The sequence below is a fragment of the Podarcis erhardii genome (genome assembly GCF_964252035.2).
Source record: "Podarcis erhardii genome assembly, chromosome: W".
In the NCBI taxonomy this organism is placed as follows: domain Eukaryota; kingdom Metazoa; phylum Chordata; class Lepidosauria; order Squamata; family Lacertidae; genus Podarcis; species Podarcis erhardii.
Genome location: NC_138506.1, coordinates 10,526,603 through 10,670,781, shown reverse-complemented (window position 1 = coordinate 10,670,781; position 144,179 = coordinate 10,526,603). Strand labels below are relative to the sequence as shown.

Sequence of the window (144,179 nt, the reverse complement as noted above, 5' to 3'; positions counted from 1 at the left end):
TAAGAAAGTAAGGGGGTTCTGGGAGATGATATATAATGAACTAAAGAAAATGCTAAAATATAGCTTTGTTAAGAAACCAGAAACCTTTCTGCTGGGAATAACAAGAATGGACATAAATAGGAGAGACTGTAAACTTTTTCAGTATGCAATCACCGCAGCAAGAACATTGTTGGCCCAAAAATGGAAACAAGAAGAAGTACCGACTTTGGAAGAATGGAGGACAAAATTAACAGACTATGCAGAACTGGATAAATTAACTGGGAAAATCAGATTCCAAAAGGATCACAGGTTTTTGGAGGACTGGGGAAAATTTACGGAGTATTTGAAAACTGTATGTGAGGACTGTACAACGCTAAGTGTGCTTTAAAGAAGCTTTGTGAAAATACAAGGAATATTGCTAGAAAGCAAATAAGGACAGAAATATAGTATTTAATGGCAATATTAAAATTAAGGAATGTGAAGATAGGATTTGAACAACGAATGATTGTCAGAGAAGTTGAGGGAGGTCCAATAAGCTAAAATATGTGATGTGCAAATTGATATGATTGGAGTTTTTTATGGAAAAAAATTTAATAAAAAAATTATAGTAAAAAAAAGAATTTAACTTCCGGGTTGGTGCCTCCGGTAATGGCGGAATTCCTCTGATCAGGAGGAATTTGCCCCGTGGGAATCTGGGTCTGGTCGCCATGGCGAAGGCGGAGACCCGCAAAAAATCACAGGCGGGAGAAGCCTGTGAGCGTGGGATTCGGCGGGCACCTTTTGCGCCTCCCCTACTCACGGGGAAACCCGGTTTCGGGGGTCCGGAGCGACGTGGGGTGAGCGGCGCGGTGCTTCGAATTGTCTGCTTCTTCCACGGAGCGAAGCCGCATAGCTGTTGCCGGAGAGCGCTGACTTTTTCCTGTGGACAATTTGATTTTAAAGTAATTACCCGTGAGTAGAGCTGAAGTGGGAGAATTGGATTTTTAAAAGTTTAATTTGGTATTGTAACAGGGAGGTTCAATACAGGAAGTCTGCCTTCCCCTTTTGTAAATAGACTGAAGCAATGAGGCTGCAAGCTGAAGTCTTAGAAAGCCTACTGTAAAGGACTAAATTTCCACTGGTAAAGAACATTAAACCCCCCCTTGGAGGCAGGAGAAGAGGGGGGGAAGTTGTAGACTGAGTATGCCTGCAGGAGAGAGCGAAGAGAGCTAAAATACTGCCGCTCTGACTCTGGAAACGGGCTGCTAGCAGGACTGACGTCTTTTGGAATGCTCATTGACAGCGTTTAGAACGTTCATTGACAGCTAGCTAAATAAGAGAAATACATTGTTTCTATTGTCTCCGGCTGCTTTTAAAAAGGAGTAAAAGTAACTGAAAATTGAAACTAACTTTGGATTGTTTGAAACTGTGTTCAAAAGAGGACATTATTGATTAATATAAACAGAAACTGTTTCCCCCTAGTGGAAGCCTTTGAAACTGGTTGCTTTACAAGAGCTGGGCTAGGGGAATTTCCAGCTGCAAGATAAAGAACTGTGAGACTCTGGGACTGACCTTGAATTTTTTAAGTGTTATGGCAAATGGAAAGGAAAAAACAGCCCAGTCAATTGCTGAAAAAACATTAAGGTCTGGGAGGACTTGGCAGCAATCCAGGAGAGGCTCAACATCAGGCCCCTCTGCCTCTTCTGCTGCTGCTGCTGCATCAGTACACTCAAAATCAAGAGGAATGTCGACAGAAGAGACCTTAGCGGTTGCATTAAATAAGAGAAATGATTCACTGGAACAGCTCAACAAGAAAGTGGATGTTGCAACTACTAAAATTGACTTAAATACAGAAAGTATAAATAATCTGGGACAAAAGGTGAATACCAATACAGAAACTATCCAGAAATTGATACAGGAATCTACTTTGATACGGCAGACTGCGGAGGAAGCCAGGGAGAAAGCCGTTGCTGCTGAATGTAAATTAACACAACTGGAGAGAGAGAGAATCCCAGCCCTACAGAGGCAACTTGATGATCATAAGTTGACGCTTGCTATGATTGAACTTAAAGAAAAACAGACGAATCTGAGGATCAGAGCCCTACCTGAATTGGAGAAGGAAAGCTTGATAGACTTTCTCACACAGGAAATTGCTAACTTTTGGGACCTGGACTTGGGTCAAGAAGAGTTTAGAATTGTGAGGGCCTTCAGACTTGGAAGAGGAGGGAAAAAAGAGAAGAACAGAATAAGAGACTGCTTGATCACCCTTCGAACTAAAGAAGAGAGAGATAGAATATTGGGTTGGCATTACCAGAAGAACCTAGAAGTACAACAGTCAAGAGTGGAAATTTTTAAAGACGTCCCAAAATATCTTTTGGATCTTAGGCCTGACTACAGAGATTTGGTTGCCCTGCTGAGAAGGAATAAAATTATTTTTAGGTGGGAGTTTCCCCAAGGTCTATCCTTCAGTTTCAAAGGAAGGAAAATAAAAATAAGATCAGTAGAAGATAAAGTAAAGTTTTTGTATAAATACGAAGAAGATCTGCAGAAGGGACTTGGAAAAGAGCCAAGAGCATCGGATAGAAGATCACCAGATAGAGGACTAGAGCAAAGAGCATCAGATAGAAGATCACCAAACAGGGGAATATTGGACATATCAGCATTATCTTTTGGATTGGATCCCCCAGTGAACGTTTCACCACCACCACCAACAGAAGAAGAGCAAACATTGGGTGCAGTTGGAGGAACATCAGCGTAATCTCACGATGGCGTTGCAGGATTTGAGCTGGAATGTTAATGGACTAAATTCCCCTGAAAAAAGGCGGAGAGTCTTTCATTTATTGAAAAAAGAACATTTGGACTTGATTTGTTTGCAAGAAACACATGTGATAAGGCTACACAGGAAGATACTGAGTAATAAAAGATTGGGTCAAGAATTTATCTCATCAGATAAAGTTAAAAAAAGAGGAGTGGTCCTTTATGCAAAGGAGAGCTTATCACCGAAATTCATATTTAAAGATGACCAAGGAAGATTTGTTGCAATTGAAATTCAATCACAAGGAGAGAAATTCTTGATTGTAGGTATTTATGCACCAAATGAAGGAAAATTGGAGTTTTTTAAGAAGTTACATGAGACTCTGATGGATTACATGGACTATAATATGATCTTGATGGGCGATAAGAATGGAGTGGTGTCTACAAATATGGACAAGGCAGGACCAAGAGGTTAAAGGTATACAAGTGGGATCTAAACAGTACAAACTGAAAGCATTTGCTGATGACTTAGTATTGACTTTACAGGAGCCAGAATCTAGTACTAAAAGGGTATTGGAACTGATTCAAGAATTTGGACAGGTAGCAGGTTTTAAGTTGAACAAGATGAAAACTAAGGTTTTAGAGAAAAAATTAACTGTGAATGAAAGAGAGAAGTTTCAGGAGGAGACAGGATTAACATTGGTTAAGAAAGTGAAATATTTAGGGGTTAATATGATGATGGGAAGTCTTGCTTCTACACATGACTCTGGCTAAACCATTTTAAGCTGAGACATTCCTTCATCACCCTAGAATGTTCAGTTCACCATGAGTTCATGAGACATTGCATCCTGACCTGTTCTTAGTGCTTGGTTGACCACATCTATGGATGAATGCTATACAGTGGTGCCTCACAAGACGAAATTAATCCGTTCCGTGAGGCTCTTCGTATAGCGGTTTTTTCGTCTTGCGAAGCAAGCCCATTGACAGCTTAGCGGATTAGCGCTATTAGCGGTTTAGCGGCTTTTAGCGGATCAGCTGATAAGCGTCTTAGGGCTTAGGAAAAGGGGGGGGGGAGGGAAAAAACCCCGCAGGAACTCGCAAGACATTTTCGTCTTGCGAAGCAAGCCCATAGGGAAATTTGTTTTGCGAAGTGCCTCCAAAACGGAAAACCCTTTCGTCTAGCGGGTTTTCCGTCTTGCGAGGCGTTCGTCTTGCGGGGCACCACTGTATATTAATCACTAGTAATAGTTTAAGTCTTGCTATATCAATCACTAGTAATAGTTTAATAAGGAGGTTTTCACGCCTGTCCAATTCTGTGTTCCCTTTCCCAGCCTTTAATCTATTGATGATTGATGCCTATATGCAACCTTTGCTTTGTACTTGTGTTAACCAATCAGCAGCTATGTAAGTCCCTTATTGGATGACAATCTATTGAGCCTTTTCTTGTCTTTACAATTGCTTCTCTCCAATCGCTCCCACCCACTATTTGTGGTGCACATTCGCTCTCACCAACCCTTCCCAGGCTTTCTCACTGATGGTAATGCAAAAGCAGACTCTTTGCTTAGGGCTTTACCTGTCTCCCCCATTGAAAGTCATGCTTTCCATCATCAGAATGCAAAAGCTCAATTCCAAATTCCGTTGGAAGCGGCTCGTGCAATTATCCAACAATGTCCTCAATGCTCTAATCAGATTGGCCACTCCAGCCCTGGTGTCAATCCCCGTGGGCTGGAGGCCAACCAGTTGTGGCAAATGGATGTGACTCACTTTCCCCCTTTCTCACCTTGGAAGTTCATACATGTCTGCATTGATACGTTTTCTGGCTTTATTTGGGCCATCCCTCAAAGGGGAGAACAGGTTAAACACATTTGCAATCATCTTGTTCGTACCATGTCAGTCATGGGCAAGCCTCATTCCTTAAAAACTGACAATGCCCCAGCGTATTGTGCAAAAACCTTTGCTCAGTTTTGTGAAACTTGGAATATTCACCATTTATTTGGCATCCCTTACAATTCTCAAGGCCAAGCTATTGTTGAACGTGCCAACCGCACCCTAAAAACTGCCTTAATTCGACAGGAAAAAAAGGCCGGAGTCCCAGCCTCACTTTCAGAAAATGAAGGCTGGTTGGCTAGTGTTCTCTTTACTCTCAATCATCTGAATGTTTCCATACAGGATTATCAACCCTATACTCGCCCCCAAAAACATTTCCAGCAAAAAGAGATACTTCCGGCCCCGCTGGTCCGTTATAAAATATTACCCTCCAACGAATGGAGTGAACCAGTAAAACTGATCACCTGGGGAAAGGGTTATGCTGCAGTTTCTACTCCACAGGGTGCTCGCTGGGTTCCTGCACGCTGCGTCTGTCTCTACCATGGCATGGCAACAGGACCTGCCGAATCCGATACCGCAGTTCGACTGTCAACTCCAGATCGCCCAGGATACGGCGCCCAGCCCCCCCAGGACTCGCAAGCGGGGAAATCGTAATGGACCAGTGACGTGGGGCCAAATAAAAGCACTCTCATTTCAAGCTGAACAGCTTAGAAAGGAAAAGCAGCTAGAAGCAACCCCTGATAATTTGCTTCTGTGTCTCATTTCCTGCCTTAATATAAATTCCATGATAGTGCTCATTTTCAGTGTTTTGTTTTTGCCCCTCTTCGCTTCCGCTCATAATAGCGGTGGTTCCACACCAATAAATGTGTGGGAATCTTTTGCTAAAACCCTCAATGTTTCTTCCTTTTTCCTAACCCAGCAGGTATCAATAGGTGAAATCCTTGGCTCTTGCCTTATCCCTGTTTGCCATGACCCTCTTGACGTGCAAAATGATACCTGGTTTTATTCATCCCTACCCCAAAATGATTCTCTCCGCGCCCTTGGTTATTCCGGTTACCATAACTGGGGTACCGAAGTGCGCCAACGCCCACCTCTGGCCATTGATTTGTTGACCCCATACGTGGCTTCCTTTAATGTCACTTGCGCCTGTATGGTCAATTGCACAAAAACCAACTGTGTGAAAATGGGCAAGGATAATTTTAACTGCTCTAATTATGTAAATATTTCCTATGTATATAAATATACAGAGCTGCCTGAAGGCTAGTTCTGGTCGTGCCCAGGCTATACATTCAATTATATTCCAGCAAACATCAGCGATGGCACGCCCTGCTGCTTAAGCCGTTTGTCCATCATTTTACCCAAAAGGCATCATTTGTCCCGCTTTCGATATCGCCGCTCTGTGGAATTGGGCGCTGTCAAGTGAGCGAAGTTCTTTATGAACTTCCTGTAGAAGTTGCTGAAGACTAAGAACCTCTGCACATCCTTCCGGGTTTTTGGGGCTTTCCATTCCAGCACTGCTTTCACCTTGCCTGGGTCCATAGCTAGGCCCTTGTCTGACAACTTGTACCCCAGAAACTCGACCTCTCTGGCGTGGAATTGGCATTTTTCCAGCTTGACCCACAACTGATGCTTCTGCAATCTCTGTAGCACTTCCCTGACATCTCTGATGTGTTGCTTCTCATTGTCCGAATAGATTAAGACGTCATCCAAAAAGGCTACGCAATTATTGTACAGCAGGGGCCCCAACACGTGGTGCATGAATGCTTGAAAGCAGGCGGAGCCCGATTGTAATCCAAATGGCATAACTAAGTACTCAAGAGCCCCCAGGGGAGTGAACATGGTTGTTTTCCATTCGTCCTCCTCCCTTATCCTGATCAAATTGTATGCTCCCCTGAGGTCCAGCTTGGTAAAAATCTTCCCCTGCCTCACCCGTGTTAAAATGTCGTCAATCCTGGGCATTGGGAAGGTCACGGGTTCTGACACCAGGTTCAAGGCCCTGTAATCCATGACCAGTCTGGGCTGATTAGTCTCTTTTTTGTCCACAAAGAACACCGGACTGCCCCCCACCGCCTTTGATTCCCTTATGAACCCTCTCTTCAGGTTCTTGTCAATAAATTGTCGCAACTCCTGCATCTCCCGGTCGGACATGGCATACAGCTTACCCACCGGCAACTGAGCCCCTGGGAGTAGGTTGATTTGGCAGTCAAAGGGCCTGTGGGGGGGTAGTCTATCTGCCTCCCTCTCGCTGAAGACCTCCTTCAAGTCAGCATATTGTGGTGGCACCTCCCCTTTTTGTTGCAAGGCCAGCCCAGCCACCCTGGCCACCGTCATTCTTGGGTCCTTCCCTCCCAGACAGTGTTCTAAGCAGTAAGCTGACCCAAAGGTGACTGACCGCTGATGCCATGACACTACTGGATCATGTAGTGCCAGCCAGCTCATTCCCAGTATTATTGGGGGTCCTGCCAGCGTGGCCACGTGAAAGGCAATGGTCTCCGTGTGCCTGGAGACCCTCATTCGCATTGGCGGTGTCTGGTGTGTCCCCTCCCCTCCCAGAAGTTCCCTGCCATCAATGGTGGTCACCTGCAAGGGAAAATCTAGAGGTAACAGGTGGAGTTGGTGCTCCAGAGCGAAGTCTCTGCTGAAGAAATTACACGAGCTGCCCGAATCCAGCAGTCCCTTAACTTTGACAGGGTGCCCATTTGGGAGTTCTAGCACCACTTCTATGGCTATAGCTGCCTTGGGGCGGGGTCAGGCTGGGGCACTTCTATTGGTCGCTGGCCTGGCTGCTGCCCCTGCTTGTTGACAGCCAGGCGTTGTTGTTTCCCTGCACCTACACTTCCTCCCCCTTCTCGTCGTGGCCTGCAGCCCCCACCATCCCTTGCCAGGCTTTTCGTTGAGGGCAGACCTTAGCAAAATGTCCCGGTCGTTGACAGAGGAAACACTTCTTGGTAGTTCTCCACTCCTTTCCCTCCCTTTTACGACTTTCCCCAGTGTTTGAAACTTGGCGCGCGCACGCGCCATCAATTTCCATCGGCTCCGCCACCTGGAAAGGCTCCCTCGGTATCTCAGGAATGCGGTTGCCATGGAAACATTCCCCTCTTATCTCCTGCTTCTCCTGAGCCCGCGCTTCCTGGTGTACGCCGATCGCAAGCACAGCCTTTGTGAGTTCATCCATCGACCGTGGCCGGGGCGCTCGGGACAACTCGTCTTTCACTTCGGGGGCTGGACCCGCCTCAAACAACATTTGTATCGGTTCAGAATCCAGATCCCACCCGAGTCGGTGGACTAACATCGCAAAACGCAACCAGTTGTTTCTGACGGACTGGCCCCCCTGCTTGCACCCCATCAGTTCCCACCGTGTCACACTTTGCTCCACCTCGCTGGAGAACATCACGTCCATTGCCTGGAAGAATTTCTTAAGGTCCTTCAAGGCATCATTTTGCGTCGCCATTAGGGGCCTGATCCATTCGCGCACCCCATCCTGCAGATGCCCCACAATGTAAGCCACCCTCTTCCCGTCATCAGCAAAGTCATCTTTCTGCATTTCCAAAGCGTACTGCACTTCCGTTCGGAAAGCATTGTAGTCTTGGGGCTTTCCACCAAACTTGTGTACCAGCCCCGGTACCTTCCTTGCGATGGGGGTGGTTCTGACCTGTGCATCCTGAGCCTGTCTCCTGTCCAGCCACGCCGTCAGGGTAGCTACATGCGCCTCCAAGTCATGGTTCCTCTCGACCAGACTCCGCACTGCAGCTTGTTGCTCCGTCTCTCCGGCTGTCCCTGTTTGGCTCATCGTGCTGCCTCTCCGGGGCTGCGCACAAGCAACGTCAGTGACTGACGGATTGCTGTAATGGTTCTAGGGGTTGCTCGTGAGTAAACTGGCGCCACACCTGGCTGGGTTGCCTGAGTGAACCTTTTCCGTCCGGACAGCCACTCGCCCGTGGCTGTCTCAATCGCTGGCAGAATCCGTCAGTGGGCGTTTCTTGAACTTCTTCCAGCAAAGAAGCTCTTTGACGCCTAGTCTCCGCCTACTCTCCCTGCGCGGAAGCCTTCTGCGCAAGGAGGGTGTGGGCAGCGGAGGACCCGTGCTCTCCCTGCTGGTCCCCAGCGAGGAGTCATGGGACCGCCTCGCCGATTCCCCCACCTGCCCCCCTTCTTTTTTTTTTATAAAAAAGATATTTATTAAGATTTTGTATAATAAGACAAACATCACAATCCGCACAGAAAAATACAATAAAAAACATAGAGTAAGAGAAAACAAAAAACAAAGAAAAACTGGTTTTTTACTTATTATCTTTATAACCCTCCTTCCTGACTTCCTCACATCTCCCTTTTCTGTGTTCCCCTTTACACAATCAAATTCAGCAATTCCTTACCCTCTTTCAAATCTTATTCAATATTATACATTTCAACCTATTATGTCTCCGATTTTTTCTTTCTTTTTAAAACCATTTTTGCATGTTCTTTATAACTTAATCCCTTGTATCATTTTGTTTAGATTTGACATAATTTTAATCTGGTCTTTTCACCCTTTTCTTTTAAAACATTTTTGCATATTCCTTTTAACTATGTCACTGATGCCATATTATCTTTATAGCCAACATCAATTTAGCATACAAACATTTTACAATGTTTTTGGAGATAGTCCTTGAACTTCTTCCAGTCCTCTTCCACCAACTCTTCTCCCAGGTCTCGGATTCTGCCAGTCATTTCTGCCAATTCCATATAGTCTATCACTTGCATCTGCCATTCTTCCAGGGTGGGCAAATCTTGTGTCTTCCAATACTTTGCGATGAGCATTCTTGCTGCTGTTGTTGCATACATTAAAAATGTTCTGTCCTTCTTTAGCACCAATTGGCCGACAATGCCCAGAAGAAAGGCCTCTGGTTTCTTAGGGAAGGTATATTTAAATACCTTTTTCAGTTCATTATAGATCATTTCCCAGAAAGCCTTGATCTTTGGGCACGTCCACCAAAGGAGAAAGAATGTTCCCTCAGTTTCTTTACATTTCCAACATTTGTTATCAGGCAAATGATATACTTTTGCAAGCTTGACTGGGGTCATGTACCACCTGTACATCATTTTCATAATATTTTCTTTTAAGGCATTACATGCCGTAAATTTCACACCAGTGGTCCATAACTGTTCCCAGTCAGCAAACATGATGTTATGACCAATATCTTGCGCCCACTTGATCATAGCTGATTTGACCATTTCATCCTGAGTGTTCCATTTTAACAGCAAGTTATACATTCTTGAAAGTATCTTAGTTTTAGGTTCTAACAATTCTGTTTCTAATTTCGATTTTTCCACCTGGAAGCCTATTTTTTTATCCAAATTAAAGGCCTCTCTAATTTGATAATAATGTAACCAATCTCGCACTTTATCTTTTAGTTTCTCAAAACTCTGCAATCTCAGTGTGTCTCCGTTTTGTTCTAATATCTCCCAATATTTCGGCCACTTGGCCTCCATATTGAGTCTTTTCAGAGCCTTAGCTTCCATAGGTGATAACCACCTTGGGGTCTTGCTTTCCAATAAGTCTTTATATCTTGTCCAGACATTAAACACGGCTTTCCTGACAATATGGTTTTTGAATGCTCTGTGAGCTTTAACCTTGTCGTACCACAGATATGCATGCCACCCAAAAGCATTATTGAACCCTTCCAAATCCAAAATGTCAGTGTTCTCAAGAAGTAGCCAGTCTTTCAACCAGCAGAATGCTGCTGATTCATAGTACAACTTCATGTCTGGCAGGGCAAACCCCCCTCTTTCTTTAGCATCAGTCAATATTTTAAATTTTATTCTGGGCTTTTTGCCCTGCCAGACAAATTTAGAAATGTCTCTTTGCCACCTCTTGAAACAATCCATCTTGTCCACAATCTGCAAGGTTTGAAACAAAAACAACATTTTTGGCAATACATTCATCTTTATAACAGCAATTCGACCCAACAAGGAAAGCTTCAGTTTTGACCAAATTTCTAAATCTTTTTTAACTTCTGCCCAACATTTCTCATAATTATCTTTAAATAAATTCAAATTTTTAGCCGTCATATTAATTCCGTAGATATTTCACTTTCTTAACCACAGTTAAATCTGTCTCCTTCTGAAACCTTTCTTTTTCCATTGTTGTCAAATTTTTCTCTAAAACCTTAGTTTTTTGCTTGTTTAATTTAAATCCTGCCACATGACCAAATTCTTGAATCAATTCTAAAACCCTTTTCGTACTAGATTCTGGCTCCTGTAATGTCATAACCAGGTCATCTGCAAAAGCCTTAAGTTTATATTGTTTAGCTGAATTCCTTTAATCATCCGGTCCCTTCTAATCATGTTCAAGAGCACCTCCAGGACCGAAATAAATAACAATGGAGAGATAGGGCAGCCCTGTCGTGTTCCTTTTTCTATTTTAAACTCTTCTGACACCACATTATTAACTATCAATTTTGCTTTTTGTTCTGAATAAATTGCGTCAATACCATTTTCAAACCCCCGTCCCACTCCCATTCCCTTAAGATTTTTCTTCATAAAATTCCAAGAAATATTGTCAAAGGCCTTCTCCACATCAATAAAAATTAAAACTGCTTTGTATTAATGTTCATTTGCAGTAACTCCAAGATGTCTATAATGTTCCTTGTATTATCAGACAGATGTCTGCCTGGGAGAAAGCCTGCCTGGTCTTTGTGTATCACTTCATTTAACACTCTTTTTAATCTGTTAGCTAAAATATCTGCAAAAATTTTGTAATCCACATTTAAAAGGGATATGGGACGGTAGTTCTTAAGTTGTGTCTTTTCAGATTCAGATTTTGGTATAAGTGTGATGAAAGCTTCTTTCCACGACTCCGGCGCCTTCTTCCCCTCCATAATCTCATTGCACACCTCCTTTAATGGTTGAATTAAATAGTCTTTCAAAGTCTTATAGTACTTGGAGGTTAACCCGTCCGGCCCTGGAGACTTGCCCAATTGCATGTTCTGAATGGCACCTTCAATCTCCTGTTCTGTTATTTTATAGTTCAATATTGTCTTATTTTCTTGATATATTTTTTGTAGTCCATTAGTTCTTAAAAATTGGTCTATATCAGTCTCTTTCTGTGGCCCCTGGGTGTAAAATTGTTTGAAGTATCTCTGGAAGCATTTTTTAATCTCCATAGGATTCTGAATGTTTTTCCCTTCAATCTCAAGATTTGTAACCGTATTCAACTTCCGTCTTTTTTTTCAACTGCCATGCTAGCAGTTTTCCACATTTATTCAAAAGTCTTTTGTCTCATTTGTTTAATTTTCCACTCAACTTCCTGATTTATCAATTTCATATATTGTACTTGATATAGTTTAATTTCTCTCAGAATCTCCTGTGACTTTGGTTTCGATCTTAATTTTTTCTCTCCTTCTTTTATTTTCTCCAAAATTTTGTCTTTTTTCTCATTTTGAGTTCTCTTTTTTATTGCATTCTGTTGTATCAGAAACCCCCTCATCACCGCTTTACTTGCGTCCCAGATTACTCTTTTTTCAACTGTAGTTTTCAAATTTACTTCAAAATAGTCTCTCAAAGTCTTTTGGGCCTTCTTAACAATCTCTTGATCTCTTAATAAGGTGTCATTCATCTTCCATCTGAAGGAACCAGTTGATGTTAATTTCATTTCCATCTTTACAGCATTATGGTCGGAGCAGGTTTTTGGGCAGATTTCCACCTTTCTAGTCTTAGGTGCCAGTCCTCTAGTTATCCATATTTGGTCAATTCTAGTCCATGTCATTTTGGCTTCAGAGAAGAATGTCCCTTCTCTTCCTAAGGGATTTTTTGATCTCCAAATGTCAATTAAATCCATATTGTCAGTTAGTTCAAAAAAAGTTTTTGGTAGCCTGCCCTCTTTTGATATGTTTTGTCTTTGTGCTTTATCCATGTTCGTAGATACCACCCCGTTCATGTCGCCCATCATAATAATGTTGTTGTAATCCATATAGTCCAGCATTGTCTCATGCAACTTCTTGTAAAATTCCGACTTCCCCTCATTTGGTGCATAAATTCCTAAAATCAGAAATTTTTCTCCTTGTATTTGAATTTCAATTGCCACAATTCTTCCTTGCTCATCTTTAAAAAGGAATTTTGGTGATAGGCTTTCTTTTGCGTAAATGACAACTCCTCTCTTCTTCACTCTATCAGATGAAATAAATTCTTGGCCTAGTCTCTTGTTAATTAAAACTTTCCTATGAAGCCTAATCACATGCGTTTCCTGTAGGCAAATTAAGTCTAATTGTTCCTTTTTTAATAAATGAAAGATCTTTTTCCTCTTCTCAGGGGAGTTAAAACCATGAATGTTCCAACTTAATAGTTGCAGAGACATGTTGAAATGGTTCTACTTTCCTCCTACTGCTCCCAATAGATCTTCTCCCTTTGACGGTGGTATCACTTTCTCAGGCTCGTCAAGACCCAAGGGTGTAAGTACAGAACTTAGTGGTCCAGATCCTAAGGCTCTTAATTCTTCTTCAATCCCTTTCTGCAGGTCTTCTCCGTAGTCACTCAAAAATTTTTCCTTGTCTTCAACTGTTTTGATTTTAACTTTTTTCCCTTTAAAAGTAAAAGATAACCCTTGGGGGAACTCCCATCTAAAAGCAATTCTGTTACTTCTCAATAACTTCACTAAGTCTCCGTAGTTAGATCTGAGTTCAAGTAGATGTTTCAGGATATCCTTGTAAATTTCCACTCTATAATCTTTGATCTCTAAGGTCTTCTGAAAGTGCGCACTCAGTATCTTGTCTCTTTCTTCCTTCGTTCTGAGGGAGATCAGACAGTCTCTCGACTTAATCTTCCTCCCTCCCTTTCCAAGCCTGAATGCACTTATAATCTTAAAGTCCTCGTCCTCTTTCAGAGACCAAAATTCTGCAAATTCTTGAGTCAAATACTCAATTAAATCCTCCTTTTCAAGTTCTGGAACTGACCTCAATCTCAAATTATTTTCCTTACTTTTAAATTCTATCATAGACAGATGTGCCTGGTGTTCGCCAATCTGTTTGCGCATAGGTTTGATTTCCTCTTGCACAGCCTCTACTTTCTGTTTGGCCTCCTCGGCTGTTTTACGATTTAATGTAGTGACTTCCAACAATTATCCAATAGATTGTGCGTTTAAACTAACTTGCTGAGTCAAATTATTAACACTGGCTGTGTTTTGGTCAATTTTAGATGATTGTTCAGTCACTTGCTTACTCAGGCCATCCAATTTTTCAAAGATTTTATCTAAGACTGAAGTAAAATCCCCTCCTGTGGCCATTCCTTCAGGCCTAGTTTGCTCAAAATCTTCCTCTTGCGCCACAGGAACAGTGGGAACAGATGATCTGCGCAGCTGTGAGATTATGGTAGACTGTTGTGTTTTGGCTTTGCCTGATCTTGTCTTCCCACTCATTCCACTGCTGTCTATGTGCCAAGGTCAGTCACACGGTTTGCAATTCCCATGGAAATCCCCAAGTCTAGAGATGGAAAAAAAACCCCCAGTAGTTGCACAGCTTCAATGTTCCACTAGAGGGACACTATGTATATCTAAAAAAAAAGTCACTATTTATAAAAAAATTCCAAATACTCAGTGTCCCTTGAAAGTTAATAACAGTATCAAACAGAATCAAACTCCCAAAGACCTTCCAAGTCCTTTAACTTTTGCAGAGTTAATCCTAAAAAATTACAATGTCTCCAAAGAGTGCGAGTTTCAGTGTAACAGTTCAAACAGCCTGACAGTTCTAGTAGTCCGGCAGCCCGATCACCGGGATCTCTGAATGTTTTATAAATCCACAAATGAAGAGGTAAAGAGGTAAAAGTCAGATTTCTTCCTGCACCTCAATTCAATTGATGTTCAGATTAGTTTCCTTTAAAGTCGCGATTTCCAAAGCATTAGAGAGTTAAACGTCGTTGCTTTAGATCTTTAAACAGAGCCGGGAGACGGACTTCCTGGTTGCGCCTCCCGCTTCAGTGCCAAATTAAAGTACTTTTGATCCCCGGTTCATTAAACTTCACCTACTCACGGGTAGTTGTTTTTTAGCCGAATAGTCCCAGGAAAAAGGTCAGCGCTCACCGACAGCAGCTTCGCGGCTTCACCCCACAGAAAGAGCGATCAACTCACAGCACCGCGCCAACCCCCGTCACGCTCCGGAGCCCCTTACGGAGCCCCTTTGCAATTTCAGGGGGCGCTGATGGTGCCCGCCGAGTCCCACGGCCACAGGCTATTGCCGCCTGTGGTTTTTCAGCAAGGGTCTCCGCTTCGCCGTAGCGGACGACCCGTTTCTGCAAAGCTTCCCCTTCAGAAGTAACAGGGGACCGCCATTGCCGTTCGCGCCGCCTCCGGAAGTCCCCACCTCTGGCCATTGATTTGTTAACCCCATACGTGGCTTCCTTTAATGTCACTTGTGCCTGTATGGTCAATTGCACAAAAACCAACTGTGTGAAAATGGGCAAGGATAATTTTAACTGCTCTAATTATGTAAATATTTCCTATGTATATAAATATACAGAGCTGCCTGAAGGCTAGTTCTGGTCATGCCCAGGCTATACATTCAATTATATTCCAGCAAACATCAGCGATGGCACGCCCTGCTGCTTAAGCCGTTTGTCCATCATTTTACCCAAAAGGCATCATTTGTCCCGCTTTCGATATCGCCGCTCTGTGAAATTGACCAATGATTGTGACGATTCTGTTTCCCTTCCCAGTAGATCTGAATATATTTCTTTAGCTGTCTCTCTCTTAGGAGTCCCTGGATTGGCTGTACGGAATAGTATGAATATTAACTCTTTAGCTTGCTCCGCAGCAAAAGCTTTGAACTTTACTTCACAAGCTCTTCACCTTTTGAATAAAGAACAGAGTGAACTTCACCACGGACTTTTACAAAATCGTGCTGCTATTGACTATTTGCTAATGCTTCATCATTATGGTTGTGAACAAGTGAATGACATGTGTTGTTTCAATATTACTGATAATTCCAAAGCTATTCAAAAGCAAATCTCTCATTTGCAAAATCTTACACACCACATTAAACAGGACATTGGATTTTCTGGCCTCTGGGATTCGTTCGCCCAGTGGCTCACTGGCTGGTTGCCAAATCTGAATTGGCTTCGTAATCTTTTTCAATATGTTATTGTCATAATATGTATATTAATTTTGCTACGCTGCTTCATCCAATGCATTCCTGGTCTCATGCGCCTTTGGTCTCAGTGTCTTTCTCCTCCTCTGCCACCCAATAAAATTATTGATGCCTACTTTGCGAAATGGCAGCACCAACAGTAAATAATAGGGGAGATGTGGGCAGACTTATTTCGGGCATGCGCTGCCAAACCACGTATCGCGAAGTATTTTTGTCCCACTCACCCTGAAACAAAAATAGGGGAGATATGGGCGGACTTATTTTGGGCATGCGCTGGCAAACCACGTATCCCGAAGTACTTTTGTCCCATTCACCCTGAAATCTCATAGCAAAATCGGTGGGCAGACTTATTTCGGGCATGCACTGGCAAACCACGTATCCCGTAGTATTTTTGTCCCACTCACCTTTAAATCAAAAAGGAAAGGAGGAGATAATGGGAAGTCTTTCTTCTACACATGACTCTGGCTAAACCATTTTAAGCTGAGACATTCCTTCATCACCCTAGAATGTTCAGTTCACCATGAGTTCATGAGACATTGCATCCTGACCTGTTCTTAGTGCTTGGGTGACCACATCTACGGATGAATGCTATATACAAATCACTAGTAATAGTATAAGTCTTGCTATATCAATCACTAGTAATAGTTTAATAAGGAGGTTTTCACGCCTGTCCAATTCTGTGTTCCCTTTCCCAGCCTTTAATCTATTGATGATTGATGCCTATATGCAACCTTTGCTTTGTACTTGTGTTAACCAATCAGCAATAAGCACATATGTGGCAATGCTGTAATATTCAATAAAAGAGACTCCCCGAGACATGCTTGGGAGATGCCTCCCATATGACACCCACCACTCATCTGTCGTTCATTTCAACCCAACAATATGACTGCCAAAAATGTGAATTTATTTAAGGATAATTATGAAAATGTTGGATTGAAGTGAAAAAGGATTTAGAAATATGGACAAATTTGAAATTATCATTGTTAGGCCGAATTGCTGTGATAAAAATGAATGTGCTGCCAAGGATGTTGTTTTTGTTTCAAACATTGCAAATTTTGGATAAGATGGATTGTTTCAAGAAGTGGCAGAAAGATATTTCTAGATTTGTTTGGCAGGGCAAGAAGCCTCGAATAAAATTTAAGATATTAACTGATGCTAAAGAAAGAGGTGGATTTGCCCTGCCAGACCTTAAACTGTACTATGAATCAGCTGCTTTTTGCTGGCTGAGAGAATGGCTGCTTCTTGAAAACACTGACGTGTTGGATCTAGAAGGTTTCAATAATGCTTTTGGCTGGCATGCATATTTGTGGTATGATAAGGTAAAAGCACACAAAGCTTTTAAAAATCATATTGTTAGAAAAGCATTGTTTAATGTTTGGATAAGATATAAGGATTTGTTAGAAAAGAAAACCCCAAGATGGTTGTCACCAATGGAAGCGAAGGCACAGAAAAAACTCAATATCTAGGCCAAATGGCCGAAATATTAGGAAATTTTGGAACAAGATGGAGACAGAATAAAATTGCAGAGTTTTGAAAAATTGAAAAATAAAGTGCAAGATTGGCTCCATTATTATCAAATAATGGAGGCATACAATTTGGACAAAAAAGTTGGCTTCCAGGTGGAAAAATCAAAATTGGAAACAGAATTGTTAGATTCAAAAATCAAGAATTTGTCAAGAATGTATAACTTGCTGTTGAAATGGAACACTCAGGATGAAATGGTGAAATCTGATATGATTAAATGGGCACAAGATGTTGGACATAACATTATGATGGCTGACTGGGAACAGTTATGGACCACAGGTATGAAATTCACGGCATGTAATGCCCTAAGAGAAAACTTAATGAAAATGATTTATAGGTGGTACATGACACCAGTCAAGCTTGCAAAAATTTACCATTTGCCCGATAATAAATGTTGGAAATGTAATGAGATTGAAGGTACATTCTTTCACCTATGGTGGACACGCCCAAGGATTAAGACATTCTGGGAGATGATTTATAACGAAATGAAAAAGGTATTCAAATATACCTTCCTGAAGAAACCAGAGGCCTTTCTCCTGGGCATGGTCGGCCAATTGGTGCCAAAGAAGGATAGAACATTTTTCATGTATGCAACAACAGCAGCAAGAATACTCATCGCGAAGTATTGGAAGACACAAGATTTACCCACCCGGGAAGAATGGCAGATGAAGTTGATGGACTATATGGAACTGGTGGAAATGACTGGCAGAATCTGAGACCAGAGAGAAGAGTCGGTGGAAGAAGACTGGAAAAAGTTTAGATTATTTATGGAAATACTGTAAAATTAATGAATGTTAGAAAAATGTTGGAATGAAGTTATATGGCTTTAGTAGAAATGTTATAAGGAATTAAGTATAAACAGATTAATAGAGCATTAAAGGAAAAATAAGGTTAGAATGTGCTAAGAAAATTATAGGATAGAAAACAGAGGAAGATGGAAAGGAATTGCTGAAACAATTAACAGAAGTGGAATACAAAAAGGGAGGTGTGAGGAGGTCGCGGAAATAAGTGAATGAAAGATAAGATACTGAAATTATTTGATGTGTTTTAAACTGTTTTTGTTTTGTTTTGTTAGTTTAATGTGTTAGTGTTATGTAGTGTTTTTGTATTGTATTGTATTGTTCTTCTTTTTTGTAGTGTTTAAATTGTTGGAAAAGTAATTGTCAGAGCTGCCCTAGGTCCCAGCTCACAAAGGACCAACGCCAGTTCTTGTTATATACAACAGTCTTTATTAAAGTTCAGTTTCGATTTCAAAGCCGCGGCGCGCAGCTCTACGTCTCAATTCTAGACCGCTGAAGCTCCGTCTGAATCTCCTCCCCCTAGACACCAGTTTAAGACTCTAGCCTTGCTCCACCTCCTCCTCTGCTCTCTCCTCCTCTGGGTCCGTCTGCCCGCTGGGGTGTTGCCCTTTCTGGACTCTTCTGATGCTGAGTCCCCGGATTCTTCCCCCTGCCTCCGGCATGCTTTAGGACCTGGCTCCCAATCCGGGCTTCCTGCTGTCCCACGCGCCTGTACATTTCAACTTGGCGCGCACGCCCAGCCGGCAACCTTCCTTCTGACCATTTCACTGCTCCTGTCACTGCTTCCCCCCTCGGGGGGGTAGCTGGACCTGACTTCCCCTCCGTTCCCTCACTCTCCGATGGAGGCGTGGCCAGCTCTGACTCATTTTCTCTCCCTACTGGAGAAGACACTGGCCCTGATTCATGGGACTCCTCCCCCCCACTCCGCTCTGGTGGGGGAACTGGTCCTGATCTCCTGCTGCTGCTTTGGGAGTCCCCGCTGGCCCCTTGTTTCTGGTGTGTCCCCCCTGGGACCCCCCTTGCCCTGGCCACCGGCGCCCCCCTCTGGGAATCTTCTGAATCGCTGGAGAAGCTCATGGAATCTCTCGTGCCACTGTCATACTCCCCTACGCTGCCCTCAGATTCTTCCCCTTCGCTCTCCGTTTCCTCTCTCCCCTGTGTCTCTGCTACTGAACCCCTGACATCCATCCCCCCCTCAAAGCCCCCCCTTCCCCCCTCCCCCTCTTCGGGTGTGGGTTCCGGGTGCTCCAATGCTGTGGGGGTGAGTGCGGGATACAGTTCTTCCCCCCTGGTGTGCAGCTGGCCGGCTGGGTCCGGCCAGTCCGTAATGGGCTCGTCGATGTCGATCTCCTCTGCTTCCATCTCTCTGCAGCTGTGCTCGAACCCAAGATCCTCCCCCAACACGTCCATGTCCGTCTCCCCCCCCCGTTGCCTCGGGGGATGCTGCCTGTAAAGGCCCCTTCAGCAGTTCCCTGCTCCACCCCACCTCCGGTTGATCGTCCCACCAATACGAGCGGTCCGTGACAGACTCCGAGAGTGATCCCTCCGGGGAGCGTGTGTCAGGTGCTGGTTCCTCATCTGATGAGAACCCCTGGAACGTGCTGGCTGAAAGTGTGGGTGTGAAAAGATATTCGTCGAAATAATCGGCCGGCATGGGTCTGTGTGGGAAGAGTGCGTGAAACTCGTCTTTGAGGTAGTGCTCCTCCACGGCATAGTACGGTACCCACCTGTTGGCGCTGGCCGGGGTACCTTCCCTGGCGAGGAGATATTCAACCCCCTCTTCCCCCCACCTCGAGTCCAAAATCTCCGTGACCTCGTTGAGTGGCGCCGCTCTCGGCACCCCCCCCCCCGTTGGCAATTTGCGGGGTGGGTCTGGTGCGTTCCCTGGCGCCTGAAACCTGTGGGGTTCCTTGTAAGGTGTGAGCACTGATCTATGAAAGACCGGGTGCATTCTGGAGCCTTCCGGGAGTGTCAACCGGAAGGCTACCGGATTGATTTGTGCCTCGACTTGGTAAGGCCCTAGCTGCTTGTGTCTGAGCTTCTTCTTAGCTAACGTCCTGGCTGGCACTGCCTGGGCTGCTAACCAGACCCAGTCCCCCACCTGGATGTCTTCCCCGACTCTCCTGTGCCTGTCTGCCTGCACTTTGTATGCGTGTTTTGCTAGTTCTAAGTGCCTTCGGAGCTGCTCGTGTACCTCCCGCAATTCCGCTGCCCAGGCCTCTGCTCCCTGTGTCTCCCCCTCCCCCACTTTCTCTAATCCCGGGAAGGTTCTGGGATGCCGCCCATTGTTGGCGAAGAACGGTGTCACCCCCGTGGACACGTGCTTCGTGTTGTTGTAGGCAAACTCGGCCAGCGGTAGGTAGTCCACCCAGGTCGAGGGCTGTTGATTCGCGTAGCATCGCAGGTACTGCTGCATGATGGCGTTGACCCTCTCCGCTTGTCCGTTGGTCTGCGGGTGTCGTGCCGACGCTAAGTTGTTCTTGACGTTCAGGATGCCCAGCAGCTTCTGCCAGAAGCTCGAGATGAATTGGCGACCCCGGTCGGACAGGATGGACCGCGGTAAGCCGTGAACCTTGAACACGTGGTCTATGAACAGCTTGGCTGTCTGTTCCGCTGTGGCCACCTTCGCGCAAGGAATGAAATGCGCCATCTTGGTGAACATGTCTACGACCACGAGTACCGCTGTTTTGCCTCGCGAGCTGGGCAGATCTGTGACAAAGTCCAGGGCCACTTTCTCCCACGGTTCGAGCGGCGTCTGTAGTGGTTCCAGCAGTCCCGCCGGGGGCCTGTGTACTGGCTTGGCCCTTTGGCATGTGTCACACCTAGTGACGTAATCCGCGACTTCTCCTCTCATCTTGGGCCACCAAAAGTCTCTGGCTACTAATTCCGCCGTCTTGTCCTTGCCGAAGTGCCCGGCGCTGGGCGCGTCGTGTAACTGCTGCAGCACTTTCGTGCGGAGGTCGTCTCCCGGCACGTAGAGGGCCCCTTTGCGGATGAGCAGTCCGTCGCGTATCTGGAACTCGTCGTCCTTCGCTGTGCCTCTTCGCACCTCCTCCATCTTGGATTGTGCGAACGAATCCGTCTGCAGCGCGCGATGTACTGCGTCCAGATCCACTGCGAAAATGTGTTTGGCTGCCACCAGTGCCGCTTCCTCGAGATACTGCGGCTTCCTGGATAGCGCATCCGCCATGACGTTGTTGTCTCCCGGGATGTATTCTATCTGGAAGTCGAAATCCGCAAAGAACTCCGCCCATCGGATGTGTCTCTGGTTCAGGAACCACGCCGTGCGCCAGTACTCCAGGTTCTTATGGTCCGTGCGGACCTGCACCGTGTGTTTGGCTCCGATGAGGAAGTGCCGCCACGCCTTGAAGGCTGCATGGATGGCCAGCAACTCCCTGTCCCAGATGGTGTAATTCTATTCCGACTTGCTGAGTTTCCTGGAGTAGAATGCGCACGGCCTCCAGTCCCCTTGTTGATCTTGCTGCAACAGGACTGCCCCCACCGCTCTGTCCGAGGCGTCCGTTTCCACCCTCATGGGTTTGCAGGGGTTGACGTGTAGCAGCTGTTCTTCGGACGCGAAGAGACGCTTGAGTCTCTGAAAGGACTGCTCCGCCTCTTCCGTCCAGGTGAACTTCTTCTTCTTAGAGCTGAGGGTGTCCGTGATGGCCGCCATCTCCATCGCGAACCCCTTGATGAACTTGCGATAAAAGTTGGCGAAGCCGACGAACTTCTGGACCTCCTTCCAATTGCGCGGGCTCTTCCAGTCCAACACCGAGCGGACCTTGGTGCTGTCCATGGCGAGTCCCTTGCCGGACAGCTTGTAGCCCAGGAAATCCACCTCCGTCACGTCAAACTGGCACTTCTCCAGTTTGGCGTAAAGTCTGTGCTCCCGTAGCCTCTGCAGGACCTCCTTGACGTCTCTCTCGTGAGCCTCCTGCGATTCCGAGAAGATCAGGATGTCGTCTAGGAAGCAGACGCACTTCTTGTAGAGGAGTCCCGCTAGCACGTGGTGCATGAAGGCTTGAAAACAATGGCAGCCATTTTGCAAACCAAATGGCATAACTCTGTATTCATAGGTGCCTAAAGGCGTAAACATGGCTGTCTTCCACTCATCGCCCTCCCGCATGCGTATAAGGTTGTACGCACCTCGAAGATCCAGCTTGGTGAAGATGCGTCCCTTCCTCACCCTCGCGAGCAGGTCGTCAATCTTGGGCATGGGGAATGCCGTGGGCTTCGTCCTAGAATTGATAATTCTGTAATCAACTATCAGCCTCCGTTGGGGCGTGTCTTTTTTCTTCACGAAAAACACGGGACTGCCCCCCGCTGCTTTGGATTCTTGGATGAATCCCCGCTTCAAGTTGTGATCTATGAACTCCCTGAGTTCTTGCAGTTCGTCTTCAGACATGGAATACAGTTTCCCAGTCGGCAGCGTCGCCCCCGGCAGGAGGTCAACCTTGCAGTCGTAGGGCCTGTGGGGAGGCAGCTTGTCCGCTTCCTTCTCGCAGAAGACCTCCAAAAACGCCTTGTACTTGTGGGGTACCGCTTGCAGCATGCCTAAGTGTAGCTGTGGTTCATCCTCTTGCCCCTCGTCTTCCTGGCTAGTCAGGATGCAGTGTTCTGCGCAGTAGGAGGAGCAGAAGGTCAATTGACGCTGGTACCATGCTAATGCCGGGCTGTGCCTGTCCAGCCAACTCATGCCCAATACTATGGGCGTGTCTGACAGGTGGGTGACGTTAAAGCTGATGACTTCGCGGTGATTTCCAATTCGCATCACCATTGGGGGTGTTTGCTGTACCACCTGTCCTCCCAGTAACTCTCTTCCATCGACCGTGACGACATTTAGGGGCATCGTGGCTGGTAGAAGCGCTATGCGATGTTGCTTGATGAAATCCATTCCTATAAAGTCTGCATTACTACCACAGTCAATGGTAATAGGGACTTCCATGGTGAATCCATTGGGTAGCTGGAGCGATGCGGTGAGTTGCACCACTGGTTTGGGTGGGAGGGGGTCTGTGGGCTGTAAAATCTCTGGGGACTGCTTCACTGACTCGCCTGGCTGGGCCCCAGTGCCTCTGCCTCCAACCAGGCTTCGTCGTTTCCCTGTAGCTGTTCCCCCTGCTGAACTGCTCCTTTTACTGTTGCTGAGGCTGCAGTGTGCTTTTGGAGCCTCTGGGGACACTCTTTGGCCATGTGCTGTGCACTGTCGCAGATGTAACACTTCCTGCTCCCTCTAGGAGGCTTCGCCTTGACTGCTCCTGGTGTTTGGGCTCTGGTTGCTGTCTGAGCCCTGGCACCACCTATCTCCATCGGCTCTTCTCCCCCTCCCAGTGGAGGCGTGGACTGGGCGCGCGCTGTCTCTCTGGGTAGGAAAGGAGTTGATCTGGCTGGAGTGCGTCCCATACGTCCCTCATCCTTGCTCCAAGGGCGTTCTTCCAGACGCACCCCTATCGCCAGCGCTCTTTGGACAACTTCCATGGTGCTGTTGGGTCTCTCCCCTCTCGCAATTTCATCTTTCACAGACCCATTCAGCCCCTCCCAGAACAGGTCTCCGACGGCAGCTGAGTCCTTCTCCCAACCCAGCGCATTTACCAACGCAAAAAAGCGGGAGTGATGTTGTCTCACAGTGGCTTTCCCCTGCTTCAAACCATGCATTTCCCTTCTGGCCACATCCACATCAACCGTTGATTTAAAACAAGCGTCCATAGCCTTGATAAAAGCTGTTGAATCTTTGAGGGCGGGGTCATTTTCGCGCCATAAATTGCGCAGCCACGATTTAGCCTCCCCATGCAGATGAGTTATTATGAACCCCACTTTCTCCACCTCATCTCTAAAGTCTTTCCGAAGCAAATTGAGCGCGAAAACTATGTCTGCTCTGAAGTTAGGATACTGCTCCAGGTTCCCGTCGAAATGGGATACGATGCTGCCCCCCCTCTTTCCGAGGCCAACTCCCTCTGGCTTAGGTCCTGGCAGCCCTTCCTTGCCCAAACGTTCCCACCTGTTCTGCAGATCCTGGCAGAGCGCTAGTGCTTCTTCCTCCCTCTTCTTGGATGCTGCTACTTCAGAATAAAGCGCTGTGACTGCTTCTGTCAGCTCTTTCACCTGGTCCTCCGTAGTCATCCTTGCCGATCTTCGTGAGCTCGCAAAACACCAAGTTTTGCCCCTCGCTGCGCCAACTCACGCTGCGAAGGTTTTTTGGAGACGGAGCTTACTGTCAGAGCTGCCCTAGGTCCCAGCTCACAAAGGACCAACGGCAGTTCTTGTTATATACAACAGTCTTTATTAAAGTTCAGTTTCGATTTCAAAGCCGCGGCGCGCAGCTCTACGTCTCAACTCTAGACCGCTGAAGCTCCGTCTGAATCTCCTCCCCCTAGACACCAGTTTAAGACTCTAGCCTTGCTCCACCTCCTCCTCTGCTCTCTCCTCCTCTGGGTCCGTCTGCCCGCTGGGGTGTTGCCCTTTCTGGACTCTTCTGATGCTGAGTCCCCGGATTCTTCCCCCTGCCTCCGGCGTGCTTTAGGACCTGGCTCCCAATCCGGGCTTCCTGCTGTCCCACGCGCCTGTACATTTGAACTTGGCGCGCGCGCCCAGCCGGCAACCTTCCTTCTGACCGTTTCACTGCTCCTGTCACTGCTTCCCCCCTCGGGGGGGGGTAGCTGGACCTGACTTCCCCTCCATTCCCTCACTCTCCGATGGAGGCGTGGCCAGCTCTGACTCATTTTCTCTCCCTACTGGAGAAGACGCTGGCCCTGATTCATGGGACTCCTCCCCCCGACTCCGCTCTGGTGGGGGAACTGGTCCTGATCTCCCGCTGCTGCTTTGGGAGTCCCCGCTAGCCCCTTGTTTCTGGTGTGTCCCCCCTGGGACCCCCCTTGCCCTGGCCACCGGTGCCCCCCTCTGGGAATCTTCTGAATCGCTGGAGAAGCTCATGGAATCTCTCGGGCCACTGTCATACTCCCCTACGCTGCCCTCAGATTCTTCCCCTTCGCTCTCCGTTTCCTCTCTCCCCTGTGTCTCTGCTCCTGAACCCCTGACAGTAATAAATATTATTTATTAAAAAAAAAAACGAATTTAATTTTAATTTGTTACGACTTCCGGGTTAGCGCCTCCGGCAATGGATGAATTCCTCTGATAGGGAGGAACTTGCTCCGTGGATTCTAGGGTCTGATCGCCACGGCGAAGGCGGAGACCCACTAAAAACCACAGGCAGGAGAAGCCTGTGGACGTGGGATTCGGCTGGCACCTTTTGCGCCTCCCCTACTCGTGGGAAAACCCGGTTTCGGGGATCCGGAGCGACGTGGGGTGAGTGGCGCGGTGCTTTGAATCGACTGCTTTTTTCATGGAGTGAAGCCGCATTGCTGTTGCCGGAGAGCGCTGACTTTTTCCTGTGGACAATTTGATCTTGAAACAACTACCCGTGAGTAGAATGGAAAATTGGATTTTTAAATACCTTAATTTGGCGCCGAAGCAGGAAGGTCATAAACAGGAAGTCCGCCTTCCGCTTTTGTAAATAGACTGAAGCAAAGATGTTACAAGCTAAAGTCTTTGAAAGCTTTTGATAAAGGATTAAATCTCCATCGGTTAAAAATACAAAACCCCCCTTGGAAGCAGGTGAAGAGGGGGGAAATTTTGAACTTAGTAAGCCTGCAGGAGTGAGGGGAAAATCAAATTACCACAGCTCTGAACCTGGGAACGGCTGCCAGATGACCCTTGGGGAAAGTTTATTGACAGAACGGTTTTGACAGCTAGCTAAAATAAGAGCAAGATACTGTTTCCATTGTCCTCTTCTGCATTTAAAATGGAGGAAAAAGTAACTGAAAATTGAAACTATGTTTAATGCCTGAGTTGTGCTTGAAAGAACTGATACAAGTGGAGACTGTTTCCCTCTAGAGGGAGCCTTTGAAATTGTTATTGGAGTGTGACTGGGAGGTCTCCAGCTGCAAGATAAGGATTCTGAGAACCAGAGATTGACCTTGGACCATTCAAAATGTTGATAGGAGAAGTTATTGTGACTGCATTATGTAAGACAATCTATTTGCTGGAAGAGATTCATAAAAAGATGGATGACATGACTTTTAAAATTGATAATTTGGAACAGAAAGCGACTAATATGAGACAAAAAGTGAGCACCAACACAGAAATAATTCAGGACCTGGCACAGGAACCTACCTTGGCAGAACAAATGGTGGAGGAAAAGGAGAAAGTCGTTGTTTTTGAACCTAAAATAACACAAGCGGGATCCTTAGTTCTACAGAAGCAAATTGAGGACTATAAATTGAGGCCCTTTATGATTGAATCTAGAAAAAGCCAGAATTTGAGGATTGGATCCCGTCTTGGACTGAAGAAGGAAAGTTGGAAAGATCTCTCTATCCAGGGATTAATTGACTTTTGGAACATGGACTTGGATTTGAAGGAGATTGAAGTTTTGGGGGCCTTTGGATTTGGAGGAATCTCGAAATACGTCCTGAAACACTGTATAGACTCTAGCTTCAACTATGGAAATTTGGCTGAACTGTCCAGAAGGAATAAAAGTAATGTTAGGATGGAGTTCTCTCGAGATTTGCTCTCTAGCATTAAAGAATATGAAGAAGATCTGCAGAAGGGACTTGGAAAAGAGTTAAGAGCTTCGGACATAAGATCTCCAGGTTGATGGACTATATGGAATTGACGGAAAGGACTGGCAGAATCCGAAACCAGGGAGAGGAGTTGATGGAAGAAGATTGGAAAATTTAAAGTTTATATACAGAAATATCGCAAAATTAATGAGTGATAGAAAAATGGTGGATTGATATTTTATGGATTTAGCAGAAATGTTATAAGGAGTTAAGCATATATAAGTATTTTAGTTTTAATGTTAAAATAAGGTTAAAAAAAATTGGTGAAAGGAGGGAAAGTAAAGTTACAGTATATTGAGATAAATCATAGAACAAAAATTGGAAAAGATGGAAAGGATTTGCTAAAATAGTTAATCGAACTAGAATACAAAGAAGGGAGGTGTGAGGAGGTCAAGGAAACAAGCAAATGAAAGATAAGTTGGGAAGATTAGTTGTGTTTTTTGTTTTTGTTTTTGTGTTTTTTTTTTTGTTTTTCTTTTCTTTCTTTTTTCTTTTTCTTATTGTGATGTGTTGTTTTGTTTTTGTTTAATTTGGTGTTATTACTTTTACTTTTGCTTTTTTGTAACCCTTAAAAAATTTAATAAATATTATTTTTAAAAAATAATAATTTTAATTTGTTACTACGGTTAATTCGGTTAAATAATAATGACGTTGAAATTAATAACCTGGAATGTGAATGGTTTAAACGAGAAATCTAAGAGGAATAAAACTGAGAATGTATTGAAGAAAAAAAATCTCTACGTAATTTGTTTACAAGAAACTCATATTGCCAAAAAACACAAATATATTTTGAAAAATAAAAGGTTAGGGGTGGAATTTATTAATTCTGATGTGAGTAAAAAAAGAGGGGTGGTACTCTATGTCAAAGAAAAATGGGAACCTAAATTAATTTGTAAGGATGAGGAAGGGAGAATATTGGGGGTGCAAATCAATCATCAGGGTGAAAAACTTAATGTGGTTGCCATTTACGCGCCAAATACAAATAAGGCAGAGTTTTATAGGAAATTGGAAGAGAGATTGATTGAACTAGAGGATCAAAAAATAATTTTATTAGGAGTTTTCAATGGAGTGGTACAGTCAGAATTGGACAGGCTAACAAAAAAGAAGAAAGGTAATCAAAGGAAATTACCAAGGTCCTTGTTCAATGTGGTGGAAAATCTGGACTTAATAGATCTTTGGAGAGATAAACATCCAAGTACAAAGCAATTTACATTCTTTTCGGAACCTCACCAGAGTTGGGCGAGGATAGATCAGGTCTGGACCTCAAGGTACCTAACTCCAAGTATTTGAAATGTGAAATACAGCCAAGAACTCTATCAGATCATAACCCCATAGTCTTAGAAATAAAAGGTAAAGTGCAAAGTATATATAGATGGAGGATAAATGAAAATCTTTTTGAGAACTCCGAAGTAATTGAAAAAGCTAAAGACACCCTGAAAGAATATCTTAAATGGAATTTAAATAATGATATTAATATTGACATAGTCTGGGACGCAAGCAAAGCCGTCATGAGGGGTCACCTAATACAGCAAAACAGCTATAGAAGAAAATTAAGAGAAAAGAAGAAAGAAGATATTCTAACGCAATTAAGAGAATGTGAGAAGAATTTAACGATAAAACCCAAAGACGAGCAGAATAAACAAGTAATTAAAATGTTACAAACCCAATATTCAATGCTGGTAAATCAGGAGGTAGAATGGAAAATAAAATCAATGAAGCAGAGATTTTTTGAATCAGCCAACAGAACAGGAAAATTTTTGGCATGGCAGTTACGGAAGACAAAAACAAAGTGTAATAAATAAGATAAAAGTTGAAGGACGTCAAATAGAAGATTCGAATGAAATAAAGAGATCATTCCATAAATATTATGAAAAACTATATAAAAGAGAAAATGAAGAAACAAACAAAATAGGAAAATATTTAGAAGATTACAAAGGAAAATACATAACAGAAGAAGAAAAGGAACAACTGAATAAACCAATTACGAAAGAAGAAATACGAGAAGCGATAAAAAAGATGAAATTAGGTAAAGCCCCAGGCCCGGATGGATTACCGGCCAAATATTATAAAACCTTGGTGGACCAACTGACTCCGGTGTTATGTGATGTGATGAACAACATTTTGCAAGGAGGGAATATACCAGGTACCTGGAAGGAAGCGCATATAACCCTGATTCCTAAACCAGACACTGATAGACTGAATATAAAAAATTACAGACCTATTTCATTGTTAAACAATGATTATAATTTTTTTGCAGAAATACTGGCAAACAGACGTAAAAATTGTTTAAAGGATTTTATACATAAAGACCAAACTGGATTTCTCCCAAATAGACAACTTAAGGACAACGTCAGGCATATCATAAATATTATAGAATATTTGGAAGTCAAAAATGAAATACCGGCGGCCCTAATATTTATAGATGCCGAAAAAGCGTTTGATAACGTATCATGGCAGTTTCTGTTAAAGAGCATGGAGACAATGGGGATAGAGGGCACTTTCATGAAAGGCTTAAAAGCGATTTACTCTAATCAAACAGCTAAATTAATTGTTAACAATAATTTGACAGATTCATTTAATATTATGAAGGGAACAAGACAAGGCTGCCTTCTATCCCCTTTACTATTCAAAATGGTTTTAGAAGTAATAGCAAACAGGATGAGAACTACGCCAGAGATACGGGGGGTCAAAATTGGTACCAAGGAGTAGAAGTTGAAGGCATATGCGGATGACTTGGTGTTATCCTTAGAAGAACCACAAACAAGCGTTGGTAAGGTTTTGGAACAATTAGAGGAATTCGGTAAATTATCAGGTTTCAAATTAAACAAAAGAAAGACTAAAATGCTGGTTAAAAATATGGATAGGGATATAAGAAAGCAATTAGAACAAAAATATGGAATTAAAGTCGTAAAAAAGTAAAATATCTAGGTATCTGGTTGACATCGAAAAATATCAATTTAGTCAGTGATAATTATATACCTACATGAAAAGAGATTAAAAAGGATTTGGATATACAGAATAGGTTAAAGCTTTCATGGTCCGGAAGAATGGCGGCAATCAAGATGAATATTCTCCCAAAAATGTTGTTCCTATTTCAGACTATTCCGATAATCAGGGGGCCTTCGATATTTAAGGAATGGCAAAAAAAATCTTTCAAAATTCATATGGCAGAGAAAGAGGCCGAGAATTAAATACCAACTACTTACGGACCGGAGAGAAAGAGTGCCAAATCTAAGATTATACTATGGGAGACTTCCGGTTGGCGCCAGCGCTTAATGGCGGTTCTCTCTCCGATCTCCGGAGAGAGGACTGCTTCACGAGTTCGGGTCTGACCGCTACGGCGAAGCGGGGACCCCTAAAATCACAGGCGCGGAAGCCTGTGAACAAGGAGACTCGGTGGGCACCATTTGCGCCCCCCTTTACTGCAAAAGAGCCTTTTTAAAGGCTCCGGAGGAGCATCGGGGGATCGTGCGGTGCTGAGAGTCGCTACCCAGCCCGTGAAGTGAAGCCGCGTCGCCATAAGCGGAGAGCGCCGATTCCTTCCTGAAATCTGGATTGAAACTGAAATACCCGTAAGTAGGATTGGGAAACCTACTGGGATTATAAAAAACGTTTGAAATTTGGCTGAAAACGGGGACGGTAAATAAAGGAAGTCTGCCTCCCCCCGACTGCATGATTTCTAAAGCAACGGAATTTAAAGCTGCAAGTGAAGGAAAAGTAATTTTGAATTTTTTAGAACGGCTTAACCCGGACATTGAATTTGAACTCCCCCCCTCAGCAAGCAGGAGCGAGGGGGGAAGAAAAGGGATTTTGATTTAACCTGCATGAAAGTAAATAAAGGGAAAACTTTCCGCTGTCTCTGACTCTGGGAACAGGCTGCCTGGGCGAAAACACTTTGACAGGGACTGTCAGCAAAGATAAACTGTGACTTTATTTGATACAATTTTGGACTTTGGGACTTTGGGACTCTATTGAAAGAACAAATTGATAGCTTGTTGCAACTAGAAGACTGAAAGACTGTGTTTAAAAAACTTTTCCTCTTGGGGGACTTTTGGCTTCTTTGTTCTTTCTCTGCTCAATGGATATATTGAATTGCTCCCTCTAGAGGATTTAGAGGCAATAGTTGCAACATAGACTCTTAAAAAATAAGTCACTGGATTTTTCCACTCAAAAGCTGCTCCTGTGGGAATGACCTTGGGACATGAGCGGCTCAGCAGAAGAGATAGCAACAAGATCTAAAGCTAAAGCCGCACAAAAGAAAAGGGGCTCCACAACAGGAATACTGTCAACAGGCGCAGCTGGACAGGAAAAAGGGATAGATATATTCATGGATTCAGTGACACAAGCTTTACTTAAGATAAATGAATCTTTAGAAAACCTGACAAAGCAGAGTACGGAAAATACTAAACAGCTGACAGAACTTACAACAAAATTGGACTTGAACACCAAAAGCATTACATCTAATACAGAAACCATAAATAAATTAATAGAGGAAAATGCTACAATCAGAAAAATTGCTGAAGAAGCTAAATCCACTGCAGATAATACACAGGAAAAATTAGCACCAGTTTGCAAGAAGCTGGATGAGCATGAGGCCGCCTTGTCTTTGTGGGAGATGCAGAGGAAGGAGAGGAACCTGAGACTTAGATTGGTCCCAGAAAGTGAAGGAGACAACTTAGTGGACTTCCTTACAAAAGAACTTTCAGAATTTTGGCAGGTAAACACAGAGGAGGAAGAATTTAAAATAACGGCCGCCTTCAGACTGGGGAGAAGGCAAAACAGGAAAATCCCGAGGGATTGTCTGATAACTCTGAGATCAAAGGAGGAAAGAGATAAAATATTAAATCTACATTATCAAAGAACTCTTGAGATTGAAGACGTTTTTGTGCATATTTACAAGGACATCCCAAAATATATTCTGGAGGCTAGAACCCACTACAAGAATCTGGTTTACCTGCTGAAACAGAACAGCATTCCTTTCAGGTGGGAATTTCCACAAGGTTTGTCTTTTAGCTACAAAGGAAAGAAAGTCAAGATAAGAACAGTACAAGATAAAGAACAATTTTTGGACAGAAACGAAGAGGACCTTCAGAAAGGAGTGGTAGAATTGACCTCTGAGACAGATCTTGGAAACCTGACATTTGGACTTAAATCACCAACGGAAGAAGAACAGCCGCAGGGAGCGGCTGGAGGTAACTAACTAACAATGTCTCTGCATTTTTTGAGCTGGAACTGCAATGGACTGAACCTTCCCAGAAAAAGGCGTGAAGTTTTCCATATTCTGAAAAGAGAACAATTGGATTTGATTTGTTTACAAGAGACCCACATAACAAGGCTACATAGAAAATTGCTTATAAACAAAAGATTAGGACAAGAATTTATTTCATCGGATAAAGTCAAGAAAAGAGGAGTGGTGATCTATGCAAAGGAAAAAATGGCCCCTAAATTGATCTTTAAAGATGAACAAGGAAGATTTTTGGCAATTGAGATACAAATTCAAGGAGAAAGATTTTTGACAGTTGGTATTTATGCACCTAATGAAGGGAAGGCAGAATTCTTTAAGAAATTGCATGAGACATTAATGGACTATCTGGATTATAATGTAATTTTATTAGGAGATATGAACGGCGTGGTTTCCACAAATATGGATAAAGCACAAAGACAGGTGGTCTCTAAGGATGGGAGACTACCCAAGACTTTTTTTGAAATGACAGAGAATATGGACTTGATTGATATTTGGAGAACTAGAAACCCTCTTGAGAGAGAGGGAACATTTTTCTCTGGGGCACAAATGACATGGACAAGAATTGATCAAATTTGGATTACTAGTGGAGTGGCTCCAAAGATAAAAAAAGTGGAAATCTGCCCAAAGACATGCTCCGACCATAACGCTGTAAAGATGGAAATGAAACTAACAACAGCTGGTTCCTTTAGATGGAGAATGAATGACACCCTATTTAGAGACGACGAGATTTATAAAAAGGCCCAAAAAACTTTGAAGGACTATTTTGAGATAAATCTGAGGACAGACGTCGAAAAAAGAGTGATTTGGGATGCAAGTAAGGCCGTGATGCGAGGCTTCCTAATACAACAGAACTCTTTAAAGAGAAAAAAACAAAATGAGAAAAAAGACAAGATTTTGGAAAAAATAAAAGAAGGAGAAAAGAAATTGAGGTCTAAACCAAAGTCTCATGAGATTCTGAGAGAAATTAAGTTTTATCAGATGCAGTATATGGAACTAATGAACCAAGAGATAGAATGGAAAATTAAGCAAATGAGACAAAGGACATTTGAATCAGCAGATAAATGTGGGAAACTTCTCGCATGGCAACTGAAGAAGAGACAAAAATTGAATACAGTTACAAGTCTGGAGGTGGATGGAAAGAATGTCATTAAACCAAATGAGATCAGAAATTCCTTTCAGAGTTATTTCAGAAGATTATATGCACAGGGGCCGGAAAACGAAGGAGATATAGAAGACTTTCTTAAGAAATATGGATTACAAAAAATCTTGCAACAAAGTATGCTGATTTTAAATGAGAAAATAACAGACCAAGAAATAGAGGGAGCCATTCAAAATATGCAACTAGGTAAATCTCCAGGACCAGATGGACTAACCTCCAGATACTACAAAGCGTTGAAGGAATGGTTAATACAGCCGCTGAAGGAGGTTTGTAACGAAATACTAGAGGGGAAAAAGGCACCTGAATCGTGGAAAGAAACTTTCATTACACTTATACCAAAGTCCAAAACTGAAAAAAATCAGATTAAGAACTACCGCCCAATATCATTACTTAATGTGGATTATAAAATATTTGCTGACATTTTAGCAAAAAGACTTAAGAGGGTGTTGGTGGAGGAGATTCATAAGGACCAGGCAGGCTTTCTCCCGGGAAGACATTTATCAGATAATGTAAGGAATATAATTGACATTATAGAAATGTTGACAGTAAATATTAATACAAAGGCAGTATTAATATTTGTGGACGCGGAGAAAGCATTTGACAATATTTCTTGGAACTTTATGAAGAAGAATCTCCATGGGATGGGGGTAGGCCAAAGGTTTGAAAATGGTATAGGTGCAATTTATTCTGAACAAAAGGCAAAATTAATTGTAAATAATGTGGTTACTGATGAACTTCCTATAGAAAAAGGGACACGGCAGGGGTGCCCAATATCCCCATTACTTTTTATATCAGTTCTGGAGGTTTTATTAAACATGATTAGGGGGGACCAGCTGGTAAAAGGAATCCGGGTCGGAGCCAAACAATATAAATTGAAGGCATTCGCAGATGACCTAGTATTGACTTTACAAGAGCCAGACACTAGTACAAAAAGAGTTTTAGAACTAATTCAATTCTTTGGCCAGGTTGCAGGATTTAAGCTTAATAAACAAAAAACTAAAGTCTTGGAAAAAAATCTAACAGATGTTGAAAGGGAGAAATTCCAAAGCGAAACTGGGTTAATGGTGGCTAAGAAAGTGAAATATCTGGGGATCAATATGACATCTAAAAATGTGAATTTATTTAAAGACAATTATGACAAATGTTGGACAGAAGTAAAGAAAGATTTAGAAATATGGTCGAACCTGAAGCTTTCCTTGCTAGGTCGAATTGCTGTGATCAAAATGAATGTCTTGCCAAGAATGTTATTTTTGTTTCAGACATTACAGATTGTGGACAAACTAGACTGTTTCAAGAAGTGGCAGAAAGATATATCTAGATTTATCTGGCAGGGCAAAAAGCCCAGAATTAAATTTAAGATATTAACTGATGCAAAAGATAGAGGGGGGTTTGCCCTGCCGGATTTAAGACTGTACTATGAATCAGCAGCTTTCTGCTGGTTGAAGGATTGGCTACTTCTTGAGAACACTGACATTTTGGATTTGGAAGGGTTTGACAATAGGTTTGGTTGGCATGCTTATATATGGTATGACATAAAGGTTTTAAAAATCATGTGGTTAGGAAAGCATTATTCAATGTTTGGACTCGATATAAGGACTTGTTGGAGAATAAAACTCCTAGGTGGTTATCACCAATGGAGGCTAAGGAGGTGAAGAAACTTAATATGGAAGCTAAATGGCCAAAATATTCTGAAATTTTAGAACAAGAAAATGGTAAATATAAATTAAAGAGCTTTGAGAAAATAAAGTCCAAGGTACGAGATTGGCTCCATTATTATCAAATAATGGAGACTTTTAAACAAGACAGGAAACTTGGCTTCCAGGTGGAGAGATCGAAACTAGAAACAGAATTGTTAGAACCCAATACTAAGAATTTATCAAGAATGTACAATTTGCTGCTGAAGTGGAACACAATAGATGAGACAGTCAAATCAGCTATGATTAAATGGGCACAGGACATTGGTCATGACATTATGTTTGCTGACTGGGAACAGTTATGGACCACCGGTATTAAATTTACGGCATGTAATGCCTTAAGAGAAAATATTATGAAAATGATTTATAGGTGGTACATGACCCCAGTCAAGCTTGCTAAGATTTATCATTTGCCCAACAATAAATGCTGGAAATGTAATGAAACTGAAGGTACCTTTTTTCACCTTTGGTGGACCTGCCCAAAGATTAAGGCCTTCTGGGAAATGATTTATAATGAAATTAAGAAGGTACTTAAATGTACTTTTCATAAGAAACCAGAGGCATTTCTCTTGGGCATGGTTGGCCAACTGGTGTCAAGAAAGGACAAGATCTTCTTTTTGTATGCTACCACGGCAGCAAGGATACTTTTAGCAAAGTATTGGAAGATGCAATAATTACCTACACTGGAAGAATGGCAGACGAAAGTGATTGACTTTATGGGACTGGCAGAAATGACCGGCAGAATCCGTGACCAAGAGAAAGAGACGGTGGAAGAAGATTGGAAGAAATTTAAAGTTTATCTTAAGAATTATTGTAAAATTGATGAATGCTAAAATGTCAGGGAAAGGAAGATGCAGAATTGCAGCGGAAATTATTTGATGAACCAAGATGAAATAGAGAATGAATAAGTTATATATATAATTGGACTAAGGGGTTGCTGAAAAACTGTAAAATAAGGATGCAGAGAGGGTGAGGTATGGGGAAGTCCGAGAAAGAAGGTTTATGAAATTATGGATTTGAAATTATACATGTGTGTATGTTTTTGTTTGTTGGTGTTTTGTTTGTTTTGTTTGTTTTAAAACTGAAAATCAATAAAAAATTAAAAAAAACAAATCTAAGATTATACTATGAAGCTTCCTGTTTATGTTGGCTTAAAGAGTGGATTGTTTTAGAAAATTCGGACTTGTTGGACTTAGAAGGCTTTAATAATAGATATGGCTGGCATGCTTACTTGTGGCTCAACAAAGAAAAGGTTGACAAAGGTTTTTCAAATCATATTTTTAGAGGAGCCCTGTACGAAGTTTGGGAGAAAAACAAAAAACTTCTAGAAAGAAACACCCCATTGGTGGTTATCCCCGGTAGATATTTTAACAATAAAAAAATTGAACATGGAGGGGAAAAGGTTAACATATGAAGATTTATTGGTAAAAACAGAAAAAGGTTGGAAGATTAGAACTTATGAGGAATTGAAAGATAGATTGACAGGTTGGCTACAAGACCACCAGATAAATGTTTGACAGATATAGAGTCGGAAAGGTTTCAGAGAGAAACAGAACTAACTATGGTTAAAAAAGTAAAATACCTAGGGGTAAACATAACAGCAAAAAACCTGAGTCTATTTAAGGATAATTATGAAAAATGTTGGTCTGAAATTAAGAGAGACTTGGATAGTTGGACAAAATTGAAGCTTTCTTTGTTAGGCCGAATTGCTGCTATCAAGATGAATGTATTGCCAAAAATGTTGTTTTTGTTTCAAACATTACAGATTGTGGACAAAACGGAGTGCTTCCGGAAGTGGCAGAAAGATATATCCAGATTTGTCTGGCAGGGCAAAAAGCCCAGAATTAAGTTTAAGATATTAACAGATGCGAAAGAAAGAGGGGGCTTTGCCCTGCCAGACTTAAAGTTGTACTATGAAGCCGCAGCTTTTTGCTGGCTAAAAGACTGGCTACTTCTCGAAGACACTGACGTGTTGGACTTGGAAGGTTTTAACAATGCTTTTGGTTGGCATGCATACTTATGGTATGATAAAGTTAAGATCAATAAGGCCTTTAAGAACCATATTGTCAGGAAAGCAGTGTTTAATGTCTGGACAAAATACAAAGACTTACTGGAAAATAAAACTCCAAGGTGGCTCTCACCTCTGGAGGCTAAGGCCCTAAAAAGACCCAATATGGAGGCCAAATGGCCAAAATATTGGGAAATATTAGAAAAAGATGGAGACAATTGGAAATTGCAGAGTTTAGAGAAAATGAAGGATAAGGTGCGAGACTGGTTACATTATGCTCAGATTAAAGAAGTTTTTAAAAACGATAAAAAGTTAGGGTTCCAGGTGGAGAAATCGAAGTTGGAAACAGAATTGTTAGAACCAAAGACTAAGGTATTATCTAGAATGTATAACTTGCTGTTAAAATGGAATACACAAGACGAAATGGTTAAATCGGCTATGATAAAATGGGCACAGGACATTGGGCATAATATTATGTTTGAGGACTGGGAAAGGTTGTGGACCACTGGGCTGAACTTCACCGCATGTAATGCTCTGAAGGAAAATGTAATGAAAATGATATATAGATGGTACATGACCCCAGTTAAACTTGCCAAAATATACCATTCGTCTGATAATAAATGTTGGAAATGTAAAGAAAATGAAGGAACATTCTTTCACCTCTGGTGGACATGCCCTAAGGTGAAGGTCTTCTGGGAAATGATATATAATGAGCTGAAAAAGGTATTTAAGTATACCTTCACTAAGAAACCAGAGGCCTTCCTTCTGGGTATTGTCGGCCAGAAGGTGTTAAAGAAGGACCGAACATTCTTTATGTATGCAACAACGGCAGCAAGGATTCTTATCGCAAAAAACTGGAAAACTCAAGATCTACCCACACTGGAAGAGTGGCAGATGCAACTGATGGACTATATGCAACTGGCCGAGATGACTGGCAGAATCCGTGACCTGGGAGAAGAGAAGATGGAGGAAGACTGGGAGAAATTCAAGAAGTATCTACAAAAACATTGTAATTTGGTTGAATGTTAAGAAGGATGCTAGATTATAAAAAACTGGCCACCACTAAATTAGATTTGAAATTTGATGATAAGTGAGACTAAAGAAAATATAAAATTTTTTGGAAGAAGTGTTAGATTATATTTGAATGAGTGGACATGAGATTGTAAACAAGTTGATAATTTGTTTGGAAAAAACTTTTAACGATGTAAATGGGAGCGGGAGACGTGAGGGAGTCCAAAGAAGTGATGAAACTATGTCTGTGATAGAAGTAAGATTGTTTATTATTTGTGCATTTATATTTAAAAACTTTAATAAATATTTATTAAAAAAAATTAAAAAAAAAAAAAAAGACCACCAGATAAATGCACTTTGGAATGAAGATAAAAAATTGGGGATGAATGAGAAAAAATCTAAATATCAGATAGAAATTCTAGAAGGAAAAACCAAACTTTTATCTAAGATGTATAATTTTTTGTTAGAATGGGATACAAAAGATGAGTTGATAAAGGAGGTGATGGTAAAATGGGCAATTGATTTTGGATATAACATAGAGTACGACAAGTGGGTGAGGCTATGGAATAAAGGAATGAAGTTCACGGCATGCGTCACATTAAGAGAAAACCTGGAGAAAATGATGTACCGATGGTACATCACACAGGTAAAATTGGGGGAAATGTATAAAATTGGGGGAAATGTATAAAATTGGAAACACATGCTGGAAATGTAAGCAGAAGGATGGGGATCTTTACCATATGTGGTGGGTTTGTGAGGAAATGAAAAAAATTTGGGAGCTTATATTAAAGAAAATTTCCAGATATACTTTTTCAAAAAAACCGGAGGCATTTTTGTTAGGAATAATAGGTGACGAAATTAAAAAGGAAGATCAGAGATTGTTTCAATATGCGACGGTGGCGGCCAGGGTATTGATAGCTCAAAAATGGAAATCAGCAGAGATCCCTACGGTTATGGATTGGCAAGTAAAATTATTTGAATACGCAGAATTAGCAAGAACGACACATAAAATTAGACACCAAGAAGGTACAAAGTTTATTGACGAATGGAGTAAATTTGTGACAATATACTGAAAGTAATTGTAGAAATTTAAAAACTACAGTAGGCTTAACGTAAACCTTGTGACGTGTACATAATTGGAACAGAAACTGTAAGAGTAGAAGTATACCAAGAAAACCGCAACGGGATAGGAAGGAAGTCGAGGTGTGATCCAACGCAATGTAAATAAGATGATGGTACCAAAGAACGATTCTTAAGTGTTTGTTTTACCGTATTTTTCGCCCTATAGGACGCACCGTCCCATAAGGCACACCTAGTTTTTTTGGGGGGAAATAAAGGGGGGGGAATTATTTCCCCCCCCCCCCGCCCGAGCTTCCCCCGACCCCAGCCCCCAAACAGGCAGCTCTCTGCAAGCTGTGGGAGCCCAGCGCTGGCTCCCGCTGCTTGCTGAGAGGTCCGCGAAGCCTGGACGCGCTGATCTCAGCGCGCGCAGGCTTCAGCACGCAGGCAACTCTCCGCAAGCAGCGGGAGCGCTCCCGCTGCTTGCGGAGAGGTCCGCGAAGCCTGGAGAGCCTGCATTTGCCCCATACGATGCACACACATTTCCCCTTCATTTTTGGAGGGGAAAAAGTGCGTCCTATAGGGCGAAAAATACGGTAGTTTTTGATTGTTTGTTCTGGTTTGTTTTCTGTTTTCTGTTTAACTGAAAATCTCAATAAAAATAATTTTTTAAAAAATGTTTGCCATACAGTTTTTCTTGAATCTGGATATTAGTTGACAGTATGTAAGCAGTTTCATATTTTTTCTCCTCTTTAATACTTTGGCATGTATTTGATCTGTTCTTGAATATGAACCATATCTTGGTACTATATATAGTCATATATTCTCTTTTCGGCTCTAATAATAATTTTCCAGTGGAGACATTTAGGGCATTTTTGTGATTTTTGTAGTGCAACTCATGATTTTTGTGGTGAGGATCCATAAGGATCCACGTTTTTGTTCCATGGTACGACCAGGAAGCCATGGATCTGAGTTTTTTGTGTTGCAGGATGTGCCCCTGGCTATGATGTGTGATTTGATGGTGATTTAGGGGTGGCCCAATGCAAAAATCATGAGGATCCATGCTTCAAAACCATGTTTTTGGACCATGGAGTGGCCAGGAAGCCGTGGATCTGAGTTTTTGTGATGGATGCTGTGCCCATGGCCATGATATTTGAAATGATGGTGACTTTGGGCTGATCTAGTGGAGAAATCATGAGGATCCATGAGGATCCGTGCTTCAAAACCACGTTTTGGGGCCATGGTACGACCAGGAAGCCATGGATCCGTGATTTTTTGTGGTGGATGCTGTGCCCATGGCCATGATGTTTGAAATGATGGTGACTTTGGGCTGATCTAGTGCAGAAATCATGAGGATCCATGGGATCCGTGTTTTGTAACCATGTTTTTGTGCCATTGTGGCACCACGAAACAGGAAGCCATGGATCCATGATTTTTTGTGGTGGATGCTGTGCCCATGGCCATGATGTTTGATCCGATGGTGACTTTGGGCTGATCTAGTGCAAAAATCATGAGGACCCATGAGGATCCATGCTTCAAAACCATGTTTTTGGACCATGGAGTGGCCAGGAAGCCATGGATCCGTGATTTTTTGTGGTGGATGCTGTGCCCATGGCCATGATATTTGAAATGATGGTGACTTTGGGCTGATCTAGTGCAGAAATCATGAGGATCCATGAGGATCCGTGTTTTGTAACCATGTTTTTGTGCCATTGCGGCACCACAAAACAGTGGATGCGTGATTTTTTTGGTTCTGCCTACAGACTAAGAAGTGGTCTACAGTATCATGTTGTTTTTATTTTGTTTCAATATAAAAATCATATGAATTCATGAGGATCCATGCCTCGGATCCATGTTTTTGTGGTGCTGCAGCGCGGCAAAGTGTTGGATCCACGTTTTTATAGTCCAGTCTGTAGGCGTGCCTTCCAGGTGTGATTTGACACTGCATTTGTTGGGGTTATTTTTAAAATAGGGGAGGATCCATGAGGATCCGTCTAGATCCGCCTTTAACCCAGACCCTCCTGTGAGCTAGCGATGAAGGCAGTTGTAGTCCCAAAACAGCTGGACGGCCACCATTCGCCAGCCAACCTGCGATTCTGTGTGTGTGCGCGCGCACGTATTTTATTGTCGTTTTTCACTACATACCGTGAGAGGCGGGTAGAGGACGACCCTCTTTCTGGATGAGCCGGGCGAGGGAAACGCACATCCGCAGCCTCCACAGAAACAACAGCCATTATTCCCATCACCGCAGCAAGCGACGATGGGCAGGCCACCCATCCTCTCTGTGCACGCGTCGGGGAAGCTCCACCCACCGCCCCGCCCCCTGCCGCCCAAGGACGTCGAGAAGAGGCACCGCCTCTCGCGCCCTTTTCCCGCCTCTCGCTTCACATTCCCAGCAGCCCTATCGACTGGTGACACAAAAAGGGGCGGGGAAATGGGCGGGCCCGTCTGCTGAGCCGAGGGAGAGAGTCGGAGAGGCAGCGCTTGGTGACCGAAAGAGCCCAGAGGCGGCGGCGGGTCTGTCCGAGGGTTGAGTGAGGGCAGGGAGCGGGGGTTTGCCGCCCCCCAGGAATGCCCTCAGGGGTTTCCTTCCTGCTGAGGGGCCTGTTTGGGGACTACCATTCCCACCATCCCTCACCTCTTGCTCCTTGATGGGAGTTGTAGTCCTGAAACAGCTGCGAGGCGACCCGACCCCGAAACAAAAGCGGGTCTCCTCGGGCTTGAGGGGAAGGAGCTGCGCTGCGCTCCTCTGCGGGGGTGGGGCGGCGATCGGGGGTCTCGGGCCGTTGGGGGGGGGCTTCCTGGGGGAAATGGCTCTCGAAGAAGCAGGCGACCCTCGCTGAGGGCGAGGAGGGCCTGGCTTTTTTGGGGGGGGGGTCGTCGTCGTCGTCGTCATGCCTTTGGCGGTCACACTCTCTCGCCTTGGGGATCCTGGGCAGTGGTGGGCAGCGCCTCCTTCTCCCGTGGCGGAGTTCCCGGAGTTGTGTCAGGGATGACCCCCTCTTAGGTTTTTTGGGACTACAATGCCCATCATCCCTGGCCACTGGTGCTGTTGGCTAGGGATGATGGGAGTTGTAGTCCTAAAACAGCTGGAGGGCCAAATTTTATTAATAGCGGTATGGAGTATAGTGGCCAAGAGTACGAGCTGTGAAACAAGAAGTCCTCCATTTGAAACAACTATGAACAATATTATGATTGTTTCTATATATCAGGCTTCCTCAAACTCAGCCCTCCAGATGTTTTTGGCCTACAACTCCCATGATCCCTAGCTAGCAGGACCAGTTGTCAGGGATGATGGGAATTGTAGTCTCAAAACATCTGGAGGGCCAAGGTTTAGGAAGCTTGCTATATATTAATATATATCCACCTGGCTGCCAAAGTATCCGAACCAGAGCCTTTGACCTTTACCGTTGTTGTTTTTCTGCCTATAGGTTTGCCAAAATGCTTTCGGATTCCTAAATTGCTCTGACAAGACGCTTGGGGAGACGAAGCGGTCCTGTGAGCAGAAGGCGCAGCGGGGAGGATGACTTGGGGCCAATGCAGCAGCAAAAACGGCAGCCAGAGTTAGTGGAAGGAACCCTTCCCGTATTCCTGTTCCCCACGGAGCTTATCTTTTACGCGGACGACCAGTCAACCCACAAACAGGTGTTGACTCTCTATAACCCCTATGAATTTGCCTTAAAATTCAAAGGTGCGTCTCAGGTACAATTCAACTGAAGGGCTTGCTTGGGGAGGAGGGATTGCCTCAACTTCCTTTTATTCACTTTCTGACCTGCCTTTTGCCTGAAAGTCCCTGGGTGGTTTACACTAACTTGGGAGTCTAGATCAGGCATGGCTCAACTTGGCCTTCCAGCTGTTTTGGGACAACAACTCCCATCATCCCTAACTCACAGGGCCAGTGGTCAGGGATGATGTCCCCTCAAAGACTGAATGGCAAGCCAAATTGATAAGAGTACTTACAATTAGCAAGGAGAACAGGGTCAGGAAGAGGAAATACAAAACAATAAGTAAATAAGGATTGGTTAATAAGTAATATCTCAAAGGGTACTGCAATAGTAAAAGTTTTCTGGAGGATATTGAATGAGCGTTGTAATACAAAGTACACGTTAGATAAAGTTAGATTAAGTTAATGTTCTGCCAAGGACAGGGTTCTTTGTAGATCTGGAGCCAATAAACACACCAGTGGATGCAGAATAAGTAATACTTTATTTGCATAAGGTTAACAGATAGCAGTAATAATAATAATAATAATAATAATAATAATAAATTTTATTTATATCCCGCCCTCCCCAGCCGAAGCCGGGCTCAGGGCGGCTAACAACAATCAACAATCAAACCATCAGATATTCACACATTCTAAAAATATTACATTATAAAAATCAATTAAAATCAAATTAATGGCAACTAATTAAGCAAGATTCTAAGCAGGTTGCCAGAGGAGGGAGTCAGGCTGCGCCCTGACCAAAGGCCTGGTGGAACAACTCTGTCTTGCAGGCCCTGCGGAAGGATGTCAGGTCCCGCAGGGCCCTAGTCACTTGTGACAGAGCGTTCCACCAGATTGGAGCCGCAGCCGAGAAGGCCCTGGCTCTAGTTGAGGCCAGCCTAACCTCTCTGAGGCCTGGGACCTTGAGGATGTTATTATTTGCAGACCGTAGGTTTCTCTGTGGGGCATACCAGGAGAGGCGGTCCCGTAGGTACGAGGGTCCTAGGCCGTATAGGGCTTTAAAGGTTAAAACCAGCACCTTAAACCTGATCCTGTACTCCACCGGGAGCCAGTGCAGCTGGTATAGTACCGGTTGAATGTGATCTCGCAGCGAAGACCCCATAAGGAGTCTCGCCGCGGCATTCTGCACCCGCTGGAGTTTCTGGGTCAGTCTTAAGGGCAGCCCCACGTAGAGCGAGTTACAATAATCCAGTCTGGAGGTGACCGTCGCATGGATCACAGTGGCTAGGTCAGGGCGAGAGAGATAAGGGGCCAACTGCTTAGCTTGGCGGAGATGAAAAAATGCCGCCTTTGTTATAGCTGTAATCTGCGCCTCCATAGAGAGGGAGGTATCGAAGATTACACCCAAACTCTTAACGGACGGTGCTGGCACTAATTGCACCCCCGCAAGAGATGGGAGTTGCCCCCTCAATCCCATATCATCCCGCCCCAGCCAGAGGACCTCTGTCTTCGAAGGATTTAACTTCAACCGGCTCCCACGTAACCATCCAGCCACAGCTTCCAGGCATCTCGCCAGTGTATCGGGGGCCGAGTCAGGATGGCCATCCATCAACAGATAGAGTTGGGTGTCATCGGCATACTGATGGCAACCCAGCCCAAAACTCCGGACAAGCTGGGCGAGGGGGCGCATAAAGATGTTAAAAAGCATCGGGGAGAGAATCGCACCCTGAGGCACTCCACACACCAAGGAGTGGCGCGATTCCCCCCCGAATTGTAGGCATACAAAACACAAATTACAGCATACCTGACAGAAGTCACACACAATCTCCCCTTCAGCTGCCTGGAGCTCCAGGTAGAGCAGCAAGAGAGGCCCCAGCCAACAGTATCTGGTACCTCAATCTGTGAAGAAGCTCTGTGAGCCCCTTCAACCTACAGCTTTTATAGCCAACTTTGATTGACTGCACCTGGTTAGCAGGGATCACTCATGATCAGCCTGGGTTGTGACTCAACAGGAATGCGGAGCAGCTGAGCGTCTCCAACCCAATTCAGTGCAATTGGGTATCCTCCCCACTAGCCAATCAGCACCTAGAACACAGGAGACCCAGGAAACTCCTGACACAGGTGTGTGGAAAACAAGTTATACCAGCATGAATCGGCAAATTTAAAACCAGTAATGTAAAGGGAAAGAGGCATGTCATCTAGCTCCTTGAAATTACAATGGTCTTCAGCGTTTCCCCAACAGTTAACGAAAAACAACGTTGTGTAACTGTAAATAATAGTTTATTTGAAAATTAGTACCATGGGTATAGTTGGAAGTTTCTTTTCTTTGCTGACTAAAATATGAGCTATTACTATTTTTTTACTCTATTCATTTATTCTTCTTTTCTTTTCTTTTTTCCCTCTCCCTCTCTTTTTCCTTTATTTTTGTTATTTTTTATGTATACTCTCAATAATTTTTATGTTTGTTTGCTGGTATTGCATGTATTTTAAGACTTTGCTTTTTCAATAAATTCTTTTGAAATATACTCGGAGTCGCAAAGTGATTTCATGCTCTTTATTCAGCTCATAGTGGTGAGGAGGAATGAATGAAAGTCCCCTCAAAGTATCTGCCTTATATACATTATTTACACAATGGGCTGCACATGATTGGCTAATTCCGGAATTGTACTGTAAAGCAATCAGGTTGTGGATTCACTTCAATCTGGAGCATGATTGGGTGGTTCCTGCCAACCAATCATACTGCTGCATTGTTCTAGGACCAATCAGACTGCTGCATTCTGAATCCTATTGTTCTAGGACCAATCAGACTGCTGCCTTTTGGATCCTATTGTTCTAGGACCAATCAGACTGCTGCAGTTTGGATCCTATTCGACTCAGTACATAACACCCCTCCCCTCTAAGTTCCAGTCCTGCCCGGGAGGTCGCATTCATAGTCCTCAAGGTACGCTGGCGGCCTACGTGTGCGTTGCGGCCTGGGGTGTTCCCTGGTCCGGGGTTCTGGTTCTGGCTCGTGTTCCAAGGATGCTGGCTGTGATGGGGCTGTTTGGTCTGGCGCAACCGGCTCGCTCAGTCGTGGTTCTGGTTCCGGTGTCCTTTCGGCCTCCCGGGACCTCTCTGTATTTACTGGTTCTGCCTCTCCTGCTGGCCCCTGCTGCTCTATGGGCCTCACTGCCCCACTGTTCCCCTGGGACTCCTCTGACCTGTCCTCCTCCTCCTGGTTTTCTCCCGGGAATCGTCGTCGTATCTGGTCACAGTGGCGGCGCCAGCATTGCCCCCCCATCCGTTAGCACCTCGTACGACACGGGGCCAGTGACCCTGGTGACTGTGGCGGGTACCCATGCAGGGCCTGCCCCAAAATTCTTTGCGTACACTGGGTCCTGGGCCTCGAAGGTCCGGGGGTTCCTGCCTTCCCCCACCCCTACCTCATCCTGAGCTCTATCGGGGTGAAGGCGGTCCAATCTGATTGCAAGGCGCCGACCCATTAGTAGTTCAGCGGGGCTCCGGCCAGTCGTTGAGCTGGGGGTGCTGTGCTGTGCTAGAAGGAATGTGGCAAGGCGGTACTCCCAATCCCCTTGCATCATGCGGCGAAGGGTGTCCTTGGTGGTCCGCACCATGCGTTCTGCTTGGCCATTGGTGGCAGGGTGGAATGGCGCCGAACGGATGTGGCGGATGGCGTTCTGCGCTGTGAAGGTTTGGAATTCTCCTGACGTAAATGCAGTCCCGTTGTCTGAGACGAGAGTGTCAGGGAGCCCGTGCGTTGCAAACAGCCTGCGTAGTACCCGGATGGCTGCGGATGTAGAAGTGGATGGTACCAGTGCGACTTCCAGCCATTTGGTGTAGGAGTCCACCACTATGAAGAATGTTTTCCCCTGAAAGGGGCCAGCGAAGTCCACATGCAGGCGTGACCATGGTGCTCGGGCAGACTCCCAGGACTGGACTGGGGCCCTTGGGGGATCTGGGCGGGATTCTTGGCAGGCCTGGCAGTGTTTGACCCAGGCCTCTATCTCTCCGTCGATCCCCGGCCACCACACATAACTCCTGGCAAGGGCCTTCATTCTTACTACCCCTGGGTGTGTCTCGTGTAGGGCTGTGAGGACCCTTTTGCGGAGGGGCTGGGGAACAACGACCCTGCTTCCCCATAACAGGCACCCCTTGTGGGCCGACAGTTCATGTTTGCGGGTTGTGTAGCTGGCGAATTCTGGCCCGGGGCTGCTGCTGGACCATCCCCTCCACACCCAGTCCAGGACCCGGGAGATGACCCTATCTTTCTTGGAATGGTGTGCAACTTCTTGTGCCTGAATGGGGCGGTGTGATGGCCTGGGATTCCGATTCAGAGGATGAACCAGAGGAATCCCAGCCTGCACAGGAGTCCCCGCCTCCAGGGCCGGCTGAACTGGGGCAAGGCCTAGATGCTGAAGAGCCTGCACCTGTGGCAGAGCACCAGGAGCTGGCCCCAGGTGAAACCCTTCAGGCCCCAGAGGGGCTTGAGGACTCAGTGGCTACAGGTGAGCCTCCTCCAGGGCCCAGTAACCCTTCGGCCTCTCCTGATCTGCAGAGGCTTAGGGCAGAGAGGCGAAGGGAACTGGTTGCTCCCAGGAGGAGTGCTCGCCTTAAGGCCAGAGGAGGCGGGGCTCCTGGGGGCCGGGACCGCCCCTGGCCTTAGAAGAGGATAAAAGCCCAGTCAGCCCGGTCCCAGGTTGCGGGAGCAACGTCGTTGTTGGCTTTGGACCTTCCTGTGTTCTTGATCCCTGCTTGGCCTCCTGTTCCTGACCATCCGGTGCTCCTGTTCCCTGCTCGGCCTCCTGTTCCTGACCATCCGGTGTTCCTGTACCCTGCTCGGCCTCCTGTTCCAGCGTTCCTGTTCCCCGCCCGGCTCTCCGCCTCGGACCTCGCCCCTCTTCGTGTGGACTCAGACTACGCTCAAGGTACCTTTCCCCCGGGTCCAGCACAGTTTGCTCCCGCAACACCCGCACTCCCCCTTCGTTGGGGTGCGTTCGGGAAGAGCCAGAGGCCATGGCTGACCAGGTGGCTGCGCTGGTGGCTTTGGCCCAGAAGAACCAGGCCTTGACTCACACCGTGCAGCAGCTCAGCGACGCGGTTACGGCACTTCAGCAGCGCTTGGAAGCCCTACCGGCTCCTGGGGCCGACGCCCCGGCTCCTGGCAAGTACCCAGTGGCTTTGCCCGAGAAATTTGATGGAGCCCCGGCCAGCTTTCCCATGTTCCTCGCCCAAGCCAAGCTGTATATTCAGGGGCGAGCCCGGAACTTCCCTGACGACCGCACCAAGGTGCACTTTTTGATTAGTTTGTTAAAGGACCAGGCGGCCAAGTGGGCGTTGCCGCTACTCAGGCAAGACTCCCCCTTGCTGGCAGACTCTACGGGGTTTTGCAATCTTTTGGAGGCCGCGTTCGGCAACCCCCAGAAAGGGAGTCAAGCCAACCGGGCGATTCGGCAGTTGAAACAGGGCGAGTCCACGGTGGCCGCATATACCACGGAGTTTCGGCTGTTGGCACAGGACTTGACCTGGAACGACTCGGCATTGCGGGACCAGTATCTCGAAGGGCTTTCGGACGAGATACTGGACCAGCTGGCCACAATGGAACGCCCCACCACGCTAGACACTCTCATTCAACGGAGTCTACAGATAGACGACCGGCTGGAGGATCGTCGCCAGGCCCGGGGCCGACGACACCTCCAGTTCTCGGCACCAGTTTCTTCCGGCAGCCCCACGGTCACAACTGAGTTATCGGAGGAGCCTATGCAGCTCGGGGCAGTGCGGCCACGCCTTTCCCCCGCAGAGAAGGTGCGGCGTCGGGAGGGGAATCTATGTCTCTACTGTGGCGGAAGTGGACACTACGCTCGGTCCTGCCCTGAGAAACGCCAGCCGCAGGGAAACCGCCAACCCCCAGTAGCTGATGGCCCTAGCTACCGGGGGTCCCAAACAGCGCAGAATGGGCCCGCACCAATGGACTTGCAACATCTTATGGTTCCGGTACGTTTATACCCTCCAGGTGGGCCCTGGATTCTTACCCATGCTTTGGTGGATTCAGGAGCAACCCGTTCTTATATGGACGCTGCTTTTGCTGCCCATCATCAGGTGCCACTTCGGAACAAGCCAGAACCGGTCCAGGTGGAAGCAATTGACGGACGGCTTCTACGTTCAGGAGCCGTTACTCAGGAGACCCAGCCCCTGGTCCTGTGTCTCCAGCAGCACCGGGAGTTGCGAACTTTGGACATTGCCTCTATGCCCCGGTTCCCCCTCGTGCTCGGGATGGACTGGCTGGAAGCTCACAACGTTCAGATTGACTGGGTCAAACGGACTGTGCACTTCCCAGACCCATGTTCCCATGCTCAATCCGAGACGCTGGCGGCCGCGCCCACGGAGGAGGCAGCACCCACGCTCCCAGCCGTGTACCAGGACTACCAGGACGTGTTCGAGGAACGGGGGGCAGACCAGCTGCCGCCGCATCGGCCTTTTGACTGCGGCATAGACCTCCAGCCCGGAGCGCCCTTACCAGTGAGTCGCTTATATTCTCTAACAGAGCCAGAGCGCGAGGCTTTGCAGGACTTCTTGCGCAAGAACCTGGAGCGTGGGTTCATTAGGCCTTCCACCTCGCCTACCGCGGCACCAGTGCTCTTTGTTAAGAAGAAATGTGGGGAACTTCGCCCTTGCCATGATTACCGAGCCCTGAACAAAATTACCATCCCAGACCGGTACCCCTTGCCCCTTATCTCGGAGTTGCTGGAGCGGGTGCAAGGGGCACAGGTGTTCACCAAGCTGGACCTCCGGGGGGCCTACAACTTGATTCGGATCCGAGCCGGGGATGAGTGGAAGACAGCATTTGGGACCCGGTACGGGCAGTTCGAATACTTGGTTATGCCTTTCGGTTTGTGCAACGCGCCTGCTGTGTTCCAACGCTACATCAACCACGTGTTCCAGGACTTGTTAGACAAGTACGTGGTGGTGTACTTGGATGACATACTGGTTTACTCCCGTGACCCGGCTCGCCATGAGGGACATGTCCGGACCGTGCTGCAGCGCTTGCGTGAGCACCGTTTGTACGCAAAGCTCAGCAAGTGCGAGTTCCATCAGCGGACTGTGGACTTCCTTGGACACCGGCTCTCTCCAGATGGGGTGCAGATGGACCCTGGGAAGGTGGCAGCGGTTCGAGAATGGGCGGCACCCCGGAACCGCAAGGACCTACAGCGTTTCCTGGGGTTCGCCAACTACTACCGGACCTTCATCGCAGATTATGCTCATCGCACCACCCCGTTGACCCGGCTACTGCGCCCAAAGACGCCGTTTTCCTGGGACAAGGAGGCAGAGGAGGCGTTTCAGGGGTTGAAGGCCTGTTTCCAGAGGGCGCCAATCTTACAACATCCTGACCCCTCTCGACCCTTTGTGGTGGAGACCGACGCCTCCAGTACGGCTCTCGGTGCCGTCTTGTCTCAACAGAATGGACCTGAAGCGCCACTCTTACCCTGTGCCTTCTATTCCCGCCAGCTCCTACCAGCGGAGCGTAACTATACTGTGTGGGAGCGGGAACTACTGGCCATCAAGGTGGCCTTTGAGGTCTGGCGCCACCATCTTGAGGGGGCACGACATCCGGTGGAGGTGAGAACCGACCACCGGAACCTGGAGTACCTCCAGACCACCCGCAAGCTGAACCAAAGGCAGATCCGGTGGGCGTTGTTCTTTTCCCGGTTCCAGTTCCGGATCCGCTACATCCCTAGCTCTCAGAACCAGAAGGCGGATGCCCTGTCCCGGAAACCTGAAGACAACTCAGACACGGTACAGCAAGCAGAACCCACCACGATCCTACCTCCAGCTGCATTCCTGGCCACCCAGGAGGCGGAGCCACTGCAGGCTCGGGTGCGGAAACAGCAGCGGGTCGACGCTTGGGCCCAGGAACGACTCCAGGAGCTGGCTGAAGGGTCCAGCCCACAGTATCCGGGGCTGGTCCTGCATCAGGGCCTTCTGCTGCACCACGGTCGTCTGTACATCCCGCCAGGGCCACTGCGGCTGGAGGTTCTCCGGATGGCCCATGATGCCCCAGCAGCGGGGCACTTTGGACGGTATCGGACCACCCATCTGGTCAGTCGTGAGTTTTGGTGGCCCCGCCTGAAGGCTGACGTGGCTCGATACGTTGCTGGTTGTGATGTCTGCCGGCGCGCCAAGGGCCCTACCGGGCGACCCCCCGGCCTACTTCAGCCATTGCCAGTTCCACCACGCCCTTGGCACACGGTTTCGTTGGACTTTGTAGTGGACTTACCCCCGTCTCGTGGTTGTACCTGCCTCCTAGTTTTCTCCGACCATTTCACCAAGATGGTGCACTGCACCCCCTGCCCATCTGTACCCACAGCCAAGGAAACCGCTCAGCTGTACCTTCAGCATGTCTTCCGCCTGCATGGCCTACCTGAGCGCGTGGTGTCCGACCGGGGCGTTCAGTTCACATCCCGGTTCTGGCGAGCATTACACCAGACCCTCGGGACAGAGGTCTGCCTCTCGTCGGCCTACCACCCACAGACCGATGGCCAGACGGAACGGGCGAACGCGGTGCTGGAGCAGTACCTCCGGTGTTACTGCAGCTACCAGCAGGATGACTGGGTCGACCACCTGGCATTGGCGGAGTTCGCCTACAACAACGCGGTGAATGCGTCCACCCAGCAGACCCCGTTCCAGGCCAGTTACGGTTATCATCCACGGCTGTTTCCAGATGTGCTGCCGGCATCCGCGGTCCCGGCGGTGACGGAGTGGCTTCAAGAGCTCCAGTCCCAGCAACAGCTTTTGGTGGAGCAACTGCACCAGGCCAAGGAAGCGTACAAAGCCCAGGCCGACCGCCACCGCCAGGTGGGGCCGGAACTTCGCGTCGGTGACCTGGTTTGGCTCTCCACTCGCCACCTCCACCCTTCTCGACCTTCGCGGAAGTTGGACGCCCGATTCACCGGCCCGTTCCCTATCGTGGACCAAGTCTCTCCTGTGGCATTCTGTCTCCGGTTACCCGCAACCCTGAAGGTTCACCCGGTCTTCCACAGGTCCCTTCTGAGTCCAGTGGCCCCACCCGACGAGTTCCACCCGAACCGTCCCCGACCGCAGCCAGTGTTGGTTCAGGGAGAGCCTGAGTACGAGGTGGAACGCATCCTGGACTCCCGATACCGCAGGGGAAAGCTGCAGTATCTCATTGACTGGAAGGGGTACGGACCGGAGGACCGTTCCTGGGAACCAGCGGCCAACGTCCACGCACCTGCCTGCCTCCGAGAGTTCCATGCGACGTACCCCGGCAAGCCGGGTCCGGACCCTCGGTTGAGGGGGGGGCCTGGGAGGGGGGGATGGTGTGATGGCCTGGGATTCCGATTCAGAGGATGAACCAGAGGAATCCCAGCCTGCACAGGAGTCCCCGCCTCCAGGGCCGGCTGAACTGGGGCAAGGCCTAGATGCTGAAGAGCCTGCACCTGTGGCAGAGCACCAGGAGCTGGCCCCAGGTGAAACCCTTCAGGCCCCAGAGGGGCTTGAGGACTCAGTGGCTACAGGTGAGCCTCCTCCAGGGCCCAGTAACCCTTCGGCCTCTCCTGATCTGCAGAGGCTTAGGGCAGAGAGGCGAAGGGAACTGGTTGCTCCCAGGAGGAGTGCTCGCCTTAAGGCCAGAGGAGGCGGGGCTCCTGGGGGCCGGGACCGCCCCTGGCCTTAGAAGAGGATAAAAGCCCAGTCAGCCCGGTCCCAGGTTGCGGGAGCAACGTCGTTGTTGGCTTTGGACCTTCCTGTGTTCTTGATCCCTGCTTGGCCTCCTGTTCCTGACCATCCGGTGCTCCTGTTCCCTGCTCGGCCTCCTGTTCCTGACCATCCGGTGTTCCTGTACCCTGCTCGGCCTCCTGTTCCAGCGTTCCTGTTCCCCGCCCGGCTCTCCGCCTCGGACCTCGCCCCTCTTCGTGTGGACTCAGACTACGCTCAAGGTACCTTTCCCCCGGGTCCAGCACAGGCGGTCGGGAAGCAGCTCCAGGCTCATAACCTCTTGTGCAGGTGCCGGGTCGGGGCCTGTTTCTGGTAGTGGTAGCCTGCTGAGGGCGTCCGCATGGCCCATCGCCTTCCCAGGGCGGTGAATCAGTGCATACTGGTAGCTGGCAAGGAAAATTGACCACCTGAGGACACGAGGAGACAGCACTTGGGGGGTCTGCTTTTCGGGGGCAAACAAGCCAAGCAACGGTTTGTGGTCAGTCACCACGGTGAAGGGCCGCCCATACAAGAAATCATGGAATTTTTTTACTCCCTTCACGATTGCCAGGCCCTCCTTGTCGATTTGTGAGTAGTTCCGCTCGGTTGCGTTGAGTGTCTGGGAAAAGTATGCCACCGGTACCTCTCTTCCATCTGGGAGTTGGTGTCCCAGGACAGCGCCAATGCCATAGGGTGAGGCGTCGCATGCTAGCACCACCGGCAGCTTCTCGTCGAAGTGTGCCAAGACCGAGTTTGAGACAAGCAAGTCCTTGACTGCCTGGAATGCGGCCTCCTGGCGATGGCCCCACACCCAAGGGGCCCGCTTGTCCAGGAGTCTGTGTAGGGGCTCCGCTACCGCCGCCTTGTGGGGAAGGAAGGAATGGTAAAAGTTCAATAGTCCCCAGAAGGCCTGAAGTTCAGTCTTGTTCCTGGGCGCTGGGGCATCACAAATGGCCCGTACCTTGTCCCCAGTCGGGTGGACCCCTTCTGCGTCCACCATGAATCCCAGAAAGTCCACCTGGGGCACTCCTAGTAGACATTTTTCCCGCTTTACCTTGAGACCCGCTGTCTGGAAACGGTGCAGAACGGTGCGGAGGCGGTCCTCAAACTCCTCTGGTGTGGGCCCGGCAATCAACACATCATCGAAGAAGGGGGTGATGCCAGGAATCCCTTTAAGGAGAGAGTCCATTAGATTCTGGAATATGCCTGGTGCCACGCTGACACCGAATTGCAGCCGCTTTACCCTGAATGCTCCTCTGTGCGTCACAATCGTCTGTGCCTCTGCTGTTGCCTCATCTACTGGCAGCTGTTGATATGCTTGGGCCAAGTCCAGCTTGCCAAAAATTTTCGACCCAGCCAGGGTGGCAAGGACATGGCTGACCACTGGCACTGGGTATGCATGGGCCGTGAGGGCCTTGTTTATGGTACATTTGTAGTCTGCGCAGATGCGGACTGAGCCATTAGGCTTGACAGGTGTGACGATTGGGGTTTCCCAGGGGGCATTAGGTACCGGTTCCAGCACTCCTTGCTCCACGAGCCGGTCCAATTCCTCGTCTATACGGGGTTTCAGAGCGAACGGGACCCGGCGGGCCTTGAGCCTGACTGGTCGTACTGCGGGGTCAAGCTGTAGAGCAATGGGGGGGCCCGTATACTGTCCCAATTTCCCATCGAAAACCCCCGGAAATTCCTTGCATATGGCGTCCACGTCCACTTGTAAGCTAGTGTGGTTCACCCCGGTGACAGCTAGCCCCAGTGGTCCAAACCATGCCAATCCCAGTAAGCTAATGTAGGGGCCCTTGACCACAAGCAAGTCCAGTTGCCGCGTCCGCCCTCGGTATTGCACCCTGAAGGTCCCCACCCCCATTGTGGGGACCTTACGTTTCTGGAAGTCCCGGAGGGTGAATGGGGCCGGCCTGAGTTTGGGACCCCCAGTAGGACACAGTTTCCTTAAGGTCCTTGCCGAGATTATGGATAGAGTTGAACCCGTGTCAAGCTCCATGCGGCATGGGGCCCCCTCTATCTGTACCTCTACATAAATTTTCTCTATGTTGGGGTGGGGCAACTGGTATACCTGGAAGTCCGTGAGCTCTGTCGAGTTGCCTTGGTGCGTTGGGCCCCGGGACCTGGGGTTCTTGGATTGGTCGTCTGATGCCTGGTGTCGGGTGGGCCGAGCCCGACACACCCGGGCGATGTGTCCCGATTTTCTGCACTGTCTGCACTCTGCATTGCGGAAACGGCAGGTCCTCCTCTCATGACTTTCTCCACAGCTTGCGCAGTTCCCTCCTTCTCGTCGAGGCAGCTGTGGTATGTGGGCTGCTTGAGTGCGCTGCTGTACTCGGTGCACCTCCTCCCTGTCAGATCCTGAGTCGTCGGTGAGGTCTTCATGGTGGACCCTCGGTTGGGACGGTTGGCTCGGCCGTGCCTCTTGTGTCGACCTCTCGGCAGCTTCCGTTGCCAGGGCCTCCTCCAGAGCGACCTGGAACGTTAGGTTCTTCTTAGCGTAGAGGCGTCGTTGCAGCTTCTCATCCCTCAGGCCACCGACGAGGCGGTCACGAAGCATGTTCTCCAGCTCTGAGAAGTTGCAGAACCGGGCGGCTTGGCGGAGAGAGGTCACAAACCCAGTTATGGTTTCCCCAGGGGCTTGCCGCTTTGCGTAGAAGGCATTTCGACGAGCCACCACTGAGGGCTGTGGCGAAAAGTGCCCCTTCAGCTGTTCCATTATTGTTTTGTATGGAACAGTAGCAACGTCTTCAGGCGCAAGGAGAGCCCGGGCGATTTCAAATGTCTCCTCTCCGCAGACGCTGAAGAATATTGCCCTCTTCTTAGCGTCTTCATCATCGGTGACCCCTTTGGCTTCTAGGAGGAAGGTGAAACGGGAGGCGTACGCTTCCCAGTCTCCAGATGCTGGGTTGAATGGCGAGAAGTTGCTGTCAGTTGCCATTCTGAGTTCCTTGTGTCCCGGAGCTGAAGCCTGGATACACGGTGCGAGGCAGCGGTGCGGCAGGTGGCGGTGCTGCGGTGCTGTGTGTGGCAGTCAGCTCAGCGGGATCCCATCCTCGTCGCCAGTGAAATATACTCGGAGTCGCAAAGTGATTTCATGCTCTTTATTCAGCTCATAGTGGTGAGGAGGAATGAATGAAAGTCCCCTCAAAGTATCTGCCTTATATACATTATTTACACAATGGGCTGCACATGATTGGCTAATTCCGGAATTGTACTGTAAACCAATCAGGTTGTGGATTCACTTCAATCTGGAGCATGATTGGGTGGTTCCTGCCAACCAATCATACTGCTGCATTGTTCTAGGACCAATCAGACTGCTGCATTCTGAATCCTATTGTTCTAGGACCAATCAGACTGCTGCCTTTTGGATCCTATTGTTCTAGGACCAATCAGACTGCTGCAGTTTGGATCCTATTCGACTCAGTACATAACACCTTATTAAAAAAGTGGTCAGGGATGATGGGAATTGAAGTCCAAAGCAGCTGGGGGGCCGAGTTGGGCCATCCCTGCGGTAGGTGAAGTAAATGACGAAAAAATGTAGAGCAGTCATAGGCAAAATCTGTCCCTCCAGATGTTTGGGGCTACAATTCCCACCACCCCTGACCACTGATCCCATTAGCTGGGGATGATGGGAGTTGTAGTCCCAAAACAACTGGAGGGCCGGAGTTTGCCTGTGCCTGATGTTGAGCTTCGCTTCTGTGCCAGTTCCTGGCAATTGGCTGACATCGAATGACGGCCCTTTTTCTTTTCTTTCAGTTCTTTGCACAACCCCAAATAAATACATTGTGGTTGATGCAGTGGGTGCGGTGAAGCCTCAGTGCTGCGTTGACATGTGAGTAAAAAGCTGCTTTGGGGTTTGTTGGCTTGTAATGAATAGCAACCACTAACCTGCCTTCCAGAGGCCGATCTTCCCTTTATTAGATGTATAGTCCACCCTTATCAAGACATCTCAGGGTGGGGAAAATAAAGAAAAATGGTCCAGGAGGAACGTAGAGACCAATGAAGTTTGTTCAGGGTCTGAGCTTTCGTGTGCATGCGCAGTTCTTCAGATACACGGAAACTGAAGTCTGTATAAGGACTAGTATGAAAAGAGGCCTCCCAGGCCCATATAAGAGCAGCGCAAATAGTTGGGCCTGATGAGCGTTTACTGTTCCCAACCCTAATCCTGCAGAAAGCCATCTAATTGGATTTTAATTTGATACCATTGTTACATATTTGATGTTAGCTGCCCTGAGCCTGGTTTTGGCCGGGGAGGGAGGGATACAAATCAAAGTTTATTATTTGTTGTTATTATTACCAGGCCGTGATATATAGTGGGAGGGTGGGGCGGGGTTTTTCTACAAAGGGTAGTAGAACTCAATGGTCAACCTGTGGGCGACTGTGAATGACTGCAATTAGTCCGGCAGGAAAAAGCAAGGGAGATTATGCAGGTGAACAAAAATAGCTGAAATAATAAAAAAATAAAAATTGTCTAGTAGCACCTTAGAGACCAACTCAGTTTGCTCTGGGTCTAAGCTTTTATGTGCAGGCGCTCTTCTTCATTTTTTTTTTTAAAGTAATATTTATTAAAGTTTCCACAAGAAAAAAGTTACAAAAATGGTAAAAAGAAAACACAAAAAATACAAACACTAAGAAAAACAAAAACATTTAAAAACAAATCCCTCTTTCTATATCTTACAGTTCATTTACTTATTTTCATGACTTCCTCACACCTCCCTTTTTTGTATTCCAATTCAAATATTTAATTCAGCAAATCCATACCCTCTCTATTTTCTCTTAATTCTTTGTCTTCACATATTATAATTTCAAATTTTCATCTAATATCTATCCCTTTTTACATATTCCTTTTAACCTTATTGCTAAGACCACTTCGTTTCGTTCCAACATCATTTTAACATTCAATAATTTTACAATGTTTCTGTAAATAATCTTTAAATTTCTTCCAATCTTCTTCCACCAACTCTTCTCCCTGGTCTCGGATTCTGCCCGTCATTCCCGCCAATTCCATATAGTCCATTACTTTCATCTGCCAATCTTCCAGGGTGGGTAGATCTTCTGTCTTCCAATACTTTGCGATAAGTATTCTTGCTGCTGCTGTGGCATACATAAAGAAAGTTCTGTCCTTCTTTGGCACCAATTGGCCGACCATGCCCAGGAGAAAGGCCTCTGGTTTCTTCAGGAAAGTATATTTAAATACCTTTTTCATTTCATTATAAATCGTCTCCCAGAAAGCCTTAATCCTTGGGCACGTCCACCAAAGGTGAAAGAATGTACCTTCAGTCTCTTTACATTTCCAGCATTTATTATCGGGCAAATGGTAGATTTTTGCAAGCTTGACTGGTGTCATGTATATCATTTTCATAATATTCTCTCGTAAGGCATTACATGCCGTAAATTTCATACCTGTGGTCCACAACTGTTCCCAGTCAGCAAACATAATGTTATGTCCAACATCTTGTGCCCATTTGATCATAGCAGATTTTACCGTTTCATCCTGAGTATTCCATTTCAACAGCAAGTTATACATTCTTGATAGTATCTTAGTTTTGGGTTCTAACAATTCTGTTTCCAATTTTGATTTTTCCACCTGGAAGCCAATTTTTTAATCCAAATTGTAGGCCTCCCTTATTTGAAAATAATGAAGCCAATCTCGCACTTTATCCTTTAATTTCTCAAAACTCAGCAATTTCAATTTGTCACCCTCCTGTTCCAGAATCTCCCAATATTTTGGCCAATTGGCCTCCATATTGAGTTTTTTCAGAGCCTTTGCTTCCATCGGTGATAACCACCTTGGGGTTTTACTTTCAAGTAAGTCTTTATACCTTATCCAGACATTGAACAATGCTCTTCTAACAATATGGTTTTTAAATGCTTTATGTGCTTTAACCTTGTCATACCACAAATATGCATGCCACCCAAAAACATTGTTAAAACCTTCTAAGTCCAAAATGTCTGTGTTCTCAAGAAGCAGCCATTCTTTCAGCCAGCAAAATGCTGCTGATTCATAATAGAGTTTAAGGTTTGGCAGGGCAAATCCACCTCTATCCTTTGCATCAGTTAGTATCTTAAATTTTATTCTGGGCTTCTTGCCCTGCCAGACAAATCTAGAGATATCTCTCTGCCACTTCTTGAAACAAAACAAATTCCTTCCAGTAGCACCTTAAAGACCAACTAAGTCAGTTCTTGGTATGAGCTTTCGTGTGCATGCACACTTCTTCAGATACACTGAAACAGAAGTTTCCAGACCCTTCTATATAGTGAGAAGGTGGGGAGGGGTATTACTCAGAAGGGTGAGTATATAGTGAGAAGGTGGGGAGTGAGAAGGTGGGGAGGGGTATTACTCAGAAGGGTGGTGGGAATGGGTGATTGGCAGATAGCTGTGATGAGCCTGTTGACGACTCTTAACGACTGCAATAGGTCTTACAGGAAAAAGCAAGGGGTGAAAAGGTGAAAAATGGCTTTGTCATGTATAATGAGATAAGAATCCAAGGTCTTTGTTCAGACCAGGTTTCTCCATGGTTTTGAGTTTGGTGATAAGTTGTAATTCAGCAGCTTCTCTTTCCAGTCTATTTCTGAAATTCCTTTGTAGTAAAACAGCTACTTTGAGATCTTGTATACTTTATTCTTACGCCAAAGAATAAACGGACATAAATCGGACATCAGGAATCACAAGACAGAGAAACCAGTAGGAGAACATTTCAATCTCCCAGGACATTCTATACAAGATCTCAAAGTAGCTGTATAGAATGTCCTGGGAGATTGAAATGTTCTCCTACTGGTTTCTCTGTCTTGTGATTCCTGATGTCCGATTTATGTCCGTTTATTCTTTGGCGTAAGAATAAAGTATACAAGATCTCAAAGTAGCTGTTTTACTACAAAGGAATTTCAGAAATAGACTGGAAAGAGAAGCTGCTGAATTACAACTTATCACCAAACTCAAAACCATGGAGAAACCTGGTCTGAACAAAGACCTTGGATTCTTATCTCATTATACATGACAAAGCCATTTTTCACCTTTTCACCCCTTGCTTTTTCCTGTAAGACCTATTGCAGTCGTTAAGAGTCGTCAACAGGCTCATCACAGCTATCTGCCAATCACCCATTCCCACCACCCTTCTGAGTAATACCCCTCCCCACCTTCTCACTATATAGAAGGGTCTGGAAACTTCTGTTTCAGTGTATCTGAAGAAGTGTGCATGCACACGAAAGCTCATACCAAGAACTGACTTAGTTGGTCTTTAAGGTGCTACTGGAAGGAATTTGTTTTGTTTTGACTATGGCAGACCAACACGGCTACCTATCTGTAACTGGAACTTCTTGAAACAGTCCATCTTGTCCAAAATTTGCAATGATTGAAACAAAAACAACATTCTTGGCAATACATTCATCTTTATAGCAGCGATTCGACCAAACAAGGAAAGCTTCAAACTTGACCATATTTCAAGATCCTTTTTCACTTCTGACCAACATTTCTCATAGTTATCTTTAAACAAGTTCACATTCTTAGCAGTCATATTAACCCCCAGATATTTTACCTTCTTTACCAGTGTTAAACCTGTCTCCTTCTGAAACCTCTCTTTCTCCATCGGTGTTAAATTTTTCTCAAGAACCTTAGTTTTTAACTTGTTCAACTTAAATCCTGCCACTTGACCAAATTCTTGAATCAATTCCAATACCCTTTTTGTACTAGATTCTGGCTCCTGTAATGTCAGTACTAGATCATCTGCAAAAGCTTTAAGTTTGTACGCAATGAAGTTATTATGGTACGCAATGAAGTTATTATGGCAGCAACTGATAGAGGCCTCCAATTCCAGTAACCCATCATTATTCTGGAGAATCGTTGCTGTACAACCGGATAGGGGCCTATCACAACTATCCTGCTGCATATCAATGAAAGCCTGGGAAACACACTTCCATAATCTTTACGAGGAATCTAGCGATGAGTCCTATACATTAGACATACCGGAAGACCAGATACAGCCATGGTCAGCAGTCTCAACAACAGAGACTCACCTACTGATTGACCAACTAAAGCATGGGAAAGCCCCCGGAATCGACTGTATACCAGCGGAACTTTTTAAAACCAATGCGACCTGGTGGGCCCCCGTGCTAGCCTCTCTGTTCACATATATAGATAGAACCGCACAGATTCCATACGACTGGGGGACTTCCATCATTATTCCCATTTACAAAAAAGGCTTGAGGGATGATCCCTCCAATTACCGTATTTTTCGCTCTATAACACGCACCAGACCATAACACGCACATAGTTTTTAGAGGAGGAAAACAAGAAAAAAATATTCTAAACGAAACAGTGGATGTATGATTTTTGTGGTTCATGCTGTGGCCACAGACATGTGATGTGATGGTGAGTTTGTGGTAGCCCAATGCAAAAATCCTGAGGCTCCATGTGGATCCATGCTAAAGTCGCCCTAAAGTCGCCGGGGCGCTGGGGGAGTGAAGGGGAAGCAAGAGAAGGAGAATGATGCCTCACACAGACACACAAGAGTATCAATCCTAAAGTCGCAGGAGAGCGCAGGGGCGCTGGGAGAGTGAACGGGAAGCAGGAGGAGGAGAAGGATCCCTCACACACAGAGAGACACACACAGAGTATCAGTCCTAAAGTCGCAGGGGCGCTGGAAGTCGCAGGGGCGCTGGGAGAGCGAACGGGAAGCAGGAGGAGGAGAACGATAGCTCACACACACAGAGACACACAGAGTATCAGTCCTAAAGTCGCAGGAGAGTGCAGGCAGGGGCGCTGGGAGAGTGAACGGGAAGCAGGAGGAGGAGAGCTATCCCTCACACACACACAGAGTATCAATCCTAAAGTCGCAGGAGAGCGCAGGGGCACTGGGAGAGTGAACGGGAAGCAGCAGGAGGAGAACGATCCCTCACACACACAGAGTATCAATCCTAAAGTCTCAGGAGAGCGCAGGGGCGCTGGGAGAGTGAACGGGAAGCAGGAGGAGGAGAACGATCCCTCACACACAGAGAGACACACAGAGTATCAGTCCTAAAGTCGCAGGGGCGCTGGAAGTTGCAGGGGCGCTGGGAGAGTGAACAGGAAGCAGGAGGAGGAGAACGATAGCTCACACACACAGAGACACACAGAGTATCAGTCCTAAAGTCGCAGGGGCGCTGGAAGTCGCAGGGGCGCTGGGAGAGTGACTGGGAAGCAGGAGGAGGAGAACGATAGCAGAGACACACAGAGTATCAATCCTAAAGTCGCAGGAGAGCGCAGGGGCACTGGGAGAGTGAACGGGAAGGAGGAGGAGGAGAACGATCCCTCACACACACAGAGACACACAGAGTATCAGTCCTAAAGTCGCAGGGGCGCTGGAAGTCGCAGGGGCGCTGGGAGAGTGACTGGGAAGCAGGAGGAGGAGAACGATAGCAGAGACACACAGAGTATCAATCCTAAAGTCGCAGGAGAGCGCAGGGGCACTGGGAGAGTGAACGGGAAGCAGGAGGAGGAGAACGATAGCTCAAGCACACACATACACAGCCCCTATAGTGGCTAATCCAAAATCGGACAGCAAAAAACTGCAGGCAGGGACAGAGAGCACGGGGTTGTTTTAAAGCAGCTAACCCCGCTCTACTTCTCTCCCTCCTTCCGGCTAGGCTGGCTGAAAAGCTTTGCTGCTACTTAGCGAGCTCAGTGGGGAGGAGAGAGGGACATAGAGCACGGGGTTGTTTTAAAGCAGCCAAGCCCGCTCTGCTTCTCTCCCTCCTCCCGGCTCGGCTCGCTGACAGGAGCCGCTTACACCCGCTTTGCTGTTTCAAAGCGAGCCACGGACTGCTCACAACTGCAGCAGATTCCCCTGCATTCGCTCCATAACACGCACAGACATTTCCCCTTACTTTCTAGGAGGAAAAAACTGTTATGGAGCGAAAATTACGGTATAGACCTATAAGCCTCCTGAATATAATAAGTAAATTATACGCTAAACACCTCAGCGAGAAACTGTGCGAATGGATAGAAAGAGCGAAGATTCTTGATGATGCACAGGCAGGATTTAGACAGGCATGGACTGTCTACAATAGATCACTGCCTGATCTTACAGCACCTAGCTGAGAAATACACGTTGCATCATAATCATCACCTATTCGCAGCATTTGTAGATTTTAAATCAGCCTTTGATTCCATCTCAAGAACTTGACTCTGGGACAAACTCAACAAATCATCCATCGACCGACGTCTGCTGCTACTAATATCCAAACTGTACAACAACACACGACTCCGCATAAGATGTAGCCAAGAAGGTCAACTCTCTAATTTCATTAGAACAACAAAGGGAGTTAAACAAGGATGCATCTTGGCCCCCTTTTTGTTCAACAACTACATAAACTCCCTAATAGACCACCTACAAGAAGCGGATATACACGCCCCAAAACTAGCAGACAAAAAACTGCCTATCCTACTCTATGCAGACGATGCGGTTATACTGTCCCAGACTCAGAAGGGTCTCAAGAGAGCCCTTAACAGCTTATCCCAATACTGTAGAGAAGAGAAACTAGCAGTGAACTACCAAAAAACAAAAATCATGGTTTTCTCTAACAAAAGAAAAATATACAGATGGAAATTAGACAATCAGGAGATCGAACAAGTGTCATGCTTTAAATACCTAGGAGTCATATTCCAATCATCAAGGAAGAAGACTGCCCACATAAATTACAGCTCCTCTACAGCACAAAAAAGTACAACAGCAATTTTAAGATTCCATCGTACAACGGGAGGAAATTTCATTCCTGCTACAATTAAACTATTCGCTGCAAAACCAACAGCACAAATACTATACGGCGCACCACTCGTCTCCCTCTCTAATCTAGACCCATATGAAAAGATACAATCAGCTTTCCTTAGATCACTCCTGCAAACACCCAAATGCGTCCCAAACGCCGCCCTACGACTGGAAGCGGGCTTATACAGCATCAAAGCCAAAGTATGGATAAGAACCTTATGCACTTGGCTAAGACTTAACAACTCGCCGGTTGGACTACTCTCCCTGATGCTTCTTGACAAATTCCAATCTAGTTGGTCGAAGGGCACTCTCAGAAAATTGGCCACATATGGTCTCTCCCCAGAGTATTAAGTTTAGAAAGAGGAAGGGCCAAGAACATAATCAAAGAAAGACTCAGGGACATTGAAGCCCAAAATGACTTTAATCAACTTCCGATAACTTTTTTTTTTTTTTTTTGAGAGAAGATTTTTTTATATATATATAAATATTTATTAAAGTTTTTGAATACAAATGCACAAATAATAAACAACCTTACTTATATCATAACGTGATTTCATCACTTCTTTGGACTCCCTCACGTCTCCCGCTCCCATTTACATCGTTAAAAGGTTTTTCCAAGCAAATTATCAACTTGTTTACGATCTTATATCCACTCATTTAAATATAATCTAGCAATTCTCCAAAAAAATTATGTTTTCTTTACTCTCACTTATCATCAAATTCAAATCTGATTTAGTGGTGGCCAGTTTTTTTATAATCTAGCATCCTTCTTAACATTCAACCAAATTACAATGTTTTTGTAAATACGTCTTAAATTTCTTCCAGTCTTCCTCAATCCTCTCTTCTCCCAGGTCTTGGATTCTGCCAGTCATCTCGGCCAGTTGCATATAGTCCATCAGCTGCATCTGCCACTCTTCCAGTGTGGGTAGATCTTGAGTTTTCCAGTTTTTAGCGATGAGTATCCTTGCTGCCGTTGTTGCATACATAAAAAATGTTCGGTCCTTCTTTAGCACCTTCTGGCCGACAATACCCAGAAGGAAGGCCTCTGGTTTCTTAGTGAAGGTATACTTAAATACCTTTTTCAGCTCATTATATATCATTTCCCAGAAGGCCTTCACCTTAGGGCATGTCCACCAGAGGTGAAAAAATGTTCCTTCATTTTCTTTACATTTCCAACATTTATTATCAGACGAATGGTATATTTTGGCAAGTTTAACTGGGGTCATGTACCATCTATATATTATTTTCATTACATTTTCCTTCAGAGCATTACATGCGGTGAAGTTCAGCCCAATGGTCCACAACCTTTCCCAGTCCTCAAACATAATGTTATGCCCAATGTCCTGTGCCCACTTTATCATAGCCGATTTAACCATTTCGTCTTGTGTATTCCATTTTAACAGCAAGTTATACATTCTAGATAGTACCTTAGTCTTTGGTTCTAACAATTCTGTTTCTAACTTCGATTTCTCCACCTGGAACCCTAACTTTTTGTCATTTTTAAAGACTTCTTTAATCTGAGCATAATGTAACCAGTCTCGCACTTTATCCTTCATTTTCTCCAAACTCTGCAATTTCCAATTGTCTCCATCTTTTTCTAATATTTCCCAATATTTTGGCCATTTGGCCTCCATATTGGGTCTTTTTCGGGCCTTAGCTTCCAGAGGCGAAAGCCACCTCAGAGTCTTGTTTTCCAATAAGTCTTTGTATTTTGTCCAGACATTAAATACTGCTTTCCTAACAATATGGTTCTTAAAGGCCTTATTGATCTTAACCTTGTCGTACCATAAGTATGCATGCCAACCAAAAGCATTGTTGAAACCTTCCAAATCCAGCACGTCAGTGTCTTCGAGAAGTAGCCAGTCTTTTAGCCAGCAGAAAGCTGCGGCTTCATAATACAACTTTAAGTCTGGCAGGGCAAAGCCCCCTCTTTCTTTCGCGTCAGTTAATATCTTAAACTTAATTCTGGGCTTTTTGCCCTGCCAGACAAATTTAGAAATATCTTTCTGCCACTTCCGGAAGCACTCCGTCTTGTCCACAATCTGTAATGTTTGAAACAAAAACAACATTTTTGGCAATACATTCATCTTAATAGCAGCAATTCGGCCTAACAAAGAAAGCTTCAATTTTGTCCAACTGTCCAAGTCTCTCTTAATTTCAGACCAACATTTTTCATAGTTATCCTTAAATAGACTCAGATTTTTTGCTGTTATATTTACCCCTAGGTACTTTACTTTTTTAACCACAGTTAGTTCTGTTTCTCTCTGAAACCGTTCTGACTCTGTATCTGTCAAATTTTTTCCCAACACCTTAGTTTTCTGTTTATTTAGTTTAAATCCCGCCACCCGACCAAAGTCTTGTATCAATTGCAATACTCTTTTTGTACTAGATTCTGGCTTCTGCAAAGTCAAAACTAGGTCATCTGCAAAGGCTTTAAGTTTATATTGTTTCGCTCCGACCTGAATCCCTTCCACCAACCGGTCCCCTCATATTCAAGAGCACCTCCAGAACCTCATATTCAAGAGCACCTCCAGAACCGAAATAAATAACAGAGGGGAAATCGGGCAGCCTTGTCGTGTTCCTTTTTCAATTTTGAACTCTTCTGTAACCACATTGTTGACTATCAATTTGGCCTTTTGTTCTGAGTATATTGCGTCAATCCCATTCTCAAACCCCCGTCCCACTCCCATTTCTTTTAAATTTCCCTTCATAAATTTCCAAGAGATATTATCAAAGGCCTTCCACGCATCTATAAAGATTAGCACTGCTTTTGTGTTTATGTCTGTTTGCAAAAGTTCCAAAATGTCAATAATGTTCCTTGTGTTAGCAAACATGTGTCTACCAGGGAGAAAGCCTGCTTGGTCTTTATGGATTACCTCATTTAAAACTCTTTTAAATCTGCTTGCCAAGACGTCTGCAAATATTTTGTAATCCACATTTAACAGGGAAATGGGACGATAGTTCTTGAGTTGTGTCTTTTCAGTTTCCAATTTTGGTATCAATGTGATGAAAGCTTCCTTCCACGATTCCGGCGCCTTCTTCCCCTCCATAATTTCGTTGCAGACCTCCATCATTGGTTGGATCAAGTAGTCTTTTAATGTCTTATAATACTTGGAGGTCAAACCGTCTGGCCCTGGAGATTTGCCCAGTTGCATGTTCTGAATGGCTTGTTCAATCTCTTGTCGTGTTATTTTGTTATTCAGGATTGATCTGTTATTTTGTGACAACTTTGTTAGTCCATTTCTTTCCAAAAATTGTTTCATCTCAACCTCGTCTTGCGGCCCTTGAGTATATAATTTTTTGAAGTATCTCTGGAAGCACTTTCTAATTTCCATGGGGTTCTGAATATTTCTTCCTTCGATTTCTAGATTTGTGACTGTATTTAATTTTTGTCTCTTCTTCAATTGCCACGCAAGCAGTTTCCCACATTTATTCGCCAATTCAAAAGTTTTTTGTTTCATTAATTTAATCTTCCACTCTATTTCCTGGTTTATCAATTTAGAATATTGTGCTTGGTAGAGTTTAATTTCTCTCAGAATCGGCTGTGACTTCGGATTTGATCTTAACTTCTTCTCCAGTTCTTTGATTTTCTGCAAGATCTTATCTTTCCTTTCATTTTGTGTCCTTTTCTTTACGGCGTTCTGTTGTATCAAGAACCCCCTCATCACAGCTTTGCTTGCGTCCCAGATAGTTCTTTTTTCCACCGTAGTGTTCATATTTATCTCGAAGTAATCCTTCAAAGTTTTTTGGGCCTTCTTAATAATCTCCTGGTCTCTAAACAAGTTGTCATTCATCTTCCATCTAAAGGAACCGGTTGGCAATAGTGTCATGTCCATCTTCAGTGCATTATGATCGGAGCAGGTCTTTGGGCAGATTTCCACTTTTCTAACCTTGGGTGCCAGACCTCTAGTTATCCATATTTGGTCGATTCTTGTCCATGTCAGCTGGGCTTCAGAGAAGAATGTTCCCTCTCTTCCCAGGGGGTTCTTGGTTCTCCAAATGTCAATCCAGTCCATATTGTCTGTCATTTCAAAAAAAGTCTTTGGTAGTCTGCCGTCTTTTGTAACATTTTGATTTTGTGACTTATCCATGTTAGTCGATACGACCCCATTCATATCTCCCATCATAATAATGTTGTTATAGTCCAGATAATCCAGCATAATCTCATGCAACTTCTTGTAAAATTCCGATTTCCCATCATTTGGTGCATAAATTCCTAGTATCAAAATCCTTTCTCCTTGATGTTGTATCTCAATTGCTAAAATTCTTCCATGTTCATCTTTAAATAGAAATTTAGGTGACAGGCTCTCTTTTGCATATATCACCACCCCTCGCTTCTTTACTCTGTCTGAAGATATAAATTCTTGGCCAAGTCTTTTGTTTATTAACACCTTTCTATGGAGCCTAGTCACATGTGTTTCTTGTAAGCAAATAATGTCCAATTGTTCTTTTTTTAATATATGAAAAATTTTCCCCCTTTTTTCCGGGATGTTACAACCATTAATATTCCAACTCAGAGACATCCTGAATAAATTGCAGAGACATCCTGAATAAATCTGGTTATTTTTCGGGGGGTGGTACCTTATTCACTGGGTCTTCAAGATCCAAGGGTGCAGGTACCTCTGGTGTTTCAGGCCCTGGAGGTAGCTCAGTTCCTTTGTGAAGGTCCTCTCCGTATGCGTTCAGAAATTTATCTCTATCTTCCAATGTTCTGATTTTAATCTTCTTCCCTCTAAAGGTGAAAGATAATCCTTGGGGGAATTCCCACCTAAAGATGATTGAGTTGTTCCTTAGCAATCTTGTCAGCTCCAAATAGTTAGATCTAAGATCCAACAGTTGTTTAGGAATGTCCTTGTAAATCTCAATTCTTTTGTCCGAAATGTCCAGTGACTTTCCGTAGTGTAGGCCCAGAATCTTGTTCCTTTCCTCCTTTGACCTCAATATTATCAAACAGTCTCTGGGCTTCTCTTTCTTTATAAGTCTTCCAAGCCTGAAAGCTGAAACAATTTTAAAATCCTTTTCCTCTAAGTTCCAAAATTTGGAGAATTCTTTAGTCAAAAACTCAGCTAGGTTGCCTTCTTCCACTTCTGGTATCACCCTTATCCTTAAATTACTCTCCCGGTTCCGCAGTTCGATCATAGAAAGATAGGTCTGGTGTTCACCTACTTGTTTGCAGAGTGGTCTTACCTCTTGTTCTAAATTTTCAAGTTTTTGGCTGGTATCTTCAGCCAATTTCCGATTTTCCCCTGCAGCCTCCTTCAATTCTCCAATTGCTTGTGTATTCTGTGCTACTTGTCCAGTTAATTTATTTAAACATTCTGTGTTTTGGTCAATTTTATATGTTTGCTCATCGGCCTTCTTGTCCAAAGATTCCACTTTCTTGTCCAGAGATTCCAATTTATCAAAGATTTTCTCTAAAATAGCAGTGCTTGCCCCTGAGGCCATATCTTCCAATTGTAATTCCTCAGTTTCTCCCTCCCCTGCCCGTGGCAGAGAAGCAGCTTCTTCCTCAGAAGGCAGGGTAGGCACAGATGATCTACGTGTCTGTGAGGCTGCGGTTAAAGTTGTCAAAGTTGTTTGTCTAGCTCATCCTCTCCTTCTTGCACCACTCATTCCAAAGTTATCTAAAAGTCAAGGTCAAGCTGAGTTGTTCCCATGAGAAAGCAGCGGCCCAGATGGTAACAGTCAAACAGAGGGCCGGGAAAAGGAAAGTAAAATAAAAGTCACTGCTGTAAGTCCCAAATCCTCTAGGGGGAGTTTAAAATGTTTCTAGGGAAGAGATCAATTCCAATAAAATTAATAAAGTCAGATTTCAAAGTCCAGGAACCTTCAATAAAAAATTTTCCAGCAGAGTTAGGATTTAGTATTTAACAGCAACAGTGTTTCTAGTGGTGCATACTGGTAATCCAAATGCTTCAAAGTAACAAGTTCAGACTCTCTCAGATTGTTTCAAAGTTCAGATTCAAAGTATCCAAGCTGCAAACTGCAAACTGACAGCTCAATTTCTCAGGCAGCTCCAGCACCTGGGTTTTTTACTTAAAATGTAGCTCCAAGAGAAGAAAGGTATCCCCATGCAGCTAAAACTCATAAAGTCCAGCACTTGAAATTATTATTCCACTTAAAATAAAGTTCAATGGGTGCTCAGATCAGTTAGTTTAAAAGCTCTCTCTTTGCCTCCACTCCTCCAGCTCTTTGCGTTCAAGTTCAATGACAGCGGAAGACGGACTTCCTGTTTTTCGTCACTCCGCTTTCAGCCAAATTCAATGCTTTAAAGTCCCAAGTTGTACAAAGTCTATTATTTACTCACGGGTTGTTGTTTCCAGAACAAAAATTTCAGGAAGAAAGCTCACCGGCAACAGCTACGCGGCTTCGCTCCGTTGATTGCGGAACGACCCTCAGCGCCGCTACCCCCTCCGCGATCCGGAGCCCCTTACGGGGTTCCTTCAACGTTTTGGGGGCATCTCCTGGCGCCCGCCGGGTCCCAAGACCGCAGGCTTCTGCCGCCTGCGGTTTTCCGATGTGGGTCTCCGCTTCGCCGTAGCGGACGACCCGTTTTCAGCGGAGCTACCCTCTCCCGGTTAGAAGAGGGCAGCCATTACCGTTCGCGCCGCCTCCGGAAGTCCTTTCCAGGGCCCGCTTTAATGCTCTCCCCTCAGCTCTCCTAGAGGGAAGATACAACAAAACACCAATCGAACAAAGATTATGTCCCTGTAACAGCAATGAAATCGAAACCATCGAGCACGTCATCTTATACTGCCCATTATATCGTGACTCAAGAAAAGAGCTGATTGAGCCGATTTTAAGGAAAATACCTCGTAGTACAGACGACACCTATATCAGACACCTCTTAGCTGACAAAGAGACCGAAATCAACAGGCCTGTGGCAAAGTTCTGTTACACTGCAACAAGAGTAAGACAAGCAATGATCAGCAACGGAGTTTAAATTGTAAACATCGAAGGAACGATAATAAACAGTAGTGACATTTGAATTGAATTTTAAAACCTTAAAAGCTGATACTTGGTCATAAACATAAGCACCAATTCTGTGAATTGGCTATATTTTTACTGCTATTTGTAGTTCAATACTACTTATAATGTCATATTTTTATAAACTGTTTTCTGGTCATTGACCGTATTAAAGATATTTGGATTTTTGTCAGTACTAGATCATCTGCAAAAGCTTTAAGTTTGTACTGTTTAGCTCCGACCTGAATACCTTTGATCAGATGGTCCCTTCTAATCATATTTAGCAAAACCTCCAGGACCGAAATAAAAAGCAATGGGGAAATTGGGCAGCCTTGTCGTGTCCCTTTCTCCATCTTAAATTCTTCTGTCACCACGTTATTAACTATCAATTTGGCCTTTTGTTCTGAGTAAATTGCACCTATACCATTTTCAAAACCTTGACCAACCCCCATCCCCTGAAGATTTTTCTTCATAAAACTCCAAGAAATATTATCAAAAGCTTTCTCCGCATCTACAAATATCAAAACTGCTTTAGTATTTATATTCACTTGCAACTTCTCCAAAATATTGATTATGTTTCTCGTATTGTCAGACAAGTGTCTACCAGGGAGAAAGCCAGCTTGATCTTTATGTATCTCCTCCACTAATACTTTTTTCAATCTTTTAGCCAATATATCTGCAAAAATTTTGTAATCCACATTAAGCAGGGATATGGGGCGGTAATTCTTAAGTTGTGTCTTTTCAGACTCAGTTTTCGGTATAAGTGTAATATAAACTTCCTTCCACGACTCTGGCGCTTCCCCCCCCCTCCAAAATTTCGTTGCAAACCTCCTTTAGTGGTTGAATTAACCAATCTTTCAAAGATCTATAGTATTTTGAGGTTAAACCGTCCGGCCCTGGAGATTTGCCCAGCTGCATATTCTGGATGGCACCTTCCACCTCCTGTTCTGTTATTTTATAGTTCAGCATTAACTTATTTTCTTGAGAATTTTTTTGTAATCCATTAGTTCTTAAAAATTGATCTATATCAGTCTCTTTCTGTGGCCCTTGTGTATAAAGTTGTTTAAAGTATCTCTGGAAACACTTTCTAATTTCCTGTGGATTCTGTATGTTCTTTCCTTCCACTTCCAAATTTGTAATAGTGTTTAACTTTTGTCTTTTTTTCATCTGCCAAGCCAACAATTTCCCACATTTATTAGCCGATTCAAATGTCTTTTGTCTCATCTGTTTAATTTTCCATTCTATTTCCTGATTTATCATTTTCATATATTGTACTTGATATAACTTTATTTCTCTCAAAATCTCTTGCGACTTTGGTTTTGTTCTTAGTTTTTGCTCTCCTTCTTTTATTTTCTCCAAAATTTTATCTTTTTTCTCATTTTGAGATCTCTTCTTTATTGCGTTCTGTTGAATCAAAAACCCTCTCATGACCGCTTTGCTTGCATCCCAGATTACTCTTTTTTCTTTTTTCAAATGAATATTTATTAGGATTTTCAATAACAAAACAAAAACAAAAATAGACAAAACAAAAATGTCAAAAATATAAAAATACAAAACTTAAGAACAATTAAAAACACATAGAATTTCAATTGCTTATTTTCCTTTGACTTGTTTCTCAGACCTCCTCACACCTCCTTCTTGTATTCCAATTTAAATTATTAGCTCAACAAATCCTTATTACATATTTCTCAACTTTACTTAATAATTTATTTTAACATGTTATTATTTTACTTTTTCTCTTTCTTCCATTTCCTTAATTTATTTTTACAAACCTTATCTTCATTTAATTTAGACCATTTTAGAGACCAGTTTTAACTTATCCAAACTTAAACATCAATACTTATACATCAGTACTCATTCTTAAACATTTTTCCTAATGTCGACCAAACTTCCCTTCTACAACTTTCCCAATTTTCATACCAATAGCAAAACAATATAAAAACAGAACAAATTATAATTGTATACCCTTTGGATTCCCAGATTCCACCCACCCCTTTCCCGGTTTCAGTCCCCAGCAAGTGTCCATCAGTCTCAATATAATATTAGCCTGGAGATCTCACATCTGAGGCTCTTAAATCTCTCTCAGTTCCTCTCTGCCGGTCTTTTTGATAGTCCTTAATGTTAAACCCCAAATCTCGGAGAGGCTCCGGCCCAACAGGATCCATGTTTCTTCCAGCCAGACCTCCATACTTAAAAGTAAAGCCTATGGGGTATTCCAAATCTTGTTTCAAACTCCTTTCAAGTCCAAATGTCCCCAAAGCTCCAACTTCCGCCTTAATCAAATTTATAATCCTTCGGTCTTCAGATCTCCACATAAGGAGATCTCTCAATTTTCCACTCTCCAATTCAGGCCAGACTTTCCACATCAAGTTTTTATTTTGCTTTGTTGCCATCATGTCAGGCCTCAAGTTACAGCTCTACTTTAACATCTGCAAAATTACAGCTCCTCCTTCCTTTTCTTCAGGGGCAGCATATGTTTCCTTCTCCATATTTTCAAAGCTCTCAGGTTTCTCTATTTGTCCAATTGAATAGGCTTCCTGTTTCAAATCCTTATCAGATTCAACAATGTTATTTACTGTTAAACCCAGAGTTGTGACGTTTATAGCCAAAACATCAATTTGGCCTTGTAACTTTCCCAAGAGAACAAATGCTCTGTCCAATTCAACCTGGATTTTCCCTCCTCCAGCCATTCTTGTAATGTCCCTAAACCCCCTCTAGGGGGATTTTGGTTCCTTAATGTTCCTTTCAACTCAAATCCAAAAATCAAGTTAGTTTGTATCAGCCCTTCCTTATTTTCAACAAATTGTAACAAATATAACCAGCAGAAGCAACAGAAACAAAGTTCTCTTTTTCCTTCTTGACAGCTAACTTGACAGCTGTCAAACTCTTCGGTACTTCATCAACAGGCTCTCTCGCGGAACTCTCCCGGGTCCGGGAGGGTGACACTTCAGCTCCCCAAATTAGTTCTTTGTCCTCCAGTAAGATTTCTTGTAATATCAAGCCGTGAGGTTAAAATCTTTTGCAAAAAAGAAAAAAAGATTCTCTCGACCTTAGTTAGCAGGTCCTTTGCTTTAAATTATTTACAAAGGGGGGGGGCGGACTTCCTTTTTAAACCTTCCCCGCTCGTTCCTAATTCATCAAAATTTTTCTTTAAAATTCCAATTTCCATACTACTCACGGGTTGTTGCTTTAAAGTCCAATTGTTCAAAGGAAAAAGTCAGCGCTCTCCGACAATGGCTTGTAGCTTCACTCCGCAGAAGAAGCAGTCTACTCTCAGCACTGCGCCGCACCCCGTCCCCGTTCCGGAGCCTTTAAAAAGGCTCCTTCACAGATTGGGGGGGCGCAAATGGTGCCCGCCGAGTCACCACGCTCACAGGCTTCCGCACCTGTGATTTTTAAGGGTCCCCGCGTCGCCACAGCGGCAATACCCAATCCTGCGGAGCCGATTCCCTCCGGAGCTCAGAGGGAATCCGCCATTAGTCGATGGCGCTAACCCGGAAGTCTCCAGATTACTCTTTTTTCAACAGTAGTGTTCATATTTATCTCAAAGTAGTCTCTCAAGATTTTTTGGGCCTTCTTGGTAATCTCTGCATCTCTGAACAAGGTGTCATTCATCCTCCATCTAAAGGAACCAATTGGTGTTAATTTCATCTCCATTCTCACAGCATTGTGGTTGGAGCAAGTTTTAGGGCAAATTTCCACTTTTCGGATCTTAGGAGCCAGTCCTCTAGTTATCCAAATTTGGTCAATTCTTGTCCATGTCATTTTGGCTTCAGAAAAGAAAGTTCCCTCTCTACCCAGGGGGGTTTTAGTTCTCCAAGTGTCAATTAAGTCCATGTTGTCAGTCATCCTTTGGCAATCTTTACAAAACTTTAGTTTATGGTTGCCATCAATTTTGATTTTAATTAATTTTTATAATGTTTTTATAATGTTGTACTGTTTTTGTGTTGTTAGCCGCCCTGAGCCCGGCTTCGGCTGGGGAGGGCGGGATATAAATAAAATTTATTATTATTATTATTATTATTATTATTATTATTATTATTATCTCAAAAAAAGTTTTTGGCAGTCTGCCATCTTTAGTAACTACCTGTCTTTGTGACTTATCCATATTTGTAGACACCACTCCATTCATGTCTCCCATCATAATAATGTTACAGTCCATATGGTCCAACAATGTCTCATGCAACTTCTTAAAAAATTCAGATTTCCCCTCATTTGGTGCATAAACTCCTACTATCAGAAATTTCTCTCCTTGGATTTGAATTTCAATTGCCACAAATCTTCCTTGATCATCTTTAAATATAAATTTCGGTGTTAGGCTCTCTTTTGCATAAATTACAACTCCTCTCTTTTTGATCTTGTCCGATGAAATAAACTCTTGGCCCAATCTTTTATTAATCAATACTTTCCTGTGTGACCTTATCACGTGGGTTTCTTGTAAGCAAATCAAGTCCAATTGTTCCTTTTTCAACAAATGAAACACTTTTCCCCTCTTTTCCGGGGAATTAAAACCGTGAATGTTCCAACTTAATAGTCGCAGAGACATGGTGTAGTTATTTTGCTTTTCCTCCAACTGCTCCAAGTAATGGTTCTTGTTCTGTCGGTGGTGTCACTTTCTCTACTTTGTCCAGTCCCGAAGGTAGCAATGGTAGGTCTAGTATTCCTGGTTTTAGTGCTCTTGGCTCTTCTTCCTCTTCTGCTTCTTTTTGCAGGTTTTATCCATAGTCTCTCAAAAATTTTCCTTTATCTTCCACTGATCTTATTTTTATTTTTCTCCCTTTAAAAGTAAAAGAAAGGCCTTGGGGGAACTCCCACCTGAACGCAATTCTGTTACCTCTCAGCAGGGCCACCAAATCTCCGTAATTAGCCCTAAGATCCAATAGATGTTTCGGAATGTCCTTAAAAATCTCTACTCTTGATTCTTGTATTTCCAAGGTCTTCTGGAAGTGCAGACTCAGTATTTTATCTCTCTCTTCCTTTGTTCAGAGAGTAATCAAACAGTCTCTCACCCTGTTCTTTCTCCCCCCTTTCCCAAGTCTAAAAGCACTTACTATCTTAAAATCTTGTTCAACTGAATCTAGGCCCCAAAAGTCTGCAAATTCCTGTGTAAGATAATCACTTAGGCTGTCTTTTTCAAGTTCAGGTACAGCCCTGATCCTCAGGTTAGTCTGTTTTTCCTTCAGTTCAATCATAGACAGCAAGGACCTATGGTCCTCTAGCTGTTTACTTATTGGTGGTATCTTTTCCTCTACAGCCAAAGCTTTCTCCTTTGCTTCTTCAGTTATCTTTCGGTTCAATGTAGATTCTTGCAGCAGTCTGTCAATGGATTCTGTGTTAGAATTCATCTTCTGCCCCAAGTTATTAATACTTATAGTATTTTGGTCAATTTTAATTGATGCTTCAGCAACCTGATTGCTTAATTTTTTCCAAAGATTCATAAATTTTGTTTAATGCTGAAGCTAATCCCTCTTCAGATGCCATTCCTTTTGACCCAGCTTGTGTAGGATCTTCCCCTTGTGGTGCAGAAGGGCCAGGTGCTGATGGTCTGCGCTGCTGCAGTCTAACTTTACCCGATCTTGTTGTTTTTTCCTGAAGTAAGGTTTTTTCCTGAGGCAAATTTGCCATCACCCTTTATCTGAGGATCAAGGTCAGTCCCACGGCCCAGACTTGTTTTGCAGTGGGAATTTCCCTGGCCAGTCAGAAGTGGAAAATTCCCTAGTCAGTTGTAACAGTTTCAAAGTTCCTCTAGGGGGACACAGTAGCAGTCAGTAATTATTGCTATAAAATGTCTTTTCCAACTTTTCCAAGCCCCCTTTCAATATAATAAGCAACAGTTTCCAGTTTAGAAGAAACCTTCAAAACACTTGCAGAGTAACTGTCAAAAGGTTACATTGTCCATAAACAGTGCGACTCTCAAACACGGCAATTCTATTGTTCCTTGACAGTCCGTTCCCAGGGATTAAGTGGTGGTCTTTGTTCCCTTTTCACTCCTTTTTTTGCAGGCAGAAAATTGCTCTTCCCTCTTCCTTCCCCTCTCCTGCCACATGGGGAGGGAGTTCTCTTATTTTTGATGTTAGGAATTAAGTCCTTTTAACAGAATTCTCCCGATCTTAGCTTAGACAGTCTTTGCTTTAATCTATTTACAGAAAACGGAAGGCGGACTTCCTGTTTACACCTTCCCGCTTCAGTGCCAAATTCTTTTTTTGTTCATTTAATTCCCTGATCCTTGACTTGACCTACTCACGGGTTGTTGTTTAGAAGCCGAAATTTCACAGGAAAAAGGTCAGCGCTCTCCGACAACGGCTGTGCAGCTTCACTCCACAGAAGTAGCGATTGACTCTCAGCACCGCACCAGACTCCCCGTTCCGCTCTGGAGCCCTTTACGGGGTTCCTTTGCAGATTGGGGGGGGGGCGCTAAAGGTGCCCGCCGAGTCCCACGGTCGCAGGTTTCACCCGCCTGCGATTTCCAAAGGGTCCCTGCTTCGCTGTAGCGGCAGGACCCGATTTCTGCGGAGCTTCTTCCCTCAGATCTAGAGGGAATCCGCCATTGCCGATGGCGCCGCCTCCGGAAGTCGCAGGCGCTCTTCTTCAAATACACTGAAACAGAAGTCCCCAGACCCTGATATATAGTGGGAGGGTGGGGTGGGGTATTTCTCAGAAGGGTGATAGGAAATGGGTGATTTTATGGTTCCCAAAAGGAAACCTTCCTCCACTTGTCCATATTGAGAGGATGCAAGCAAGCCTGAACCTTTCCCAAAAGGAAACCTTCCTCTGTCCATATTGAGAGGAAGCCTGAGATAAGGTAAATAGGATGATTTAGAAATGCGAAGATAAAAGTGATTGCATATGGAAATCAGGGAGGGGAACGGGAGGAAGGCAAAGCTCAATTTGTGAAAAGATATATTTGATAAAGAAATTTTATTTGGTTGTTATAAAGCAGGCAGCCCCAACATTCGGCCCTCCAGATGTTTTGGACTACAATTCCCATCATCCCTGGCCACTGGTCCTGTTAGCCTAGGGATCATGGGAGTTGTAGGCCAAAACATCTGGAGGGCCACAGGTTGGGGATGCTTGTTATAAAGGAAAAAAAGAAAATTTAATAAACATTAAAACAAAAAAAAGCAATAACGTGTTAAAAACGGAAATGTGGCCGTTCACACTCTCCTCCCGTTACAGCGTGATCCGTCACCGAGACGTCCAACCTTGCCACTATGGTGTGATTGACAAGTTTCAGCTCCTGGTCTCCGAGCAGAGCCAGAGGAAAGCGTTGGGGAGGAAAGAGGTCATCACCATGCTGCTTCCGGCGGCGAAAGAGCCAAAGGAAGAGGAGGAGAAGAGGATCACGGAGCACCTGGCAGAGAGCGTCTTTTTCGAGCAGGCTTTATGCCAGCCAGGTAGTTGGGTGCTTGGAACTCTTTCTAAAAATTGTTTTATTTAAGCATATTTACTTTTTTTCCTTTAAACAGTTTTTATTGGTTTTGCGATATATACATCCTTGATGAAATATCTCTCCAACAATTTCCCATTTTTTCCTGCCCCCCTCCCCTGGACTTCCCTTATCCTTCCACTTGGTTTTACTTTCAATTTCTTCATCCTGTGTCTTATTTTTTTCTGCCGGGGCCGGCCCACTGTCTCTCAGACCTTGTGGGGGGCAGACTATATTTTGGAGACTATATATATATATTTGGAGACTATTTTTTTTATTATAAAAATGAACAAATTCCTATGCCCCACAAATAACCCAGAGATGCATTTTAAATAAAAGGACACATTCTACTCATGTCAAAACATGCTGATTCCTGGACCGTCTGCAAGCTGGATTGAGAAGGCGATTGGGCTACCCATGTTATATACACTTGTGAATGTTTACTCAAACCCTGCCAATGAGTCCAACTCTTCGTGTTGTTTCTTCATATATATCGTAAATGGTTCAAAATTCTTTTAAAGTCTTTGTTGTCCCTTTTGTGTAATTTATCTGTTCATTTGGCTAATGCTGCATATCCCAGGAGTTTCTCTTGACACTGTTTGTTCATTGGGCTTTCTTCCGAGCTGGTGCTAGTAGAATTCTTGCCGGTTTTGTTGCACACATAATTTCCAGTTGCCTTTTCTTATTTCTTTAAGTATATGTACAAGCAGACAATACGGAGGCGCAAGTTGCAGCTATAACAAAGGTGGCATTTTTTCATCTCCGCCAAGCTAAGCAGTTGGCTCCTTACCTCCCTCGCCCTGATTTAGCCACTGTGATCCATGCAACGGTCACCTCCCGGCTCGATGATTATAACTCGCTCTACGCGGAGCTGCCCTCGAAGCCGACCCAGAAACCCCAGCGGGTGCAGAACACTCCCCGCCGCAGGACCACATCCACCCAGCACTATGCCAGCTGCACTGGCTCCTGGTGGAGCACAAGGTCAGGTTTTAGGTGCTGGTTTTCACCTTTAAAGCAGGCATCCCCAACCTGTGGCCCTTGAGATGTTTTGGCCTATGGCCAAAGGTTGGAGATGCCTGCTTTCAAGTAAGGTTTTCCAAAGAATCCGGGGACACTTTTTTTGAAAAGAGAAAAAAAGCTATTAACAGAAAAGTTACTTTTTTAAAAAAATAAGAAGTACCCTCTTCTCTTCTGTGGTCTCCTCTGTCGTGTGGCCTTCCTCAACCTCGGCCCTCCAGATGTTTTGGGACTACAACTCCCATCATCCCAAGCTAGCAGGACCAGTGGTCATGGATGATGGGAATTGTAGTCTCAAAACAGCTGGAGGGCCGAGGTTGAGGAAGCCTGCGCTAGCCGCTGTGGAGTAGGCTTGGCTCGGGCCGGGGCTCGGCCACGTGCCCTCACCCTCCTGGTGCTCTCCTACCTCTCCTCTTCGGTGGCGGCGCAGCAAAGTCGGGGCTCCCCTCTTTTTTGCCTTCCTCTTTCTCTTCCTTCTCCTCCTCCTCCTTGTGTCGGCTCCGGGGTATTTCTTGCCCCGGAGCGCCGCTGAACAGTCAGCTGGGTGGCCGGGCGCTCTCGCCCCCAGCTTGATTTGGGTCGCGGGGTGTGTGTGTGTCAGCAGTTCCCCCAGTCGACATGCTGGGCGTCCCCAGTTCCCCCTTGGCAATGGCGGCGGCAGTGGCAGCCTCAGCAGCCATATGATGTGCCTTGTGCCATTGAACCAATCACACCACGTTCATTCCCTACCAATAAATCAACAACAATATAAACCCAGGGACATTAAATCCGGGGACAGGTTTGTAAATCCGGGGACTGTCCCCGGGAAACGGGGACATCTGGTAACCATAATTTAAAGCCCTATACTAACGTTACCGGATTCCCCCCCCCCCATGAATCCGGGAACACTTTTCAACTTCAGTTGAAGGGGATAGGTTTTGTCAGGGGACCGATTTGTAAATCCAAGGACTGTCCCCGGGAAACGGGGTCGCCTGGTAACCTTGCCCTATACAGCCGAGGGCCCTCGTACCTACGGAACCACCTCTCCTGGCATGCCCCGTGGAGGACCTTAGGGTCTGCAAATAATAATATCTTGGAGGTCCCAGGCCTCGAGGAAGTTCAACTGGCCTCAACCAGGGCCCAAGACCTTTTCAGCTTTGGCCCCGGCCTGGGGGAATGCTCTATTGCAGGAGACCAGGGCCCTGCGGGAATTGACGTCCTTCCACCAGGGCCTGCAAGACGGAGCTGTTCCACCTGGCCTTCGGTCCGGGCCCAGTTTGAACCACCCCCCCTCTATGGGACCCTGTAAGTTATCTCTTTGGCCTTTTTATCGGCTCATGTGGGACCAAAACGGATAACTGGCCCTTACAAATACTTGAGGTCCCCGACCCCTATGGTTGTAATTCATGGGCAGCCATTTAAGTTTATCCTGGTTCTAATTTTTAAGCTGTGTTTTAATCATTTGGTTGCGTTTTCATGTATTTGATATTTGAGGTTAGCCGGCCTGAGCTTGGTCTTGGCTGGGGAGGGCGGGGTATAAATAAAATTTTACTTACTAATAAGGTACACACACTTAACCCAGGCTTCCTCAACCTCGGCCCTCCAGATGTTTTTGGCCTACAACTCCCATCATCCCTAGCCAGCAGGACCAGTGGTCAGGGATGATGGGAATTGTAGTCTCAAAACATCTGGAGGGCCGAGGTTGAGGAAGCCTGCACTTAACCACAAAAACCAGAGAGTAAAGGGAAGGGGTCAGGAAGGGGGGGGGGGGGAAGGATCAAGTACCACACCCATTTGACTTTTAAATGTTTTATTTAAGCATATTTACAAACAGACAAAAAGGTACACACAGTTCACCCCCCAAAACCAAAGAGAGTAAAGGGAAAGGGTCAGAAAGAAAGGAAGGATGGAGGACCATACCCATTTGACTCTCCTCCACCAGCACCCAGCACCTTGTAGTCCTTTAAATTCTCATTCCCACTGCATATCATTTATTGTTGCAATTACTTATTTTATAGTACTATGACGGTGTAACATCAAGTCACCTTACAAGCTTAGTCTAGCAAATGATGGTATGGTGTGCCTCCAAATTCCAAAAAGGAAACCTTCCTCTGGTTGTCAATATGAAGAGGATGCCAGCAAGGTCAAAGCTTTCTGTAAAAAAACAAGCAAAAAAACAAAAAACTAAGGGCTTTTATGATTCAAAAAAAAGGAAAACCTTCCTCTGGTTGTCAATATGAAGAGGATGCCAACAAGGTTGAAGCTTTCTGTAAAAAAAATGATTTAAATCAAGTCTTGCTGACTAGTGATTTAAATCCCTCCCTCCTCCTTGCTTCTCCCCACCCTGCCTAGAGGAGGAAGGGGGATGGCTGAGTGCCATTTTGAGCAGCCCCTCCGGAGCCAGCCCTTTCGCATTCCGCCGCCCTGCTGCTCCTGTGGGCCGGAGAGTGCAGCGGACGAGCTCGCTCTGCCTACTCACGAGAATCATCAGCAGTAGTGGTGGCAGCCTCCAGGAGGTAACTGCAGCAGGTGGGGCTCGGGATGACTACTTGCCCCCCTTGGCTCTTCTTCCAGCTCCACACCGCCCCCCCCCCCCCGGTACTGCTTCTCTGGCTCAAGTTGCTAGGGATGGTGGACCGGCCCACGGCAAAAAATTTTTGCTGGCCCCTGCTCTAATCCATGGGTCTGCAAACTACGGCCCGGGGACTGAATCCAGCCCAATTACCTTCTTGATCTGGCCAGCGGACAGTCCAGGAATTGGCATGTTTTTACACGAGTAGAATGTGCCTTTTTATTTCAAACACACCTCTGGGTGATTTGTGGGGCATAGGAATTTCTTCGTTTTTTTATTGATTTTTCAAAATATAGTCAAGGGACAGTGGACTGGCCCCCTGCCAGAAAAGTCTGCTGACCCCTGAAGTCCTAGCCATTCTGGCAGGGTGGATTTGACAGGAAGCAAGATTGTTTGGTGAAATGAAACATTTAGGAATGAAGTGGATCTCATTTGTAGATAAATAGATAAACTTTATTCACATTAGCCAATGGCCATAGCAACATAAAACAAGCAATATATACAATTAAAAAGACAACAATGGGTAAAAAGGGCCAAGATTATCGTTCAGATAGTGTCCCTTAATCTCATTGCACCCTTGATAAACCTAGCAACCTTTGCTGTTGTCTGATCATTTTGATCTGATAAAAGAAAAAACAATGTGGCCACAGATGGGCGGCCTGGGATGGTAAGTAAGAGTGAGGTGATGATCTCATTCCTCAGATCTTTATAAAGGGGACAGAACAGGACAGGAAAACATGAGCCACTGTTTCCAGATTGCCATCTGCACAGGGGCAGAGTCGTTTCTCATTTGGAATCTTTTTGGTATCTGCCCTCAAGTACGGCAGAGGGCATCACATCCAATCTGGCCAGTGTGAAGGCACGTCTGTATTTTGGGATAGTTATTTGGGATAGTCATTTGTACTTTTTGTTATACCAGGGGTGGCGAACTCCCAAGAGACTGTGATCCACTCAGAGTTAAAAACTGGCAGTGACATACCCCTGTTTTGGGGGGGTTCAGGTCTAAGTAGGTCACGATCTACCTATTGGACATGCCTGTATTATACCATTCATAAAAACTGTGGACAAAAAAATATAAATTTTACAGTATGTTATTTAATAAGAGAAAATTACCTGAAAATGCACTGTAGGTGGTATTTAGCACCAGAGAGATTGGCTAAAATGAACAAATCGCTTGGTAATAAGTGTTGGAGATGCACAAAACAGATTGGAACCTTCTACCATATGTGGTGGACATGTCCAGAGATCAGAAAGTTCTGGGACATGATTCATGAAAAAATAAAAAAGTTACTAAGAACTTCACATAGTAAAAGACCAGAAACATATCTTTTGGGAATATTGAACAGTGATACTGTATTCCAAAAGAAAAAACTAATTTTTTTCTGTACGCGACATAGCGGCGAAAATTCTGGTGGCTAAGTACTGGAAGGGAAACCAGGTACCGGCCAAAGAGGAATGGTTATGTGAATATTTGGAACTGGGCAAATTGATGGATATAATAAGACTAAAGCCAATGAATACAGTCAAGAAGGAATGGAATTGCTTGAATGACTATTCAGAAAGACAAGGTTCAAAAGTAAAAATTTGGCTGTGTCTAGAATGACCTCGTGAATAGAAAAGGGAAAATATACATATATACAAATCTATATATTAAGAGGAAAATAATACTGAAATACAGATAAAATATGAAAGGTGAAAGGAAAGGTGAGAGTGATGGAAATCTAATTATTATTATTATTTTGTAAATTAGTGTTTATTGTATTGAAATATTATACTTTTCTTTATTCTTTAACTGTCTACTTTTTTCTTTTTCTTCTTTTTTTCTTTCTTTCTGTTTTATTGGATATTTTTCTTTATGTATGGTTTTGTTTTGATTTATTTACTTTGCAACATAATAAAGATTTTTAAAAAAAGTTTTGTTATTTACTAAATTCAATAAATGGGTGGGGGAAAGAAAGGAAAGAAATTCTGCCCCTTTCCATAATGTCAAATGCCTTTTCCTTTTTCCAGAAAACAGAATTGCCTCATCAGGGCCGAGTTTGCTCACCGTGTTCCTCGGAATCGTGTGCATTGCGGCTCTCATGCTTCCCACATTGGGAGAAGGGGGTTCCCTCGTGCCTCTCTACCTCCACTTAAGTGTGATTCAAAAGTTAGTAGCAGCTTACGTACTAGGTACACATCTTATTGTCGTCATTACATTATGTGATTTGGGGCAGGACCAAGTGAAAAAATGAAAATGTGTATAGAAACGTTTTAAAAAAACAACCTATAATCGAGTCACTGTGTGAGGCCCATGCCAGCAAAATTGCAACCAGCGTGGATAAAGATCAATGGTTTTTTTAAAAAAAGTTTTAAAATGGTTTTTTAAAAAAAGTTTTAAAATGGTTTTTTAAAAAAAGTTTTAAAATGGTTTTTTAAAAAAAGTTTTAAAATGGTTTTTTAAAAAAAGCTTTTGGAGGAAGAATCTTTCTATAGTTTTCCTTTTAGGTTACATTATAGTCCAAAAGCTATTCCTCAGGAAATAAGGATTTGTTTTAAGTTTTTAATGTGTGCTAAAACTCAGTCTTAAGTTGTTTTTTAAAAACGTTCAACCCCATCAGTTAACAAACATGGGTCCATATGCTAGCATGTTATTGCTTTAGTTAAATAAATGGTTTAAATTGTGATGAAGGAAATGATTCTTTTTCTCCTTTCAATTAAGTACAGCAGAAAATATGTCCAAATAGAAACAGCTTATGAAACCTCACCAACATTTCATCATTATCTGTCAATGTATTTCGAATAGTAGAACCAAATCAGTCATTTTTGATAGAACTGTAAAAACGATTCTGAAATTTTACTGTTCCAAAAAGGAAACCTCCCTCTGGTTGTCAATATTAGGAGGATGCCAGCAAGGCTGAACCTTTCTGTAACTTATTCCAAAAAGGAAACCTTCCTGTGCTTGTCAAATATGAAGAGGATGGCAGCAAGGCTGAACCTTTCTGTAGAAAAAAATATGATTTAAATCAAGTCTTACTGACTAGTGATTGAAATCGTGATTGAAATTGATTTGAATCCAATCCACCCTGATTGGAACTGAAAGTATATCTGAGCCCCCTGACATTTCGGCGTTTGTACAAAGATCAGTTGTCTATGCAAACTACATTTCACAAATATTAACAAACGTGCATCTGGCTCCCGGTGAACAAGCTTTCATGCGTGCCCCCCACACCTAACAAACCTCTCGGTGTGGGTTATTTCTCGAGTTAAGCTGAAATAACTGGATTTTTTCCTCTGATTCTTGCAGGTCTTATCACTATGGTCATCCTGAGAACATGAGTGAGAACACAACTGGATGTTTATCTTTTTTCTCCTTTTCTTACCACGTTTTAAATTTGCATCCTGAACGTGGGCCTCTGACTCCCGTTTGGGTGCAAAAATCATCTGGAGATTTGCATTGCTTTTTTTTCTGGAAAGCAAAGCTTTAACTCTGTTTTCACTGGAAAGACTCGCATGATTGGAGGCACTTTTCTACAGACAGCCATGAAATGGTCGAAGGAATTTGCAGAAACTTCTCTACCTAGGTCTACCATGCAAAAATCTCATTTCTGCTTTCTTTTTAAATTGCATGTTTTTAAATTCACGTCGACTTTAGCGTTTGGCTGCCATAGGAGCCGGCAGTTCTATCTGCAACGTTCATTTGACTGTGAGTATTGCAAATTTAAATACGGATAAAACACCAAGATGGTGGAATAGAAAGCCGCTCGCCTGACAGTGGAAGCTGCCATGTTTTTCAGTCTATTTTTGGAAACTCAGGTTTAAGAAAACCGGGGGGGGGGGGGGAGGAGAGAGGAGATGGCCCACAGTATAAGACGCACCCTATTTTTGGAGACTCAGATTTAAGAACATGGGAGGGGGGGGGGAATGGCCCAGAGCATGGGTAGGCAACCTAAGGCCCAGGGGCCGAATGCGGCCCAATCGCCTTCTCGATCCGGCCAGCGGACGGTCCAGGAATTGGTGTGTTTTGACATGAGACATGGGACATTCCCAGGGGAACTGAAGGAGGCAGTGGTGCGCCCGCTCTTAAAGAAAACATCATTAGATCCTTTAGATCTATCCAATTACCGCCCGGTTTCGAATCTTCCATTCCTGGGTAAGGTGATTGAGAGAGCGGTTGCTGAACAGCTTGGTAGGTTTCTGGATGAAACATCAGCTCTGGATCCATTCCAGTCCGGCTTCCGCGCTGGTCATGGGACCGAGACGGCTCTGGTCGCCCTAACAGATGATCTCCGCAGGCAGCTGGATCGAGGCGGGTCGGGGCTGCTGATTCTTCTAGACCTGTCAGCAGCCTTCGACATGGTCGATCACGAACTCCTAGACCACCGCCTTGCCGACGTGGGGATCCAGGGCACAGTCCTTCAATGGCTGCGCTCGTTTCTCTCTGGTCGGGGACAGAGGGTGGCGCTTGGGGGGGAATTGTCATCCCGCCACTCCTTGGTGTGTGGTGTGCCCCAGGGTGCAATACTCTCCCCGATGCTTTTTAACATCTTTATGCGCCCCCTCGCCCAGCTTGTCCGGAGTTTTGGGCTGGGCTGCCATCAGTATGCTGATGACACCCAACTCTATCTGTTGATGGACGGCCACCCGGACTCGGCCCCAGACACACTGATCAGATGCTTGGAGGCTGTGGCTGGATGGTTTCGTGGGAGCCGGTTGAAGTTAAATCCTTCGAAGACAGAGGTCCTCTGGCTGGGACGGGACGACTTGGGACTGAGGGGGCAACTCCCATCTCTTGCGGGGGTGCAATTAGTGCCAGCACCATCCGTTAAGAGTTTGGGTGTAATCTTCGATACCTCCCTCTCTATGGAGGCGCAGATTGCAGCTATAACAAAGGCGGCATTTTTTCATCTCCGCCAAGCTAAGCAGTTGGCTCCTTACCTCTCTCGCCCTGACCTAGCCACTGTGATCCACGCGACGGTCACCTCCAGACTGGATTATTGTAACTCGCTCTACGTGGGGCTGCCCTTGAGACTGACCCAGAAACTCCAACGGGTGCAGAATGCCGCAGCGAGACTCCTTACGGGGTCTTCGCTTAGAGATCACATTCATCCGGTGCTATACAAGCTGCACTGGCTCCCGGTGGAGTACAGGATCAGGTTTAAGGTGCTGGTTTTAACCTTCAAAGCCCTATACGGCCTAGGGCCCTCGTACCTACGGGACCGCCTCTCCTGGTATGCCCCACAGAGGAACTTACGGTCTTCAAATAAAAACACCTTGAAGGTCCCAAGCCACAGAGAGGTTAGGCTGGCCTCAACCAGAGCCAGGGCTTTTTCGGCTGCGGCTCCAACCTGGTGGAACGCTCTGTCACAAGAGACAAGGGCCCTGCAGGACTTGACATCTTTCCGCAGGGCCTGCAAGACAGAGCTGTTCCACCTGGCCTTTTGTTAGGGCGCAGCCTGACTCCCTCCTTTGGCAATCTTTTCAAGACTTTAGCTTATGGTTGCCATTAATTTTGTTTTTAACTCATTTTTATAATGTTTTATAATGTTGTATTGTTTTAGTGTTGTTAGCCGCCCTGAGCCCGGCTTCGGCTGGGGAGGGCGGGATATAAATAAAATTTATTATTATTATTATTATTATGAGTGCTTTTATTAAAATGCATCTCTGGGTGATTTGTGGGGCATATGAATTTGTTCATCCCCCCCCCCAAAAAAAAATATAGTCCCGCGCCCCCCACAAGGTCCAGGGACAGTGGACCGGCCCACTGCTGAAAATGTTTGCTGACCCCTGGCGCCCTTTTTACAAAAGAAGAAAAGAGGACAAGCTTTTGCAACCATACAACTACACCGGATGAATTGTTGACTGCTAAATCTGCAACACAGATACATATATATATATATTTAAACTAATACATTACAGCGGTACCTCTGGTTGAGGACAGGATCCGTTCTGGAGGTCTGGCCGGATTCCGAGGTTTTTGCAACCGGAGGTGCCATTCTGTGCATGCGCGCGGCGTGGTAAGGCGCTTCTGCGCAAGCTGCAAAACCCGGTAAAACACTTCTGGGGTTGCCACTTACATATCCCGAAGTTTACATAACCAAAGGGTTACATAAGCGGAGGTACTGCTGTATTTGCACTTCAGGGAAGCTCATCCATAGTAGGCGCAGGCGTGGTTCAACTTGGCCCTCCAGCTGTTTTGGGATTACAACGCACATCATCCCTAGCTAACAGGACCAGTGGTCAGGGATGATCGGCGTTGTAGTCCCCAAACAGCTGGAGGGCCAAGTTGGGCCATGCCTGATCTAGAGCAGTGGTGGCTGAGGAAACCAACTCTCCCCAGGTGAAAACCGGAATAGGGGTAACAAGAGGTACAACTCCAATTCCAAACCAACGCTTTCCAAAGGAAAATTCCAGGAAGGGAAAAACCAAATGTCCTTTTTTTCTCCTTTTTCCAAGCCAGATGAGCACAATCTCACATCAAATTCCGTGCTATTTCTCGGAATGAAGGAAGGAAGAAAATCAAAGTTTTCCAAATGTGGACAAGAAACATTTGGAACCGGAATCCTACAAATAGGACAACGTTGCCTATCAATACAGACCAGCCAGCGCTCACAGAACATGGGGAAAGGGCTTCATAAATACTCTAACAAATCACCAGACTACTACTATGATTATGATTTTATTTATTTTTATTTTACAGAATTATAAATAGTGTGTGAGACAGTAGATTACAAATTGTTTGCTTCTTTTTTAAAAAGAAGTTAAGGCCGATGGGATCTTGTGAGAAGGAATAGATCAGGCTTCCTCAACCTCGGCCCTTCAGATGTTTTTCGCCTACAACTCCCATGATCCCTAGCTAGCAGGACCAGTAGTCAGGGATGATGGGAGCTGTAGTCCCAAAACAGCTGGAGGGCAGAGTTTGCCTAGGTCTGATCTAGTTTATTTCAACTCCATTCTTACCTTCAGAACAGGCATGGGCAAACTCCGGCCCTCCAGATGTTTGGGGACTGCAACTCCCATTGTCTCTGACCCCTGGTCCTGTTAGCTAGGGATGATGGGAGTTGTAGTCCCAAACATCTAGAGGGCTGGAGTTTGCCTGTGCCTGCTTCAGAACAAGCGATCGCAACAGCTTTTCCGAGAATTAAGAGTTACGATCCGAGCAGACACTGGCAAAATAATAATTTATAATAATAATTTATTCTTTATACCCCGCCCATCTGGCTGAGTTTCCCCAGCCACTCTGGGCGGCTTCCAATCAAGTGTTAAAAACAATACAGCATTAAATATTAAAAACTTCCCTAAACAGGGCTGCCTTCAGATGTCTTTTAAAGAGAAGATAGCTGCTTATTTCCTTCACATCTGAAGGGAGGGTATTCCACAGGGCAGGCGCCACTACCAAGAAGGCCCTCTGTCTGGTTCCCTGTAACCTCACTTCTCGCAATGAGGGAACCGCCAGAAGGCCCTCAGTGCTGGATCTTAGCGTCTGGGCTGAATGATGGGGGTGGAGACGCTCCTTCAGGTAGTTAAAAGGAAAACCGGCAAACCAAGCAGCATTGGGCCTGATGTGTCTATTAAAAGGAAAATTATTCTTTCTAAACTGGTATCTAGACCAGGCATTGGCAAACTCGGCCCTCCAGCTGTTCGGGGACTACAACTCCCACAATCCCTAGCTAACAGGACCAGTGGTCTGGGATAATGGTAGTTGTAGTCCCCAAACAGCTGGAGGGCCAAATTTGCGTAGGCCTGACCTAGAGCAACAGAGTTTATTTCAACTACATTCTTACCTTTGGAACAAGTGACGGCGACTGGTTTCTCGCCGACATTTTTAACGCGAATATAAATTGGGTGCTTTTCCGAGAATCTGGAGGAAATGTGGCTTCACTTTCTTTGAAAGGAAAGTCCCGATCCGAGCAGTTGTTGTCAAAATAATTGGTAGTTAAAAGGAAAACCGAGCAGATGTTGGCAAAAGAATTAAAAGGGAAACCGGCGAGCCAGGCACCGCCGGGACCTGACGCATCCCTTAAAAGGATTAAAATCGCCAGGAGACGTTGCCGAGAAGGAAGGTTGACGTGGGCATTTCGCACTCTGCGCTCATAATCCGGATGCCCTCAGGGGTTTTATGCCACCAATTTCTCTGTAGGCGGGTATAGGGAAAGGACGGCACGGGCGGACATCCAGGCGAGCGGCAGGGGGGAGTCACTTGGGGGAAAGGTCATCCATCAAGATGAAGGGGGTTCGGATCGCGCAACAGGTGCTTCCGCCACGGCGCCTTTGGCAAGGGAGTCGGAGGAAAGCCTGGCACTGCTGGAGCTCCCGTCGAGGGCGTCCGAGGACAAACTGCAGGGCACGAGGGGAAACCACAAGCTTCAGTCAGGGCACATGAAATGAAAATTAAAAATTTAAAAAATGTCCAGTAGAATCTTAGAGCAGGCATAGGCAAACTCCTATGTTACATTTCCCATAATCCCTGACCACTGGTCCTGTGAGCTAGGGATGATGGGAGTTCTAGTCCAAAAACAGCTGGATGGCCAAGTTGGGCAACGCCTGATTTAGAGCAGTGGTGGCCCAACTTGGCCCTCCAGCTGTTTGAGGACTACAATTCCCACCATCCCTGACCACTGGTCCTGCTAGCTAGGGATGATGGGAATTGTAGTCCCCAACATCTGGAGGGCCGGAGTTTGCCTATGCCTGTTATAGACCAACTCATTTTGTTCTGAAGAAGTATGTGCACACATCTTCAGATAAAGTGCACATAAAGTGAATGCAAAAACAAACAAAAAACAACGAATCCGAAGAAGTCACTGGCAGGTTCTGGTCCGTACCCAGCCGGGTGGATTGGGTTCAAATCAAGTCGGTTGAAATCACGATTCAAGTCACTCAGTAACGCTTGATTTAACATCCTTTTATATATATATATATATACATATACATATACATATACATATACATATATATATATATATATTTATATTTATATTTATATATATATATATATTACACACAGAAAGGCCCAACCTTTCTGGCATCCTTTTAATACTAACTCCCATCATCCCTAGCTAACAGGACCAGTGGTCAGGGATGACAGGAGTTGTAGTCCCCAAATATCTAAAGGGTCGAGTTTGCCTATGCCTGGACTAGAATGTCACTTAAATAAAAAAGCTTTAGAAAGATTTTTCCTCCAAAAGCATTTTGTTTTAGAAATCTGATTTAAATTTTTAAAAATCCAATTTAAGTAAAAAAAAATCAGATTTAAATATAAAATCCCCTTTTTTTGTTTTTTAAACCATTGATTTTTATCCACCCTGGGTAGGAACTATTTTGGAATGCTAGAACATCAAAAGACATGGCAAACCATTTCTGGGCCAAGATGAGTAGTATATGCATTATTAAGATTAATTTTACCATGAGCTGAGGTCTGACAGGTGGGTCATGTCGGGAGAAAGCATGTTGGTGGTTCCTTGGAAAAGTCTCTTGGGCTGGCTTTCGGTTTCCATTTTTCCTACCAAAATCAAGCAGATTTGGTTCAGATTGGAGGAGGAGACCTTCAAAAAGCAGCAGTTTGAAGCTTGCCTCATAGCAGCAAAACAAGACAACCAAACCAAGTCTCTGGGTGATGATCATTTCAGGCACCCGCTCCTCGACTCCAGGCATAGGCAGACTCTGCCCTCCGGATGTTTTGAGACTACAGCTCCCATTGTCCCTAGCTAATAGGTGTTGGCATACAACCAAGGGAATGGGGGCAATTGGCAGGCCCCCAGCTGGCTCTAGCCCACTGGCTGGTGTGTTGGGCGATCTCCAGTCCTTGGATCAGCTACTAACAACAGCTGTTGCTGTCTTAGCAAACTCATCAGCAAATCTCTTTGGAGGTTTGCCTTTTGTGGCCCTTGCAGATATGCATACTAGATGCAAGTCTTCAGCACTCATCTCCTCCTTCTTAGGAGAATGGTGGCCAATGGTGAACAGTGGTTCTTCCAGTGAGGCCTTTGCGCTCTTGTAGTCTGCTGTGTCATCACTGTCGCTGACAACAGCAGCAGCGCTGCCCACTGAGCTGGAATCCAAACTCTGATCATCATCCTCAGCTTCCTCTGCTACCTCAGCATCCTCATCTTCTGAGTGACTCTGGAAAATCCCCACATCCCCCCCCCCCACTTGGGATTGTATTCAACACTCTTTGTGAACCGTATGGTCTTAGTGTCAGTCATGAGTACCCTGTATGCACCTTTTTCATACCCCGTGAACAAACCATGTGCCCCACGCTTCCTGCTCTATGGGGTGTGGACCCACATGTCAGAACCAAAGATTCTCATGTGCTTGATGTAAGGTTTCTTACCAAACATCTTCTCAAAGGGAGTACAGCCGATAGGTGAAGACAATCTCCTGTTATACGTGTAAACAAAATTATTCAGTGACTCTGCCCAATATTGCTCAGGAAGATTGGCATCATGCAACAAGGTTTTTAGGCCTTGCAGCAAAGTTTGATTTGTCCTTTCACAAAGTCCATTCTCCCAGGGAGATCTGGGACTTGAGAGGTCGTGCTGGATTCCCTTCTCAGTCAAAAAAGCTTCAAACTGCTGAGGAGTGAATTCCCCACTTCGGTCAGTAAACAAACAACCAAGTTGTCTACCGTGGGCATTATTCAACCAAGCACAGAAGGCCTTGAACCTAGGAAATGCTTCTGATTTCTGCTTGAGCACAAACACATGAATGTACCTGTAAAAAGCATCAATTAAAACCAGGAAGTACCTGGCGCCACCCAAAGAGGGTGAAAGTGGACCAACCAGGTCTGCGTGGACTAGCTAATAGGGTTTAGAAGCCTGCCTGCTAGACACTTTGCCTTTGGGTGCAACCTTCACTTTGTTTTCTGCACAAGAGACACATTTCATATAATACCTGCAGAATTTGATTATCATACCTTGAACCTTCTCTGGCATCTTGGCGAGCGCTTGCCATGCCATGTGACCAAATCTTTGATGATGTGTATGAATACAATCTAAATGAAGAACTTTGTTAGTTTGTGCAACACAACAAGATTCAACATTAGGCACATTAACACCAGTGTCATCGTAAGTTATCAAGAACAATCCATCTATAAAATCAGCATGCAAGATTCCTTCATTGTTCTTCCGAATGATGCAAACCCCCTTCTTGAAGGAAATTTCAAAGTCTTAGTCAGCTGTGGGATACTGAGCAAATTGTCTGCTGAATCAGGAACATACAGTACCTTGCTGATGGTGGTGTGCAAGCTTGTCAGTTTCACTGTCCCAATTCCAGCAACCCGCAATGTCTTTCCATCAGCCTGTTGAACTGCCCCATCCTGTGGCATAAAGGAGATAAACAAGTGTCTGTCCCTCACAATGTGCTGCGATGCGCATGAATCCACAACAAATCAGGCTTTGGCTTTTGGAGAAGCAGTGCTAGCAACTAAAGCCTTGTTCTGCACTGTTTCGGGCTTTTGGCCCCCCTTCTTCCGGCCATCTGCAGTCTTTTTTCTCTGTTTATCTTTCGCCTTTGGACAATTCCGTTGGACGTGACCTTGATTCTCACAGGACTAGCATTTCGCAGCTGCCAAAGCCTTAGCTCCCCCTGGTGGCTGCAATGCTGTCCCAGATGACATCGCAGTCTGCTCTCCCTGAAGCACGCAAACGGGTTCTGCGTTCCTCCGATCATACAGTGGTACCTCGGGTTACATACGCTTTGGGTTACATATGCTTCAGGTTACAGACTCTGCTAACCCAGAAATAGTACCTCGGGTTAAGAACTTTGCTTCAGGGTGAGAACAGAAATTGTGCAGCGGCAGCAGGAGGTCCCATTAGCTAAAGTGGTGCTTCAGGTTACTAACAGTTTCAGGTTGAGAACAGACCTCCGGAACGAATTAAGTTCTTAACCCAAGGTACCACTGCACTCATTTTGGAGGACAGCCAAAACCTTTGCTGCAGTCAGGTCTTGAGCAAGTAGAGTAGCCAGCTGGCTTGCCACAGCGTGGCAACTCTCATCCAGGGAGTCCAAAATCAGGACCGCAAATCAAGACTCTGGCATAATGAAACCTGTATGCACTAATTCCTGTCTTAACTTCTGCAAGTCCAATACGTGGGCTCTGAAATCTCCCCCTGGCTCAAGCTTCTTTCTGTGCAGCTTTCTGAAGTAAAGCAATACAGACCCAGCTTCTTGTCTCAGATGCGATTCCTTCAACGCCTTCCACATTTGGCGTGAAGACGCTTTGCCAGCCAGGGTAATTAACTCCTCCGGAGCTACTGACAGGAGAATCGCCCCCATTGCTTTGGAGTCGGCTGCAGACCATGCATCTGTTATTTGAGCTTGGGGATCTTCAGAAACAGTGTTCCATACCCCAAGCCTTCTCAATTGACCCTTGCAGTACTTTGCCCAGGTCTGATAATTGTGTCCATTTAGACGTGGACAGGGAGCCCCATCTGATGCTTGTAAGAGATCCATTCCTGCTTTTTACTTCAGCCAGGACCTGAGCTCTTCACAGCCGCTTATCTTAGCAGGTCGTAAATCAACGCAGCCTGCTTCTCTCTGGCCTTAATTGCTTGGCACAGACATCAAATGCCAGGTGGTGCAGCATCCATCAGCAGCCTTACTCTTGTGTAAGCGCCGTGGATCTGGTCCCATAACCCTGTTGTTGGCATGCAACCAAGGAAACGGGGGCAATTGGCAGGCCCCCAGCTGGCTCCAGCTGGTGTGCCGAGCTATCTCCAGTCCTTGGATCAGCATGAATCTGGACCCAAGCTTCAGAAGCTGGGGCACTCTACTCAGCAGAGTAAACACGCAAACAGAAGTGGCATGAGAGGTTGTGTGAGCATATTTACAAGCAGTTTATTCAGCATACATCAGGACAAAAGGAAAACATGTCTGCTTTCCTTCGTGTCCAAAGCAAGACAGCTAAAGCAAAAGCAAACAGAAGTTCCCAGCAATAATAATAATAATTTATAATAATAATTTATTCTTTATACCCCGCCCATCTGGCTGAGCTTCCCCAGCCACTCTGGGCTGCTTCCAATCAAATGTTAAAAACTGTTGGTACTAAAGGGTTAAGCGGTAACAAGTTGCTCTAATCACTGAGCAGCTGGTAGTCATTAAGCATCCAGGAATGTGAGTTGGTTTGTATAAATAGTCAGTTCACCCGTGTTTCTCTCTTCCTTCCCCCCTTGACCTGACTCACAGACTCAGTTTGTGGCCGTGGGCGTGTTTGCTGATATGACTTAAGTTTAGAGTAAAGTTTTCTTTATGCCGGAGATAAAAGCATGTGTGCTTTATCGCCAGGTTTTTTTTTGCTTTTGTGAATAAAGTTTTTCCCTGAGTTCCAAAGTGCTTGCTCCAGGATTCTTCATTTATAAAAGGTACTGACTCTCCTGCCTCCTTCAGCCGCTGCACGAAATTCTCTGCTGAGATAAGACTTATGGCGTTGGAAGCGCACTGGACGTTTACTTAACATTAAACTAATCAAAGTTTAATGGACAAAAACAATACAGCATTAAATATTAAAAACTTCCCTAAACAGGTCTGCCTTCAGATGTCTTTCCTTCACATCTAAAGGGAGGGCATTCCACAGGGCGGGCGCCACTACCAAGAAGGCCCTGTCTGGTTCCCTGTAACCTCACTTCTCGCAATGAGGGAACCGCCAGAAAGCCCTCGGTGCTGGATCTCAGCGTCCAGGCTGAACGATGGGGGTGGAGACGCTCTTTCAGGTATACAGGACCGAGGCCATTTAGGGCTTTAAAGGTCAGCACCAACACTTTGAATTGTGCTCGGAAACGTACTGAGAGCCAATGCAGATCTCTCAGGACCGGTGTTATGTGGTCCCGGCAGCCACTCCCAGTCACCAGAATAGCTGCCAGAATCTGGATTAATTGCAGTTTCCGGGTCACCTTCAAAGGTAGCCCCACGTAGAGTGCGTTGTAGTAGTCCAAGCGGGAGATAACTAGAGCATGCACCACGCTGGCAAGACTTTCCGCAGGCAGGTAGGGTCTCAGCCTGCGTACCAGGTGGAGCTGATAGACAGCCGCCCTGGACACAGAATTAACCTGCGCCTCCATGGACAGCTGGGAGTCCAAAATGACTCCCAGGCTGCACACCCGGTCCTTCAGGGGCACAGTTACCCCATTCAGGACCAGGGAGTCCCCCACACCCGCCCACCCCGTCCCCCAAAAACAGTACTTCTGTCTTGTCAGGATTCAACCTCAATCTGTTAGCCGCCATCCATCCTCCAAGCTGTGCTGGACTGTAAACAGACATGTGACATGCAACAATCCACACATCTGTTCTTAAGGTGGAACGCAATATCCCAACAACAGGACCAGTGGTCAGGGGTGGTGGGAGTTGTAGTCCCAAAACAGCTGGAGGGCAAGTTTGGCCACGCCTGATCTGGAGCAGGAAAGACGCATGGCTCGGGCAGGCTGCAGGTCCCACGGTGAGGGCCCCACGGCATTTTGTGTCCCCCCCAGTGGTGACACCCGGGATGGACGGCCCCACGGCACCCCGCTGCCTTTGCCCCTGCACATACCTTTCCTTTTGATGGGACCAAGAACGCTGGGCCGGATGCAGTTGATTGGACTCTGGCTCCTCCTGCTAAAATCAAAGCCGGATTACGGTCAACCTAGGAACGGGAAATCTTCTGAGGTGACAAGACGACTTTAAAGCTACTGTATTGTGTTTTCAAAATTATAATCTGGGTGGATAAAAATCAATGTTTTTTTAAAAAAACCAGATTTTTTAATAATTTAAATCGCATTTTTAAATCATTCTAAAATCGCATTTTTAAATCATTCTAAAGATAGTTTTCCATTTAGGTTACACTATAGTCCAAAGGCTATTCATCAGGAAATAAGGATTTGTTTTAAATCAGGCATCCCTAACCTTCGGCCCTCCAGATGTTTTGGACTACAATTCCCATAATTCCTGATCACTGGTCCCGTTAGGGATCATGGGAGTTGTACGCCAAAACATCTGAAGGGCCACAGGTTGGGGATGCCTGTTTTAAGTGCTAAAACTCAGTCTAAGGGTTTTTTTTATAAAAAAAATATTTAACCACATCAGTTAACAAACATGGATACATGTGCTATATTATTCCTTTAGTTAAATAAATTGTTTAAATTGTTGTGTAGGAAAAGATTATTTTTCTCCTTCCAATCAAGTACTGCAGAAAAGTTGTCCAAATTGAAACAGTTAACTTATTAAACCTCACCATAATTTTGTAAGTATTTCTAATGGTATAACCAAATCAGTCATTTTTGATATAACTGGAAAAACTCTGAAAATTTATGATTCCAAAAAGGAAACCTGCCGAAGAAACCAAAGGAAAGTTTGCGCCTATTGTAAAAAAAGTACATGAACATGATACAGCATTAGCCCTACTAGAACTGGAAAGGAAAAGCAAGAACCTGAAATTAAGACTGGTTCCAGAAGAGGAAGAGGACAAGCTTGGGGAATTCCTCACAGATAAATTTCAAGATTTTTGGAATGATGAGTTAGATGGAGAAGAAGATGAATTTGTGATAACCTCAGCCTTTCGGATTGGCAGGAAGCAAGGGAAGAAGCCAAGAGACTGTTTAATTACCTTGGGATCAAAGGAACAAAGAGACAAAATACTGAACCTACATTTCCAGAAGGCCTTGGTCATTAAAAATTCTCAGATCCAGATTTTCAAGGATATTCCTAAATACTTTTTGGAGGTTAGATCTCAATTTAAAGAATTAGTTGATCTACTTAAACAGAATAATATCCCATTCAGGTGGGAATTTCCACAAGGGTTGTCCTTTAACTTTAAAGGGAAGAAAATTAAAATAAAAACAAACCAGGATAAAGAACTCTTTTTGGAAAGAAATCAAGAGGATCTTCAGAAAGGAACTGTTAGTGAGGGGGAAGTACCGGACATTTCAAATCTATCATTTGGACTGAACCGAGCACCGACCGAGGAGGAACAACAACTTGGTGCAGTCGGTGGAAGAGCTACCCAGTAACAAAAATGTCTCTGCAACTCTTCAGCTGGAATTGTAATGGTTTGAACCACCCTCGAAAAAGGGGTCAAGTATTCCATCTATTAAAGAAGGAACATCTAGATGTAATCTGTCTACAAGAAACTCACATTGCCAGGACACATAGAAAACTTTTAACAAATAAGAGATTAGGACAAGAATTTATTTCATCAGATAGAGTTAAGAAAAGAGGAGTTGTGATCTATGTCAAGGAAAAATTTGAACCAAAACTGATCTTTAAGGATGACCAAGGAAGATACCTGGCAGTGGAAATTCAAATTTATGGAGAAAAGATTTTGATTGTTGGAGTATATGCACCAAATGAGGGGAAGGCTGAATTCTTCAAGAAGTTGCATGAGACTTTAATGGACTTTTTGGACTTTAAAATTATAATGATGGGTGATATGAATGGAGTTGTCTCCACAAACATGGACAAGGCCCAAAGACAAATAATATCTAATGATGGAAGACTACCAAAGACATTCTTTGAACTGACTGACACTATGGACCTGATTGACATTTGGAGAACTAGGAACCCTCTGGAAAGGGAGGGGACCTTCTTCTCTGAAGCAAAAATGACATGGACTAGAATTGATCAAATATGGACTTCTAGTAATCTGGCATCAAAAGTTAAAAAAATAGAAATCTGCCCAAAGACCTGTTCTGACCACAATGCTGTCAAGATGGAAATGAAACTGACAACAGCTGGAACCTTTAGATGGAGAATGAATGACACTCTCTTTGGAGATGAAGAAATTTGTAAAAAGGCTCAAAAGACACTTAAAGACTACTTCGAGATTAACCTGAGATCAGACACTGAAAAAAGAGTTATTTGGGATGCAAGTAAAGCCGTGATGCGTGGCTTCCTAATACAACAGAATTCAATAAAGAGGAAAAAACAGAATGAGAAGAAAGAGAAAATTTGGAATCTAATAAAAGAAGGGGAGAAGAAATTGAGATCTAAGCCTAAATCTCAAGAGATATTAAGAGAAATAAAATTCTATCAAACACAATATATGGAATTGATGAATCAGGAAATAGAATGGAAAATTAAACAAATGAGACAAAAGACTTTTGAGTCCGCAGATAAATGTGGGAAGCTACTGTCTTGGCAATTGAAAAAGAGGCAAAAATTGAATACAGTGACATCACTCGAAGTAGATGGGAAGTCTATTAATAAACCAAATGAGATAAGTAATTGTTTTCAAAGTTTCTTCAAGAAATTATACAAACAAGGGCCAAAAAACGAACAGGAGATAGAAGAATTTATTGGAAAATACGGCTTACCAAAAATCTCTGAAAATAATAGAAGGAGTTTAAATGAGAAAATTACAGATCAAGAAATAGAGAGCGCCATTCAGGATATGCAGCTGGGAAAATCACCAGGACCAGATGGACTAACTGCGAGATACTATAAAGCACTGAAGGATTGGTTAATACAACCATTGAAAGAAGTTTGCAATCAAATTTTGGAAGGGAAAAAGGCTCCCGAATCGTGGAAGGAAGCATTCATCTCACTTATACCGAAGACAGAAACTGAGAAACATCAAGTTAAGAATTACCGCCCTATATCACTCTTGAATGTGGATTATAAAATTTTTGCAGACATTTTAGCAAAAAGATTCAAAAAAGTTTTGTTAGAGGAGATTCACAGGGACCAAACTGGCTTTCTACCAGGCAGGCAATTGTCAGACAATGTGAGGAATATTATAGACATTTTAGAACTTCTGGAAACTGACATAAATAGAAAAGCTGTTTTGATTTTTGTGGATGCAGAGAAAGCCTTTGACAATATTTGTTGGAGCTTTATGAAGAGGAATCTCCAAGGGATGGGGGTAGGCAAAAACTTTGAAAATGGTATAAGTGCAATTTACTCTGAGCAAAAGGCCAAACTAATTGTAAATGGTATGGTTATGGACGAAATTCCAATAGAGAAAGGGACACGACAGGGATGCCCAATTTCCCCTCTATTGTTTATATCGGTACTGGAGGTTTTCCTAAATATGATTAGAAGAGACCAGCTGGTTAAAGGTATACAGGTCGGAACTAAACATTATAAGTTAAGAGCATTTGCAGATGATCTAGTCTTGACATTACAACAGCCAGAAACCAGTACAAAAAGAGTTTTGGAACTTATTGAAATATTTGGTCAGGTAGCAGGTTTCAAATTAAACAAACATAAGACAAAGGTGTTGGAAAAAAATCTCACGGTGGGGGAAAAAGATAGTTTTCAAAGAGAAACTGGTTTGGAAATTACTAAAAAGGTAAAATATCTGGGGGTGAATTTAACATCTAAGAATGTGAACCTATTTAAAGACAATTATGAGAAATGCTGGGCCGAAGTGAAGAAAGATTTCGATATATGGTCAAGATTGAGACTTTCCTTGTTAGGCCGAATTGCTGTTATCAAGATGAATGTATTGCCGAGATTGTTGTTTCTGTTCCAGACATTGCAAATTTTAGATAAGATGGACTGTTTCAAGAAGTGGCAGAAAGATATATCTAAATTTGTCTGGCAGGGCAAAAAACCCAGAATAAAATTTAAGATTTTGACTGATGCAAAGGATAGAGGGGGCTTTGCCCTGCCGGACTTAAAACTTTATTATGAAGCAGCGGCTTTTTGCTGGCTGAAACCATGGCTACTTCTTGAGAATACAGACATTCTGGACCTGGAAGGTTATGATAATAGTTTTGGTTGGCATGCATATTTATGGTATGACAAGGTAAAGGTACATAGAAATTTTAAAAACCATATTGTTAGGAAAGCATTGTATAATGTATGGAATCGATATAAAGATTTGCTTGAAAGTAAAACCCCCAGGTGGTTGTCACCAATGGAAGCCAAGGCGGTAAAAAGACTGAACATGGATACAGAGTGGCCAAAATATTGTGAAATTATAGAATATGATGGTGAAAAGTTGAAACTACAGAGTTTTGAGAAATTGAAACCTAAAGTTCGAGATTGGTTACATTATTTCCAGATCAATGAAACTTTTAAGCAGGACAGAAAACTAGGATTTCAGAAGGAGAGGTCAAAGTTAGAAACAGAATTGCTAGAACCCAATACCAAGAATTTGTCTAGAATGTATAATCTGCTGCTAAAATGGAATACACAGGATGAAACGGTTAAATCAGCTATGATTAAGTGGGCACAGGATATTGGTCATGATATTATGTTTGCTGACTGGGAGCAGTTATGGACCACAGGTATTAAATTTACGGCATGCAGTGCCCTGAAAGAGAACATAATGAAAATGATCTATAGGTGGTACATGACTCCAGTCAAGCTTGCAAAGATATATCATTTGCCCAATAACAATTGTTGGAAGTGCAATGAATGTGAAGGAACTTTTTATCACCTTTGGTGGACCTGCCCAAAGATTAAGGCCTACTGGGAAATGATCTATAATGAAATTAAGAAAATCCTTAAGTGGACATTTGTAAAGAAACCGGAGGCTTTTCTCCTGGGCATGGTCGGCCAATTGGTACCAAAGAAAGATAGGACCTTTTTTATGTATGCAACAACAGCAGCAAGAATCCTTTTGGCGAAGTATTGGAAGACTAAAGAATTACCTACTCTGGAAGAATGGCAGACCAAGGTGACTGAATTTATGGGATTGGCAGAGATGACCGGCAGAATTCGTGACCAGAAGAAAGAGACAGTGGAGGAGGACTGGAAAAAATTTAAAATCTATCTTAAAAATTGTTGTAAAATTTCGGAATGTTAAGATGTCAAGGGATTGGATACAAAGAATTACAGCTATAAATTGAAATTTATAAAATAGAATTTTTTTTTAAAGAGAATTAAATATAAAAATGGGATGAAGAATTGCTAAAAATTTTTAAAATATGGATGCAGGGAAGGGGAGGTTTGGGGAAGTCGTGTTATGTTTATTTGTTTTTTGTTTATGTTGTAAAATCAATAAAAAAATTTTAAAAAAAAAAAAAAACAAAAAGGAAACCTTCCTCCCGATTGTCAATATTAAGAGGATGCCAGCAAGGTTGAACCTTTCTGTAAAAAGGGATTTAAATCAAGCCTTCCTGACTAGTGGTTTAAATCAAGTCTGACTGACTGATTTAAATCAAATCCACCCTGATTATAATGCTGTATAATGCCCACCCAATCCTTACAAAGAGTAGCCTTTCACAAGCTTTCATCCCTTAAAAGCAAACACTGTTAATATTTTTAACTGCCAAGGAATTTCACCGAAGATGGACTTTGTGCCCTAGCAGTTTATCAAATGAAACTCTGCTACACGAGTCCGCTCTTTAATAAGCATATCTACACGGGTCAGTATTTGCAGGACAATGCTAATAAAATCGATATAAAGTTGAAAATAAATGCTATCCTTTCCAGAAAATAAAACACAAATAATGACAAGTTACATAACATCAGAAATGCCAATTGCTATCTGCTTAGGCGAGTAAGGCAACACATAACATGCTTAAATTACAGTGGTACCTCGGGTTAAGAACTTAATTCATTCTGGAGGTCCGTTCTTAACCTGAAACTGTTCTTAACCTGAAGCACCACTTTAGCTAATGGGGCCTCCCACTGCTGCCGCCGCCCCGCCACCGCGCAATTTCTGTTCTCATCCTGAAGCAAAGTTCTTAACCTGAGGTACTCTTTCTGGCTTAGCGGAGTCTGTAACCTGAAACGTCTATAACCCAAGGTACCACTGTATAACTGATAAATTGTCAGAAGAAAGAAATTTATTTTAAAAATGGGCTTTAAGTAACCAGCCTGTGACTTTATGGTTTCAGCTTGCGGTGTGCTGCCAGATTTGATATACTGTACCTTTAAAGTTTCTTACATTGATCCTAATTATTTGTTATTTGATACATCTGTGAATAACCTTTTAAGTTCTATACATTGGTTTTATCAGCATCAGCTAGCTACACTGGTTAGTAAGCACCGATCCCCAAGTATTATATTTACCTGTATGGATATTCTAAAAAAATTACTTGGTGTGTATTCCTAATTTATTGTTTATTCGTTATTTAATATACAGGTTGCTTCAGCACTATTTGAAATGTTAACTCATTACATTGACTATTATTTGGTGACGGACTGATATCTATTTTATTTGGAAATTGTAAATTTGGGGTGACATTCTACTATTAATAAATGCATTTATTACATTCATTAACCACGTGTTGTGGCTGTATTGAAGTAGACAAGTAAGGAAACACACATGATGTTTAAATTATACAACTGATAATCTAGTTTTCGTGTTGGTTTTATGCAAGTGGTTTTTAACATGAAGCGCCCCGAGAGCTTCAGGGATGGGGCGGTGCAGAAATAAAAGAAATAATAAATAATAACAAACACAACGCCACACACTGTCCATCAGCATGCATCTAGATTCAGGGGGGCAGCCGCGTTGGTCGGACACAGTCGGAATAAATAAAAAAATTAAAAATGGTCCAGCAGCGCCTTTGAGACAAAGTTTGTTCTTGGTATAAGCTTTCGTGTGCACGCACCCTTCTTCAGATACACGGAAACAGAAGTCCCCCGACTCTTATATATAGTGGGAGGGTGGGGTGGGGTTTTTCTCAGAAGGGTAGTAGGAGATGAGTGATTTTATGGTTCCCAAACAGAAGCGTAGTAGGACTACAGACCTGCGCCTCCATAACTGACTTTTTCTTAATCCTTGTATGCATTGATAATAACACTTGGCTGTCGTGCGTAGGCAGACTTCTTCAGATACACTGAACCAGAAGTCCCCAGACCCTGATATATAGAGGGAGGGTGGGGTGGGGTATTTCTTGGAAGGATAGTAGGAGATGAGCAATTTTATGGTTCCGGAGCCCCATTCACAACCTGAGCAGAATGCAACCCACGTCTGCGTGTGTTTAGTGATTCGCCGCTTCTGCGCATGCGCGTGACGTCATTTTGAGCATCTGCGCATGTACGAGCGGCGAAACCCGGAAGTAACCCTTTCCGGTACTTCTGGGTTGCCGCAGGACGCAACCTGAAAACGCTCAACCTGAAGTGTCTTTAACCTGAGGTATGACTGTAGTAGAACCAAATCATTTTTTATGTAACTGTAAAAACTACTCTGAAAATTTATTATTTTTGAAAAATGAAAATGAAAATCCTTATTTCCTGATGAATAGCCTTTGGACTCGAATGTCAGTTAAATAGAAAACTATCTTTAGAAAGAGGTTTCCTCCAAAAGCATTTTATTTTAAAAATCTGATTTAATTTTTTTAAAAAATCCGATTTAAATAAAAAAAATCTTTTTTGACATATATATATTTAAATCATTGCTTTTTATCCACCCTGATCTGTTCCATTTGCAGGCATAGGTCATGTATAAGTTAACAGTACAGAAGTCAAACTGATTACTAAGAAACGGTTCCGCAGATATACTGACTTACTTTGAAAATCTCCTTATGGGGCTAGGAGTTGGGCTTGGAGGCAATCCATTACTACACACAAACATTTGCAGGGAGGGAGAGAAGCATTGCTAGGAAAGACAAGCACAGCATTGAAAAGCACCTGAAATGATGTTTCTGTCGTTAGAAATAAGAAGTTTTATCAACATATCAACACCAGCGAAATTAACTGAAATGCATAAAACAAGGAATCGTTGTTGGAAACGTAAAGAAAAGGAAGGTACTTTTAAACTGTATGTGGTGGGTCTGTAAGGAGGTGAAAGCTTTCTGGGAAATGATTTATAATGAACTTTTAAAAAATGTTAAAATATATATTTATTTAAAAAAAACAAACCAAGAAGCCTTCTTACCAGGCATTGTAGGTAATGAAATACATAAGCAAGATAAAAGACTGTTTTTATCTGCAAGAACTGCAGCAAGAATATTATTAGCCCAACGAAAGAAGAGGGGCAGACGAAATTAATGGACTATGGCAAGCTGGCGAAACTTGCAGGGAAAATTCGGAACCAGCAAGACCAGACATTCCTGAAATATTGGAATAAATTTACAGAATACTTGAAAGACAATTGTAAAAAACTAACTTCGCTAGGAGGGTTGCCAGAAGTTTTGTAAGGTGGACTTTATTCATTATTGCAAAGTGTAAAATGGTTGATTTATATTTAGGATTTAATAGTACCGTATAGGACTAGGTTTCCCCCCTAAAAAATAGTGTCCAAAATTGAGGGGCATCTTATACATGGGGGCCATCTCCCGCCATTTTCTTAAATCTGAGTCCCTAAAAATAGGGGGCATCTTATACATGGGGGCGCCTTATAGACAGAAAAATACGGTAATTTAAAAATGGTCAATTTACAATTTGGATTTAATAGTACTGTATTTTTCTGCCTAGGGACGCAGGTGGCGCTGTGGGTAAAACCTCAGTGCCTAGGACTTGCCGATCGTATGGTCGGCGGTTCGAATCCCCGCGGCGGGGTGAGCTCCCATCGTTCGGTCCCAGCTCCTGCCCACCTAGCAGTTCGAAAGCACTCTTAAGTGCAAGTAGATAAATAGGGAACGCTTTATAGCGGAAAGGTAAACGGCGTTTCCATGTGCTGCGCTGGTCTGGCTCGCCAGCTGCAGCTTCGTCAAGCTGGCCACATGACCCGGAAGTGTCTTCGGACGGCGCCGGCTCACGGCCTCTAGAGCGAGATGAGCACGCAACCCTAGAGTCGGACACAACTGGCCTGTACGGGCAGGGGTACCTTTACCTTTATTTTTCTGCCTATAAGATGCCCCCATGTAGGAAATACCCCCTATTTTGGGGAAATCCGATTTAAGAAAATGGGGGGAAGACGTATCTGTGTATAAGACGCCCCCAAATTTTTGACATTTTGGGGGGGGGGGGGCTAGTCTTATACACAGAAAACCATTAGTCAAGGAGGAGGGAAGTCTCCGGCTGTTTTAGCCAAATGTTTTCTATGTTATATATAAGTTGAATGTTATGTTTAAAATGTTTGCAAAAAACTAATAAAAATGATAGGAAAAAATGAAGTTTTATAAACATATTGTAAAATATTTATCCCTCCAGTTCTGGACAGAAGCAACCAGAAGATTATGAATGAGCTTATCGGTCCAAAAGATCTGAGGACTCCCGAAGACCACTAAATATCATTTAGTTCCCGTATAACAGGCACGTCCAACAGGTAGATCACGATCTACTAGTAGATCGTGGGGTGTTCCTGGTCGATCTCTGGTCCCTCAGGGATCTCTCCCCCCCCCCCCAATAAAATAGCTCAACAACTACTGCATCCTCAAAAAAGCTCAACCACTCTGGCTTCCTAGCAAAAAAGTGGGCCATCAAATTAAGTTCCACTATTGGACTGTGGATTCAGGACCCTCCACTGTGTTTTATATAATCAAGTTTTGATTATGTTCTGTGTATCTCGCAATGCTCATTCATTTCCATTCATTCGTATATTCTGTTCCCTTCATTCATATATTCCATTCCCTTCATTGATATATTCCGTTTCCTTCATTCATATATTCCGTCTCCTTCATTCATTTGCTTCCGGGGGGGAAAAGCTGCACAACTTTGATCCACCCAACAACAATGGGTAGATCCCGGCCAGTTTTTTTTAATACTGTGAGTAGATCGCAGTCTATCGGGAGTTGGATGTCCCTGCACTATCGGACTGCGGATTCAGGACCCTCAACTGTGTATTATATATAAGTGACCTTTGATTATGTTCTGTGTGAATCACAACGCTCGTTCTGTTCTGTTCATTCATATATTCTGTTCCATTCATTCATATATTCCGTTCCATTCATTCATATATTCCGTCTCCTTCATTCATTTGCTTCCAGGGGAAAAGGTCAACCACTTTGGCTTCCCAAAAAAAAGCTCCACAACTTTGATCCATCCAACGACAATGGGTAGATCCCGGCCAGTTTTTTTTATACTGCGAGAGTAGATTGCAGTCTATCGGGAGTTGGGCGTCCCTGCTGTATAGAAAAGTCTTCCCACACTGCCACCTCCCTTGCGACTCCTAAACTGAGGAAGCTCTCTGGCGTACCTTTCCAATCCCCCTCGTGGGCGAAGGTGCCGGAGAGATGGGAATGAAGTCTATCCTCTTTGGAGACGAGGATTTTTCTGATTTGTCCAAGTCGTTGTCACTCTGAGAACACAAAAGGGTCATGTTGACAGCCTCATGGGGCTGCGCTGCAAAAATCTCAATGAAAAAGAGCACAGCCAATCACTTCATTCCCCACTCTAAGCTCACTGGTTAAATTAAATTAAATTAAATTAAATTAAAATATTAAACATCTGTAAAAAGATTACCAGGCTCAAGCTTTCTTCCCATGATTGGCTTATCTGCATTGCTGTTTGGACTTCCCTAAAACACAAAAAGGCTCATCAGTGGTGACAAGAGAACACAGTCGCTGCTTCTTCTTTTTTACAGCAACTGAATACAACAACTATACTTTGCAAAGGCATATGTGGAACATTACAAAGAACAAGTTCATTTTCTGCAAGTACTGCTTCTTAAAGTTGTCGCGTCTGACACTTGTATTTGTAAAGACATACATGGAACACAAAAAGCTTTTATTTGGACATTACCTTTAAAAAAACTGATTCATTTGTACATACGTGGAACACAAAAGCTTCTATTTGGACATTACATATATAACAACTGATCTATTTGTATTTCCCGTTCTAAATGTTGGTCCTTAATTGCTTCTACTCAATTAATGTGAAAAGAGTTATATTTATATGATGTATAAATAATTTATATAGTTAAACACAGCCAGTTACGTTGTGGGTATATTTGCTCCTTTTTTTTAAGACAGCAGTTCAGTTGCGCCTACCTTTCATGTGCCGCTTCTCTGTTCATCAAATCCACTCCTTCCTCCTGGAGTACAAGAATTCACAGCTTAGTTCTTAATGACTTCCTGCTCCGCAAAATATCACTTCCTATATCAACCATATATCCTATATCAGGCATCGGCCAACTCGGCCCTCCAGATGTTTTGGACTTCAATTCCCATCATCCCTGTCCACTGGTCCTGTTAGCTAGGGATCATGGGAGTTGTAGGCCAAAACATCTGGAGGGCCGCAGGTTGGGGATGCCTGTTTTGGGACTACAACTCCCATCATCCCTAGCTAACAGGACCAGAGGTCAGGGATGATGGGAGTTGTAGTCCCAAAACATCTGGAGGGCCAAGTTTGGCCACCACTGCTGCATCCTATACAGCCTTGTGCAAATGAACTGAAACAAAGAATATTTTCTATCTCACTCGCTATCTGGAGGGCCGAGTTGGCCGATGCCTGTCCTATATCAGCATAATCTGATATATCTTATATCATAGGTAGGCAAACTAAGGCTCGGCGGGCGGATCCGGCCCAATCGCCTTCTCAATCCAGCCCGCGGACGGTCCGGGAATCAGCGGGTTTTCACATGAGTAGAATGTGCCTTTTTATTTAAAACGCATCACTGGGTTATTTGTGGGGCATAGGAATTTGTTCATTTTTTAAAAAAAATTATAGTCCAGCCCCCCACAAGGTCTGAGGGACAGTGGACCGGCCCCCTGCTGAAAAAGTTTGCTGACCCCTGTAATATCCTATATATCCTATATCAACAGAATCTGATAAATCCTATATCCCAGTGATGGCCAAACTTGGCCATCCAGCTGTTTTGGGAATACAACTCCCATCATCCCAAGCTAACAGGACCAGTGGTCAGGGATGATGGGAATTGTAGTCCCAAAACAGCTGGAGGGCCAAGTTTGGCCACCACTGCTACATCCTATACAGCCTTGTGCAAATGAATTGAAACAAAGAATATTTTCTATCTCACTCGCTATCCTGTACTCAAAACAAACATGAAAAGCCAGTTGGTCATTGTGGTGTCGGAAGCCTGCAGCCAATAGGAGGAATGATGAGCTCGCCACAATCTATTGAGGTTCTACGAAAGACAGTTATTCCAGAGCTGAGAAAGAGGTATCCTGACGGTACTGAGATATTGCAGCAGGACCTAGCTCCCTGTCACATATCGAAAGCGGCGAAGAAATTGACGACAGAGCAGCAAAGACAGATACTTGATTAGCCAGGAAATTCCCCCGACAATCCCATGGAGAATTGGTGGGCTATATGCAGAAAGTCGCCTCTGCGCTGTAAGACTGTGCAGCTATGCAGAAGGTCGAGTGTGGTGCGGGGATCTGAAAATCTACAGCATGGGTAGGCAAACTATGGCCCGGGGGCCGGATCCGGCCCAATCGCCTTTTCATATTTTTTTTTATATAAATATTTATTAAAGTTTTTAAACATAGATGCACAAATAATAAACAATCTTACTTCTGTCACAAACATAGTTTCATCACTTCTTTGGACTCCCTCACGTCTCCCGCTCCCATTTACATCATTAAAAGTTTTTTTTCCAAACAAATTATCAACTTGTTTACAATCTCATATCCACTCATTCAAATATAATCTAGCAATTCTTCCAAAAATTTTTTATATTTTCTTTAGTCTCACTTATCATCAAATTTAAATCTAATTTAGTGGTGGCCAATTTTTTATAATCTAGCATCCTTCTTAACATTCAACCAAATTACAATGTTTTTGTAGATACATCTTGAATTTCTTCCAGTCTTCCTCCATTTTCTCTTCTCCCAGGTCTCGGATTCTGCCAGTCATCTCGGCCAGTTGCATATAGTCCATCAGCTGCATCTGCCACTCTTCCAGTGTGGGTAGATCTTGAGTTTTCCAGTTTTTTGCGATGGGTATCCTTGCTGCCGTTGTTGCATACATAAAGAATGTTCGGTCCTTCTTTAACACCTCCTGGCCGACAATACCCAGAAGGAAGGCCTCTGGTTTCTTAGTGAAGGTATACTTAAATACCTTTTTCAACTCATTATATATCATTTCCCAGAAGGCCTTCACCCTAGGGCATGTGCACCAGAGGTGAAAGAATGTTCCTTCATTTTCTTTACATTTCCAACATTTATTATCAGACGAATGGTATATTTTGGCAAGTTTAACTGGGGTCATGTACCATCTATATATCATTTTCATTACATTTTCCTTCAGAGCATTACATGCGGTGAAGTTCAACCCAGTGGTCCACAACCTTTCCCAATCCTCAAACATAATGTTATGCCCAATGTCCTGCGCCCACTTTATCATAGCCGATTTAACCATTTCGTCTTGTGTATTCCATTTTAACAGCAAGTTATACATTCTAGATAGTACCTTAGTCTTTGGTTCTAACAATTCTGTTTCTAACTTCGATTTCTCCACCTGGAACCCTAACTTTTTGTCATTTTTAAAAACTTCTTTAATCTGAGCATAATGTAACCAGTCTCGCACCTTATCCTTCATTTTCTCCAAACTCTGCAATTTCCAATTGTCTCCATCTTTTTCTAATATTTCCCAATATTTTGGCCATTTGGCCTCCATATTGGGTCTTTTTCGGGCCTTAGCTTCCAGAGGCGAAAGCCACCTTGGAGTTTTATTTTCCAATAAGTCTTTATATTTTGTCCAGACATTGAACACTGCCTTCCTGACAATATGGTTCTTAAAGGCCTTATTGATCTTAACTTTGTCATACCATAAGTATGCATGCCAACCAAAAGCATTGTTAAAACCTTCCAAGTCCAATACATCAGTATCTTCAAGAAGTAGCCAGTCTTTTAGCCAGCAGAAAGCTGCGGCTTCATAGTACAGCTTTAAGTCTGGCAGGGCAAAGCCCCCTCTTTCTTTCGCATCTGTTAATATCTTAAACTTAATTCTGGGATTTTTGCCCTGCCAGACAAATTTAGATATATCTTTCTGCCACTTCCGGAAGCACTCCGTCTTGTCCACAATCTGTAGTGTTTGAAACAAAAACAACATTTTTGGCAATACATTCATCTTAATAGCAGCAATTCGGCCTAACAAAGAAAGATTCAGTTTTGTCCAACTGTCCAAGTCTCTCTTAATTTCAGACCAACATTTTTCATAGTTATCCTTAAATAGACTCAGATTTCTAGCTGTTATGTTAACCCCTAGGTACTTTACCTTTTTAACCATAGTTAGTTCTGTTTCTCTCTGAAACCGTTCTGACTCTGTATCTGTCAAATTTTTTCCCAGCACCTTGGTTTTCTGTTTGTTTAATTTAAATCCCGCCACCCGACCAAAGTCCTGAATCAGTTGTAATACTCTTTTCGTACTAGATTCTGGCTCCTGCAGGGTCAAAACTAGGTCATCTGCAAAAGCTTTGAGTTTGTATTGTTTCGCTCCGACCTGAATCCCTTCCACCAACCGGTCCCCTCTGATCATGTTCAAGAGCACCTCCAGAACCGAAATAAATAACAGAGGGGAGATCGGGCAGCCTTGTCGTATTCCTTTTTCAATTTTGAACTCTTCTGTAACCACATTGTTAACTATCAATTTGGCCTTTTGTTCTGAATATATTGCATCAATCCCATTCTCAAACCCCCGTCCCACTCCCATTTCTTTTAGATTTCCCTTCATAAATTTCCAAGAAATATTATCAAAGGCCTTCTCCGCATCTATAAAAATTAGGACTGCTTTTGTGTTTATATCTGATTGCAAAAGTTCCAGAATGTCAATAATGTTCCTTGTATTGGCAAACATGTGTCTACCTGGGAGAAAGCCTGCTTGGTCTTTGTGAATTACCTCGTTTAAAACTCTTTTAAATCTACTTGCCAAAACATCTGCAAATATTTTGTAATCCACATTTAAAAGGGAAATGGGACGATAGTTCTTGAGTTGTGTCTTTTCAGTTTCCAGTTTTGGTATCAATGTGATAAAGGCTTCCTTCCACGATTCCGGCGCCCTCTTCCCCTCCATAATTTCGTTACAGACCTCCATCATTGGTTGGATCAAATAGTCTTTTAATGTCTTATAATATTTGGAAGTCAAGCCGTCTGGCCCTGGAGATTTGCCCAGTTGCATGTTCTGAATGGCTTGTTCAATCTCTTGTTGTGTTATTTTGTTGTTCAGGATTAATCTGTTTTTTTGTGACAACTTTGTTAGTCCATTTCTTTCCAAAAATTGTTTCATCTCAACCTCGTCTTGCGGCCCTTGAGTATATAACTTTTTGAAGTATCTCTGGAAGCACTTTCTAATTTCCATGGGGTTCTGAATATTTCTTCCTTCGATTTCTAAATTTGTGACTGTATTTAATTTTTGTCTCTTCTTCAACTGCCACGCAAGCAGTTTCCCACATTTATTCGCCAATTCAAAAGTTTTTTGTTTCATTAATTTAATCTTCCACTCTATTTCCTGGTTTATCAATTCAGAATATTGTGCTTGGTAAAGTTTAATTTCTCTCAGAATTCATATTTATCTCGAAGTAATCCTTCAAAGTTTTTTGGGCCTTCTTAATAATCTCCTGGTCTCTAAACAAGTTGTCATTCATCTTCCATCTAAAGGAACCGGTTGGCAATAGTGTCATGTCCATCTTCAGCGCATTATGGTCGGAGCAGGTCTTTGGGCAGATTTCCACTTTTCTAACCTTGGGTGCCAGACCTCTAGTTATCCATATTTGGTCGATTCTTGTCCAAGTCAGCTGGGCTTCAGAGAAGAATGTTCCTTCTCTTCCCAGGGGGTTCTTGGTTCTCCAAATGTCAATCCAGTCCATATTGTCTGTCATTTCAAAAAAAGTCTTTGGTAGTCTGCCGTCTTTTGTAACATTTTGGTTTTGTGACTTATCCATGTTAGTCGATACGACCCCATTCATATCTCCCATCATAATGATGTTGTTGTAGTCCAGATAGTCCAGCATAATCTCATGCAACTTCTTATAAAATTCCGATTTCCCGTCATTTGGTGCATAAATTTGTAGTATCAGAATCTTTTCTCCTTGATGTTGTATCTCAATTGCTAAAATTCTTCCATGTTCATCTTTGAATAAAAATTTAGGTGACAGGCTCTCTTTTGCATATATCACCACCCCTCGCTTCTTTACTCTGTCCGAAGATATAAATTCTTGGCCAAGTCTTTTGTTTATTAACACCTTTCTATGGAGCCTGGTCACATGTGTTTCTTGTAAACAAATAATGTCCAATTGTTCTTTTTTTAATATATGAAAAATTTTCCTCCTTTTTTCCGGGATGTTGCAGCCATTAATATTCCAACTCAAAAGTTGCAGAGACATCCTGAATAAATCTGGTTATTTTTCGGGGGGTGGTACCTTATTCACTGGGTCTTCAAGATCCAAGGGTGCAGGTACCTCTGGTGTTTCAGGCCCTGGAAGTAACTCAATTCCTTTGTGAAGGTCCTCTCCGTATGCGTTCAGAAATTTATCTCTATCTTCCAATGTTCTAATTTTAATCTTCTTCCCTCTAAAGGTGAAAGATAATCCTTGGGGGAATTCCCACCTAAAGATGATTGAGTTGTTCCTTAGCAATCTTGTCAGTTCCAAATAGTTAGATCTAAGATCCAACAGTTGTTTAGGAATGTCCTTGTAAATCTCAATTCTTTTGTCCGAAATGTCCAGTGACTTTCCGTAGTGTAGGCCCAGAATCTTGTCCCTTTCCTCCTTTGACCTCAATATTATCAAACAGTCTCTGGGCTTCTCTTTCTTTATAAGTCTTCCAAGCCTGAAAGCTGAAACAATTTTAAAATCCTTTTCCTCTATGCTCCAAAATTTGGAGAATTCTTTGGTCAAAAACTCAGCTAGGTTACCTTCTTCCACTTCTGGTATCGCCCTTATCCTTAAATTACTCTCCCGGTTCCGCAGTTCAATCATAGAAAGATAGGTCTGGTGTTCACCTACTTGTTTGCAGAGTGGTCTTACCTCTTGTTCTAAATTTTCAAGTCTTTGGCTGGTATCTTCAGCCAATTTCCGATTTTCCCCTGCAGCCTCCTTCAATTCTCCAATTGCTTGTGTATTCTGTGCTACTTGTCCAGTTAATTTATTTAAACATTCTGTGTTTTGGTCAATTTTATATGTTTGCTCATCGGCCTTCTTGTCCAAAGATTCTACTTTCTTGTCCAGAGATTCCAATTTTTCAGATTTTTTCTAAAATAGCAGTGCTTGCCCCTGAGGCCATATCTTCCAATTGTAATTCCTCAGTTTCTCCCTCCCCTGCCCGTGGCAGAGAGGCAGCTTCTTCCTCAGAAGGCAAGGTAGGCACAGATGATCTACGTGTCTGTGAGGCTGCGGTTAAAGTTGTCAAAGTTGTTTGTTTAGCTCTTCCTCTCCTTCTTGCACCACTCATTCCAAAGTTATCTAAAAGTCAAGGTCAGGCTGAGTTGTTCCCATGAGAAAGCAGCGGCCCAGATGGTAACAGTCAAACAGTCAAACAGAGGGCCGGGAAAAGGAAAGTAAAATAAAAGTCACTGCTGTAAGTCCCAAATCCTCTAGGGGGAGTTTAAAATATTTCTGAGGAAGAGATCAATTCCAATTGAAATAAAGTCAGATTTCAAAGTCCAAGAACCTTCAATAAAAATTTTCCAGCAGAGTTAGGATTTAGTATTTAACAGCAACAGTGTTTCTAGTGGTGCATACTGGTAATCCAAATGCTTCAGAGTAACAAATTCAGACTCTCTCAGATTGTTTCAAAGTTCAGATTCAAAGTATCCAAGCTGTAAACTGCAAACTGACAGCTCAATTTCTCAGGCAGCTCCAGCACCTGGGTTTTTTATTTAAAGTGTAGCTCCAAGAGAAGAAAGGTATCCCCATGCAGCTAAAACTCATAAAGTCCAGCACATGAAGTTAATATTCCACTTAAGATAAAGTTCAATGGGTGCTCAGATCAGTTAATTTAAAAGATCTCTCTTTGCCTCCACTCCTCCAGCTCTTTGCGTTCAAGTTCAACGACAGCGGAAGACGGACTTCCTGTTTTTCGTCACTCCGCTTTCAGCCAAATTCAATACTTTAAAGTCCAAATTGTATAAAGTCTGTTATTTACTCACGGGTTGTTGCTTCCAGAGCAAAAATTTCAGGAAGAAAGGTCGGCGCTCACTGGCAACAGCTACGCGGCTTCGCTCCGTTGATCGCGGAACGACCCTCAGCGCCGCTACCCCCTCCGCGATCCGGAGCCCCTTACGGGGTTCCTTCAACGTTTTGGGGGCAGCTCCTGGCGCCCGCCGGGTCCCAAGACCGCAGGCTTCTGCCGCCTGCGGTTTTCCGATGTGGGTCTCCGCTTCGCCGTAGCGGACGACCCTTTTCAGCGGAGCTACCCTCTCCCGTTTAGAAGAGGGCAGCCATTACCATTTCGCGCCGCCTCCGGAAGTGCCAATCGCCTTTTCAATCTGGCCTGCAGACGGTCCAGGAATCAGCATGTTCTGTAACCTGAAGCGTATGTAACCTGAGGTCCCACTGTATAAGACTATTTTGGGGGAATCAGATTTAAGAAAATGGGTGGAAGATATATCCGTGTATAAGACGCCCCCCTATTTTTTTTTTGGGGGGGGGGTAAAACCTAGTCTTATACACGGAAAAAATACATAAATTTGCACCAGGGTGTATCAGCAGAATTGCATGGTGCAGCCAAACTGTACCATCACAGAGGATAGGGTAATACAGTGGTACCTTGGGTTACAGACGCTTCAGGTTACATACGCTTCAGGTTACAGACTCTGCTAACCCAGAAATAGTGCTTCAGGTTAAGAACTTTGCTTCAGGATGAGAACAGAAATTGTGCTCCGGCAGCGCGGCAGCAGCAGGAGGCCCCATTAGCTAAAGTGGTGCTTCAGGTTAAGAACAGTTTCAGGACCTCCGGAACGAATGGACCTCCGGAACGAATTAAGTCCTTAACCCGAGGTACCACTGTATGCGTTTGAATATAAATAACCGCGTAGATGCACACAAAACATAAATGTATCAGGAAGATACATTTCCCCCCAACATGCTCGTTTTCTGTCTGCAGGAAGCTTTCAAACCTGGAAGCTCACATCTCGACCCTCTGCAGCAGCAGAAACCAGCACTGACCCTCCCTGCCAGCTGTCTCACCAGAGTGGTGCGTGCTCTGGTTATCTCCCGCTTGGACTACTGCAGTGATGGCCAAACTTGGCCCTCCAGCTGTTTGGGGACTACAACTCCCATCATCCCCGACCACTGGTTCTGTGAGCTAGGGGTGATGGTAGTTGTAGTCCCAAAACAGCTGGAGGGGGCCAAATTTGGCCATCACTGGACTACTGCAACATGCTCTACATGGGGCTACCTTTGATGGTGACCTGGAAACTGCAATTAATTCAGAATGCGGCAGCTAGACTGGGGACTGGGAGCAGCCGCCGAGACCACGTAACACTTGTCCTGAAAGACCTGCATAGGCTCCCGGGGCGTTTTGGGGCACAATTCCAAGTGTCGGTGCAGACCTTGAAAGCCCTCAACGGCGCAGTACAGGAAACTTTCCTCTAGTTGTCAATATTAAGAGGATGCCAGCAAGGAAGCCTGCCCGCCCCACCCCGAACTCCCCTGCCCCTTCTTCCAGGCATAGGCAAACTCGGCCCTCCAGAGGTTTTCGGACTACAACTCCCATCATCCCTGACCACTGGTCCTGTTAGCTAGGGATGATGGGAGTTGTCGTCCCAAAACAGCTGGAGGGCCAAGTTTGCCTATGCCTGTTTTATTATGTTTTTAGTGTTCTGTTGGAAGCCGCCCAGGGTGGCTGGGGAAACCCAGCCAGATGGGCACAGTAGAAATACATTATTATTATTTAAATTTTATTTTATTTTATATACAAACCAACAGGAAAACAGAAATATTTCACATACGCTACTGACACCAATTACAAACATTAAAACACCCTTGTGACTTCCCTCCACCAACATTCACCTTCTTTTGTACAGTATTACTGTATTTCACGTTGCAATTTATATCTTTGTTTCTTAACTCTCTTAACTTATTATTATTTATTCTTACTCAACTTTACAAGCATTAATCCAAACATATCAACATATTATTTTTTGAGCAGTGTCTGGACATATAATCTTCAAACAATTTCCATTATAGTCTTAATTTCTGCAAAACAATTGTTTTCTTTGAATAACCGAGATATTATTGAGACCAATTCCAAAGAACCTTTATATATGTTTGTACTTCGATGACAGCGCCTGTAGAAGTGAAATGTTGCTTACCCTCCTGATCTGATGGAGTCGGCTGCTGGGAATACAAATTGTAGAGGAAGAGATCAGCTGTGGGAGAGAAGGAAGACACAGATCTTTCAGAAGTTACCTTGCTTTGGTTGGGCTGAAAGCAAACACTCACTCAAGAACCTGGCATGCCACTTTGTAAAGAAGGAAAGATGAGCCGCTAATAAAAACTGCCCACAGAATTGTATAGTAAGAATGCCAGGGTGGATTAAAATCAATGATTTTTTTTTAAATAAAAAAAATCAATTTTTAAAAATTTAAATAGGATTTTTAAAATATTTAAATTGGATTTTTTGGATTTACCATATTTTTCCATGTATAAGACATGGGTTTTTTACAAAAAAGATAAGGTTTAAAATTGGGGCTCGTCTTCTACACGGGTAGTGCTGAGGGGTGTTTGCTTAATTTGGAGTCCCCCAAAATAGGGGGTGTCTTATACATGGTATACGGTAAATCGGATTTTGAAAATAAAACGCTTTCGGAGGAAAACTCTTTGTCAAGATTTTCTATTTAAGTGACATTATAGTCCAAAGGCTATTCATCAGGAAATAAGGATTTGTTTAAAGTTTTTGTGTGCCCAGTCTCAAATATTCCATTCTTGGGCAAGGTGATTGAGCGAGTGGTTGCTGAACAACTCCAGGCACGCCTGGAAGAAGCGGACCATTTGGATCCCTTCCAGTCGGGATTCAGGCCTCATCACGGGACTGAAACTGCCTTGGTCGCACTGGTTGATGATCTCCGGCGGGCTAGGGACACAGGTGAGAACTGTTTCCTAGTTCTGCTGGATCTCTCAGTGGCGTTTGATACCATCGACCATAACATCCTTCTGGACCATCTAGAGGGGCTGGGAGCTGGGAGCACTGTCATACAGTGGTTCCGCTCCTTCCTCCATGGCCGTGTTCCGAAAGTGGTGGTGGGGGATGAGTGTTCAGACCCCTGGGCTCTCACTTGTGGGGTGCCTCAGGGTTCTGTCCTCTCCCCCATGCTTTTCAACATCTACATGAAGCCGCTGGGAGAGATAATCAGGGGGTTTGGACTGGGTGTCCATCAGTATGCGGATGATCCCCAGCTCTACCTCTCTTCCAAATTGGAACCAGCGAAGGCGGTGAAGGTCCTGTGTGAGTGCCTGGAGGCGGTTGGAAGATGGATGGTGGCTAACAGATTGAGATTGAATCCTGACAAGACAGAAGTACTGTTTTGGGGGGACAGGGCGGGTGTGGAGGACTCCATGGTCCTGAATGGGGTAACTGTGCCCCTGAAGGACCAGGTACGCAGCCTGGTAGTCATTCTGGACTCACAGCTGTCCATGGAGGTGCAAATCAATTCTGTGTCCAGGGCAGCTGTTTATCAGCTCCATCTGGTACACAGGCTGAGACCCTACCTGCCCGCAGACTGTCTCGCCAGAGTGGTGCATGCTCTGGTTATCTCCCGCTTGGACTACTGCAATGTGCTCTACGTGGAGCTACCTTTGAAGGTGACCCGGAAACTACAACTAATCCAAAATGCGGCAGCTAGACTGGTGACTGGGAGCGGCCGCTAAGACCATATAACACCGGTCTTGAAAGACCTACACTGGCTCCCAGTACGTTTCCGAGCACAATTCAAAGCTGACCTTTAAAGCCCTAAACGGCCTCGTTCCAGTATACCTGAAGGAGCATCTCCACCTCCATCGATCTGCCCGGACACTGCGAGAAGCCAAGCATTCTGCACCCGCTGAAGTTCTGGGTCAGTCTCAAGGGCAGCCCCACGTAGAGTGAGTTACAATAATCAAGCCTGGAGGTGACCGTTGCATGGATCACAGTGGCGAGAGAGGTAAGGAGCCAACTGCTTAGCTTGGCGGAGATGAAAAAATGGCACCCTTGTTATAGCTGCAACCTGCGCCTTCATAGATGTCGAAGATTACACCCAAACTCTTAACGGATGACGCTGGCACTAATTGCAACCCCGCAAGAGATGGGAGTTGGCACCCCAATCCCATATTGTCCCGACCCAGCCAAAGGACCTCTGGCTTCGAAGGCTTTAACTTCAACCAGCTCACACGTAACCATCCAGCCACAGCTTCCAAACATCTGATCAGTGTGTCTGGGGCCAAGTCAGGACAGCTGTCCATTAACAGATGGACCGTCCAATCAAGTACAGCAGAAAAGTTGTCCAAATATAAACAGTTAACTTACTAAATAATAATAATAATAATTTATTATTTATACCCCACCCATCTGGCTGGGTCCCCCCAGCCACTATGGGCGGCTTCCAACAAAACACTAAAATACAATAACCTATTAAACATTAAAAGCTTCCTTAGACAGGGCTGCCTTCAGATGTCTTCTAAAGGTTTGGTAGTTATTTTTCTCTTTGACATCTGGTGGGAGGGCATTCAACAGGGCGGGAGCCACCACCGAGAAGGCCCTCTGCCTGGTTCCCTGTAACTTGGCTTCTCGCAGTGAGGGAACCGCCAGAAGGCCCTCGGCACTGGACCTCAGTGTCCGGGCAGAACGATGGAGGTGGAGACGCTCCTTCAGGTATACTGGACCGAGGCCATTTAGGGCTTTAAAGGTCAGCACCAACACTTTGAAATGTGCTCGGAAATGTACTGGGAGCCAGTTTAGGTCTTTCAAGACCGGTGTTATGTGGTCTCGGCGGCCGCTCCCAGTCACCAGTCTAGCTAGCACATTCTGGATTAATTGTATTTTCCGGGTCACCTTCAAAGGTAGCCCCACATAGAGCGCATTGCAGTAGTCCAAGCGAGAGATAACCAGAGCATGCACCACTCTGGCGAGACAGTCCGTGGACAGGTAGGGTCTCAGCTTGCGTACCAGATGGAGCTGATAAACAGCTGCCCTGGACACAGAATAAACCTCACAATAATTTCATAATTATCTTTCAATGCATTTCTAATAGTTTAACCACATCAGTTAACAAACATGGATCCATATGCTACCATGTTATTGTTTTAGAGAAATAAATGTTTTAAATTGTGGTGAAGGAAATAATGATTTTTCTCCTTCCAATCAAGTACAGCAGAAAAGTTGTCCAAACAGGAACAATAATTTCATAATGATCTATGTGTTTCTGATAGTAGAATCAAATCAATCATTTTTGATGTGATGGTAAAAACTACTTTGAAAATTTATTCTTCCAAAAATTAAACCTTCCTCTGGTTTTCAATATGAAGAGGATGCCAGCAAGGTTGAACCTTTTTGTAAATAAATGATTTAAATCAATTCTTACTGACTAGTGATTTAAATCGTGATTTAAATTGATTTGATTTAAATCAAATCCACCCTGTTAAAGTGTACCTTCAGTGTTCTGTTTTTATGAAGAGGATGCCAGCAAGGTTGAACCTTTCTGTAAAAAAGGATTTAAATCAAGCATTATGGACTAGTGCTTTAAATCGTGATTTAAATTGATTTAATTTAAATCAAATCCACCCTGAAAAACACTAATATTTCCACAGCTGTAACCTCCCCAGGACTATAGATTATAGTAGATATGCATTCCACCCATTTTAATGTAGGAAAAATACACTACCACTCAGCCTCTGCTCCAAGGCATGTGGCCCTGAAAACTCCTTATTTTTATAGCATTGAAAGAATATTCATTCTTCTTAAAAGGAAAGAGGAATGAGTTTCTCTCATGCAGATGCGATCAAACTCCATCATATAAATCTGTTGCAAAGGAAGGTAATATTGCCATATTTTTTGCTCTATAACACACACCTGACCATAACACGCACATAGTTTTTAGAGGAGGAAGACAAGAAAAAAAATATTCTGAATGAAACAGTGGATGTATGATTTTTGTGCTTCATGCTGTGGCCACAGACATGTGATTTGACGGTGAGTTTGGGGTAGCCCAATGCAAAAATCCTGAGAATCCATGTGGATCTGTGCTTTGTAACCACATTTTTGCGGCACTGCGGCCCCAGGCAACAGTGGGTGTGTGATTTTTTTGGTACAGGCTGTACCCATGGACATGCTATGTGATCTGATGGTGAATTTGGGGTGACCCAATGCAAAGATCCTGAGGATCCATGTGGATCCGTGCTTTGTAACCACTTTTTTGAACCATTGTGGCCCCAGCCAACAGTGGGCGCATGATTTTTTTGGTGCAGGCTGTAGCAATGGACATGCTATGTGATCTGATGGTGAATTTGGGGTGACCCAATGCAAAGATCCTGAGAATCCATGTGGATCCGTGCTTTGTAACCACGTTTTAAGTGGGGAGGGAAGGAAAAACACAGAAGGGACAAGGAGCACGAGAGGGGTGTGTGGAGAAGGAGCTGGCTAACAATGCAGGAGAGGGGTTTAACGGGAGGGAGGAAAGGAAAGCAAAAGTCTCCCCCCCCCAAGCCAGCCCCCTCTCTCTATCTCCCACCTGCATGTTTTCTGGCTGCCTGTGCTTCTCTAGAATGCTTCCCTGGATGCAGCAGCAGAAGCACTGGAGCACGGAGAGGAGGCGGCAGCAGCAGCTGTCGGTTGCGCTTCTAGCTGACGGAACCTGAGCCGGGTGGGCTGGAGCCCGCGCGCAGAGTGACTAGGAAGGAATTAGCAGGAAGGACACGATCCTTTCCCCTCCGCTTGCCAGGAGGGCAGGGGACTTCCCTGCTCTTTGTTGCATTTGTCTGCTACCAGTCTCCTTGCTTAGCGTGTCTTCTTGCTGTGAGGTGACGCTGCCGCAGCCTGTGCTGAGCAACGGAAGGGGAAAGGATCGTGTCTGCCTGCTAATTCCTTCCTAGCTGCATCACCTCACAGCAAGCAGACACGCTGAGCAAGGGGAATGGGCCATTGCTGGCCCAATCCGAGCAAACACATCAATCAAAAACAAAAGAGGGTGGGCAGTAAGACCCTGAGGCAGAGGGCAGGAAAGGAGTTCACTGCGGCTGTGCGCTCCCTGCCAAAAAGGGACAAGAACAAAAAGAGGAGTGCAGCGGCTGACTTTAATCGCCCAGTTAAAACCATACGCAGCGGGGAGCGCAAAACAAAATGGGAGTCGCAATTGAATCCTTAGGAAGGCGCTACAATAATTAGGCAAGGGGAACACGGCTGATGAACAGCCTTGGGATGCCGTACAGATTGAGAGGCTCCACACACAAGGACACTCAAGCGCCCCCTTTAACCATGCGCTCTCCCGTGCAGCAACACAACTCACACGCCTCCACACACACACCAAAGTATGCCCGATACAGGAACCCCAGCAGTCTCCTCTCTGCAGCCTTCCCTCCTCTGTGACACACGATCTGATTTTCGCCCCTGCACTTGAGCCAGCCGGCTCCAGGGCCCACACATTCGCTCAATAAGACGCACAGACATTTCCCCTTACTTTTTAGGAGGAAGAAAGGTGCATCTTATCGAGTGAAAAATACAGTACTCTAAATATTTTAACAATGATAGAACCTGAAAACACCTTCATTGGTGGCTAAGAAGAGTTGAAGCATTATTTATATGTGGAATTTCAGCTGCAAAACTTATTCTTCTCACTGTTCATCTGTTTATCTGGTGGAGATGATTGACACTTTAGCCTACCATGTAGAGATTGATACTAAAGCTAATTCAATCTTTGGGCAAAATTAGCTGAATTTATTCCTGCCATTGAAAATGCTATCAGCTTGCCTCTTTGCAAGACAGAAAATTGCAAGTTCCTCATCTTGCAAAAAGTCATGGAAAGAAGAAACAAAGTTTACTGCATGCTCAACAACTTCAATCCTAAAAGAAGCTCAACAGCTTTGGGGCAAAATCGTAAAAAAAGCACAACTTCAATCCCAAATAAAGCTCAACAACTTTGGGTTAAAATTGTAAAAAAAGCTCAGCAGCATCAATCCTAAAAAAAGCTCTACAACTTCCATCTGAAAAACAGCTCAACAGCTTTGGGGTAGAAGTGTAAAAAAAGCTCAACAACTCCAGTCCTGAGATATGCCATGAATAGTTACGCTACAGAGCAGGGATTCTTGGCAGGCCATATTTCTATTTGCAATTTCTATTTGCGTGATTATGTCGGGCACGAGGGGAAGTCCGGCCTCGAGTTCGAGTTCCACCCTGATGAGAAACTGAGACATGCAAACGGCAGCAATTGTAAAAATGATGTCTGGATCAGAAAAGAAGCATGCGTACTCAAGAAGTAAAGAGGATAATCAACCCGGAGGAGCTTGGGGGGGGGGTCCTTTTGTTCTTGGAGGAATTTAAATAATTTCCACATAATACACAGCCAGGAAGCATGCCCCACAACACAGCATTATATACAGACATACACGGACACCAGCTCATTAGGAGACACCAGAGAGAAGTTGTTGACTTGCCATTTAAAAACTCTTATTTTTAGAATGAAGCCCAGTGCCTTTAATGAGAACTTGACGAACAAAGGAGAGAGAAGAGGACTGAACACCCAAATAATTGGACAGAGAATAAGATGGGGAGGGGAAAAACATGCCTCCTGTGTGTTAACAAAATAATAACAATAATAATAATAATAATAATAATAATAATAATAATAATAATAATAAATTATTTGTACCCCGCCCTCCCCGGCCGGAGCCAGGCTCAGAGCGGTTAACATCACAGAAAAAATACAATATGCATAATACATATGCATAAAAGCTTTGCTACAGAAGATGTGAGCCACAGAAACAACGACTGATCAGATTCAGAATGAGGGTGGATAATATTAGTATTGAATTTGAACAATAGCCGGAAATGCAGAGATGTGAATGAGGACGGTTATCTCCAGACATCTGGAACACGGGAAGTCCCAATTTTTAATTTTTTTTTACAATTGGAATATATAATTGGTGCACTGCTATTACTGTAATCTGAAGTGGTTTGATTTGATTTGTCATTAATTGGAAGCTTGTGATTGAAAATGAATAAAATTTGAACAAAAATAATACAAATAAAGAGGATAATTGATGATGGTGAAATCATGAAAGAAGATGATGCCTTATGGCCTCCTACTGATGGAGTTGGCTGGCAGGAGCTGGAAATTGCAACTGGCAATGAAGACATCACTTTTGCCACCTCAAAAAGTGGTTCTCTGATTAGGGCGGTTCATAAAAAACTTTTTTAAAAAAAATGCCTGCTCCAAATTTATAAGTGATATGAGGGCGCCTCTGATAGATTCTCAAGAAACGATCCACGCCCCCCGTCTTGCCCAATATCGTTGCCCCCTTCTACTCTACGCAGACGACGCAGTGATCCTATCTTTCTCAAGAGTTGGCCTTAGGAGGGCATTAAAATTTTTCGATGTTTACTGCAAATCAAATTTTCTTACAATTAATCATGCCAAGTCCAAAGTCCTAATTTTCACCAAGAGTCGAAAAACCTATAATTGGAGAATAGACGGAAAAGCCATTGACCAAGTCTTTAAATTTCAATACTTGGGAGTCCTTCTCCAACACAACATGGGCTGGAAGGTCCATCTTGCATATGTATTAAATAGAGCTAAAGCCCTTTCCTTTGCGCTACTGCGTTTTTTCTTTTCAGATGGGGCTTTCCATATTCCATCAGTGTTAAAAGTTTTCAAGGCAAAGGTGATTGCAACAATAGCATATGCAATTCCAATATGGGGGTCCTTTGTTAATCTAACCCAATTGGAGGTAATCCAAAACAAGCTTCTAAGAAGGTTGCTAAAATTACCCAGGTGTGTAGGCAATACTGCTATACGACTCGAACTAAATGTTACATCTCTAGAAACCACATTATGGAAATGCATCCTCTGTTACTGGTTGGCATTATGGCATAAACTTCCAAATCTCCACTTGATACAGTGTCTCTGGAGAGATGACTTCCCTAGCCCTTGGGCAAAAATAATACATGGGAAACTTGTGTCCTTAGGACTATCTCCATCTGAACTACTAAAATTGGATTTAATTTCTGCCAAGAGAATTATAACTCACAAATTAGAGGAGTTGGATTTACAATTTAATATTGCGACAGGTGGTGGCACCTGTTCGCCGATAAACCTTGGCTTAACACCACCAACGAAACTTCCATCTTATTTAACTACCTTATCTGTGGTGATGCACAGGTATGCCTTTATAAAGGCTAGATTCAATGTTTTCCCATCAAATGTGTTGGGTAACAGACTCTCCAATGGACAGATCTCACTCCTCTGAGACTGTAAAAGTGGACCTATAGAATCGTTATATCATATAATCTTCTGTTGTCCATTACATTCGGCTTCACGGTCCAAGTTTCTGGCCCCATATTTATCGAGAATTGCTGACAGACCTCAGGAAGCCCAAATAATATACTTATTAAACGACGAAGACACAAGTAGATCCCTTGCAGTCGCTAGATACCTGATTAATGTCTTATTTCAAAAGAGGAGAAATGGATCACTGTATGACTCTGACAGCTTAGCTAAACTTAAGAACCATCAATAAGTGCCAGAACTAAGACGCATTTCCCCCAAAATCTGAGGGATTTGAATTGCGGTTTACATAGAGGGAGCTTATTGTGTATAGTGTTTACTTAATTGAAGTAAAATTGGTTTTATATGGGTGTTTTAACTTGGAACTGTTTAAATTGTATTGTTTATGGATAAATTTTGATGTATTGTTTTCGATATGGGCCAATGGCCGTAATAAATCAAACTAACTAAGCCTGCTCCAAAGGTCTTATGTTACTACACTAGGGATTATATAGTTATCTCTGACATTTCATGCATATCAGTTAATATCTTGACCCTGCTCCACTGAATTGAAATTTCAGCCTTCACGACATAGGAAAACGGCCAAGTAAACAGCTATTTTCATGGAGGAGGGTCAAGATATCAACTGATATGCATGAAATAATATTAGAGTCAAGGGCTGACAGCACAACCACCAATTCAGCTTTGATGGAAATGCAACGGGGCCTTCGCCGCCTGTCTGTCAGGTTCCCACACAGCCTCCCTCTTCCACAAACCCCTGGGGTTCGAATGCGCTTTGTACCTCACCAGTGCTTACCATGCTGTGCCGGTTCATGACCGTTGTGCTGTTCCAGCGGGTGCGCAAGACGTGACGTTGAAAGACCTGGGAATTGTCACTGAAAGAAGCGAAAGCATCTATTACGTTATGCAGCTGTCTTACATACGATTCTAAATTCCTGATTGACTACTCTTCCCTTCCCACCCTCTTCTCTCCCATCCGAATGTCGACTATCAACTTTGGAAGAGGCTGCTTGGTTTGTTCTGAAATGTGCCACGCATATTGCTAGCTCTATACAAATATGTAGCTCCCATGCACAGCTAGCACAATACCACCTGTAGCACTTTGGATCCTGGCCACACTGCTGCCATGCGCTCTATGTGGGGATGCCTTTGAAGGTGACCCGGAAACTGTAATTAATCCAGAATGCAGCAGCTAGATTGGGGACTGGGAGCGGCCACCAAGACCATACAACACCGGTCCTGAGAAACCTGCATTGGCTCCCAGGACGTTTCCAGGCACAATTCAAAGTGTGTTAAGAGGATGCCAGCGAGGCTGAACCTTTGTGTAACTAAAGGATTTCATTGTTCCCAAAAGGAAACCTTCTTCTGTGTGTCAGTATGTTTAGGATGCTAGCGAGGTTGAACCTTTCTGTAAAATAAAACCTTACCAAGACCATATAACAATGGTCCTGAGAGATATGCATTGGCTCCCAGGACGTTTCCAGGCACAATCCAAAGTGTTGGTGCTGACCTTGAAAGCCCTAAACAGCCTCGATCCTGTATACCCAAAGGAGCGTCTCCAGCCCACCGTTCCACCCGGACACTGAGGTCCAGCGCCGAGGGCCTTCTGGCACCACTGTATTTGTGTTTTAACTGTATGCTTTAAACCAGGCATGGCCCATCATGTTTATCATGTTATTGTTTTAGTGAAATAAATTGTTTAAATTGTTATGAAGGAAATGATTATTTTTCTCCTTCCAATCAAGTACAGTGTCCAAATAGAAACAATAATTTCACAATTATCTTGAGGGCATTTGCTGATGATCTAGTATTGACTTTACAGGAGCCAGAATCTAGTACTAAAAGGGTACTGGAACTGATTCAAGAATTTGGACAGGTAGCAGGTTTTAAGTTAAACAAAATGAAAACTAAGGTTTTAGAGAAAAATTTAACTCTGAACGAGAGAGAGAAGTTCCAGGAAGAGACAGGATTAACACTGGTCAAGAAAGTGAAATATTTAGGGGTTAATATGACTGCCAAGAATGTGAATCTGTTTAAGGATAATTATGAAAAATGTTGGATTGAAGTGAAAAGGGACTTAGAAATATGGTCAAATTTGAAGCTATCATTGTTAGGCAGAATTGCTGCGATAAAAATGAGTGTATTGCCAAGGATGTTGTTCTTGTTTCAAACATTGCAAATCATAGACAAGATGGATTGTTTCAAGAAGTGGCAGAGAGACATTTCTAGATTTGTCTGGCAGGGCAAGAAGCCTCGAATAAAATTTAAGATATTAACTGATGCTAAAGAAAGAGGTGGATTTGCCCTGCCAGACCTTAAACTTTACTATGAATCAGCTGCTTTTTGCTGGCTGAAAGAATGGCTGCTTCTTGAAAACACGGATGTGCTGGATTTAGAAGGTTTTAACAATGTATTTGGTTGGCATGCATATTTGTGGTATGATAAGGTAAAAGCACATAAAGCATTCAAAAACCATATTGTCAGGAAAGCATTGTTTAATGTTTGGATAAGATGTAAGGATTTGTTAGAAAATAAAACCCCAAGATGGTTGTCACCAATGGAAGCGAAGGCACAGAAAAAACTCAATATGGAGGCCAAATGGCCGAAATATTGGGAAATTTTGGAACAAGATGGAGACAGGGTAAAATTGCAGAGTTTTGAAAAATTAAAAAACAAAGTGCGAGATTGGCTTCATTATTACCAAATAATGGAGGCATATAATTTGGATAAAAAAGTTGGCTTCCAGGTGGAAAAATCAAAATTGGAAACAGAATTGTTAGATCCCAAAACTAAGAATTTGTCAAGAATGTATAATTTGCTGTTGAAATGGAACACTCAGGATGAAACGGTGAAATCTGCTATGATTAAATGGGCACAAGATGTTGGACATAACATTATGATGGCTGACTGGGAACAGTTATGGACCACAGGTATGAAATTTACGGCATGTAATGCCCTAAGAGAGAATATAATGAAAATGATATACAGGTGGTACATGACACCAATCAAGCTTGCAAAAATTTATCATTTGCCCAAAAATAAATGTTGGAAATGTAATGAGACTGAAGGTACATTCTTTCACCTTTGGTGGACATGCCCAAGGATTAAGACATTCTGGGAGATGATTTACAATGAAATGAAAAAGGTATTTAAATATACCTTTCTGAAGAAACCAGAGGCCTTTCTCCTGGGCATGGTCGGCCAATTGGTGCCAAAGAAGGACAGAACTTTCTTTATGTATGCAACAACAGCAGCAAGAATACTCATCGCGAAGTATTGGAAGACAGAAGATTTACCCACCCGGGAAGAAAGGCAGATGAAGTTGATGGACTATATGGAATTGGCGGAAATGACTGGCAGAATCCGAGACCAGGGAGAAGAGTCGGTGGAAGAAGATTGGAAAAAATTTAAAGATTATTTACAGAAATATTGTAAAATTAATCAGCTATAGAAAAACGGTGGAATGAAGTTATATGGCTTTGGCAGAAATGTTATAAGGAACTAGGTACAGATAGATTGTTAATGTATTAAAGGGAAAAAACAAGGTTAGAATATGTTAAGATTAATTACAGGACAGAAAATAGATGAAGATGGAAAGGAATTGCTGAAACAGTTAATTGAAGTGGAATACAAAAAGGGAGGCGTGAGGAAGTCAATGAAACAAGTGAATGAAAGTTAAGATTGAAAATATTGGAAGTGTTTTTAATTGTTTTTGTTTTGTTTTGTTAATTCAATGTTTTATGTAGTGTTTTTGTTTTTGTATTTTATTATGTTGATTTCTTTAATTCTTCTTTAATTCTTTTTCTTTCTTTTTGTAATCTTTTAAACTCTTAATAAATATTATTTTAAAAATAATAATAATAATTTCACAATTATCTGTATGTATTTCTAATAGTATAACCAAATCAGTCATTTTTGATGTAACTGTAAAAACTATTCTGAAAATTTATTCTTCCAAAAACAAAACCTTCCTCTGGTTGTCAATATGAAGAAGATTTCAACAAGGTTGAACATTTCTGTAAAAAAAAAAGAGGATTTAAATCAAGCCTTACTGACTAGTGATTTTAATCGTGATTTAAATTGATTTGATTTGAATCAAATCCACCCTGCTTTTCCTCCAGGGGAACCCCCAGCTCACCTGCCACAAAAACCACTTTTAAGCCTTCCATCGCATATACACCGTATTTTTCGCTCCATAAGGCGCACCGGACCATAGGGGGCACCTAGTTTTTAGAGGGGGAAATCAAGGGGGGAAATCGTATTTCCCCCCCAGCCCCAAAGAGCAGTGTACAGGCTGCGCGCAACCTCTCCCTGCCGGAGGGGTTGCATGCGGCTATGGCACAAGCCAAGACAGCGGTGTCTTGGCTTCCTCTTTAGCTGCGCGCAACCTCTCCAGCCAGGAGAGGCTGCACGGGGCTAAAGAAGCCATAGCCCTGAGCAGCCTCTCCCTGCCGGAGGGGTTGCGCGCAGCTATGGCATAAGCCAAGACAGGGAGCGGAATGGATCCTGCTCGCTGTTTTGGCTTCCTCTTTAGCCCAGCGCAACCTCTCCCTGCCGGAGGGGTTGCACGCGGCTATGGCACAAGCCAAGACAGCGAGCAGAATAGATCCCGCTCGGTTTTGGCTTCCTCTTTAGCCCCGCGCAGCCTCTCCCTGCCAAAGGGGCTGCGCACGGCTATCCCTGAAGCCTTCCGAGCGCAGCGCAAGTTCCCACTGTGCTCCTCAGGCTTCGGGTTCCTTTTGCTGAAGCCGGGAGAGCAAGACTCTCCCGGCTTCAGCGAAAGGAACCTGAAGCCTCCAGAACGCAGCGGGAACTTGCACTGCGCTCCGAAGGCCTTCAGGCGGCTATCCCTGAAGCCTGGAGAGCGAGAGGGGTCGGTGCCCACCGACGCCTCTCGCTCTTCAGGCTTCAGCGAAAGCAACGCGAAGCCTCCGGAGCGCGGAGGGAACGCTCCCTCTGCACTTTGGAGGCTTAGCGTTGCTATCGCTGAAGCCAAGGAGCCTGCATTCGCTCCATAGGACGCACACACATTTCCCCTCAATTTTTAGAGGGGGAAAAGTGTGTCCTATAGAGCGAAAGATACGGGATATATACAAGCACGGTGCCTATAAAAAATATTCACATTTCTGCTCTGGGTCTGTAAGCGCAGTAGTTGGGCATCCTATACGTCTCATAATACCCACAACAACCCCAAGTTCGGCTTTGTCGCACATGAGGGATCTTGGTCTGCTCGAGTCTCTGCGCGCCCATTCATTTCGAGAAGGTATGGCCAAACTTGGCCCTCCAGCCGTCTTTGGGACTACAACTCCCATCACCCCTAGCTCACAGGACCAGCGGTCAGGGATGATGGGAATTGCAGTCCCAAAGAAGCTGGAGGGCCAAAAGGGTGACAGTACCTGGGGGGGGGGTGATGCCTCCTTTCTGTTCCTACCAACCCCAATGCCCTTTTTGAAATACAGTAATAACTATTATTTTAAACAGTGGAAACAGTTGGTCTTGGCAAGTATTAACCACTCTCAATTCCAACCTGATAATCACCACCTGCCCAGATTTTAACTTGTCTGAATTAATTTTAAGATTTATTTTAGATTTAAGATTGATGTCTGTTTTTATGCACATTGTGTTGTTTTTATGATGCTAGACACTCTGAGCACGGCCTCGGCCAGGGAGGGCGGGATACAAATTTATTATTATTATTATTATCATTATTATTATTCCTCCTCCTGCGAATGGCCAGGCGCAAGAGGAGAAGGCGCCCCCTGCCTTCCTGGCGCAGTGCCCCATTTCTTGGGATACCGGTTGAAATAGACGCAAACTCGCCCTCCAGCTGTTCGAGGACTACGATTCCCATCATCCCTGACCACCGGTCCCGTGCGGTAGGAATGATGGGAGTTGTAATCCCCGAGCAGCGGGAGGGCCCGTTCCTCACCTGAGCCCGTGGATGAGTGGGGCACTATTGAAGCGCCTCAGGCCGCCCCCCTCACTCCCGGCCGGCGGCAGCTCCAGGTCCAACTCCATCTTCTCGACCTGGGCCATGGCGGCGGCGGGCCTGCTCACTGAGGGCGGCCTCGGCTGCTGCTCCTCAGGCCCGGCCTCCCAGCTGTGACGGGAGAAGCATGGCAGTGCCCGCGAAGAACTTGCCCGGCGTAGGAGGCTCCTCCTCCAGCCCGTCGTCGCCGCCGCCTCAGCTTCGCCTCTGGAGCGGCGTCGGAGCGTCTCAGGCGGAGGCTGGCCAGCCGGTAGGCGTTGCGCATGCGCTGACAGCTGGATCGCCCGGCTGCAGGGCGAAAGGAAGGGAAACGGCGGGCAGGACCTTCACGCATGCGCACGTCGGCCTCTGCGCGTGCGTCTCGCCGCAAAACGGCATTGGAGGCGGGCAAGCCGGTAGGCGATGCGCATGCGTGGGCTGTTGAATCGCCCGGCTGCTGGGAGAGAAGCGGACCGCCCCTTCATGCATGCGTCCCGCTGCTCCTGCGCATGTCGGCCTCTACGCGTGCGTGCATCTGGCCGGAGCTGCTCCCGACGACGATTGCGCATGCTCAACCGAATAGAGGGCGGGGCAAAAGGGAAAAAGCCCGGGCGGGGGGAAGGCGAGCCTCATGATTTCGTCACTGCGACTCTCCCTTGCCGCTCCGCCCATTGAGGGCGGGGCAAGCGCTTTACGGCAGAGTGATTTGCTGCTCTATTTTGACATCCATCTAGTCTAGACAACGGGCCAATCCAGAAAGTGGCTTCTGCAGTGGGAGGCCGGGGCCGCTGGAAGAAGCGTCATGATTCCTTTTCAGGGATGCGAGTTCGAGTCCTCGTTCGCTCTTTTGCCCGTGCCTTTGATTTTTCAAGGTATTATTATTAGTCGCTTGTCACCTGAAGGTCTCCAAGTGACTTGCAGCAAATAAAAATGTGTAATCAGGGTGGATAAACATTAATGAACATTTTAAAAATAATAAAAAAAATCGGGTTTATTTTATTTAAATCGGATTTTATTTTATTTTTTAATCGGATTTTTTTAAAAAAATAAATCGGATTTTTAAAATAAAATGCTTTGGGGGGAAAATCTTTCTAAGATTTATATTCTTTTAAAAAAAACATTTGCTTAATTGAAATAAAGAAAAGATTCTTCATCACTGATACGGAAGGGGGGGCATGTCTTCTTTACCTTCTTCTTCGCTACAATATATCCATTTATTCCCAATTGTCAATGTCAAAAGGGACTAAAATCTATAAAATTCATAGAAACTCAATGTGCCAATTTGCTCAATTTCTCTAGGACTCCATGACACCTCCCCTGTCCTCCATAATCCCTCAAGCAAGGTGTCAAGACCCTAATCCTGTCAAATTGCTCTGACCAGCCTTTCCTCCAGGCAATGTCAGGTGGCAGACTATGCATATTTGGGACCATTGTCTTCTCATCCCCGGTACTCAGGAAGTGTTTATCTGCGCATATCTCCGACTCTGCATATTCCCCCCTCCCTCCTCCATATGTTAATCTGTGTAACCCAACCTCCCTTTAATGTATTCATGATGTAACCTGTGTAACCCAACCTCTTCTTAATATATTCATGATGTAACTGGGATGTATTTTGCACTGTATTCTGGGACATGGAGGGAAGTTTCAAAAGTTCATGTCACCCCTTTCTCGCTGTTCAATCTCGCCTTGAACCTATTGCGCAATAAACTTGGATCTTCTGCAGCTTGCTCCTGTCTCCAGCTGAGCTCATTTTCTTCCGCTAGGACCCGCGGACTTAGTCCGACGAGCTGGGTGGCAGGGTAGCTCCGCACCCAGATTTTACTGTAAGAATCACCCATTAATACAAAATTATAAAGCAAATCAACTGAAAGAAAAAAAATCTAATATAATAAAATAAAGAATATCTTCTTACTTTACATATAACTTCCCATCCACTCCATATTTCATTTTTTTCCCTTTGTTTTCATTTTTTAAAAATAAATATTTATTAAAGTTTTTCAAAATAATACATAGTAAAACGAAAAAAAGGAAAAAAACCCAAAATACATAATACAAACAATACAAAAACAAAAAAAGTAAAAACACATAAAATTCCCATTAACTTATTTTCTTTTAACTTATTTTCCGGACCTCCTCATACCTCCCTTTCTTATATTCTAGTTCAAATTGTTGATTCAGCAAATCCTCACCATTAATTTTTTGCTTATTTCAAAACCTTATTTTCCATATCTCTTAAGGCATCACAACTGGAGACCACTTAGTTTCTATCCAACATCCTTCTAACACTCCTTAATTTTACAATATTTCTGCAAATAGTCTTTAAACTTCTTCCAATCTTCTTCCGCCGACTCTGTTCCCTGGTCTCGGATTCTGCCAGTCATTTCTGCCAGTCCCATGTAGTCTATCATCTTCATCTGCCATTCTTCCAGCGTGGGTAGATCCTGTGTCTTCCAATATTTTGCAATAAGTATTCTTGCTGCTGTTGTCGCATACATAAAAAAGGTTCTATCCTTCTTTAACACCAATTGGCCAACCATGCCCAGGAGAAAGGCCTCTGGTTTCTTCAAGAAGGTATATTTAAATACCTTTTTCAGTTCATTATAGATCATTTCCCAGAAAGCCTTAATCCTTGGGCACGTCCACCAAAGGTGAAAGAATGTACCTTCAACCTCTTTACATTTCCAACATTTATTTTCGGGCAAATGGTAAATTTTTGCAAGCTTGACTGGGGTCATGTACCACCTGTAAATCATTTTCATAATATTCTCTCTTAAGGCATTGCATGCCGTAAATTTCAGACCGGTGGTCCATAACTGTTCCCAGTCAGCAAACATAATATTATGTCCAACGTCTTGTGCCCATTTAATCATAGCAGATTTAACTGTTTCATTTTGGGTATTCCATTTCAGCAGCACTCCATATTTCACATGTTCATTATTAGTTTGATTGCCAAAACTTGTCAGATTGTTATCAAAGCCAAAAGTATAAAAAATTTTCAATTATCTGTGTCCTCGAGTCTTACTACCAACTTTTATAGATATAATAAATAACAAGATGAAAAATGAAAAAATATTTTAAAATAATTCCCGTGGCACCTTAAAGATCAACTAAATATAAGCTTTCAAGGTATGAGCTTTCGTGTGCAATACACACTTTGTCAGTGGGGATCATTTGTCAGATACTCTGCAGCAGAGGTCGCTATTATTATCTTATAGTTATATTATTATTATTATTATTATTATTATCTGTAATAACTATTACAGATGTGATTCGAATGTTACAACAGAGTTTAGACTGCAACAATTATTTTTCAGAAATATTTTAACTACTTCCCAGTTAGAAATGAACACACGTTTTGGTTTATTTTTCATTTTTCCCTGACAAATTGTCCAACAACTCCGCATATTCAACTGGTTTTGGAATCCATCTTGTCCTAGAAGGAGCATGGTCACTTTTCCAATGTGGAAACATTCTTTTGTTGGATTCTTATTGTCAGGGAACTGCCATCGGAGGAACAGGTGGTGGAAAGGCTCCAGGAGAATAGGAGAGATTCTGCAGCAGAAGAAGGAACCAGTAGGGGGAGAGCAGGAGCTCCGGCGGAAGGGGAGTCGGAGGGGAGGCTCTGGGATACTTCCAGTGAGAATAGTGAAGAGGTAACAAGACCCCCTTTAGGAACTCCCACCCTTCGCCGGAAACTGTCACGCAGAGAGTCCAGGAGGCGCATGTCCGTCAAACAGCTTTTATGCTGGAGTAAGTTCCGTAGACGCCCACTGTCAGATTCTACCAGCGACTGACGGAGTCATGCTTTGGGGGCTCCAAACAAAATAAAAAAATTCCTTCCAGTAGCACCTTAAAGACCAACTGAGTTAGTTCTAGGTATGAGCTTTCGTGTGCATGCACACTTCTTCAGATACACTGAAACAGAAGTCACCGGACCTTTCTATATAGTGAGAAGGTGGGGAGGGGTATTACTCAGAAGGGTGGTGGGAATGGGTGATTGGCAGATAGCTGCGATGAGCCTGTTGACGACTCTTAACGGCTGCAATAGGTCTAACAGGAAAAAGCAAGGGGTGAGAAGGTGAAAAATGGCTTTGTCATGTATAATGAGATAAGAATCCAATGTCTTTGTTCAAACCAGGTCTCTCCATAGTTTTAAGTTTGGTGATAAGTTGCAATTCAGCAGCTTCTCTTTCCAGTCTATTTCTGAAATTCCTTTGTAATAGAACAACTACTTTGAGATCTTGTATAGAATGTCCTGGGAGATTGAAGTGTTCTCCTACTGGTTTTTCTGTCTTGTGGTTCCTGATGTCGGATTTATGTCCGTTTATTCTTTGGCGTAAGGTCTGGCCTGTTTGTCCAATATAGAGAGCTGAAGGACACTGTTGGCATTTTATGGCATACACAATGTTAGACGATGAGCAATTAAATAGTCCCGAGATGGTATGTGTGATGTTGTTGGGGCCAGTAATGGTGTTGTCCGGGTGTATGTGGCAGCAAAGTTGGCATCTGGGTTTATTGCAGGCTCTGGTGCCAGTGTCCGTGTTAAGTCTGGTTATAGTATTATTGTGGGTTAGGAGTTGTTTAAGATTGGGGGGCTGTCTGGAGGCAATGAAAGGTCTTCCTCCCAGAGCTTGAGAAAGAGAACTGTCATTGTCCAGGAGAGGTTGTAGATCTCTGATGATGCGTTGTACTGTTTTAACTTGGGAGCTGTATGTGATGACTAGAGGTGTTCTGTTATTTTCTTTTTTGGGTCTGTCTTGCAGCAAGTTCTCTCTGGGTATCAGTCTGGCTCTGTTGAGCTGTTGTCTAACTTCATCTGCTGGGTATTTTAGTTCTAAAAAGGTTTGCTGTAGATCTCTTAGGTGAGAGTCTCTGTCTGTAGAATTGGAGCAGATGCGGCTGTAACGTAGTGCCTGGCTATATACAATGGACTGTTTGGTATGTTTGGGATGGTAGCTAGAGGCATGTAGATATGTTTGTCGGTCAGTTGGTTTACAGTATAAGGTGGTGTCTATGCGCCCATCCTGTATTTTTATAGTAGTGTCCAAAAAATGTATTTCTTGCATAGATTGATTCATTGTTAGGTTGATGGTGGGGTGAAAATCATTGAATTTCTGGTGGAAGGTGTCCAGGGTCTGTTGACCATGTGTCCAGATGATAAAAATATCATCAATGTATCGCAGGTACAAGAGAGGTTTGAGTGGGTAGGAGTTTAGGAAACGTTGTTCTAAATCCGCCATGAAGATGTTGGCATACTGTGGGGCCATGCGGGTGCCCATTGCTGTGCCGCTGATCTGAAGGAACAGGTCATCACCGAATTTGAAGTTGTTGTGGGTAAGGACAAATTGGCAGAGTTTGGTAGCAAAGTCCGCTGTGGTTTTATCTGAAATGGTATTCCTTATAGCTTGTAAACCATCGTTGTGTGGGATGTTGGTATACAGAGATTCCACATCCATAGTAGCTAGTATAGTATTGTTGGGAAGATTATTTAAAGATTGTATTTTCCTCAGAAAATCTGTGGTGGCTCCGTTAGTAAATCTGTGGTGGCTCCGTTAGAAAATCTGTGGGGCTCCGTTAGTGACTCGGTTTGGTTGACCAGCCAAACCCCAGAGGGATCAAGCTTTTACGCACAAGCAGCTCATTATCCCATCACAGCAATCTGACAGTCTTTGAAAGCAGCTTGTGCAAGCAGAGGGCATCATGAGCGAACCTGCCGGAACCGGAGGAGCAGGAGCTGGAGCTGGAGCAGGTCCAAGCCTGGAAGAAAGGTACAGGGCGTTGGAGGTCCAGCTCGCGCTGCAAACGGCGAGGCTCGAGGAGAGGAGGGCTCAAGATGCGGATAAGGGGAAAACCACCCCAATTGCCAGAAAGGTGCCTGGATTGGTGCAGAAATTTGGGGGGGATCCCAGGAACTATCAAGCCTTTAGGACAGAGATGCAATATGCTCTCAATCTACTGTTTGATGACTTCCCCGATGAGAACTCTAGAGTGGCGTACGTGATTGGCCATCTAGAGGGAGGGGCGAAGGACTGGGTTAGACCCCTGATGGCAGCCAATAATGAAATCTTAAAGGACACAATGAAGTTTTTTCGCGCCATGGACTTGATGTTTTCCAGCGAGATTGAGCAGGGGGTGGTGCGCAGGCAGTTAATGGCGTGTAAACAGGGGAGCCGATCTGTACGTGAGTACTGGACTGAGTTCACCATGCTGATTCATAGACTGGGGTGGGACCTTGCGAGTGAACCTATTCAAATGCTGTTTGAAGAAGGGCTCTCTCCGGCAGTGAAAGATGAACTTTCCCGGGCGCCTAGGGCGGAGTCTATGGATCAGCTGACTAAATCTGCGCTGTCCATAGGAGTGCGCCAGGAGGCAAGAGCTTTGGAAAAGCGGGAAGGAAAGGGGGAACGTTGGAAGGACTTCCGCATTCCAGAGATTCCGGAGCAGCCTTTCCCGCCAGCAGAGCCGATGGAACTTGGAACAGCGCGCGCGCGCGCAGTTTCAAACACCAGTGAAGGGCGGAAGAAGGAGGGAAAGAGCGGCAAGAGATGTTATCTCTGCCAACAGCCAGGTCACTTTGCCAGAGTCTGTCCGCAAAGGAAGGAATGGCAAGGGATGGCGGGAACTGTTGGGGGGAAGGAGGAAGGAGAAATCAAGGAGCAAGTAAAAGCCAACGCCTGGCTGCCAACATCAGGGCACAGCAGCCAGGCCAAGGAGTAGTGAATGTGCCCACGCCAGAACCTCCAAGACCAGCGCTTGTGATAGAGGTGTTGCTGGAACTGTCAAACGGACACCCACTAAAGATAAAAGCGCTATTGGATTCAGGCAGCTCCTGTAATTTCATGAGTAAGGAGTTTGCAGCTGAACACCAGATACAGACTATCCCATTAAGTAAGCCTTTGCAGGTTACCACGATTGATGGGAGGGAACTGTTGGGAGGAGAAGTGAGCCAACAGACTGTACCAATGATAATGAGGGTGGCAAGACACACAGAACTGATAGCGTTTAACGTAGCCACCTTGGGAGGAGCTCCTATTATTTTGGGAATGAGCTGGCTGGCACTACACGATCCGCTAGTAGGCTGGCATCAGAGAGTGGTTTCCTTTGGATCAGCACATTGCCTAGAACACTGCAAGGAGGGAGAGGCTCAGGCAGGGGCCAGGGCCACTCTAGCAGGGATGGAAGTGATGGACAAGGGGAAGGTGCCACCACAATACGCTGACTTGATTGACGTCTTTAGCGAAAAGGAAGCAGATAAACTGCCCCCGCACAGACCCTTTGACTGTCAAATTACCTTACTCCCAGGAGCACAATTGCCAGTGGGCAAGCTGTATGCAATGTCAGACAGTGAGATGCAGGAGTTAAGGGAGTTTATTGACAAGAACCTCAAGCGAGGTTTCATCAGAGAGTCACGAGCGGTGGGGGGCAGCCCAGTGTTCTTTGTGGACAAAAAAAACACGGGTAAACCCAGGCTTGTATGTGATTTCAGGGCCCTAAATGCAGTGTCAGAACCAGTGACTTTCCCTATGCCTAGAATTGATGACATTCTGACACGGGTGAGAAAAGGGAAAAAATTTACCAAGCTGGACCTTAGAGGGGCATATAACTTGATACGTGTGAGAAAGGGGGATGAGTGGAAGACCACTATGTTCACCCCCTTGGGGGCCTTTGAGTACCTCGTTATGCCCTTCGGACTACAGGCGGGCTCAGCCTGTTTTCAATCATTCATGAATCACGTCCTGGGGCCATTGCTCTACAAGAACTGCATAACGTTCTTAGATGACGTCCTGGTGTACTCAGAGAATGAGGAGCAGCATGTGCGAGATGTAAGAGAAGTACTGAGCAAACTGCGAGAAAATCGGCTGTGGGTGAAACTGGAGGTGTCAGTTTCATACCAGGGAGGTGGAATTCCTGGGGTACCGGTTGTCTGACAAGGGATTGGCCATGGATCCCAGCAAGGTTCAAGCGGTACTGGAATGGAAAACACCAAAGACCAAGAAGGACGTGCAAAGATTCTTGGGCTTCGGAAACTTCTATAGGAAGTTCATCAAAAACTTTGCCCATTTAACAGCGCCCATCACGGATTGTCTTAGCAGCAAGAAAAAATTTGTTTGGACGGAAGAAGCGCAGTGGGCGTTCGAACACTTAAAGCAGGCGTTTGCGTCGGAAGAGCAACTTTTGCACGTAGATCTACAACAACCAATGAGAGTGGAGACTGACGCCTCAGACAGAGCGGTGGGGGCCGTGCTTCTCCAGCCAGGAAAAGATACGTCTGAATGGAGACCGTGTGCATTCTTCTCGCGGAAGTTGAACAAATCCGAGAGGAACTACACAGTATACGACCGAGAACTGCTCGCCATTCATGAAGCATTCCGGAGATGGCGGCACTTGCTGATTGGGGCGCAGCACAAGGTTCAAGTCCGAACTGACCACAAAAATCTGGAATACTGGAGAACAGCCCGAGTGCTGAACCAGAGACAAGTGAGATGGGCCCAGGAGTTCTCCAAATTCCACTTTGAGATTAGTTACGTGCCAGGCTCCGAGAACGTGAGGGCGGACGCTCTTTCCAGGAAACCTGAGTACTTAGAGGGGGAGGGAGCGCCTGAGGCAAGGCATGTAATCCCTGAAGACCGCTGGGTGTGTGGGGTGGCATTGGTGGGGCAGAGGGAACTGATAGAGGGTACTGAGAACGATGAATACGCCCAAGAGAAACTCAGAGAACTCAGGAGGACAGAGGAGAACACAGGGGGGTTTGAAGAAAAGAACGGGGCGTTGTATTACAAAGGGGCACTGTACATACCCGATGGGGAACTGAGGGGCAGAGTACTCAAGCAGTTGCATCACAGCCCCACAGCGGGGCATTTTGGACAGCACAAAACCATGTGGTTGGTTACCAGGGAGTTTTGGTGGCCCAAGGTGAGGGAGGATGTACGGGAATATGTCAGGGGTTGCGACAGGTGCCAGCGAGCGAAAGGGGAGAGGGTGGCGCCAGCGGGGCTATTACAACCCTTACCCACACCAGAAAGGCCATGGGAGGCAGTATCCATAGATTTTATGACGGACCTGCCAAAATCCAAGGGCAAAACAGCTGTCATGGTGGTGGTAGATCTGTTAACTAAGATGTGTCATTTTATAGCCTGTTCACATGCGGTCACAGCGGAGGAAACAGCCAAGTTGTTTGTAGAGCATATTTTCAGGTTGCATGGCGCCCCCTTGAGGGTGGTCAGCAACAGAGGGAAACAGTTTACTTCCAGGTTCTGGAGGAAACTTATGAGCTTACTGCACGTGGAACTCCATTTTTCAACTGCCCAGCACCCAGAAACAAATGGGCAAGCGGAAAGGGCAAACGGGATTTTACAACAATACCTGAGGTGTTATGTAGAAGACAGAGAAAATGATTGGGTAGATAAGTTACCTCTGGCAGAATTTGCCTACAACAGTGCGGAGAACGTGTCCACAGGGATGAGTCCCTTTCTGGCAAATTATGGGTGTCATCTCCGGGCATTTCCAGGAGAAGGAGGGGAGAGGTGGAGCGTGCCGGCGGCGGAACATTTTGTTGAAGAGATGGAAGCGATCCACCGTCAGCTTCAACTTAACTTAGAGAAAGCCAAGGAAGAATATAAGAAGCAAGCAGACAGAAATAGGAGGGAAGGTGAAACTATAAGGGTGGGAAACCGGGTGTGGCTATCCACCCAAGGACTACCGTTCAAGGGAGGGAGTAAAAAATTGAGACCCAAAAGATTGGGACCCTTTGAGGTCATACAGCAGGTCAACCCAGTAGCATTCAAACTCAGACTGCCCAGTCACATGAAATTGCACCTAGTATTTCACAGGTCATTACTGTTGCCGTACCGAGAGGGACGTGAGTGGGGGGAGCGTGAGAGAGAGGTCACCCAAACGCCCGTGATCGAAGAGAGAGAAAGCGACATGAACGTGGCAGGAATCATTGATTCCAGGTGGAAGGGGAATCAGGTGGAATATCTGGTAGAATGGGAGGGGGAAGTAGAGTCGGAAAACACTTGGGTACCAGCAGAGGTAGTCAACGACGAGGTTTTAATAGAAACATTTCATCAGCGTTTCCCAAAAAAACCGCAACCCGTGGCACGATTTAGAAGGGAACACTTTGGGACCACCGATGAGGAAGGGGAGTTTGAAGGGTTCCCAGAGTCAGGGGTGGGTGAGGAAGCCGACTCCGACGAAGAAGAGGAAGACGGGGAGAGAGACGGTACGCCGTGGCTAGAAGTGTTTGAATCCTCGGACGACGAGGAGAGTTCCTTCAGGGGCTTTCCGCCCTCACCGCCAGTGGGAGAGGAGGCGGGGGGGGTGAAGGGGGCCCTGGGGGGGAGGTGGATGTCAGGGAACTGCCATCGGAGGAACAGGTGGTGGAAAGGCTCCAGGAGAATAGGAGAGATTCTGCAGCAGAAGAAGGAACCAGTAGGGGGAGAGCAGGAGCTCCGGCGGAAGGGGAGTCGGAGGGGAGGCTCTGGGATACTTCCAGTGAGAATAGTGAAGAGGTAACAAGACCCCCTTTAGGAACTCCCACCCTTCGCCGGAAACTGTCACGCAGAGAGTCCAGGAGGCGCATGTCCGTCAAACAGCTTTTATGCTGGAGTAAGTTCCGTAGACGCCCACTGTCAGATTCTACCAGCGACTGACGGAGTCATGCTTTGGGGGCTCCGTTAGTGACTCGGTTTGGTTGACCAGCCAAACCCCAGAGGGATCAAGCTTTTACGCACAAGCAGCTCATTATCCCATCACACTTATTTTCGACAAGTTTGATTGATGGGCAATAATGAAGATATGTCTTTGATGTACCGATGCAATTATGGACAATAAGGCATGGGAAGGGGGGGGGGAGGAAAGAAGATCTACAGTTAGGTATTTTAGGAAAGGATCTGCCGAAAGAAAAAAAAGACATTATTCATGTACACTACGACAGCTGCAAGAATTTTAATAGCTCAAAATTGGAAGACCGGAGAAGTTGGCGAACTATGCAGAGTTAGCAAAGTTAATGGACAAGTTGCGTGAAAGGGGCAATAGTGACTTTGAAAAAGAATGGGAACCTTTTACGATATATTTGCAGAAACAGCAAAAAGAAATGGTCTCGCTGGCAGGATTTAAATGAGCATTTACAAGTTTAGTTACAGAGAACAAGAAGTACATTGCATTCAAACAGCAGAATGTATCATTGGATGTAATATACCAGAAATGGTAGTTGAGGGAAGTCAACAGAGCGGGGGGGAGGGGTGGAAAAGGTATGTTTAGTAATGATATTTGATACTTGTTTTGAGAAAAGAAAACTAATAAAAATCATTGAGGGGGGGAAAGAACATATGAATTTGCTTTTTGTTAAAGTATATAAAATAATAAATAAATTGTCCAGTAGCACCTTAGAGACCAACTAAGTTTGTTAAGTGTGCATGCACACGAAAGCTTATACCAAGAACAAACTTAGTTGGTCTTTAAGGTGCTACTGGACAATATATATAATCTCGACTGCGTCAGACCAACACGGCTACCTACCTGCTTTTTGTTAACTTTGTCTTTTGTGGAACAGATGACGTCAATGCATGGTTTTTTCTTTTGTTGGTGTTTAAGCATAATAAAGCATAAAAAAGAGAAGCACTTGCCTGAGTTACACATGCTTCTTCTTTGGTGATCCCTCGTTCCCAACCCTAACCCTGCGGGAAGCCATCTAATTAGACTTTTTTTAAAAAAATAAAGTTTATTGATACAACAAGAACAAAGAAAAAGAACACAAATACCAAATTACACACAAGAATAACCATAAACACATAATTTTCTTAGCAAAGAATAAAACATCTATTGGTCTTAACACTAAAGACCCAACCTCCCGTCTATTCCATATTTCAAATTCATATTACTTATTGCCAATACACACTTTTATCATAGTTAAACTTATTCTTAATAAATCTAATTTCTTATATCTACCTTGCAACTATTACTGAAGTTCCTCGAATGCTGCAACAGAATTTACCGTTAACTACTATATTTATTTTTCAGACATTCTTTGAAAACCTCCCATTTAGAAACAAATTCCTGTTTTGATTTATTCTTTATTTTTTCTGATAAACCATTTAATTCGGCATATTCTGTCAGCTTTTGGATCCAATCTTGTATAGAGGGGATTTCATTACTCTTCCATTTTGCTGCAATCAACACTCTTGCTGCCGCCGTCGCATATAAAAAGATACCCTTCCTCTTTTGTGGAATATCCAAATCTGTTATTCCCAGGAGGTAGGCCTCTGGTTTTTTATTGAAAGAGATCTTTAGCATTTTTTGCAGTTCTGCATGGATACTTTCCCAGAATACCTGTATTTTCCTACATATCCACCACATATGGTAGAATGTTCCTGAGTCACCGCATCTCCAACAATTACTTGACACATTTTTATACATTTTTGAAAGTTTCCATGGTGTTAGATACCATCGATGTTGCATTTTTTGAAAGTTCTCTCTAATCGTGTAACAATTTGTGAATTTCCAATTGATCTTCCATAAATTTTCCCATTGGGCCATGGTTATTGAATGGCCAAAATCCTGGGACCACCTCACCATTGCCACTGTTATCTCCTCCTCCTCCTTGACTGTACAGTCAAGGAGGCGTCGATAAGTTTTGGAAAGAGTTTTCTAAAAAAATTTAGAATTTACAAGATCAGATTCGAATCGAGAAATTTCTGTGGAGAACTCCTTTTGTTTGTCAGATTTAAATTTTTCAAATAACTGATGGTATTGAAACCAGTCTGAGATGTGTTCTCTTATTTCCTCAAAGTTTTTTAATTTTATTTGGTTATCTTCATTTTTTAGAAGTGTTTTATATGTTGGCCAGCTTTCCTGGGTATTTTTCCGTTTTACTGCTATTGCTTCTATAGGGACTTTAGGCTCCATCAGGTCTTTATATTTTTCCCATACAGCAAAGAGTGACTTTCTTATTATATGGTTGGTAAAATTTTTATGGATTTTCGCTTTTCCATATATCAAGTAGGCGTGCCATTCCCAACGGTAGTCAAAACCTTCCAGGTCCAGGAGGTCCGGATCCTGCAACGTGCACCAATCTTTTAGCCAGGTGAAACAGGCTGCCTCGTAGTAAAGTTTTAGGTCAGGTAGAGAAAAGCCTCCTCTCTTTTTTATGTCTATTAAGATCAGGTGTTTAATCCTAGGTTTCTTCCCTTCCCACAGGAATTTGGAAATTTCTCTTTGCTATATCTTGAGACAACCTGCTTCGCCCAGTATTGGAATCATTTGAAATAAAAAGATTAATTTTGGAAGCACAGTCATCTTTATAATGGAAATCCTACCCAGAAATGTTAATTTTAGTTTACTCCAGGTTACAAAGTTTTTTCTAATTTCTAACCAAGTTTTGGTGTAATTATCCTGAAATAAGTTTATGTTCTTGGGGGTGATCCAAATACCCAAGTATTTTGCTTTTGAGGAGATTTTCAAGCCCAATATTTTTTCTAAGTCGTCCTTTTCTTGCGTGGTTACATTTTTAACAAGCATTTTTGTTTTTGTTACATTCAGCTTAAAGCCTGCCACTTCTCCAAATTTTTTAATCAATTCCAGCACTCTTTTCAGACTTTCTTTAGGGTTTTCAGTCATAACAAGTAAATCGTCCGCAAAAGCTTTAATTTTATATGTTTTGTTTCCCAGAGTGATGCCTTTAACAAGCTGGTCCTTTCTTATCTGATTGTTCAAGACTTCCATCACCAAGATAAATATCAGTGGTGACAGTGGGCAGCCCTGTCTGGTTCCCTTGTTTATTTTGCACTCCTCAGTAATTCTTCCGTTGATGATCAATTTTGCATATTGTTCTGAATAGATGGCATTTATTCCTTAACAAATATTTTCTCCCAGTCCGATTTCTTCCATTAATTTTTTTCATAAACTTCCAGGACACTTTGTCAAAAGCCTTTTCAGCGTCCACCAACATAATAGCTGCTGGTTTATCAATTTTAATATCCAAATATTCTAATACATTAATCACACATCTAATATTGGATTGCATAAATCGTCCGGGAAGAAATCCGGTTTGATCTTTATGAATTATCTCTTTCAGCACCATTTTTAATCTATTTGCAAGAATGTCTGCAAATATCTTGTAATCGTTATTTAGCAGTGCAATGGGTCTGTAATTGGCCATGTTTGAGGCATCTGTTCCCTGTTTGTGGATAAGAATAATAAAGCTGTCCTTCCAGGTTTTCAGTAGCTTTCCATTTGTCAGAATATTATTCATTAGGTCTTTCATGGGAAGAAATA

At 44.3% G+C, this 144,179-nt stretch overlaps 2 protein-coding genes across 3 annotated transcripts; one reads left to right on the top strand and one right to left on the bottom strand.

Annotated features, from left to right (window-relative positions):
- Positions 1-42,190: 42,190 nt before the first annotated feature.
- LOC309333232 (motile sperm domain-containing protein 1-like) lies at positions 42,191-84,654 on the top strand. 2 transcript variants are annotated; one of them, XM_081846658.1, is made up of 5 exons: positions 42,191-42,453; positions 55,894-55,969; positions 77,022-77,239; positions 82,850-83,011; positions 84,126-84,654. In XM_081846658.1, exons 1-5 carry the CDS (start codon positions 42,300-42,302, stop codon positions 84,155-84,157), a joined length of 642 nt encoding a protein of 213 aa, XP_081702784.1. In that variant the 5' UTR covers positions 42,191-42,299; the 3' UTR covers positions 84,158-84,654. The 2 variants fall into 2 exon arrangements, with proteins under 2 accessions (XP_081702784.1, XP_081702783.1); XM_081846657.1 differs by lacking the exon at positions 84,126-84,654 and having other exon boundaries at positions 82,850-83,186.
- On the bottom strand, positions 80,061-130,072 carry LOC309333224 (PABIR family member 2-like). The gene is given in 12 exon segments (XM_081846649.1): positions 80,061-80,421; positions 88,603-89,053; positions 89,059-89,155; positions 90,221-90,317; positions 95,340-95,404; positions 103,195-103,283; positions 105,765-105,866; positions 106,031-106,085; positions 106,558-106,601; positions 115,781-115,837; positions 124,734-124,812; positions 129,867-130,072. Coding segments are annotated over 11 exon segments (831 nt in total). The 5' UTR covers positions 129,974-130,072; the 3' UTR covers positions 80,061-80,421; positions 88,603-89,014.
- Positions 130,073-144,179: the final 14,107 nt, after the last annotated feature.

Excerpts from the sequence above, each read along its gene's own strand:
- LOC309333232 (XM_081846657.1), top strand. The coding sequence starts at position 42,300 with ATGCAGCAGCAAAAACGGCAGCCAGAGTTAGTGGAAGGAACCCTTCCC. Across the intron at positions 55,970-77,021 it reads CCTCAGTGCTGCGTTGACAT|CGTGATCCGTCACCGAGACG; the intron begins GTGAGTAAAAAG and ends CTCCCGTTACAG. Across the intron at positions 77,240-82,849 it reads GCAGGCTTTATGCCAGCCAG|AAAACAGAATTGCCTCATCA; the intron begins GTAGTTGGGTGC and ends TCCTTTTTCCAG.